The sequence below is a fragment of the Buteo buteo genome, chromosome 10, assembly GCF_964188355.1.
Source record: "Buteo buteo chromosome 10, bButBut1.hap1.1, whole genome shotgun sequence".
In the NCBI taxonomy this organism is placed as follows: Eukaryota; Metazoa; Chordata; class Aves; order Accipitriformes; family Accipitridae; genus Buteo; species Buteo buteo.
In genome coordinates, this window is record NC_134180.1 from 7,071,194 (window position 1) to 7,187,274 (window position 116,081).

Sequence of the window (116,081 nt, forward strand, 5' to 3'; positions counted from 1 at the left end):
AGCCTCCACGTCTTGCTTTCCAGACGCCAAGCTCCTAGGGGGAATAGCTGGATGTCTAAAACCAAGCCTGGCAGTGGGGCTGGTATCTGGCTGGGGACATGGCAGCTCCCAGGGGTTGGGGGTGGCCCATGGCCCCGCACCGCATTCCTGCCCCGCTGCCGCCAGGCTGGGCTTTCCCACCGGCAGCCCGGCTCAGGCGCTGCGCCTGCTCAGCAAGCCCAGGCTGGGGGGGGAACAGTGTCACCTGCTACGTAGCATCCCTCCATTAGTTTTCCACCCTGCAAAGCCAGGGAGGATCGGATCCCATCCCGTCTCATCCCACCCCATCCCATCCCAGCCTCCTACAAGCCTGTCCTGCTCACAGCCCCGGGGAGCAGCCACGGCTTGTGCTGCACCAAAAGCAGCTCTGGCCTGGGCAGCTCAGGCTCGGCTGGGGCTAAAGCTGCTCTGTCTTGCCCCAGGAGCAGCCAGACCGGGCAGGACAAGTAGCGGCAGGGTCGCCACGCTGTCCCAGGACTGGAGGGATGCTGCGTGGCACACACAGCTTCCCCCACCTCCCCCCCCCCCAGAGCTGAGGCGCACAACGCATCTCTCAAAACCTTTATTGTCAGCAAATAACAAAAGTCAGCCCCGCAGCGGCCAAGGGAGCCCGGAGAGAGCGGGGTGCTGGCACCCCAGGGCTCGCTGCCCCGGTGGGTTCCCTGCACCAGCCCCCTCCCCGGCCCCCTGGGCAGCAGCAGGGCTGGGCGTGCACAGGGGGGACGGGTGAGACTGGGGGGCACGTGTCATTCTCCAAAGCGAGGGGCACATTTACAACTGCTTATAAATAAACAACAACAACGAGAAACCTCCGGCTCTGGGAAGCAGGCGGGCATCCCGCCGCCGAGCCGCCAGCCCAATGCGCTCTGCCCTCCGAAGGCAGGGAGCAGCCCACTCCCCCAGGGTTGCAGCCACCGGGTGTCCCCCCCCCGGCCACGGGCTCTGCCACCGGCGGGGGACAAGGCTGCAGGGGTGGCCACCAACCCAAACCAGCCAGCAGAGCAGGTCTGGCACCTGCCTGGGTGCACGTACTGGGATGCCCTGGGGGTGCAAGGATGGGGATGCAGGGAGGTGCCAGACCCTGCAACCCCAACGGCGGCTGGGGTTGGCCGCAGGTCCTGGGGAGAGCGAGAACCAGGGCATGGAGCCCGGGAAGGGCCGGGAGAAGGGCAGCGCTGCCAGGTGGGCCAGAGTCCTCAGAGGACCCGCACGTCCCCAGCGGCCGGCAAGGAACAGGGCTGGGTGCCCTGACCACCAGCCCCCGTTCCTAAGCGCCGCGGGGACGCCTGCCCAGCTCCCTCACCCTCTGTGTGGGTGACAGCAGGGAGCACCCTTCCATGGTGGGACTCCTACCACCACCTTCCCCCCCCGCCCCAAAACCCTGCTCTCAGCCCCTCGGGTGCCACTTGCCGTCCCCTGCACACGGTGACATCCCCACACCGGCCCCACTGCCTCCATCGCTGGGGGGGGGCTGGCGGGAGGGCAGAGCGCATTGGGAACCACCAGAGACACCTTCTACCTTTGCCTTTAAACACTGAAGCTTATATTAGAGACTATGATATATAATCCGAAGGGCAGGGCCGTCCTGCCCGGAGTAGAGACAGCAGAGAGAGCACAGCTCCGTGGCCAGCCTGGTGAGGGTCTGCTCCGGCTGCGAGCAGGAGGTTAGTACGGGGGCACAGAGCGGGCGAGCGGGCAGGGGGACGCCGCCGTCTAGGGCTGGTTCTTCGCCTCGGGGTCTTTGTCGTAGATGTAGCTTCCCACAGCTCCGGTGTTGACTCCTGCATGGCGGGGGGGGGAGATGCAGGAGGGTGAGGACCCGGGCGGGATGGTGGCACGCTCCAGGGAGATGTCCCCTCTGGGCGATGGCATGAGCGCCGAGAGCAGCAGCCCAGGGGGGGGTGCGTCCCCCCACCCCACGCGCCTGCAGGCACTCACCCTTTGGCCCGAAGAGGATCCCGTAGCAGGGCTTGTGGCAGTACGGCTGTCCGTCGTGCTGCGCAGGGCAGAGAGAGAAGCGTGTCACTGGGGGCGAGGCGCCGGGGAAAGGCCAGTCCCCAGGACACGTCCCCCTTACTGGGCACCTCTCCCGCTCTGCTCGTCCCCTGAAGACACCTGCACCCCAACGCGCCCCCAGGGCTGCTCCTGCCAGCCCTGCCCTGTCCTCTTGCAAAAACAGGGGCTGCCCAACCGGCGCGGCACAGCGCAGCTCACCCACGGCACGCTGGCATCCCCCACGCGCGCTGCCTGGGGGGGGTCTCAGGGCCGAGATGCCCTTACCTCAGCGTGGCCCCCCGGGGTCAGCGTCTTGCTGCAGCGCTCGCAGCGTAGGCAGGGACGGTGCCAGTCCTTCCCCAGCGAAGTCACCTTCTCGGCTGGAGCGGGGACAAGGAGGGAGGGTCACGCCAGCCGCCCCCGCACGCATGCCGAGGGGGAGCACACCCCGCGGGGACATCACCTCTGTGTACAAAATCCCAAGACAGCCCTGTGCACCCCAGCCTCCCGCATCTCTCCCATCCCTCTGCTGCCTCACAGGTGACAGAGGTTGGCCGAGGACAGCTATTAAGCCCACGCCACCCACCTGGGAGGTGGCAGCAGCGGACAAGATGCACGTGAAGCCCTGCACCCAGGAGCTCCTCCAAGAGGACCCATCCCTGCAGGCTCCTTGGGCACATCCCTCTGTGCCCCCAACCCCATCTCTGAGCCAAAACCCCCTCCCAGCCCCTCTGCGTGCCCCAGGGGTCCTGCGTGCAGCCCCAGCGCTGCGGTGCCGTGCCACCCCGGGGCGTGCACCCACTGCCCGCTCGCCACCTTACCAAAGTAGACTCTCTTGCCGCAGCGTGGGCACATGTTGGGCTCCCCGGTGAAGGTGGTGACGCTGGAGGCTGGAAAAAGAGATGGCATGAGGGTGGGAAGCGGAGGGACATCTCAGCCAGGACACATGGGTGCGGAGGACCCCCCCCCACGTGCTGCACCCCACAGCATCACCAAACGTGGTGGCTCTGGACCGGCTGAACGCCACAACAGAGGGCCAGGCTGTCCATCCTGCCCTGCCCCTCACCTTTGCTGGGTCCCTTGGGAGGCGCAGCGTTCGCCTTCCTCTCCTCCACCTTCACCGGGTGCTCGATCGGTCCCGGAGCAGTCTGCCCCTCAATCTGCGGCTTGTCATAGATGTAGGACCCGGCGCCGCCAATGTTCACCCCTGCAGTGGGGCAGAGAGAGGCTGTGGTGGCCTGGGAGCACTCGGGGTCTCCATCCTCCCCCCAGCCCCCGTCCCACCTCCCCCAGCCCCGCTGAGCCACAGGGCCACTGCAGAAACTGCTGCACCTTGGCCCCGGCTTGCTTTCTCCCGACCCAGGCTTTCTCCAACCACGTCTGGGATAGGAGAACAACTCCACCTTCTGTTTGAATGGGAATTTGTCTTTTAAATATATTAAAAAAAAAAAAAGGACAGCTGTCAGGACAGATCCCTCCCTCCCTCCAGCAGCTCTCCTTTCCTTCTGCACAAGGGGACGGCAGTGCTGGGACTGCAAAGTGCTGGCTTGAGGCTCAGCCCATGCTAGCCTGGCTCCTGGGGTGCTTTTGGGGCCACGGCTCCCCACCAGCGGGGATGGGGGGCACCTGGCCCCTCCTGCAGCCCTGGGCACAGCCGCACAGGCACGGGAGGAGCACGGACGTACCTTTGGGGCCGAACAGCGTGGCGTAGCAGGGCTTGTGGCAGAAGGGTTTCCCATCATGCTGGGGAGAGAGGGGAATGTTAGGATGCCGAGCGGCAACGTGCTTCCCTTGGGATCACTTCCATCCCCACCGATGTTCAGAGACCACCGCGGCCGTACCTACACCCCAAAAGGCACCCACTGGACACCCTCAGCCTGCGGGTCTGCCAGCGACAGCCTAACCCGACCCAAGCACGCAAGAATTGCGCCTGCATGAAACGCTCCAGCTGCTCCGCACGTGCCCTGTCGCAGGAGCACCGGCACCCTGCGCCAGTTCAGCCGAGAGGCACCTCTGAGCCCCAACCCGGCGGTGTGCCACCGGGACCCGGTAAGGCATCCCTCTGCCCCGTAAGCATCCTGCGTGCCATCAGGCCATTCTTAGGCACACAGACCACTGTGGCTTCCACCGAGCTTTGCCTCCCCCCTCGCCTTGGCCTGAGATCAGAGGCCCCGCGTGGTTGCTGGTCCCGGCCCAGCTGCTATCGGCTGGGGGTGATTATCGCAGGAAGGCACGAAGAAGGCGATAAGCCCCGGAACTCCCCGCAGTCATTTCTCATGGGCCAGCGGAAACCGAGTCCAAAAGAAAAGAAAGAGCGTTTGTGGCTGGGGCAGGGGGCCAGCGGGGCTGCCACGTACGCCACCCCGTGTGGAAAACCCACTGGGACCCCGTCCTCGGGCACGAGCCCACCCCATCGCCTGCTTGGCTCCATTCAGCATCTCAGCCCTGCTTCGTGCCCCGTGCTCCTGCCCTCCATCCCCTCTGCTGCAAGGCAAGGACGCCTTGCCCGAAGCGGGCAGGGCGGTAGCCGAGCAGAAGCGATGTCCCTTCCCTCGCTTCCCCGAGCGGTGCCATGCTGAAGGCGAGGGCTGGGAGCAGCCAGGGGCAAGGCTGGGGGAGCAAGCAGGCAGCTGGCTGGCAGCAAGCAGCTGCAAAATATCGCAAGGCATAAATATCGGCGTGCTCGCGGCGTTACCATGCCGGAGGAGAGGGTAAACATTTAGCTGGTCTCCTCGCGACATCTCTCCAAGCCAGCCGGACACACTGGCTTGAAAGGAGGGAGAAAAAGCAGGGAAGGGCCAAATCCTGCTGTCGGCGCAGTCGGTGGGGGCTTGGCTGCCATCCCCCAGGGGAGCAGAATCTGGCCTTATATGGAGAAGCAGCAAATCCCCCAGACTTAACCCGGCCCGAAGCACAAATCCACCCGCACAGCCCCATCCTCCCCAGCAGGACCGGCCCCACTCCCCTTTGGGCTGGTGGTAACCAGCAAGGCTGTCCCCGCCGCTGCCCGCTCCCCAGCTGTGCCGCGTGCTAAAACCGTGCTAAAGAGCTGGTGACACTCTGGCATGACAGGCACTGTGCAAAACCCAGGGTGTCACGCCAGGGCATTGCACAGTTGCTCCCAGAAAAACACAGTTGCTCCCAGGCCCGAGCATCTGCCACCACCGGTACAGCACCCTCGCGCTCCCAAGCGCTCGGCAGCCGCGGTGGCATCAAGCTCCAGCACAAGCCCCAGGGTACCAAAAGCCCCAGTGCCAAGCTAGCATCGCCATGGCAACCCGTGCATCCCCAATTTTTGGCATTTTTAACCACACTCTGCTGCAGGCTTTAGGCACCCGCACACCTTCAAAGCCACTGCGATGCCCAGACAAGCCTGCCCAGTGCACAGAGCTGCTTCAAGTGCTTGCTGGGGCATGCCGAGCCCTGCCAAGCCTGGGAGCCCACACTGGGGTGGCACAGCTGAGGCACCGCATGTGTACGAGAGCTCTTGAGCACCACAAGTTCCAGCAGCAGCAGCATTTGAAGCCGCAGTGCGTGCTCCTGGGCTTGCGTGCCCACCCGTGTGGCATCAGGTACTTGCCCCAGCCTGATTCCTGGGACTCCCTGTCCCTGGGGTGCTGGAGAGCACTGGAGAGCCCACCAAGCCACCCCTGGAAGGGTGCTCCCCCACCCCCTATGCCCCAGCGGCTCTTACCTCGGCGTGCCCGCCCGGGGTCAGGGTCTTGTTGCAGCGCTCGCACTTCAGGCAGAACTTGTGCCAGTCTTTGCCCAGGGAGGACACCTTCTCGGCTGCAGGGAACACGAGAGAGGGGTGAGCGACTGCCCAGCACCTGCTAAAGCCCCTGGGGAAGCCAGGCTCCGGGCACCGTGGGGGGCTGCACTCAAGGGGGGCTGCTCATTGGCACGTTGTGCAAATCAACCACGCTGCGGGGACTGCTCTGCTGCAGCCCACAGGGTCCTCGAGGCCATTCCGGCCATGGGCACGGGGCCCCCCCCAGCCTCTGACCCCGCCAGCACTGGCTCTGCCATCGCACAGACACCCTTTCCCACGCGCCAGTCCAGCAAGGGTAGTATTTTCCTTTCTACTCCCTGCATCTATTTTTACCCGGCACGTTACCCAGAACGACCCTGCTCCCATTCAAATATTTGGGTGTTACCATGCCCACCCCACCCGTTCAGTCATGCCTCCCCCACGCACACCCAGCTGCTCGGGCTCCCCAGGGAGCCTCGGCCGCAGCTCCGGAGCTGCTCCCAGGACACCCACCCGCCTCCAGCCGGGAGGACGGGACGGCAGACAGCCTCCAGCGTCACCGAGGATGGACGTTTGGCCCTGGAAAACACTGGTTTCTTGGGCGTGCGGGTGTTCCCCCCTCGCCCGCAGCCTGGGAGCGGGCGCGACGTGCAGACAGGTACGCAGGCACCATCCCTGTATTGCCCCGGAGTGCCACGAACCTGCGGAGCAACTCGCTGCCGGCACCAAAAACGGTTTCAAAGCATCAGTGGGCAAATTCAGGGAAGGAAAATGCTTTGAGACCGGTTGCGTGAACGCACCTCCTCCAAGCTGGCCCCGAGCTGTACGTCCCCAGGAGCACCCTGGGCGGTAGCATGGGCTGCCAGTCCTCGTCCCGCATCCCCGGCCTCGCACCGTCCCTCCACCCTCCCAGCTCCTGGGGGGCCAGGCGCTGCCCCGTGCCCCCCGCCGATTCCTGTTCGCCCTCCCTCTCCCCCGCACATGTGCAGAGACAGCTGGAACACAGCATGATCCTGTTAAAGCCACCGTAAAACTAAATCAAAAGAGCCAAATAAAATATTTAACAAGCAAATAAAAGCGCAACCGGAGCCCAGCCCAGCTCTACGAGAAGACCTCCTCCGCAGCGGCGGGTTTCCCAGCCCTTTTTCCACTGAGGACCTCAGCAAATGTCACCTGTCTGCATCAGGTCAAGATGGGGGTCAAGAGCTCCCTGGGGGCAAGTCCTGGCTTCCAGAGCCACCCTCCTCCCAAGGCAAACAGCTGCGTCTGGGGCACACCGCAGGGCCAAGATAAGTCAAAATAACTGCCATCACCCCCCAAAAAATCAGCTCTGGTGCAAAGCAGGGTGGCCAGTGGCAGAGGAGGGCAGCACAAGGGGGCAGAGCCGGATCCATCGCACTGGGGTGCAGGGGAGAGCCCCAAGAGCATCCCCAAGCAAGGACGTAGAGGACAGGCTTGGGGGACCGGCATCAGCTGGAAGCAGCTCCGGACTGACCTCCCGGTGATGCCACGCACGAGTCCAGGCTGTTGGACCAAACCCCAGGTGGGAGCAGATGGCAGGGTGAAGAGATGCCCCGCTGCAGCCGGGGGTCTGTGCCTGCCTGCTCAAAGCTGCCAGGGCAAATCCCTGCTGGTGCCCAAGCCTGGGGGGCTCAGGAGGGCTCGTGCTTCCCCAGCCCCTCGCAGCAGGCAGCACATGGGGAATGGGCCAGGGCCGGATTCTGCCCCCCCCATTCCTCTGCAGACCTCAGCTGCCCCTGGGGGCAGAGGACCAGCCCCAGGGCACACAGCCCCCAGCCCCGCAAGCGCTCCCCAAAAGCGAAGGAGAGGGACACGGAGGTCCCAGCACGCTGCTGCCTCGGGGCTGTTGCAGGAACCCTGCATCCCCCCAGCCCTCCCCAGCAGGAACGGGTGCCTCCCTGGGGCGACGAGAGAGGAAAATGGAGCGCGATGGGCTGAAAGCTGAGCCAGGGGCTCGGGGCCAAAGAACCGCTCGGCTTTGTCACAGCGGATGCACAGCCAGGCCAGGCTGCTCTTCGGCTGCGTCACCCCCAGCTCTTCCCGCCGCCCTGGCCCAGCACTGTCATGGCCCCAGGTACAAAGCAAGGAGGAAAATCCCAGCGGATGTTTTCCGGAGGCCATTGCAATTACAGCTGGCAACGGCCCACACCATCTCCTTCCTGTCCCCGCGAGATGAGATGCCGCCCCAATGTGTCCTCCCCCCATGATATGTCAGACAGCCGTAAATCCCTGCTGCTTCCTGACAAGTGCACTCCCCCCGCCGAGGCATCCCCGAGCCATGCAGAGCAAGAGGGACCTCGCTGGCACCCGCAGCCCCTGGCAGGGGACAGGGCAGGAGGGAGGAGGTGGCCCAGTGCACCGTCCTGCTCCCGGGGCACGGGGACAACCCGGGAACCGCAGGGGCTGCCCCTTGCCCGCGGGTGGAAACGTCACGCAGATGTTGGTCAGACATCCTCTGCCTGCAAACAAGGGCTCCCAGGGGCCAAGGCCGGGGCCGGCACAGCCGGGACGGCTTTCCAGGCAGCATTGTTCGCACCGAGCGGAGGAAGCAGCTTGGAGCCACCCCAGCCCATTTCCAGGGCAGCGGCGTCCCGCCCGTGGCCACGCTGCCCCATAAATCACTGTGGAGGGAAAGCACCAGCGCCCAGATTTCCTGTCCCCCCGCCACACCAGCTCCACGGTTGCATCAGCTCCAGAGGAGAAGCCTCTGGCCACGTCCTCCCGCTGTGGCAGAGATCCCCGGGGAAGCTGCTGGGGGGAGCCCAGCTCCACACCCCCCGACTCCAGGGGGGCACCCCACCATCACCACTGCAAGAGCACCCTGGGGGCAAAGCAGCACCCGGGATCCGTCCCGCTCGGCGCAGGGAGTGCGGGATGGCACAGGGCTCCGTTGCGGGCTTCGCTCGGCCAGATGTCACGCCGCACCCAGCCTCCACCACCGAACGCCATGTCCCGCCACGCTGGGAAGGGACGGGCCGGCGCCCACGTCTCAGCATCGCACCGACCGCACGCAGGTCCTGCCCCGCTTGCCGGATCCCACGCTGACCCACTCAGCCTGTGGCAAGATGCTCCCCTCAAGCCCACCAAATTTAAACCAGCCGTGCAGCACTCCCCGGGAAGGGCGGATTAAGGGCGCTCGCCTGCAGGAATTTGGCCTCTGCCAAATGTGCGTGACTCGGGGTTTGACTGCCCTGGGTTACCCGCCTCGCCATGGGTGGGCACAGGATGCCCACTGACAATAAACCTCTCCCCTAGGGGAAATGCCCCCGCGGAGGAGAGGTGGAGGCACGGCTGGGTACGTGGCCAACTGCGGGGTGGATTTGCACCGTGCAAGGGGTGCAGCCCACGCTGACGAGGAGCACCACCAGAACTAGAACCGGAGCTGGGGGGAAATCGGAGGCCAGGAGTGGGAAAGAGCCCAAGGGGCTGCCAAGGCAGTCTGTTCCTCGCAGCTCTGCCAAGGCAGTCAGCTCCCCACGGCTCTGCGGCAGCCCCACCCCAGAGACGACGCGGCTCATCCCTTAATTATCCGCCATGCCCAGGCAAGGCAGCTGGCGCGGGCCAGATGTGGATGCATCTTTTCAGGGTGGGAAGGGAGCATCCCTCCTCCCAGCCTCACCAAGCCGGCTCCGTGCCCCCGCGCAGGTATTTCCATGGCCTGACGTCAGCGCTGCTTCCAGCCGGAGGCTTATTCAGCAAAACAACCGTAGCTGCAGCCGCGTCTTTGCAAAGGGCTGGGCCGTGCCCCATTCAATCCACCCCAGCCCTGGGAAGACGCGGGGAAGGGCTGACAAAGCCCAGTCTGGCGATAAAGATGCCAAATCTCCACAGTCACCGAGCGACAGGCATCCTTGGAGGAGAGGGATGCTGTCAGATCGACTGCAGATGCGCTTCAAAGCAGTTGCAGGCACAAAGGAATGAATAAGAGAGATCAGCCCAGGGAAAGGAGCCTGGTAAATGGCTGGAAACAAAGCTGAAAGCCCAGGCGGCCGGCTGCCTCATCCTCTCCCCAGCCCCTTGCAGCGTGGCCAGGAGATGGAAAAGGTGGAGGGACGGCTTCAGGATTTCCTGCCATGCCATGCCGTGCCGTGCCGCCAGCCATGGTGCCCCACTGGTCCCTTGGGAAGGGTCTGTGCTGCCTTCCCACATCCCCCACCCCATCCCCTCCTGCCCTCCTCAGCCATGGCCAGGCAGTTCCTCTCCCCCGTCAGACAGCCGGTGCTGACGGTTACACCGCACTGTGATTTTGTGGCCAAGACGTATATATTTAGCTCCCCCGCAGCAAGGCGAGGCAACCCCTCTGGCCCCGAAGCCGCTCGCTGGCTGGGCTCCTTCCAAGTGTGCAACAAAGCCAGCTCAGGATGGGCTCGCCGGGGAGCACAGCCAGGAGAGGGGAACGAGGAATACCCCACGCGGGGGATCCTGCTTGCCAGGGCCTCTCTTCCAGGCGAGCAGAGGCGAGGTTCTCCCCAGGACCCGAGCTCTCACGTAGCCCAGCCGCTTGGGCACGAGCAAGGGTTGTTTGATTTCCATCTGCAGCCCTAATGCACGGCAAGGGTCCCGTCCGCCCCGCCGCTCTCTGCTGACAAAACCTCACCTAGTGCAAGCATTTTCCTGCCCGGGAGCCTTCAACCTCCCGCTCTGGTTCACGGGGCCAGGACAGCCTCCAGCAAGCCCCTCTCTGTTTTCCATGGAGCTGCTGTGCTTCATCAAGCCGTGTCCGCACAGGATGCATCCCTCCGGCTCTGAGGCCGGCCAGCTCGACCGTAGCTATGCTGGGAGAGGATCAGCAGCGTTTCTTGCCAGGCAGTGGCTTCAGCCAGGGCTGACCCCAAGCAACCAGCTGCTTTCTTGCCGCGGCGCAGACCCGCACGCGAGGCATTGCTTAGGCAGGACCCCCGGGCAGCGGCAGGAATCCAGCCAGCCTGCAGCCCCCCTCTCGCCCCACCGCACGGCGAGGGGCAGAGCGGCCAGCGGAGAGCTGGGGCACGGGCGGGCACAGAAGCAAAACCCCTCCCTGGGTAGTTGCTGGTCTGGAGCACTGTGTTCCTCCTGCACACTGAGATACCATCTTTGGCGGGCAGCGCCGGGAGGATGAGACAGTTTCCTGGCCCGTGTTGGTGAGAGCAGGACTCAGAGACACGCTGGAGCAGCCAAGCCTGTCTAAGTGCCCCTCCAGCCCCACGGCTCCTCACCTCCCCACCCTGCTGGCTCCCCGCAGCCACAGGCACAACCAGCTCCAAGCAGGGTTTGGCCCAGGGCTGTGGGCAACGCGGTATGAACAGAGATGGCAATGGGAGAGGATGCTCGGGACCTCCCGGGGGCCGCAGCACCGGCACTCCCCGCCGGCAAGCGCACGGCAGGCTGGCGGGAGAGCTCTCCCCACCCACGTGCCAGGACCCCACCATCACCTCCGTGGTTGCTTCAGGGCCTCGCTGGCAGGAGCGATGGGCACCACCACCCCACCACAGCCAAAAGTGGCACCACGGCACACGCTCCAGGCTCCCTATTTGATTGCAACATTGCAGCAACACATTTTCCACTACTTCTCGCTTGGGCGTTCCTGCTCCACCTTTCCTTGCCTTTCCTTTCCAGTCCCATCACATCAGCTCTCCCCATCCCTGTGTCTCTGCCAGGGACAGGGAAGGAGGACGGGAAAACAAGGAGCTCTGCCCGAGAACGGAGGCACTCGGGACCAGCCAGGCTTGCAGAGAGCTGCCTGCCAGCCCCAGGCCTCCGGTACCCGCGGCCCCCGGAGCAGCACCGCTCCCCGCAGGCTTGGCAGCGCAGGGAGAGCAGGGCACCCGGGCCGGCCAGCACAAAGCCCTGGCACAACCCCTGCGGGCACATCCACGTGGATCCCCGTGTCCCACAGCAGCTGAGCCCCAGCTCCCCGCGAGGCAGGCAGCTGCCCACGAACACGCACACGAGATGCCGGCACCGCACCGTGCGGCAGCCCCAGCAGCTCCAGCAAAGCATGCGCTTCACAGTGAGCGAGAGCAAGGGGGCCGAGACCTCACACCGTCCCGTCCCGCCCTCCCACAGATAATTTTCTATAGCTCGCGCTATTTTCCCGAGGGAAAAGCTAATGCTAATCAGCCCGTCCTTCAGCTTCCCACAGAGGCATCTCCCCCCGGCAGGGCCCTGCTCAGGGAGCAGGGAACTGGTGCATCCTTAGTTACCATTCTGCAAGGTCTCAGCCGCCCTGAGACATCGGAGCAGGCAGTTACCCAAGGAGCCCGGCCAGCCTTCGCGCTGGCAAGGCAGGGGCCATGCTGACGCCGAAGTGCCGACTGCTACGCTTGAAGAGCCGCTTCCTTTGTTAGGGACGGCTGTAACTGAAATAATGCCCTCTTGCCTCTCCTGCCCGGGCGCCGGTGGGCCACCGTCTCCCGACAGCCAGTGCCCGGAGCCAAGGACAGCGGTTATTTATTAATTGCAGAGCGGCTTCTGCAGCTTGAATTTCTGCAGAGCTGACCCACCGGCGTGGTGATCTGCTGGGAGAGCACCCCACACCTCACTGCACCCCTCTTCTCCGGTACGCTTGGGACATCAGCGTGACAGCAGGGTCAGGCATCTACTGCAGGCCCCTCTGAGCACGCCAGGCTTGGACCCTCCTTGCTTCCCAGCTGGATGTGTCCCTGGCCTTAGTCCCCCCCAGCACCCCACCGGCAAACCGTCCCCAGAGAGCAGCTTTGCTGCTCTGGCTGCAGAACAAGCCCTGGGGCTACCGGGTAATTCCCACATGCTTTTAGGATGCCCCTTCCCAAACAAACAGCGCAGCAGCCTCCCGCCAGCCCTCAGACACCCCAGCACAAGCAGAGAGCTCCCCGAAAGCCGCCCGCCGGCGGACCCCGCTGCACGTGTCCTTGCCGCATCCCTGTGGCTTTCGCCCGCCTCGCGCTTGGAATGGGAAAACAGGAAACCCCCCGCCGCCGCGATCCCCCGCAGTTCCCTGGGAAGAGAGGACGGGAGGCAGAAAGGCTTGGCCAGGGCTCCCGGCGACCCTGCAAAACTCATTTAAGGCTAGCCATGCAAAAGGGCGCTGGGGAAATGTGCGGCTGTTTGGCTTCGGGCGATTTCGGGTCCCTCCGGCGCTTCCTGCCAGAAGAGATAACCCAAACCCAACCCCAACCCGACGCCACCTGCCAGCGTGGGATGGGAACCAGCCCGGCAGCGCTGCTCCTCTGGTTAAACATTCACCTCATCCCTCCAACCTCCCCAAAGCAGGAAAGTTAGCCCCAGCTGCTCCTGGAAACAATGTCACAGACCTCAGCCTGCCTTAAAAAAAAAAAAAATAGAAAAAAAAGCCAGAAAACTATTTTTATATTTCCCTGTGCTTTTTAAAGGAAAAAAGCTCATTCTGTAGCTCAGGAAACGCCCACATCCTCCTGACTGCGCAGGGAGGAGCCCACTGGATTTTTCCAGGGAGCGTGAAGCAACAGGCAGGCTGGAAATGAGTTTTCCATCGGTACCCATGATTGTTGGTGTTGGTCAGCCGCTCGGACACTGCGCGGGGCCGGGAACGGGACGCGGTGGCATTTCTCACACATGACCCACGGCTGCAATCCCAGGCATTCGAGAAGTTATAGTTGCCAGCGTTCATTCAGTACATGCAAGGAGCGCTCCCAACAAGCGGGGCTTTATGAATCACCTCCCTGTTAAGCTTCGGGCCAGCCAAGGAATTCACAAGCGTTACCAAACCCCGGGCGCAGCGCTCCCATCGCCTTCCCACCGAACCACGCGGTCCATCGGGAGGAAACCCCAGGAGCCGTGTCCCGGAAAGACGGCTCAGAGGTTGCATCCAGTTTCTATGCATTAAATAAACAGACCCGGGTTTATTCTGCTGGAGCCTGGGTGGCTCCTCAAGGAAAAGCTCAAGGCGTCAGCAAGGACACGCTCCAGCCTATCGCAGCTCCAAGCACAGGGAAGTTTTTGGCTCGCTCCCGTTTTGAATTACCCCCCCGTCTCTCTTAGGGGCAGCGGGGGCCGCGCGGTCCCTGCGGGGAAGTGTGTGATGGGGGCTGCCGGGCACCTGCCTACTCCCTGCCTGCAGGACAAGGCATCCCCCGGGGAGGCAGGAACGGGGAAACCAAGGAGCAGCAGAAACCTGGACATGGACCATTACACCTACAGAAACCCACCCGGGGAGAGAGAGAGACGGCACGCAGCTGGGGGCATGGGGTACAGCACTGTTCCCCCCCCCAGCCCACATCCCCAAGAGACCCACAAGTCCCCCAGCACATGGGGAGAGACAAAGAGCACGGGCGCTGCTGGGGGCTGGTGCTTCACCTCCTGGCACAGCCTGGCCTCCTCCAGCAGCGAGGTGGGGGTCCCTGAGCCCGGCCCCAGCCCCCCCCCCCACGCAGGCCAGGCTCGTCCCCAGAGCGAGAGGAGCGACGCTGACCCCGGGGCCAGTGCCCAGCTGGCTGGACAGATGCACTATTTTCTGCTTAAAAAGGAAAAGATTCACACAAGGAAAGACATCCAAGGGGCCGAGCCCTTCCCACCCCCACACAAATAGGTTTATTTAAGGGAGGAAGACAGCAAATTCCTATTTCTCTGTGTTTACTTGGAGATGGCCGGAAAGGAATGAAAGCACCACTGCCTCAAACGCTCAGGCACCATCATGACCCTTTGGTATTTCTCCACCAAACAAACATGCTGAAGCAGCAGGGGCTGGACCCTGGAGCACCGGAGGGAGACGGGCAGGGAGGGGTGCAGGCGGGCAGCACCGGGCCAGGCCAGCTGGACCCCGTGGGCCAGCAGGTCCCAGGAGGCAGCTCGGGCTGGAGTGCTGGATCCGTCCCCAGAGCCACCCTGAGCCTTCAGTGCAGCCCTGGGGATGCCCACCCCGGGGATGCCCACCCCGGGGATGCCCACCCTGGGGCCAGGGGGGTCAGGTCGCTCCCCAGGAGGGTCCCGGCTGGGCATCGCCGCGGAGGGGGGAAGCGGGCTGGGACAGGCTCCTCGGGGAGCGGCGGCGAGGCACCAAAGCAGGGGATCTGCCCTCGCTCCCACCTCCGCCCTCGGCATTTTCTGCAACCTGGGCGGCGGCGCTCAGCCCGGGATGCCCGACGGGAGACACCCCAGCCCTGGTTCCCAGAGATCCTGACCAGCCACAACCCCAAGCAGGGCCCTCGGAGACCTGCAGGGACTCGCTGCTGCCGAAACCCAGCCCGGGCACGCCGAGATGGACCTTTGAGCCCAGAAGCTGCCTTTGAAAAAGTCCCGTAGAAACCCCAAACCATTCATTAGCTCTCCCACCTAAGTAGAGCCCGCAGAGGGCTGGGTGAGAGGCAAGATGGGGAGGAGGCACACCTGGGGCGAGGTTTGCAGGGAATGGGAACAAATTGGCCGGGAGAAGGTTTTGTTTGCACCTGCCACCGCCTGCTCCTCACCACCAAGAGACCCCCCAGCTCACAGGAGCCCCCTGCCCAGCACCCCATCCATGTCAGACGGCCTGGGTTCCCCTATGACCCAAGCCAGCGGCTACACGGGGACGTGAAACCCCCCCCCCCCCAGCACCAAAACAGGCTGCGGGCACACACCCCAACCGAGGCTCCTCTCCCCCTGCTTCACCTCCTCAGCCCAGGCAGCAGCGGAGGGTGCCCCGACCCCCCCCCACCACCCAGCCAGCAGCATCCCCCAGCACAGCCCGGGGATGGGGGTCCGGGGGGGGGCAGCGGGGGTAGAGCAGAAGGACCGCGGCCGCTGCGAGGGGGGTCCCGGGGGGAGAAGCAGCTGCTGCCGGGCAGGGCGCTGGGTGAGCCCCGCTGGGGAACCGCGGGGGGGGACCCGGGGATGCGCCGGGCTTGGGGACGGCGGAACCGGGGACACACCCCGGCTCCGGGAAGGAGAAAAGGACCCGGAGATGCAGCGGGGTTTGGGGAAGGGGGAAGCAGGGACGAGCGCCGGCTCCGGGACGGAGAACCGGGGACAGAGCGGGGGGGTCCCGGGGATGCTCGCCCGGCTCGGGGAAGGGGGATGCGGGGCCGGACCCCGGGGATGCGCTCACCGAAGTACACGGTCTTGTCGCACTTGGGGCATTTGGATGCCATGGCGGGAGAGCGGAGCCGAGCCGCGCCGTGCCGAGCCGCGCCGTGCCGTGCCTCCCGCTCCGCCCGGCCCCCGCCCCCTGGCCCCGCCGCCGCCGCCGCCGCCCGGGGGGGGGGGAACCGGGGCGGGGCTGCCCGCGGAGCGTCTGCCCGGCTCGGCTTCGGCTCGGTCTTCGGCACGGCAGGTGCATGGGCCCGGCCGGCAGAGCCCCCCCACCCGGGTTAAAGCTCCCCTGCCCTGTTCGCCATCTCCGAAAGCCCAAAGGATGCAAATGGTCACGATTCCCCTTGCCCTGGGGGGGAGGGGGGGGAATTAAATACAAAGGTTGCGATTAAGCAATGTGAGTCCTGCATCCCTGGCGGCTGGCACCGACCCGCGGGACCCGCAGATCCCATTGCCACGACCCCCCAGCCCCAAGGGCCGTGCGAGAAACGGAGCGAGCACAGGAACCGGCTTGCCCTCTCTTTTAGGGACAGCTAAGGGACAGTTAGCCCCCTCTTTTAGGGACAGGGCAGCACCTGGGGGGATGCTCTCAAACTCTGGGTGCGCACAGTTACACTGGTCAAAGACTAGCGTGGACCGTGCGGCTGCAGAGGGGTGTACAGCCGGGTGCTGTGGTCCTTCGGGGTGGCACGCCGGTCTCTGAGGAAGCCCAACACCAACTGCACTGGCCAAGAGACCACCGGCTGCATCCCGACAGCGGCCAGCCCCAGCGCCGGAGCGCTCACAGCCACGGCTGTGCAGGAGCCGGTTTGGTGGGACGGTGCCCGGGTGAGGCGGAGGGCACAGGGGCTGGCAGCACACGTTGGGGGGGGACAGGCAGCAGCCCCCCACCCCGGGAAGCGCTGTGCCTGTGCTGGGTATTCTTAGACACATTTTTTCCGGATGGGGTAACCGAGAAACCCAGATTAAGTAGCCGGGACGACAGGCCTGATACGGGAGACCTTGGCGGGGGGATGAGGGCGAGAGGCCCTGGGGGAGCAGATATAGCGGTGACGGCAGGCGGGCGAGGGGAGGGAGGAAGGCACGTCTCCTGGCAGCCTTGGCACGGCATGGCACGGCATGGCATCATGGGGCAGCGCTGCCCATCACAGACACGCCATGGGCCTGGGGCGTGAGTTGAGGGTGCCGGCTCTGGGGCAGCCCCAGCAGAGGGGCTCGGGCATCTCCCATCCCATCTGTAGGGTGAGCAGACGCGCTCGCTGCCCTGGCACCCTCGGCCCTTCCCCGCCATAACCCTGCTCCGGCAGTGCGGGCTGCCTCGCCACAGCGCCCAAGCAGCTCCCTGGTTCCCGGCGCCATTTTGCTCCGTTGCCATGGAAACGCCCATGTCAAAAATCCCTCCGGCTACCGCCGCTGCAAAGGGATGCTCAGGGAGCCATGAAGCGATGCCGAGGCGGGAGTGCCAGCTTCGGCCACCCTAAAACGTGCCCTGCTGTGGGGTGCGGACCCCCTGCACCAGGGGAAGCTCCTCTGTGCTTGGATGGCCGCATCCTGCACCACGGGGCTGCTGCGGGCAGCGGGTGCACGGAAGGGGGGGCATTCAGGGGACGAGAGTGGGGTGGCAGGGCCCTCGGCTGGGGTCCTCCGGGGGTCTCACCCCTGCCCCGTTGCCCCACAGGCTCGGGCCGGGTGTCGGTAAACAGGAAATCTGCAGCTCCCGCAAGCGAAGCCGTTGCATTATTCATCAGCCGCCAGCCTGCCTCTCCTCCGCCGCCATTGTCATCTAATTCCTCCTTTCTCCGCCGGCAGCTGGTGCGGCTGCCAAGCGCCCGCTCGGCCCCCGGCGCAGAGACAGCCCTGGGAAGGGAACCCCGGGCTCCGGCATGGGACGGGGTGACCCCGGCCCTGTGGGTGCACGGGGGGCGGACGGGACGGGGATGATGACAGTGGGTTTCTCCATCGGCCGCGCACCCCGCCGGGGTCAGAAGGACCCAGGCGTCCCCGTCACTCCGCGCCCAGCTGCTGTCACAACAATGTGGGTCTTTGTGGCCTGCGGTGTCCCCGCACAGGGGCAGGTGGTGGCGGTGGCCGGGATGCCCCGGCCCTGCACGGCCCCAGGGAGGGATGGCTGAGCCCCACGGGCCCCACCACGGAGCCGCCAGCGTAAGGCAGGAGCTGGGGATTTGGGAAGCTGTTGATTTCTGGGAGGCCAGCTGCCTCCGCCAGTACAGCCCCGCGGGCGCTCGTGTGGGTCCCTCCGCAGTACCCGGTGTCTCTGCTGCCCTAAAGCACCCCTCAGCAGTAGGCAGGTGCCGGCACAGCACCAGCAGCATCATCCCTCTCCCACGCTGGCAGGGATATCCCAAAAAGGGTCTGCTGTCTAAATCCTCCGGATCTATAGGAAATCTCAGCTTGCGTCCCAGCCCTGGGAGCTGGGGAGGCAGGAGGAGGAAGAGGAGGAGGAGGAGGAGAAGGAGGAGGAGGAGGAGGAAGGCTGCACCCACCTGACAGCACATGTGGGGCAGCCACAGGTGAAACCCCAGGCTTGGCCTTGGTGCAAAACCAGCTCTCGCCTGCCAAGGGCTTTTCACACATAGAGGCTGGAGGTAATTAAGACAAATCACCTAAAGGTGTGAATCCCTGCCTGCAAATGCGCTAAATCCCAAGCGGATATGTTCGTTCAGGAGCTCAGTGGCTTTAACCAGTCGTGTCTTAATCTGCCCCGGTTTAGGCTTGGCATGCTCCCGCGCCGAGGGCAGGGCTGTCCCAGGACGATGGGGACAGCGGGATGGGTGACTCAGGTGGCACTGGCTGAGTGAGCGGGGATGGCTCAGCTTTTCCAGAGACAGCACGCCTGGCACTGCTTCTCTGGGGGGCACACCCCCGCCAGACAGCCGTATTAATACCCAGGCTGGGGACACATCTGCCACCACACCAAGGCCAGGAGGAGCAGGCTGGGGACCAGCCTAGGGTGCTGTCACTGGTGTCACCTTTGGAAAATGATGCATTTTATGTCAGAAGTTTATGGGGGTTCCATCCCTCCCTGAGGGCTGAACTGGCGTTTTCCTGGCAGCGGGTGCCAAAGCCGCCTTTCAGCAGCCAGGGGAGAGGGCAGCAACGCACCCTGCAGCAATGCCTGGGGACGTCCCCGCCGAGGGGACCGTCCCCCCCAGCCCTCGCCCTCCCCCGATGGTGGGTGACCCATTTTCCTCCAATGGCACCCAGCCCCGCACAGCCTCAGGGTTTCCTGAGCCGCTGCGGCCAGCTGGCTCACCCGACCCAGCACACATCGCATCGCGGGGCACTGATGTTCGATCTTCGCCGATCTGGCCGTGCCCGTAATTACCCACTTAGGGGACGTGCTGGCATGGTGCGGCTTTCCTCCACGGAGCACCTGGCAGCCCAGCATCCCCCTCCCCGATAAAGCGGGGACCACGCAGACAGGGTTTTGTAACCCAGCCCCTTCCCGCAGGGATGCTGCACAGAGCAAAGCAAGAGCCGCGTCCCTGCAGCATCCCCCTTCTCGGGTGGGACTGAGATCCTAAAGCTGGTGCCAGCACACATGGCCATCCATCCCCTGGGCAGCAGCAAGGGGGGCTGCGAGATGTGGTTGGGGGTGTTTTGCTGACCGTGCTGGTCTGGCCCTGGCTGTGGAGCAGGGATCGCCTCCATCAGGAGCCTTCAAAAGGCAGGAGGCTGTTTGGAACCTCTGCCTAGGGCAGGTCAACCAGAGAGCTTTGCAGGGAGATTAAGGGAAAGTAAGGAATAAATAAGGAGTAACTCCCCCCAGGCTGCCTCTCCTTTGGCTCACCTCTCTCCCCCTCCCTGTGCTGACTTCCCTCAGCTCTTTCTTCTTCCTTCTAGATGCAAATACCACAAAAACTCACGCACCCAGACAGGGCTGCTCATACGGGGAGCTGAGGCTGGAAAGCCTTCCTCTGCTCGCCTCTGCTTGTGTGTCTCACGTTTTCTGGCACCTAGGATCAGCTGGATTTGTTACAGGGCAAGAAGAAACTAGGGGCGAAAATATCCAATAAAAAAGGTTAAGGAAAAAACCCCCGCTGCTGGCTGGGCTTGCCCAGACAACAGTCGTCCGTGTGTGGCCCGCAGACCCTCGGCTGGTGCACTGTGTGCACCCACATGCCCAGTCCCCTGTCCCCCGTGTGAGGGTCCCCCCAGGGTGACACGCTGCAGCTTTCTGTCACCCCTAAAGCTCCCGCGCCCCCGGACGCAACCCACGGCCAGGTGCTCGCGGTGACAAATGGCAGAGCAGCCGGCTGCTGCCACAGGCCGTGGCGAGCGATGGCCACTGACCGCCAGCTGTCCCAGCTCTGCCAGCGTTTTGCCTCCGTCCTCGCCATTTGGCAGGAGCTTCATGGCAAAACGGGTCAGGCTCCCATCCATGGCCTGGGAGTGGTTCCCGGTGAGTGCTCAGGGATGCGACAGCGGAGCCTTTCACAAAACCAGGCAAAACCTTTATTTTTTGTTTTATTTTTTCTGCACGGTCCTCGTGGATGTGCAGCACCTGCCGGTTTGGATCTGGCCATCCTGTGTCCTGAGGCTTGGCTGCATGGGAGGGCGAGCAGGGCAGCACCCTGCCTGCAGCGGGGCAAACCTGCTCCCCAACCCAAGGAGCCCAGGGCGAGCTGGGAGGGGGAGGCAGCCACATGCACGGGGGACACATCCCATACATGCTGGGTGCCCAGCCTTACCGCCAAAGGGTGGCTGTGGGGTAAGTACACGGCTCGGAAAGCAGAGCCCAGGGGCTTAGAAAGGATTAGCAAGAGATGGGAAGATGTAGGACGGGAGCAAGAGCATGCCGAGGGGCCGGCAGGAGCTGGGTCTCGTCAGGCAGCACATGCCACTGGCCAGGGCTTGGCACGTCACCGCCTGGCCCCGGCACCCGCTATCTGGAGCTCCAACCATCCACTTGTCGCTTCTCTCCTTTAAAAGGCATCCGAGTCCCTGCCGTTATCAGGCAGGGCAGATAGCATTGTCATGCCTGCAATAAACAGGTTTACAGACATCTCACTTGTCCTTGCAAGCGGGAAAGGATGTCCCCACTGTCCCTGCGACCCCTTCCCAAGGGGCTGTAGCTGCCAGCCCACCCAGGGCCGGCGAGCGTCCCAGCAGGCTGCACGTGGATGCCAAGGATGCAGATACTCGGTGTAGAGCAACACGAACCTCCATCGAGCAGGCGTGACGCCTCCGTGAGGTGGGATGCAAGCACCTGAAGAGCAGTGCTTTAACCAAAAAAAGGCAGCAAACCAGCTGGAGAGACCCGAGCATGGCTCTCAAACCCCCGGCGGAGCCGGATCCAGCCCCAGTTGCAGCGGGGAGGCTGTGCGGAGGGTGGCCAGGCACAGGGGCAGCTGGCACCGGCAGCTCTGTCCCAGCTTTTCCAGGGAAAGGAAAGGGTGGCCCAGGGGACAGGCTGTGCTCAGAGCCAGGCTTTGGTGGCAAAGTTCAGCTCCTGGCTGTGCGAGGCAGCACGGGGTGGTTTGCCATTAAGCTCTCCCCGTCCCGTGGCCCCTCTCCAACACCCTGTGGCCAGAGGTCCGGCCGGCCATGGTGCGACAGTTTCAGGGGCCGGCACGGCGGCAGGACAAGTGTGCACAGCGGCTGCCCAGTTTTCGTTGCCTGTGCCCCACGTGCACACCACCTCCAGGACACAGCTCTCCGTGAGCTCCTGGGGCAGGGACAGGGCTGGACACAGCGCCTCGTGGGTGCTGCGACCTCCCCACGGCACCATCTTCTTCGGCAGCGCAAGGGGGAAGACCCACCCATTAGGATGCATTTGTCCCCGGTCCCCACCAGATATTACAGGCATCTTACCACGATGCAGGGAAATGAGCGTGCAAACATACCCGGCTCGGCTCCACGTCTGCACGCTCCCCTCTCATATGTCCTGCACGGGGGCAGCCAAGACGCAGGCAGCAGGGAAAGAACTCGCTCCCGCTCGGATGGAAAATCTCTGAACGAGCGCGAGTTGGCTGAAACCCTCCGGCGAGGATCTGTAAATCTGCTCGCTGTGATGCTGCCAGCATCCTGTGGAGCACTGGATCCAGGTGGAGAGTCCCCTTGCAGGTGGGAGGGGAGGAAGCTGTCTGACGAAAGATGCTGAATTTATGTTATTCATGCTCGTTCCAGGAATGCGGTGAATGAACTCTCAAAACCCAGGGCAGGAATCAAGTGTGCTTCAACCCTAACCTTGCCTGACTTTCTTCCAGGCTGAAGAGGAGATGGGGACGAGCCCCCAGCCCCACAGTCCGTCTGAATTTACCGTGTGCCTTTTCTTGAAACAGCTTTCCCCCTCCCGAGATCCTGCAAGGATGAAGCGTGATCGTCAGAGGCCGAGGCTTTCACCGGGTTTCAAAGCTGGCTGAGGAGGGCAAAACCCTTCTGTTCAGTCCCCAGGAAGGGAAGGGAGGGCAGCAGGGACACAGGGACATGGAGCACCCCAGCCTCCTCCCTCAGGGAGGGCAGTAAAGACCACAGACACTCAAGACATGTTCGCATCCTGAAGATGGGGATCACGGCAGATCCCATCACTGTTGGCTCGTGCAGGCTCTCCTAGAAAAGTATTGACTAAAAAGCACTTTTACAAGAAAAAAAAACCAGCCAATCAAACGCTTGCCAGCTAGAAAGGACTGTCAGGCCAGGGCTTGCCTTTCTGCAGTGATCTCTCCTTTCTCCCTCTAACACTGCTGCCAATGATTATTTTAAGTTAAAGGTCTTTTTAAGCCTGTGCCCTCTTCACGGATTAAGAAAAACAGAAGAGATGAAGGGTCCAGTTTCTAGAACTGTATCAAAACCCTTCCTCCTCCTCCTCCCAGCCAAAATCTGCTAGAAGATTGTATTCTTGGTCTTCCCAGAAATCCCCCAGGCTTTCACACCTCCCATACCACTACTCTGCCCGCCATCATGTGCCCACGCCATCATTTGAGCAGGTTAACTGCCCCCTCCGCCTCCACAGTCCTACCTCAGCGGTGGAAAGCAGCTGCACCATGACACAAACTGACTATCCGAAAGAGACTCTCAGGCTTCCCAAGGTCTGGCTTGTGTAACACTTGCACCGAGAGCCAGAGCCCGCAGCAGAGCTGGCACAGGCTCCGAATTTCCATTTCAAAGGAAATTTCAGCATGTATTTTGCTTTACAACTCTCCAGTAGTGTCCCGGTTACAGCCCACCTCCCACAGCAGGAATGCCAGGTTCGGAATTGTTAGTTTTGGTCATGCTTTGCTTTTTTTCACACTATTTCAACAGTGCTGTTACAGACAGTGCGCTGCTTTCATGTTACAGCATCAAAAGGAGAGATCACTGGGAGCTGCTACTGACAAGCTGGTAAAATGCAAAATAAAAAAAACCCAAATTCCAAAGTTCACTGAAAGAACCCCAAACCTGTAACAAAAACATTTTGTCATAAAAGTAGTGTAGGAATGTTTGGATTTTTGTTTTGTTTTAAAAAGACTTTTCTGACCAGCTCCCTGCTACTTTTAAGCCTGTAAAATCATAAGGATCGTAGCGAGTCTGGAGGCCAGCGGGCTCCATCCACGTGAGCATGAAGCACAGCCTTCTCCAAGGGATCGGAGCTGAGCCTGTGACATGTCTGCTCCCACATCTGCAACGCAGAGGAATAAGTGAAGGACGGGGATAACAGGGACACACAGCTAAGGCCACGTATCCAAATGTGCGTGGCAAAACTTACTACGGACTGGAGACACGCATGGTAGAAATAACCTGCTCCGGGAGGGGAGCACTTCCAAACGCCAGGCTCTGCACCACAGAACTAACGTGCTCAAATGCTGGCCCAGCGTCTCTCACTGCAACTCCTGTCAGAATTTGTCCCCTACAATCTCAAGGGCTCTTTAGGAGGTGGAAGCAGGGGGTGGAAGGGACACTGCCCCAGCTGTATGAACTTTTTTTTATTTTTACAAGGCTCTAGAGCAGGAGGGTGAATAATCAAAGGCAATTCCTGCAGCAACAGCACATCAGCGTATGAATGTGAATTCAGAAGAGAGGTTGGTACAGGAGAGGCTTAGTGACAGCAGCCGGCTTAAGAGAGTAACAGCTTGGCCTCGGGTAGGTCAGTGGCAGGACCTAGCATTCACTCCACACTTCCCAAGAGCCAGCATTTTTCTTTGGTTGCTAAAGGTATCTTCCAGCCCCTCCTCCCAAGCCGGTACAAACATAAGCCCGTGAAACACAAGGGAGTGACGTCTGCTACCGCATGCCAAAAACCAGCATCCATATTAAAGGACACGCGAGGGATCCTTCAAAGTCAGGGCAGCACAGGATATTCTCTCTACTTGCCTGGACTCATTCCCAGAGTTATCTCTGGAGCTGCTCCAAGAAAGCTTTTAAGTTGCTGGAAACTGCAGAGCTGGCACCCCCAAGTGGTTACTCTGAGCTCTTGGTGCAGCCTCAACAGCTTCTCTCAAGTCTCATCAATAGTTCATCCGCTGATAACCAACGTGCATTGCCCCAGCACGCAGGGATTTATTTCAGAGCTCCCCCAACACCAAGGCAGAGTATGGCCCTCTGCTACGACTGAGGCATCGGCTCTGAATCCCACCGCAGAGGGGCTGCAGACAATTCGGGGACAGATTTTTCAAAGTGATCCCTTCAGATTTCATTTTACAACAGGAAGGAATCCCTACAAGACCTTTCCCTCACACAGAAAAACTGAGTGTTACAAAACCTTCCTGCAGTCGGCAATATTTCTTATGTACACAGGTTAATCCTATAGGTTGATGGAGGCAAAGTGAAACTGCAAATGGTCTTTGGTGCAGCCCTGCACCGTTGCACACAGCCTGGAGGCCGCCTTTCTAGTAAGCTTGGTGCCGTTCTTCTTGTAGCATGTCCTTCAGGAATGGCTGTCCCCTCCCGCTTTTAAGTTATGGATAGGAAAACATGACCAGCAGTATAGGATACACTTACAACATCTGCTAAGTTGCACAGCTACTCACAGCCACAGAGTAAATCCTACCACTCCCAAGCAGCAAATGAGACCAAACATTGAGCCTGCTTTGCTTATCCCAGTAAGGAGCAAATGTAGAAAGGAAGCAGTACTTAAATGTCAGTGGGTTCAGTTGCTAACCCCAGGGATTTCACTCTGCCACATGCCAGAGTCATGCCCCTGATCAGCAAGACGCATGAGCCGCCCCAGACAAAAGGCTCATTCAAAGCTCCAGCGTTGCATCTGCTGCCACGTTTAAAAGGAGGAGGGAGGGAGTCGCAGTCTGAAGTGCTAGAAATGTTTAAACTGCGTACGAGGGGAAATCAAACTATGAATGACACTTGCCCTGCACAACGTACCGGCACTGGCAGCACAAGGGCGCGCCGCAATTATGCAAACACTTGAGAGCAGAACGCAACTCTGGGATGTGAAGGAAGGAGCACAGAGGCGTACGCACCAGCCAGATGGCACCCTGAGCAAGGGTCTTGGCAGCTATTTCAGAAGAGACAAAAAGCAGATGTTTCACAAAAGCTCACTTTCCAGGTTTATTAAGTAAAGTTAACTGAATTGTTTTCATTTTGTGGGGATTCCTTTCCGTCTAACCTGGTGGGTTAGCAGAGTTGCACAGAATCACGGTTGGACTGTGATAACCCAAATACAACTTTGGCTCATCTCACCGCTGACACATATGGAATGACTTGGGGGTTATTACATGCTGTGTCTGCTTGAGGCAGGTACATGTACAGATCAGCACAAGTTGCAAATGATAGTTTACATCCTTTCAAAACAGAGCAGGGCATTCAGCAAATGCACTGCAATGAGAAGACATATGAAAAAGAAATTATACAGACTTGCAAATACATAAGAAGTTCAAGAGATGCAAGAAACCTCAAACACAAGAAATGTCAAGGGGGGAAAAAAACACTTAATTTCAGACACAATGTGTTCAAATGAAAACCCAGCTGTAATTTAAATTCCCTTCAAAATGGGAAACATACAGTAATGCAATTAAAGAGAAACCAGGTCTCATCCTGGGAGAGGTGTGTCCGAAAACACTGATGCACAAACAGGTTCAGAGTTCTAAGCAAAATGTCCCTGGGCATTGGTGTACTTGACTCTTGGAGCCAGAGCAAAGCAATTCATTACACTTGCTGGACTGCTGGGCCTACTGCTGGGTCTTGGTGGTATAACAGCACGTAGGATTCCAGATGTCAGAGAGAAGGCAGCACACAAACTGCTGGTTACTGGGAGAAATGCCACAGGCCACATCTCCCAGGGATTGACTAGAGTAAGGACACCTAATTTTGGTAGCCTGGCCTCCACTGCACACAACGTTAGTGTAATGTTCTGCAAGGTTCTTCAGTTCTTAGCTCACTCCTTTCTCAGCCTGAGTTGTTTCTGTCTTGTGCATGAGCACAACTGGCCGTGCAAAATGATCCAAAAAACATAAGGGACAGGACCAAAGAAAACTGGCTGAACCTGGGGCTGACTTTCAGCTCCTATTTCCAAATATCAGTTAAAGGTTGGAAATTTATCTACAAAAGAAATCATATAAATGAAATAAAAAATGGCACCGTCCACAAAATAAAAAAAAAAAAAAGAAAAATCTTACAACACAGCCTCGTAAAAATGGCTTTGCAACGAGAGCTCAGTCACAAAATGAAGGGTTCTAGCTCTTCGTACATCAGAAGAGGAAACAAAGCTAAAAAGTACTAGTCCACATTCTCTTAATAAGTTAAACTTACTTTCCCTCCCCCTGTCTACAAAAGGGGTAGAAGCAAAGGGGAAAAGAGGCTACCAAAAATTAAAAAAAAAAAAAAGAAAAAAAAGAAAAAAAGAAATAAAGGAGAGAGAAGGAGAGAGCGCGCGCGAGAGAGAGAGCAGTCTGTGGTCAGAGGCTCAGAGCAGAGCTGAGTTCCTTTTAAGGGTTTAAAAGATGCAAAACAGTTCCTCAAAAGTTCCCTCTCTTCAACAGTTAGTTCAATGCTGTAGCCATAGAAACTCAAGTATATATTGGAGGAGAGATTCTTTCAGGCAGATCCACCATCATCTGGAGGGCTGCTCAGCGTGTGTTAATCCTCAATGATTATGGGTTCATCGTTCATGGGCTGGCGTAGCTGCACTGCCTGGATGGGCCGGAGGATAATAGGCTTGTAAGGGCGTCTGGCGGCTCGCTTGGCTTCAGAGGAGGAAAGCAGCTTGCGGATTTTCCTGCAGACAGTAAGGAAGAAAGGAACCAATTACAGAGGCTGGACACTAAGGTAGGTTTCTCTATTTCTCTAAGTGAAACCAGGCCTGCACATGCAGAGGCTGCTAGCTAACGGGATGGGCTGATGCTATTTATTTCAGCAATGTCTTCCCCAGGGAACTTTTGTTTTCTGATTTATAAACCCACCAATGAAGAGGAAATTGCATTCTCTGCTCCAGAATCCTTCCCCTGCAGAGCAGAAGGCATTCTGGTCCAGCCTCATAGAACCAGGGTCTACTGCTGTACATATAACACATTAAATAGTTATGACAGCCAGTTTCCATATCACTAATTTATTTTGATGCACACAGACACATCAGTTGGACATGCTGCAGGCAGCTTTGTGGGAATTTACAAAGCCAAGTTACAACCAAGCCTCTTCTGGCAATGCTGGTCACTTCTTCTGCTAATCCATCTCTCACGGAGCTCGCTGACATTCCCCAGCCACAAGCAGGTGCACACAGCTGCCTCTTCAAAAGAAACCCGTCACAGCACGAGCCAGCAACATTTGGTCTCCCATGGAGCTACACCTAAAGGCTGAGCTGCTGCAGGGGAGCTCCATGACAGCCACCAACCAGTGAACCAATACTGGAGCCTTTTCCCCCCACAGGGAACACTAACAGGGTGTCTCCCCCTCTTATTTCTCCTACACTGTGAGTGCCCAACCCAGAAATGGGTAATATTCACGTCTTATATTTGTTAAGAGTTTCCCTATATGTTACAAGACTAGCAACAAGTCTTTTCAGACACATGAAGCAGTTTTCTATATGAAGAGAAAGTAAAAGAGAGAGAAGAGAGGGGACATACCGATATTTTAAAATTAGCAAAGTAAGGTTGAAAGAGACAATACAGAATGATTACTTTTTTCTTTTTGTCAATACCAGGCTTAGAGCTAAAGGAAGTATCCAAAAAAAAAAAAAAAAAGCCAGAACAAAAAAACCAAACCAAACCAATAACAAAAAACCCCCGCAACACCCCCACCCCCCCTCAAAAACAGCAACAATGAAAAATGTACTACGTAATTCAAGTGAGGCATTCATTTCCAGAGGACGTTGTGGTGGTCAAAGGCATTTAGAGATTAGAAAGGAAAGCGATAAATAGTCACAAGAGTAGTCCCCCAGTACCCACTATACACAGCCTTCAGTTCAGGCTGAACTGGGGCAACAAGGAGGGTCTGATAAGGAAGCACTGCCTAGCCTTATAGGCTCCTACCTTAACAATTTTTTTACTTACTGTGATAGACGTGATACTGCCCTAGAGGAAGGGCAGCCACATAGCTTTATAGTCCACAACTCAACCATCTATAACCCCAAAGGTAACTTTTACATTTCTGGTTAGTCAACATTGCTGGAGTCAAGAAACCCTTTTTTTGGATGTGTTGGGGTTTTACTGTTTTGGTTTGGTTTTTTAAATGGAAGAGATACAGTCTATGTGAGCTGATGTCTATCACTGTGCTATTTCTGTATTTGAGATGTGCTGGTTGCTGAAGAAACTGGTCAAAATACATTTCCCCCAAATATCTACCCTTATCACCACCAGCACTGACAAATCAACAACTTCAGCTGAAGATTTTGAATCAGCTCTGGTCAGATTTGGTCATCTCTTCCTTGCTTTTTCTGCCCACTGAGCAGAACAAGTCTGCTACACAGCACTTACACAGAGACAAGTCTTTTGTTTGCTCAGTGTCCCCATTTCTCCAGTGCCTTCTAAAGTTGAAAGGCCACAGGGTGGGGAGAGGAGAGAACAAGGTGGAAAAGTGGCGGTGGGGAGAAAAAATAAAATCTTGATGTGATGATTTTTTCCAAGACTCATTTAGCTGAAGTTGATCTTTCAGCCAGCACGGCTTCTTACAGTATCCGCATGTGCTCAATTAGACACGCCACCATCAGAAACACGTCTCGTAGCAGTTCTAGATTCTGATCAGGTCACCCACTGCCTCCGCTTGCATAAATTATAAATGCCAAATTCCTTACTGTGAGGCTTGAATTCAAAAACTTATTCCTTTCAATTGACCAACTTTTCAAACTCCTCTCTCAAAGCTATCCAGTTTTCTAGCACCATTCTCAACAGTGCTATACAAAAAGGGGAGGAGGAGGGGTGTAAAACTTTAGGAAAACCTACTTTCTGTGACTGAAAACACAGCCTGACCCTCAGCTGGAGGATGATATGCAGATATGGCTGCTAGATTGATTGCTATGGAGCCAACACAAAGCTCAAATTGTTTCAGAGCTCACAAACAAGTCTTACATTCTTGACACTGGAATGCAGCAGATGGTTCAGGAAAAAGTTAGAGGTGAAATGCCTGACAGAAAACCCGTGCCGCTTACAATGCTACATCGCTCAGGCTTCCCTGCTTTTCAACAGGCTGCCAAACATCTCCTTTCAGCACTCATCAGTCAGCTAAGCAGCAAGGCTGTCAGACAAAGAAGCCCGTTCTTTTTTTTTTTTCTTTTAAATGGAAGAGATAAGGTCTTACTGAGCTGATGTCTATCACTGCGCTACGATTTCTGTGTTAGAGATGTGCTGGTTGCTGTGGGACTGATCTTTCCTGCCTCTGTCAGTGGTTCTGTGTGAGCAGACGATTCTGTGCCTTTACAGTAAATTGTTCTCACGACCAACATCACACTTGATGAATATTCTCACTGTTCTGTACACATCAAAGGGCAGGACCTTGTAGTAGTACTGAGACATTACTACCCCAGACCTGCAGTATTTCTTATGGGTTGGACGGTAAAGATGTCAAGAAGTGTTTTGTAGATGCAGGATTATGAAATAAGCCTTGAGTATATAAGGACTGAATTAGAGACTGTGTACCCTGCATCCACAATGGCGTGTGAATTTGCCAGAGCTGCAGGTCTGTAACGGGATCTTGGAACCTCTTTACCAGAGCAAGATGACAACAGGAATAAGGAAACTGCTTCCCCTGAGAATTAAATACTTCTCTCACTTTAGTTGCAATTATATATGGGATTCCACTGCTCACTTTCACAGCATCTCACAGAAACAGAAAAGAAGGGAAAGACAAGGTAAAGATATGAGCTGGTGTGAAATGCACAGTTGCATTAAAGGTGTCCATAGGAACAAGTCTGACAAGGAAATTAATTTCATGTTTCTTCTGAGTTCCAATGAGGGGGCTTCCTGCACTGAAATCTGATGATCCAATAGATCAGTGGTTAGTAACTTGAACGTTACCAGTCTCAACTTGTCTATGAAGCCAGTCTTTGACACTAGGCCCACAGAATAGTCACTTGAAATGCTTTGCAGGCTAAGGAGGAGGTTGGGGATGTCAGGACTCTATGCACTTCATGCTGAACAAATGAATACTCAGAGTAGCACCAAATTTAGTAGTACCAGAAGAGATGAAGTACTCAAAAATCCTGACCTCCTTGGTCACCTTTGAGGGCTCAGACATCCAGTAATTCCCATGTCTATCTCTGCTAGGTACTGGAGGGAAAGGTAAGTGCTTCTCTGCCTGTTGGGGCACTGATACTGAAAGCGTTGATAACTCCAGGCTTTGGACACAGACAAAAGCCAAAGAGCACCTCTGCTTGCAGAGAGGGCTGAAAGGCAGGGCTGCAGCTTTGCTCTGACCTTCTTCGAGGTCACCCAGGAGAGAGGCATCAAGTTCTTGGGAGGAAAACACACACGCCTACGTCTCCACCTTTCTCACCACACCCAGGAGCAGTCCTCCCTTCCTAGGAATAACACAGTACTGGGAACACACACACAAAAGCTTTGCTTTAGGGATCAGGCCACACAGCTTCCACTGCTCTGTCAGCAGCCTGTAAACAGAGCTTAAAGTGAAAGTCATGCAAGGAAGGTTTCTTCTTCTAATTTTATCCTGTGGGCAGAGTAACAAGAAGGACTAGCAGAAGCAGTACCACCAGAGGAGGAAGATGGACACCGCAGGGCTAAATCTCACCACTACTGGTGGCAAATATCAACCACCAACGAAATGAGGCAACTCAGCCCCCAAAAACCCTGCATCATTTGTAGGTTTCAGTACTCAGACACACGACGAGACCTTCCGAGAGGTAATACGCAAGAGGGCATACAGAGCTCTACATATAGCAGGCTCTGTTCCTCAGCACCTGTGTGCCAGAAGGCCCTAATCCTGTTACTGAGACACTGTGGTAGGACCTCCAAAGGCATTTATAGGTCTGAACCAGGTGAACTTCCCACCTCACTATTCCTCCCCTTATTGCCCATCTCTTACAGGAACTGCTCTGGAAGAAGAAGAATCTACTTTCTCTGGAATGCAAGTGCATGATTAGGCACACCAGACATGATCAGGTATATCACAGCCTTTACCACCTCAACACACACAGGCAGTGGTCTCTGCATTCAGTCTGAGCAACAGATCTGCTGAAGAGACCCCTGTCTAACCACAAAATCAGCTGCAGCACCCACAAGGAACACAAACCAAAAGACCTCCCCTTAAATCCTCTGAAATACCAAGCTTCCTACCTGGTTTCTTCAGTGGCCATGTAAAAAACATCATCTGGTGCATCAATCCAGTTCATCCTCCTCCTTTTCACTGGAGGCATGGATCCACCACGAATTAATCGGACTTTTGTTGGGTATGATTTCCCATTGAGCAGCAAGTTTCGGCTTGGTCCCTAACGTGATACATAAAAGAATACAATTATGGACTGCAACAAACCTGCAGTAGCATGTGATAAGCACTCAAAGGAAAAGCAAATTAAAGTTTTTAGATCCATTGTTGAGAGTTTACGATAAATATTTCCCCTCTTGCCCATGACTGAATACAGAATTCACATAAAAGCAATTGTCCACAAGCAGTAGAAGTTAGGCACCTTCAATACACAATAGGACAGCAATATTCCAGCGACAGGACAAATAATAAATGGAAGGCATTACCAATAATCTGTTGCTTGTGTCTGAAAGATGACATGAAGTTCGAAAGATTGAGAGTAAGACTTAGATTTCAGATACTACCATAAATCTAGAGCAACTCTATTGATTTCAGGGAAGGAAATCTAGCTACGCAGCAAATCAAATATAAAAATCAGAATTTACAGTTATTCTGGTGTACCAAACTTACCCATATCCATTTTGTTCTAGGGAGGTTAATATTTAATGAGGATAGTATATAATTAAATATGTTGCTGAAAACAAATCTACTATTACAAAGCTTAGCAGCTCTCATCATAAAATCCTTTTAGCATTTAACACCACAGATTTCCCATATATAACACATTTGCTTTGCGAATCAACACAGGTATCATTTTCCAGACCCACAGTAGCCCCTTTCCACTCAACTGGAAAAACACGAGCTGTTATTAAAAGAGGTGCAGATGAAAGGGAGCAAAGTATTAAGCTTCTCAAATGCAGCTGTCCTTGATCATTTGAAGTCCAGTTCTGCTGCCCCTCTTCCTGCTGATTAGCACATTGAGAAATCCCACTGAAATCAGTAACACTGGACAGTTGGGAAAGATGCAAAATAAGGCCCCAGAAAATTTGATATGCATAAATAAAAGCTGGTCAGAAAACACCCCAGTAGAAGTTTAATTCTGGTATTTCACAGGTCATCATCCGAGGTCAGACCATCTCCCCAGATGCACCAAGGCTTTCCCTTCTGCCCACAAAATGGGAAACTGAGCATGTACACGAGGGATGTCTGGCCTGGGAGATCCACCTCAAAAGGAAAGGTGGGGACATGAGGTATTCAAGTCCTTCAGTGTCAGGTTATGGCAAAAGCTCAATCAAATTTTAACACTTTGCCTTAGAAAGGGAAGGCTTCAGTCTGTCAACCAAGGAAAAAAACCCAACAAAACCCTATGTCTATCTCATTTTTATCTGGGAAAACAAAAAAATGATAATTTTTTTTTTTTGACCAGCCTTAATCAACTGTGCTAGCAAGATCTACTTCCTGTAGAAAATTAGGGCTTTAGAGCTAAACAAACAAAACCCCACCTTTAAAAATCCTAAGCTCTTTAAAGTTGCAGTAACAGTTTAATTTCTTAGTTGCCCAGCTCCATGTTATACAAGACAACTTCGGCACCACAGCAGACCACTGAAATACTTCAAGAATTGCTTTTATATTAGAGATTTATTAAGGAAAAGGTTTCAAATAAAAAGCTTTCTGTTGTTGGTTTTTTTTCTTTTTACTCCCTCCAGATTTCTCCAAGAAAATCCTTTCATTAGTGTTGCAAATGATATTTCCTCTGCACGTGCTACATATACAGGAGAACAACTCTGGAGAAAGTTCTTGGAAATACCTAGAAGGGGCACCCCTGTGCTTCCAGGTTGCCTTTTCTCTACCTGCACAGAGCAATCTGTTTCAAATGGTGTATCCTCAAATGTGGACCTTTAATGTTCTGTTCAGTAGCACAATTCATCAAGCAACCAGAAATCAAGGCAGTTCAGGGGTTTCACCCTAAAACACCTAAAAAGTGTTAGGTCATCACAGATTTCTCCCACTGCACTGAGTTGGTTTATTCAGCAGACACAAACAAGTAGCCAGTCTCCTCAGTGACAAGAAATGAAGCTGAATTCATGGAAGAATACAATTTACCACTTCAGATCAGATGCTCAAGTAACAAACCAAACAAATGCTTTGTTATTACAAGCAGACTAGCATGCTCAAGTTATAGCCTACCCTCATAATACTGCACACTATCCGAGAACATTATTAGATTTATTAATGCTTGTGATCACTGTTCAGTGACCATCAGTCATACCTGTTGCTGATTGACCCATGTCAGAGCGACTCTACTGACGCTAACACATTGTGGCAGTTCACCTAATGAGGCAAGCTCCACTTTATCAACACCAGAAGATCATTTTTGGGGAAAAAAAAAATTTATGCTTGAAGTTCTCTCCCAGAAGCCATGCGTAAGCTGGGAAAGTGATGCACAGGCTTTGCACTGGTCCCTTCACACTGAGGTGAATTTCACGAGAAAGCATTTTGCCAGAGACGCATCAATCAGACTGGCTATTTGCTTCTGTCTTTTGATAAAACTCAGCATAATGGATGAAAGGCTAGGAATAATTTTTACTCAAAAAAAAAAAAAAAGAACATAAAAGACAAGCATTCTCAGCAGACAACTTGCACACCAACTTCCTTTAAAAAAAAAAAAAAAAAAAAAAAAAAGAAACTGTTTTCCAAACAAACCCTTCCATCATTTAAACCTTCCTCCTTCAGGGAAACACATTCCACCTAGAAACACATCCCAGAGCTTTGCTATAAACAGCCACTCAGTTTCTGTATGAGCAGAAACAAAATGTTCCATTCAAAATAGAATCTCATTTATATATACATAGATAGATAGATTTGAGGTTTAGATTGTATTTAACCACTTGGATGTTTCACATACCCCAAAATATATTTTTTTATATATACTTTTCAATTAATTGGGAAGTATGACCAGCTGCAAACAGCAAAGACGGAAGTGAAACGCTACAGTTTAATGGGGTGTTCTATCTAGCATGGGTTAGTAATTCTTCTTTTCCCTGTTTTGGTTAAATGAACATTCTCTTACCATTTGTCTGGTTTGTCCGTGGTTAGGCAGACCTAACAAACAGGAAAGAGAATAGAGCTGGTAAGACCATTGCTTTTCCAAGACAGAAAAAAGTACAAAATCAAAACACACGCAGCTATGATTGCAACTGTGTTGTTTTGCTAAAGCAAGAGTTGTCTACCAAACTACCTTCTCCCCTCCTACAAAGGTAACTGAGAAAAGAGCTTCCTTCACAACATGGTTTGAAAAGCAGAGGTCCCAAGTTAAAAACACGTTCCATTCGCGCAGTCTTTTCTCCATTTACTCCCACCTTTCTTCAAACTACCACTAAAAGTACACCTCCTCTTTCAGATCTGAGGTTATCCTCAAGTCTTAGGAAAAAAAACGGGTGTTCTGTTTTAGTTTTGGAGGAATTTACTGACATCAAGAAGGAGAAAGTGGAAGGTATTATACACTGTCAAGACAGCAACAAATAAAATCCTTCCTATCATCCTTAGATCCCCAGGGAACTCTTCAGCTCAGATGTTAGCTACAAGCTGTTAGCAAACAGACTGTATCTGCTGAACCTACCACAAGTAAATACTTTCATAGGCTTAGCTCCATCAGTCACAGAGCACAGCGCCTCCAGCTATCACACAAAGCCCTTGCCCAGTAACACCAACAGCACCATAAAGGACCAAGTACAATGGCTTGATTTTACTAGCTTATTTGCTATACTATCAGATACCCTATCTATCATCTTGCCATAGCATATGTACTGAACTGTACTTTACATATAGACCTTGTAGGACACACAAAGGTCTTGGGATGTAAGAGAATGACGTGTTGCTATAAGGCAGCAGGGTATGGCACGGAATGGACTGGGAGACCTAATAAACCTTTTTGTTAGCACTCTTTAGTTTTCTAAGATGCATGCTTGCAGAAAACGCCATTTCATTAACATCAGTGCACCAAACCATCTTTCTCAGCCGCTTCTCACCGAGAACCAAAACGCCAGTACATCAAATCCAACAGGTACTACAGGACAGGCACCAGCAAATGTTGTCGCTGGCTGCAACAGTTATCAGTATGAATTATGCTTTCACATTTGTAGCAAACTTCCCAGCTTGACTTTTGAAACTTCCCATTGCTAGTGAGTTAAGCTGTGATGAAAGAGCAAAGCTTTTTAAAGAATCCAGCAAAAATGAACTTTTACAGTTCATGGTCTGTACTCCAACAGATTCCTTGAGGTTCTACTTGGTAAAAACAAACACCATCTACTCACAGCAAGTATGCTAGGAAACACATGGCACAGCAATGTATCAGGAGGGAGAAAGGCGGAACGGGACATTTTCTGAGCATTGAGTATCACGACATCACATTAAAACCAACAGTTTATATCAAGTGTATTTTCCACTCTGTGTAGATGTATGCTGTTAGCTACTTCAAACATCAAGACACACAGTTTCAATTTTTGCAGCATTTTTGTGCCTAAGTATCCACAGAGATAAAGAAATAGCTGCCAAATAAGACCACCAGTAACAACCTTCAGATGTCGACAAAGGCAATGTAGGCGCCAGATAATCATTCCTTTTTACATGGGAGCAGCGATCGCATCCAAAACACAGCTGTGAGCAGCCGTTTGAGATGGATGGACAAAGAGCTCCACGGATGCTGGGAAACAGCACAGCCAGCAGGATGCAACCTGAATCTGTTGGCTTCAGAGCGAAGCTCTAGCACTTGTTTTTTCTTCCCCCTTCCCTAACAGAAAGATAACATTTTCTCCATTCACAGGAGCTACAAGAGGTGTAAATCAACTAATGCTAGTCCCTGGATTGAAGCCACACATTTCATTTTAACCACACTCCAGATCAGCAACTTTCTTGTACTAAGAACATTCTTGATGCCAGAAAAGACTAGCCTACAGGAGCAGCTGATACACGGCTGCTGTGATGACTATTGCTGGTTGTACAACAGAGAGTGAACAGTGCTATTCCCGAGTAGAAGAATTAACCCAGAATATTCCATGGTGAGAAGAGATGTTGAGACTGATACAAACTGAGCGAACGCTGAGCAGAACTGCTACTTACTCTGAGCCCCAAAGCTTCAGAGCCCTCGAACAGCAAAGAAGAAGTGCGAATAACAGGGACACACCTCACCCCCTAAGCTGTAATTTCCAGGATAAAGCTGCCCATGACAACCTTTTGATCCAGTAAAACAGGACACAAAACAAAGTTACAGTTTCAATACAACTTATACTCTTGTTATCACAGTAATAAGGTATCAATTACCACATTAATCTTAGCTATCTGTGAATTTTCCCTTTAGTCACACTTCGATAACTGGAGTTTGAAAGACTGAAAACAGACACTAAAAAGACTAGCTTCAGTTTCCAATTAAAAAAAAAAAAATCACACTAAAAGCATATGCAGATGAAGCACTGCTATTAAATGAGCAACTTTTACCCACAATGGTCACCAAAGAGATGCAGAGAGACAGCATAACATCTGTAACCCATTGCAGAACAGCTGTCAAGTCAACAGGATGCATCTGTACTGGAAACAATGGATTCTCAGCCAAAATTTCTTGGTGGCTTCTGTGTGAGAGATGAGGTCTGCGAGACAGGCACCTCTAAGAACTAAACCAATCCTCCGTCTCGGGGTTAAGGAGTGGTACAGACAGGTAACTCACCATGTGAAACAGTTCTCCCCAAGGTGATTGCCCCATTTTCACAGATCAAGGTTTGAGAGAGAATTCTCACACACATGCATCCAACAAGCAGGTTAAAAATACAAGACAGCGTATGAATATAAACCAGAAGTAAAATACATCAGGGTTCTGGCAGCTCCTCTCCAGGAAAAAAACCCTGTCTTTAACTATTCTATGGAGGGATGTCTAGAGAAGCCACAGGGTAGAAAACATGAACATTCCTTTCGATGATATATAAGGTCCAACTGCTTGAATTTACATAGCTCCACATCAGAAACAACACTAACAGCCTCCAAATGAGATATATTAAAAAAAACAAAAAACAAAAAACAACAACCATACAAAAAAAGGAGGTTTTTCTTCAGGATTGACCAAACCTTTAAAACCACAAAGTGTAAAGGTCTACAATGATGAATCTAAGCAGGTCTTCCACTCTTTTGCAGCCAAAGAAATTGAAATATACTTTGAAAACTCAAGATAATTTTTTTTTTTCCCATAGCACTGAAAAAACCCCAAAGCCCTAGAAAATCTCCTGCCATTCAATTCCTCCTGCCAGTCTCCTCTATACACTGAAATAAAGAGGAAGTCCCAGAGGATAAAATGAAGGTAAATTAAAGGTATATCTGCAGATAAGCATAAATGTCCTTTGCTACAGATGATTCTACATTGTTACTGAAATGGCAATAAAAACACCTAATCACAGTACAGAGATTAATTGACAACCTCAGAGCATGCCTCTACTCCCCACAGCTTAGTGACAAAGACCTTAGAATGTTCCTCTAGCATAAGCACAATTACAGAGATTTTGGCTCAAAACCAGTCACAGCAGGTTACTATGCCCTAATAATCCTTTCATTCTTGAAGTATCAAAGCTGCAGATGAATATACTTTCACCCAAAGAAACACAGGTGGGGAAGGACTATCACAAACAGCAAAACAAGTCTCTTACTACTGTTGCTTTGCAGCTTTGTTTTATCTTTTGGGGATGGGGGGAACCACCTCTCAGTCAACCAACCTGTTTCTTTTCCTAAATCTCATATCATTTGAATCTAATGCTTTCAGATTTGTTAAAAAAAAAATTAAAATGAGAGAATACCTAAACTTCCAGCAGCAACTAGAGCACCACCCCAAGAGCAGGAGTAGGTAATAGTTGGAACCTGACAACACAGAGTGGACTGGGGGAATGTAATTTCCCTAAGGGAAGCATACCAGTACATCTGGTCCCACTGGACGCCTAAGAGTAGACATGCATGCTCTTTGCTGATCCAGTCCCATCCCCTGCGAGTCCAGCGAGAGGACCTCAGCATCTGAATGGCAGCATTCAAAAATTACCCCCACTGCTCAAATTCAGCTTGCTTTTTTGCCAACTCCACAAAATACACAACTGCCATTTCGAGAAGAAGGAGAGCCTAAACCCTCAGCAGCATGCCCAACGCAGACTGGAGTGCAGGGATATTTCCATGAAGCTACTACAGCAAGCATCAAGAAGCTGCAGAATAAGCACCAACCATGGCCACTTTTCTATGTCGGCAGAAACCTTCCAGTGCTTTTCCATGCCTGAACATACATACTGCTGCCTGTATATTTACCAACCATTTCATAGTTCGGCACAAGAAGTCTGTACAGAGCTGCTAGTACCAAGGAGGAAGAGTAGCCCAGCTTCTAGTCACTGGACATAACTTGGAGTTGTTAAATTTATATTTACTGAAATGTACTAACTCCAATCTTAAGCATATCCACCACACACAAAAATATGGGTCCTTCATCTCATGTTAACAAAATTAAAACCTTTTTTTTTTTTTAACCAATCAGGACATCAAGCAGTCACAGATGGCATTTTGTTTTTAACGTCTGTTTACCGAAGTATCATGCAGAACATGCAATATGCAGTAACATTCATAAGCACATCTTCAGTCACAATGATTGTAGAGAATTTAACACACACTTTCACAACCAACAAGTTTACTATACTAAAATACACTGCTTTCAAAAATCCATACACTCTTCATATGCATTTTCCTTTTCCAAAAGTAATCCTCCTCCTGGGATTCCATCCTTCCCAGCAGTAACAAAAACATCAACAGTACCACATTTGTGAGCAAGCTAGGAAAAAAAAATAAAAATTCATGCATGAATGAGGCTTGATGAACAAGGATTTCACTTCCAAGTTACTGGTTCACTTGAAATAGTCTCTGTGTGTTGACATATACACACATCAGTTCTTGCAAGCTTATAAGAATGCTTTAGTACCCTTCTCTTTCTTAAACTGCCAAGAGTGTGTTACTGCTGTGAGCAGATTGAGTGTCCATGTTCTAACAATCAAAGGCTATAAACTTTCAGGAATTCAAGTGCAACAAGCAGAACAGAGCATAAATTGTAATAAACACCACCTAGACTAATGTTGGTTTTTTTTTAAATTCTGTTGTACATAAAAACAATGTTAAAATTGCAATTTACTTACCTAAGTAAGTTCCTACCAAGATTGGCAAAGGAAAAGGAAAAAAAAAGATTTAAGGTTAAAAAAAGGAAAGATTCACATAGTTCAGAATACAGTAGCCCAGCCCCATGCAACAAATACAGAAATACAGACTGTTTTGGTTGTAAAGAAACATGGAAGTGACTGCAGTTCTCTGTTGGACAGATAAACTCAAGACAACATTAAACAAACAGTAACTCCAAATGAGAGATTCCACAAAGAAGAGCTTTAATTTTGGGTAAGTAGTGGTTCACTAGCCACCTCCTTCCACTAACCCTTGCATGTTAACATTGTTGGATTTTGACAGTACTTCCTAAAATGCTTGGTCTAACAGTTCACATTAATTTGCTTCACAGTACCTCTCAGATGATGTGTTTGTTATGCAAAGCTGTACCTTCTGCTAAGAGCACTTCAGGGACCCTACTAATACTTTCTGGTCAGTGACATCCAACTACAATGAGTCAGTAGCCACCCTTGGACAAGTATGTTGAGAATGGAGAGCTGCTATCTATCTTGGTGTCAAGTCAATCAATACTATCCACCTTCATTCCTAAAAGATCATCACAGTATATTCTGTCTGTCTGTAACACACTAAGTGGTTAAAAAATGAGACAACAAAACCATGCACCTCACTGCTTTAGGATTTGCAGAAACCACTGAATTATTCACTGTTCTTAGAATTGGGAATATTACACATCATATACCTATATCTATGTGTCTGTGCGTGTGTAATATATATATGTGTGATATGTATCACACATGTAGATTCCACTTAATTACAAATTCAGGCTTTTTACTATCCAGGGCATTTGCAATTCTGCCATTGCATTGTTATACATTCATCTCCTCTCATCGTAATTACACCTGCTCCCTACCATTGCCTTGGGATATGCACTCTCCTCTCTCTCAACCAACATTTGCATCTTACTCCATGTCATCCCTCATAAATTAAATGGTTTTCACCAGTTGATCCATAGAGCATGATGCCCATCACCTGATTTCATTTCCATATCTTTCTCCATAAGACCAAAAGAAACTGATCACAGCATCACAGCTAAGCTGAAGGCAAGTCAAAAAAGTTTCACTTAACATCTGAATACAAAATCCTATGTACAATTCTCAAAAATAATCTGTACTTTTGGTATATAATGTAAAGCAGGGAAGTCGCACAGGCACAGTTCTTGGGGTCTCCAAAAAGCATTTCAAGCAACTTGTCATTCTTCCCAGCTGTGCTGCTGCTGGCAAGAAACAGTCATTCTTTTAAGAAGCACTGAACATTTTCTCTCTTGACACTAGTCAGCATTACTCTGGTCCAGATACCAACAGCTAAAGCCAGGACTTTTCTCCAGTACCCCATGTATCACATTACTCATTAAAGGACCAATGCTCCCTGCTGTTTACAGTCATTCCTGCATGGGCTGATTTCCTTTGTCTGGGCCAAAGGAAGGGCAGCCAGGACCACTGCTGATAAAGGCAGAATTTTAATGCAATTTATGCATACAGGTAAGTCCATGCTTTCTGCAAGGTCTAAGTCAGCCACAAAAAAACTCTGAGATAAGCCTGGTCACCTACAGAGCTAATGCTAGAAAATTTCCTTATATTCCCACCTCGATAGCTGTTTTTGATCAAGAACAGTATTTCCACTTCCATGCTTATCTCTTGATAATTAAACTAATGCCATGCTAGGCTGATGAATGCTTCCAGTTCTAGGAGTTCATTCATATTTCCCCAAAAGGAGGTGAGAAACAATGAACCAGAACGTTAAATGAGACTGACATTCCATTTTGGTTTAGAAATCCTCAGTAGCAGAAGCAAGGTATTCCAACAGTTAATTAACCTCACTCAAAAATTTGCAGCTTGTTTCTAGCCAAAGTTTTTCTACTGTACCTTCTGGCTACTGCAGCTCATTATTCCATTCCCAGCTAGACTAAAAAGCCCTCTATTATTACACTTCTGCTGCTCCTGTCAGCAGAGACAAACATCTACAACTTCCACTTTGATAAAAGCATTTTCCATTATACAGTGTGTTTTCCAGTCCCTTCACCGTTTTCACGACTCTTCTATAAACCCTCTCCAATTTTCAGCATTCGATCCGCTACCATTTTATCAATGCAAGTTTGTTGCTGGGAAAAGCCTTCCCTTTATTTCAGCTACTCATTCATGTTCTCTCTCTTTCTGCCAATTTTAGAGTGCATGTGATGACCCTGAAAAACAGATTTGATTAGATGAAAGCTAACGTGGTGTAAAAGAGAGGGGAAAAAAATAAAAATCTAACAATGCTCCCTCCCTTCCCCCAGTAGAAATTTGCATAAACAAGTATCACGCAGACCCCATAACTGGATAGCTGTAAGGAAAAGTAAACAGGGTCCAGAACATAAGACATCCTCTCTATCTCTCTAGAGGAAGTTTCATGGCAAATATTGTCAGTCAAGCTCCAGAACACTAATGAAAAAGCAATGAACTATAATTTTTTAACACCTCACTGTATTTGACAGCTTATGAGACTCCATGTACTTTTCATGCTCCAAAAATAGGATTCTGCAGCAATTTGTCCATGCTAATCTAATGTTGAAGGAGAGCTGGGAAGGGCATTGTACACCTGATGATGCCAATGTGATTTAAAGAGGGAAACAAAATAGATGAAAGGACTACACCCTTCTTATAAAATAGAGTGGAGGTAGTAAGGCAAGACGAGATTAAGAACATTTTCCCATTCTTGGAATTCAAGCACCAGTCGAAATGCTAGATGCCTGGCCAGACAAATAATATTCAAAGCTTGAAAAAGTTCAACTCTCTTAAGGATTAAGCAGGGATGAGTGAGAAAAAGGAAAGTTAAAGACACTTAGCTGAAGTTACATAGTAAGAGAAAAAACATACAAACAAACAACAATATTCCAAAGGAAAAAATCTGAAGTACTCTCTTAAGTTCAGCAATTTCCAATTTTTCCATAATTAGTTTTAACTAGTTCTGGCTGCAGCCCGCTAACAAGTTTCCTTTTGTTTTCCGCCTTGATCTCTCACCGCCAAGGTTCCCCTTTTCCCAGCCTTTCCTTACTTCCCATTACTACCGCTCTTCACACAGAGTTCAGTCTGACCAACCTGCATCTGCCCGTAGACTAGGTGGTCTTCCATTGCCAACCCCTCCACCCTCACTCATTGTTTGGGCATATTTAGGAACAGTGTTTCCATTTATGCAGGAACATTCATCTAGGCACTTCACTGATTAACTTTTCTGAGAGCTGAATTCTAACTACCAGCCACCCATCGTCCTAAATACCAAGGGGTGGTAGAGACTCAGATGAATATCTTCCAGCAGCATTGCCTAAAGGAACACCCAAAATCCTACATGAACAGTTCAATTTTCAGCAATGTTAAACAGCTGAATTCTAAATGAAGGCAGCAAGTGCCATGGGAATTTAAATGCCTCACAAACCTGACCACACCACTATATACATATAAACATGGATGTTAATGCTTTACATTAAGCAAAAATACAAGCTGCTACTTGGCTCATTCCCTGCAAAGCAATCTCTTGATTTTATATTGCTTTATGATCTGGCCATGAGGAAAGCCTTACAAACTCATCACATGCAATCAGTTCAGCAACCAGCCATAATTTACAGTATACATACTTCTCCCATGAGTTTGAAAGTAATAGCCCAGCACCAAAAGGCTTTTATCACCAGCAAAGAGACTTCAGCTAAAGCCCACCATAATAGCTGTCCACTGTCATATGTCAGAGACTTTGACATGGTGACTTTTCCAAACCGTAAGGTATCTTCCAGGTGCCACCAACACAGCACATCAGCAGGAAGCAGAAAAACCCCTGGCTAATTAATACAACTTTGCAGTAGGTTAACATCTCCTTCAAAACTATTTCAAGGAGACATTAGGTGGACAAAGTGTCTTCCTGCACCTAAATTTGTGCAGAAAGAATATTTTCAGCAGTCGTCTTAACACCAGCTTTTCTTTGCAGTACACTCCTACTATGACCTAAAGCAGCCAGTATGCCACCATGTATCACTAAGGGTAGAAGAAAAACATAAAACCAACAAAGAACCCCCACAATTTCCCATAGTATCTATAGGAGCTATGTAAATGAAGAATCTGACTGATTATAACAATTCAGTTTTACTCTCATTAATTTTTCTTCTATTTTAGGCCAGCTATAATCAAAAAATCAGTCATTCTGGATAGATGGGTTTATTTCAGTCCTTTTATACTAAATCATTGGCTCCTGAATTCTGGTCACAAGGCTTCATCACTCTTGCTGCCATTCACCTCTTCTTCACAACAGTTCCAACTTGTGCTCTTCCTCTCCGCTGACGACCTCCTCTCCCTTCCCACCAGCAGCCCCCCCAAACCAGTAAGCCTGTATGACTCCATCCAAACCCAAGGAGTAGTCTCAGCACCACATTCCCAGTTCTGGCACGGCACAGGAAACCGGCATTAGCCATGCCCAGAGCCAGCAAAGCTTACCAGCTCACATGCAAGGCAACTGGGAACCAATGCTAATTGGCACTGGCACACAAACTGTCTCCAGACCAGAAATAGATCCACCAAACTTCCACCATCTGTTTCCCTGTGCCCAGCAGATCTTGATCCAAGTTCTTTAAACCTTGTTTCCTTGCAGGTGGTTCCCTTCCCTCTCTGTCTCGGCAAAGCTTCCAGCAACCCAGGGTCAGAAAATATTCCAGATGTCAAAATTGCAGTGTGGCAAATGTTTTCCATTCAGAAATAAATCTCAACCAACAATTTTAAGCTGAACAGCTCACAAAAATATCCAGTTAACACTCACTACCCCAGTAGGTTAACAGATTCTGGGACTGAATTGTACTCTGTTACCTAGCAGTTACAGGAACAAATACTACTCCAAGTATTTCAGTGGCTGGCTGAGAACAGACTGAGCAGATAAAGCAGCAGGCACTCAGTGAGAGCCAGCCCCTGCACAACTACGCACATATGCATCAGAGAAACACGTGTTCTGAGGAGCCTGAACAGGTACTTCACCCAAATCTTCTTTTTGCCAACTGCTCCAGCAACAGTTATGACTGAAATGTATCAAACCAAATATGTGTACCAGCAGACAGACATTTTAAAACACTAAAACAAGAATCCTCCATTTCCAGTAAGTAAATGGTTTCAGGTTATCAAATCCAGTGCTCTACACAGAGAGTGCCTTCCTGAGGGAAAGATCAGTTGTTCTACTTCCCTCCTTTGGGCCACAACATCTCAAAGCTTCAGAAGTGTGTCATCTGCTGAGTGACTCAGCAGTCCCCTTGCTGATGAGGACATTTAGCAGGGAGCAGCAGGCATGCCCATAAACAGGTAGTCACTAGGAGCGGTGAGCTACTCTGCATCTACATCCCTCATTACTGGACAAAGCTTCCAAGGAAGCCAAACTGACCAAGGCAGCAGGGTTTTGTTATTCTTCCCAAAACACAAAAGTTAAAAAGCACATTAAAAACTCAGCAACACAATATCAAGGTATAAATTCCCAAAGACAGCAAGACAGTAGAATGATCATTGTCCTCATTCTTACTGTATTCTCCACATGCACTTATATATGCATGCATGTAAATATTGATAACAGTCATCCACTGTCTCAGCCATTAAACACAAAGCTTAACATCAGGGCATGCAGTGGCGGCCATTTCATGGTAACACGTAAGCTGAAGTTTTTGTGTTTGCCTGTCTCATGATGACATTTAGATAACTTAACTATTCAAAATTGGTCTGTTCTATTGAATTTGGTTAAGTGACATCATATGTACGTTTCTTGCATTATCACAAACTAAAGCTTCTGAGGTCTATTCAGTAGTCAGAACAGATTAATTTTTAACCTGTGGAAATTTTGAAAACCATTTCTACTGCAAGTAGAGAACGCACAGACAGTCTCTCACCAGTGGGACTGTCCACTCACAATGGAAAATATAGAGACTTGAACTTGGGACTCGATGTGAATAGTCTTGTATTTCTTTTGGTCAAAGTGAATTTAAAGTAGTTCTGGACGCATGAAACTGATTTCTTAAAAGTCGAACAGTGAAACAACACCTAGTTTCAAACCAACCATCACAGCTTTCAGCAGTTTCACAAAACTGCTAGAAAACTGTTCTGTCAACTCGAGGAATTAGTAATGAATTCTGAACATAGCACTTCATGTCTTCAGCACGGTCGTACGACTTGTCACCTGCATGTGAAAAGCCTGGAAGGTGAGCAGCATAACCATGGGTGGAAATGGTTACCCAAGGAACACTTAGACATCAACACAAAAGGTGCACACAGACTCATTAGCCACAAAGCACAGACAAGCCAGCAGATGAAACTAAAAATCACTCTCCTAGCATAAGCTGAGCGCAGCTTCAAGGTCTTACCCCTGCTAGGCATCAACAGGCGCTTCTTCATGTTGCCTGATAGAGCACAAGTGAACAGAAAAGAGAAAAACATCACATCAGCAACCTGAACAGCAGCAGTTTAAAATGTTCTTAATGTTAAAACACAAACAATAAGGTATCAAATTTTTGTAATTATATTTCAGATAAGCCACATAGAAAGTTGAAATCAAAGGTAAAAAATGAGAAAGATTCTCCATATCTCCCTCCCTGCTCAGAGTCACCATTAAACCAACTGTTCCTTTCCCCTGTTAAGGAGAGCTACCCTCCATGTTCTCACTCCCGATAAGACCATTTGAACAGACCCTTTTATCCTCATCTGAAAAAAAGACTGCACTTTCTCTTCCCTGACACTCTCAGGCAAGAGCAACTCTTCAGAACAGAGCCCTGGAGTCTATGCCAGGAACATCCTGCATCTAACTCCCACTTCAAACACCTTCCCCATGCCTTTTATTCTTGAGGAGATGAAGTCCAAACTCCATTGCACAGAGGTGCTCAGTGACAGAGCCAGCAAAAGCAAATGCTCTGGTTCTGTACAAGGCAGGAGGAGGTTTATGTCACACCAGATCTGGCATGTCTGCTTCCCTCAGCTAAGCAGCAGCCTGCCTTTCTTGATGGCATGCAGCCTCTGGCAGCTTTACTGAAAGCCAGGTGATCCACACGTTACAAAGCCACCTGGGAACTGCACTGCTACTACTTACAGGTTAAAAAGCTGTAAACCTCAAAAGAAAAAGGCAACATCACTGAAAAAAGCTATTAAGGTTTTCTTCATACTACTCATTTAAAAATTGAAGGGAAGTTTCTCCTTCATTATCCCATTTGCAAGGTTGGACAAGCTAGGCAGAGCTCCACTAGCACAGTAGGTTTACATGCGTGCACCACCCAGGCTGTACACATCACGTGTCTCACCCAGAAGGAGAAATGGGACGAGTGACTTTTAAAAAAGGAAAAAAATAACCTGCCTCAAGAATAAGAAACTTGGAATTTATATGAAGGACTACAGTTTTAAATAATCTCCTTGTATACCAAAAGGACAGAAGAAAAAGCATATATAGACAATATACATTCTGCAGAAAAATATTTACCATCCATTCCATTGTGTTGTTCATAACTTCTTTTTCCCAGGATAGTTGGGGACCCATTATTAATGACAGGCGTAAACTTAGCAGGAGTCAGATTGTTAAGAGAACTGGACAAGCTCTTTGCAGGATCTGGTTTCGGAGGACACGGATGAGACTCTGTTGTAAAACAGAAAGGTGGGGTGGTTTTAATTAGTGAAGATACTGGAATTATAAATCTGAAAACAACCTGCAAACTTCCAAGGTGACCAAGTATATACCCCTTATATACAAACTATCTCACTCAGACTGGAGATTGCTATTGATATAAAGCATTTTAAGTATATTTAGGAATTCACCTCTACTGAAGATGTTAACACCAATGTCATAATATTATCCTAAAATAAGAGCTGATAAAGAAAAGCATTTTGAATCTATTTCCAAAACACTGTTCTCCAACAATTTGGGATCATTTTGGGGGTGGTCTATATTAAAAGCCATCTTTGGGCAGTCAGGCAACACCCCTAAACTCTGGGGAAATTACAACCTTGCAAGTTTTGCAAGGTTTGTAAAAAAATACAATTTCTAAACTGACCAAACAAATTGAGGATTCAAACCACCACCATAAAGAACACACAGTCTGAATTCAAAGTTGTGGCCAAGGCAGAGATCAAGCACATGCTGTTCGACGGAAAAGATTTTGAGAAAGTTACAAGCAACAGCAAACGGGAGCTTCAACCGAGTTCGTCTCTCGCAGCCCCAACAGCTGAATAACATATAACTTAAAGCACACTGAGCACAACACCTCCAAGAATATGTTCTCGCCAGTCCTTCAGCCTCCCTCTATTTCTTTCACTCCCTTCTCCCAGCTCAACAGTCAAATGGAGACCCTGACACAGCACTAATGAAGTCTTAAAATCTATTGCTACATTCTGTACAACTATTTTAAGCAAGATTTTATCCAACAGCAAAACTTCTCCCTTTATTGGCTTTCTTTCATTGCACTATAGGTATCCAAAGGTTTCTCAGTTTGTGTAGCTCATCAGTATACAGCAGAAATATAACACTCAACAGAGAAGCAGCAAATATTTAATAAGCCTTGAGCCTTACAATATTTCACCAACAAAAATGTTCAAAGAGACATAAAATCAACTCCAGTGGTTCTTATCAGAGTAAAAAGGTAATCAATTTCCTTGTTAATCTGGAAGCCTTCAAAGTACCACTGTCCAAGCGACCTTTCTGTGGTTAGACTCACGTTAGACTGCTGTAACAACCTGAGACATGTCTTCAGGGTATCTCCAGCAACAATAGGGAAAATTATTTTGCATCCATTTGTAGTCAGAGCTGGCATGTCACGTACCATCACTTTAGATGCTTCCAGCACCTAAAACTTACACCAAGGTCCCAGACGGAGCTACCCAGCATGCCCCCACAGATCAGCTGATGAGGCAGAAAACAAAACAAAACAAACCCCACAACAAACAAACAAACTAACAAAAACCACCCCCCACCCCCCCCAAACCAAGAAGAAAGTAAAGAATGGAAGTATTGTCCCCTTGTCTAGCTCCAGCACAGAACAGCCAGCAGCTGATTCACAAGCTGTGGGACACAGTGCTATCCTAAACCCAAGAGGATTCTTGGAGGACCCGACTGCAGGAACTGTCTCCAGACAGCCCAAAAATTGGAACAGTAGACTGACCAGTTATGTTTATGCCTCCATTAGCAGATGGTAACTTATCCCCACATACATCAGAAGCCACAGCAAACACATTCTGCCCTTCACTTGAAATTTCTGATACAGCTCCATGAGCCCAGAGTGGACTGCTGAGCCACTAGGTCTGTCAAATTAAGTAGTAAAAAGGACAAGTTCATGGGGAGGTTTTCACGGCTTTTTTTAATCCAGAAACAGCATCTAAATCCAGTACCAAATGGGAAAAGAAATGGTTAGCAGAATTAGCTAGTAGGGTTTTTTGTTTGGTTGGGGTTTTTTGTGTTTGGTGTTGTTTGGTTTTAATACCTAAATACCGGAGTACTGCTTCTAAAGGCTTTCGAACCACTTGCTTTAATAGCAATGGGTTTTCTGATGCCTCAGGTAAACGTGCTGTGCCTGTAAAAGAAAGAAAAATAATTAGAGGGTAAAGACATTTAGATATAGCAAAACTAAGTGAATAACTGAAGTGTCCTGAAAGAGCTTTCCAATTAAAAGAAATTTTACAGGTTGCAAGCATGTCTTGGCAACAGGACACAAATGCAGGAGAATGCTAAATGTAATAGCAAACATGAATATTTTAGAACAAACAACTCATGAATTTTCAAAGTTATTTGTCTAGCCTACAATCAGTTAGAATGCTCTGCAAGTATAGCTAGATTTGGGAAACCAGTAGCTACATGCAAAAGACCATCTCAAGAAGTTGCAACTCAAACTTTATAGGAAAGGAATCTCAAAGGGTTCCTTTGCAAGTAGGTCCCAGAGCAGGTCCCATCTGCATCACCACTCACATTCTGCTTTGATTGCTGCGCTGTTAATAGGCAGATAGGGATGTCTTGCAGCATGCCAAGGGCGCAAGATATCTCGACATAAACGTCTGGCAATTCTTGTCAGTTTTGTTGTATGGAGATAGAAAGCTTGTCGTGTCTTCATAGCAAACTTGGGACTCCCGCTGTTTCGTACTGGCACACCATGAGGACTCTAAAAAGAAAGAAAAATAAATATGGTTTCTAAAAAATTATTATTAGAAAGTATGGTTTTAAAGAAGAAAAATAATACCATATAAAAATCACTTTCAACTACTGATTCACAGGCCTAAGAACAGAAACAGTATTACAGATGAAAATATTTTCAGCCCAGCTATTCCCCATTTCCCAAATCTTACCCATCAATATTTGGAATTTTAATCCAAAATGTCAAAGGATAAAACAAAGGTAAACATTTTGTTTTCACAGAGAAGTATTTATTTCTGTGCTGTTCCAAGTTTTAAAGGAGGCATCCAAAAGGCAGACCTGAAGAAGTTACCTGATGCTATCACATGATTTAGTGCTTATAGAGTCAATAAAGACTCCCCACCTTTGGGTGCTTATAGTTCCTCCAGATATACAATGCAAACTCCTCATAACAAATCATTTGTAAGAGGGAGAGGAAAATCAGAAAGCAGCTGTATGGCTAAAATATACATTACAAACTCATTTCCCAAAGTAAACTTACAGTATGCAAAAGAATGTTTTTGTCTCAAAGTTGCAAGAATTTGTTTTAATTCTTACTCGGAACTCAATGAATGCATTTACAGAGTTGTCAAATATTCACTGCATGTAATAAAGAATACTACTGAAAGACATTTATTGACTATAGAGCCAAAGCAGTATCTTCTTCATTAAAAGCAACTAAGTCAACCAATAAAATAATGCAAGTTTGGGGAGAACAAGGCTTTCCCCTCTCTAACTATTTACATACTTTTTAATTAGCAAAAAAGAGGTATAAGGCTGATAAAACCTGGCAGTTATCTCAGCAATTAGGTAGCTTCAGAGGGCAAACAGACACCTGGAAAGGACAGAGGTTAAATGAAAGAAACAGAATAGAAAGGGTATGATAGCAAGGACTAGGAGAGAGGAAAGAAATAGTAATCTAAGACCAAAGTTTAACGTGCACTATCCTTCTGTCCATGTGATGCAGCTACTTTTTCCAATCAGCTCAATGTATGATGCTTCCAGATCAAACTTCCGCAAAATTCAGAAAAATTCTGAGAATTTTGGGTTTTAAATAAAAGGGGAAAAATTAAACAGAAGAAGCTTATACAATGCTTACTCAAACCTATCCAAAAGGAAGAAGGATTAATTAAAAAAAAAAAAAGATAACATAGAAAAACACGATAAGGGATCTCTAAAAAGCCACTAGCTATTTGGGGTATCTAATTCTGAATGTGCCTTGGGAAAGGGAACAGGTTTCAGGAAATAATGAATTCCTTTATGGAATAAAAAGTCCTCTTCCCCCTACAGCAAAAATCATGGAAACTGAATACCAGAAACACTGGCTAGCATTTCAGTTTTTTCCACCTTAAGTTAACCTATGCATTTGATGGCTAGGTTGCTAAACAAATGATGTTTTTTTCTCTCAGGGCAGTACTTGACAACATATTACTTATAGCCAAAGTTAACGTGCCAACTTTTTCAAGACATGAAATACCAAACCCAAGGACAACAATGGAGACTGAAGGCATTCTTTTTGTTGTTAAATATTTAAGAACAGTGAAGAACTAGTGAGATATCATGGCACCTAGCTTTCCAGACAAGAGCACTGAGCAGTCTGCTTTGCAGATACCTACCAAATTATTGCGGTTTGGTCCTGGTCTCTCCCCATCTAACCGTGTTGGCATTTTCAAGCCACCGTATTTCTTCCAGTACGTCCAACAGGATGCACAGAGGCGACACTGCATGTTAGGGGGACCCCAAGAATACCACTGGTAAGACTGTGTGGCTAGAGATAACAAAGGTGGAAATTATATATATCCTTTAACAGGATCACTTTTCAGAGCTTATTCGCTTTAAAACCATCACAAAACAAAACCCACAAAGACAGTGCAAAGCTCAAACAGACCTTAAAAAACTGATGATGCTTCACTGTCATCACCACTGTTAACCATACTTGTGATTTCAGCAGAATTAATTACACATATAAACCCCTTTTAAAACATGAACAGAAAAAAACAACTAGTAGGATGGGAAAATTTCCTGCCAATGAAACTGAAAGCTCTCATTTTGCAAGAGTGGTAGACAACAATTTCTGCAGAGCATGGGAGAGAGGGAAGATTGTCTTCAAGAACTCCCCATACATTAATTTTATGACTAAAGAATGTACGAAATCTGTGACTTGACTTCTTGTACAGTCCTACATTCCAGTATCTCTAAAGGCTCCCCATAAAGAAGCATAATCATTAGAACTCAGTATATTAATATCAGGCAGCAAGCCAATACAATGATATCACATATTTTGAAATCTACTAAAAAATTATGAAAAAATTGTCAAATTCACACCTTAGTGATTTAAGTCTTTACTCAATAGCTACCTCCAATTATGTAAGACATTTACTAACTCCCCCTTTAATACTTCATAATTCTATTTACAAATGTTAACACCAATAACTAAAAAAAAAAGAAAAAAAAAAGAAAAAAAAAAAAAGCTTTGCTTAAATGCTGCTATGTCAAATTCTGTCCCCCCACCCTTCCAAAGCCTTGTCTCACACCCCCCACCACAACACAGCTTTGACTCTCCTGTTTGCAACACAGCACTCACACTCTCTATGCACAACTGCCATATTGGCATGTCACTTACTATAACAGCTTTCACAGGCCCGTCCTGCTCCCGTGTTCTGTGCCTGCACTCCAGTACCATTTACCACTCCTGGTTTGACATTATTTACATTGATCTGGTTGGGGTTTGGCTTGTTACTTAAAACACAAAGCAAAGAGGAGGACAAACATTAATTGAGGCATGCAATTTCCTACTTGACTTTCAAAAGTATGGCCCAAAACATTTGAAGATTTAAATTTCATTTATCGTGTGGCTTCCAGAACAAGCTGTACTTACCAGCAATCTGACTTCCATGAACACCCTCTCTCCAGTAATATTTAAGTAACACCAATAATAAAAATAACTATAATAATAGTTAGATGTCATTTTCAAGAGTCCAAAACCATTTAAGAACAATAAACCAGTGAGGCCAGGTAGGTATCTTACTATCCCAGACATTCTAATCTAGGTGACAAAAAGATCTTACCTACAGATCTCTCTCAGTCCTCAACATGAGGGATATTTTACTTAAATCTCCAAAAAGAAGGCTGGGGGACAGCGCAGGAGAGGTAGGTAGAGAAAGGGCAAACCCTGCCTTATTCAGGGAAATATAACCCTAGACTGCAGTCACAAATATTTCCATGTTGTCTTACTGCAAAGGTTTGCATCATGTAGCCACAATTTGAACAAGCATACCCAACACACACATTGAACAAAATCTTCGGACATAGCATATACACAGAGATTTTCATGAATATGAGCCTTCTGGCGAGTCTTAAACTATGGTCTGTGCTTCTAACAGAAAGCATTTAGGTTTCTACTAAATGGAAGAAGTCTGAAAGCCTAATATCCATACAGCAAGAAATGCATTGATGGCTGTCACTAATACATTCTAATATAACAACATTTGAATCACCTCAGCTCATCCCTATACTCTCTTTAAAATGTTGACTCAGGGGGGAAAAAAAAAAAGTTACTGGCAGGAGCTGAGAACGGAAGGGCAAACAAAACCTTGGCATAGAGAGCAGTATGGAATAGTACAAAATCTCCGCAGAGGAAGAGGTGTCTGAGGGGGAAAATGAGGCATTCAAAAAATTCTTGGCATGGGAGGGAACACGAAGGACAGGGAATCAATATTGCAGGGACAGGACTTCTGGGGAATGGAGGAAGATGGTAGAAGTCACACAAGAAGTTTCAGACAAGAATACACAAGGAGCTTATAAAACACACAAGGACTCCCAGGTGCTGTTAGAAGCTCAGCTTATAGGAGCAACAAAAAGCAGGCAGCCTTCGGTGCCAACTTTGGAACATAAGCCCAAATTGTAGTGCTGATTACATTTCCCTCATATTCTCTTACCTGAAGATCAAAGGGAGTGGGCACATTGCTTTTACTTCCAACTAATAAACCCATGATTTGGAATCCACTCATTCAAGAAGAAGTATCTTTAAATGGCTTTCTGAAAACACATTTTCTTACACATCAGTTGCACACTGACACAGGAATCACAGTGTTTTCAGTGACCCAGAATACTTAGTACTTTTCACCCTGGCTAGTGCTGCAAAAACAGCACTGTGGGAATATGGCCAAATTAATTTCTTTCTAATGGGACATCAATATTAAGTTTCATGTTCTCAGCAATGACCCCTGAAAGCAAAGGAGTTCCAAGTGACTGGATTCTGAAGACAACTGTCCCTCCCAGCTCCAGAACAAACCCAAACGCCACTGGAAAGCTTACACTGCCCTAGAAGCCAGAAGGTCATCCTTCTCCTCATCTGAAAATGTCCGATCAGGCACTGAGATAGAGAGCTCAGTGCAGCTCCATTTCTATACAAGTAAAATAAATTCTGCTGTGAATGACCCGCAAGAACCACATACATGTTGCATAAGGAGGTAAGAGAGTATTTGCCCAGTCCAGGAAAAACTTCTGACAGCATTCTGATGGTGCTCCTTGCTGTAAAGTTTAGGGCCTTTCTGCAGAAGAGAAAGCTTAGGAGGCTAACTGGCACAGAAACACTGCAAATAGTTTGTTCCTTCAGTACACTGAGCAGCCCATACAAAGCCCGAAAGAAGCAGAGAAGAGAAAAAAAACCATAAAGGCATTTAGATTAACAAGCTTGATTAGGTTTTCATCTCCTTTTGCTTATTAATTTGCCCAGCTCTTACAAAGATTAAAGTGTTTCGGGGTGCTTATTAGAGTGGCACAAAGTTCTGACACCACAGATGGCAGGAGATCTGCAGACACATTTAACAAAGGGAAAGTTGAAAGAGGGTACATTCACACTACCCAGCATTTTGCTCTGGGATGTCACTATAGTAACCTGCTGCAAAAGAACTTTTGCCAGTGAGTCACTAGCAAACTCCAAGTGCAAACATTACCAAGATGCTGCAAAACAAACAGTTGTCACAGATGCACACTGTTACAAGCAGCGTTGCTCAACAGACAGAGCAAAAAGACTGAAGTAAAGAAAACTAAGGTCTTACGGTTCAACATCAGGCACATCGGTTCCCTTCTATACATTGATTTATCCTCTGAAAAAGGTGGTAGTCTAAAATCCATCAGTAAAGCACACAAAAAGGTTTTGGGTTTTTTTGAGCAGCATACCAGGAAAACCTGATGTGTCTGGTTGTAAACAGTAAGTTGAGAACAAGACTGCATGCATTGGCATGCACATCCAAAGCACTAAGATCCTGTGCAGAAAAGAGGGTGATGGCCTGACTCCGGTTGTCCTCTCTACAACCTTTATCAAACTTGTATTTCAAACACAAGTGAAAGGGATGCATGGGTGAAAGCTGATCACCAAATCACACTGATCACCAGGAGTAACATGCTGTAGCGGGGGCAATAACTTCACTTCAGGATTTTGGAACACTGCAATTAATGTAGCTGCAACAAGCACCAGAAAGCGTCCTACTCCAAAGGTAAGGTCAAGTTTCACAGTGGCAGTAACAATAAGATTTAGGCAGCTAATGTTTTCATCATATGAGAAGCAAAAAGCTCTTAATTGTTGATATGTTAATTAAACTTGTTTGATATTACCAAAGCCTGCTACAGCTATTAACAAGAGAATTAGATGAATAACTGGATGAATCATTAAGCAATTAATGAAGCTGAAGTGAAAGATGCAAATAAGGTAGCGAGAATATTGATGGTGCAGTAAACTATCATTTCCAGTTCTTACATCAAGAATGGAAATCTTTTAAATGGGTTTCAACTGCAGTGGAGCAGTCAGTTATGCTAGAACAGGGATCACGAAGTGCAGATTTCTGGGCTGTATTCTGCAGGAGATCAGTCTCAGCTGAAGAGATTAAGGTGATAAAGCACATGCAGAAAGGACGTACTGGAAGCCAGCCATCATGGACCAAGGCCCCTGCCCAAAAAAACCCCAACCTGAATATAATCCTGAGCCAAGCAGAACACTGAAATCCATTGACTATATGACAGGCTAGCACTTGACCCATAGCACAGTGATAAAATTTTAGTTGTTAAAAATAACTATAAACTTAAAACCATCAGTGAATGTTTCCTGTTATTGAAAAAAACATGATTGTGCCAGATGCAACAGAACAATTAAGAAATAAAGCCTCAGAAATAAAAACAATTTTAAACCCTTTGTAAGGAACATTTGTGCCATCTACCTCTAGGAATCTAATTCAAGTGTCTGGATTCCTTATCCAGACAACAGAGAAGTGAGCTCTCATCACAACTCTCCAGGCTACTGTAAATACCCACTTCTAAGAACAGGTCTAATGACTGCTAAACAATGCTTTTTGAAAATGAGAAGCTTTCTCCAACAAAATGTTGAAGATTGCCATTTTAACTAGCACAGCTACAAAAGAAGGAACAGTGTTACACCTTTAAGTTTTCCATGCTGCAATGTACCTCTGCACAATTGATCAGGGAAGGAAAAAAAGTCTTGTTCCTCAGGCAGAGGACAACCAAGAAACAGACAAAGGAATTATCTTCAGCTTGTTAAGCAGTCGCCCCTTGTAGTCATTCAAAGCTTTGACCTATTCCTCCAGTTTCCCTATTCACTTAAAAAAAGAGGCAGGGTAGGGAGAATATTATTGCCCTACTTTACAAATGTTTGCGAGGCAGCATTTGCAGCTTGTAAAAGCACTTTGAAATTCTCAGATAAAATACTGTAAGTAGAATGTATTAATTTACATTTACAGATGTACATTTAAAATTTACATTTTACATCAATACATTTTGGAGACTGGGGATTGTATAGAGCACTTCATTCTTCCCTTTCTGTTCTTAGCCCTTCTGGTATCACTTAGATCAAAGCAAAAGAGAGAAAAGCCACACAAAATTGTATGTCCCAGCCTTCATGATTTGCAGATGTCCTAATCCCAAAAAGCACCAGCTACACAACCAGATCGTCATCACAAAGAAGCAAGTAACTAGCACATATGATGCCCATAAGATCAGTAAAACCAGAATATGACTTCCACAACAGCTTGAAGAATATGTTTGGGTACACACCAGAAGAAGAAAGAGACTGTGAGACTACATCTGCAACAAGAAAGGTCTCCGAGCCCTGCATTCAGGCTGGCGGATGACAGGATGAAGTGTGTGCGAACATGGAATCTGTGTGCACTCAGGCTTCTGCTGCTGCTTTATTTAACACTACTCCCACTGACGGAGAAATTGCTACAGAAAACAACGAAAACTGAACGCAGAACTCAACTGATTTTGTACTTTTTCCTTTCACCAGGAAAGCATATTAGTGCTTTTCACCTTAAGGGATGCATAACAAAGCCATACATACAAACATTGGGTTCAGTCACATCACCTACAGAGGTCTGTCCCAAAACCAGGGTTGTTCTTGAAAGGAGCACAGAAATGTTTGTCCAATATCTAGAACAGAAATGTTTTTCCAGTATCTAGGACATTGGTTTAGGACTTGATAACCACAAATCAATCACCTGTATGACTCTCCATGCTTCAGTTACCAACATTATAAATTTGGGGCACAGTCTCAAGTTAAAAAATACCAACTCTAAAGCTTGACGTAGAGCTGTTAATTTTCACTGTGTAGTATGTATGTGACATGAGAAATAACCTTTGAAGACAGCTTCTGTTGTTTTTCTTAATATTTTCCTCCCCGCTCCCTAGATTTTCCTATTAACATCACAGGAACAAACAAGAGTCCTATCAGTGGAAGACAGCCAGAGGAAAAAAAAAAAAAGAAAAAAAAAGATAAAATTGTTTGAGTCTGATATCCTCCAGGGTCTCTCTTTGCAAACAATTTTACACCAGTTATTGTTAGAATAGGTTTCACTCAATCAGCTGATACACTTCTGCGTAGGTCTTGTGACAGCCTACATCAAGTAATTTATCTTCGAGGTGACAAGTGGATCATTATGGTTCAAGCCTCGAAACAGGAATGGGCTCAGTAACATGATAAGGACAAATCAATAACATTGATATTTAGATCCCTACACCATGTATTGCTATTACAAGCCAAGAATATAATCTTCTTCTGGGTTAAAAGATAATGTAGATGCAATACATTCCCTATGTGCCAGACCTTGTGCTGAAACTTGAGTAGAAATAATCCAAAAATCTTAGAAATACTTAATTGTTGCCACATTTGGAGGTATTAATAGCAAAAAAGCAGCAGAAGCATTCATGTGGGATTAAATAAGTCATGGATGCAATTGCTACTTTTCCTGACATGGATATTTAAGGAGGAGAAAAATTTGACACCCATTTTATCAATTAAACAATATGTAAGTTAAGGTATAACACTCACAAAAATCAACCGTGACTGGAAATCAAAGCCAGAGACAAGAATAGCAATAACATGGGCAGAGAGACAGAAGTCTTTTCCTAAAGTAGAGAGGTAAGTTGCTGATTTGATTATATTCTCTAGATAGCAACAAGTATTATCTTGCCGAGATACAGTGTTGAGGGATAAGATACCACTCCAGACAGCCACCATCATCAAATGAGCACCACAGCCTTTCAAATACAAAGCCCTACCTACATACATTATAATTCAAGAGCAACAGCAAGACTACCAGGCTCTCTTGTCTGCAATATTCTTTTGCATCTGCAGTCTAAATTACATTGGCTATTGCTTTACAAGCTTATCACATTGTGGATTCATGCTTAATTTGATGTCCAGTGTCCCCCTGCAGAGTAACACCATCCACGAAAAGCAATATTGTTGAGAAATTGCATGACAAGAAATATATTTGCCTTCACTCTGAATATTACACCTAATTTTTAGTAAATTCACCTGAGAGGTATCAACATATTTCAAAGAAAAAAACAAATCAAGGATCCTCTATTTTCACAAGAAGTAAGGGACTGTCTTGCAAGCTAAATACATAAAACTTAGTCTTACCTTAAGTAACAGAACACATGGTAGAAATTCATAAATATGTGAAAGGAGATAGCATAAAAGAGTAAAGGAGTTATTGGGGATAATACACATGGGAATTCATCTGGGAGCAAAAGTTGAAAGGAGGAAGGACAAGGGTGATTCAAGTTCTGCATTATAACGACTGTTGCTTGGGTTATGCAGAGGAAATGCAATAGAAGAAACATGTTTTACTAAGAATTTTTATATATTTATCTCTACATTATTTTTATATACCATATATACGTTCATTTTAATATATTTTTATATGTATATAAATATTTTTTATATAAATGACATTAGGAAACAACCATTCATTGGTGATCTACTGATAACAAAAATTAAGAGAAACAGATATATTATTGAGCAGTTAAATAGCCACCCTTTTGTTCACAACCATGCTGACCTGCTATCAAGTCCCCAACTCCCAGTCCATATAAAAATAAAAATTAGAAGATAAGTAACGGTTGCTTCAGGATGAGAACATTATACAGGAGTAAAGAAATGAGCAACATGACAGCACAGCATCCTAACCAGGAAAGGCCCAAAGGGAAAGCCCTCGGCTGCCCATGGAGGAAACACCCTGTGTTCAAGAAGTAGAAGGTCAGTGTGTGGGAACAGCTTTGTCTTTTACACACTCATAAGCAGCAGCCTAAGCATACTGGGAGGACTGCTGCTTTGTTCTAGCCAGCTTTGAACTACTAAAGCTTTCGTGTGTTTTCTTCCACAGGGCTCCTAGTTGTTTTTGTTAGCATCAGGGTGGTTAGCATTAACTCAGCTAAAATGCAAAGGAATTCAAGCCTATTCAAGCATCAGCAGAAGGTTCGTTATATTGGTAACCTAATTTAATAGTTCTCTGATGTGTTTGTTCAACTATGTCTCTCATTACGTAATTAAAGCAAATACATAATACTGGCAGGCCATGGGAACTGCTACACCAGACGCCCTACAACAAAATAGAAAACAAAACAATACCAGAAGATACTTACTAGTTGGGTATATACACTTGTTTTAGCTTGCTTTCCGCTTCTGCTGCTTTCAATCGTTTCTTTAAAAAGAAAAAAAAAAGTTAGAATAAGAAGAAAATAAGGACTATTTTACTTATGAGTCAAGTATAGCTGTAAAAACTTTAGCACTTAGTAAAAAAGAAGGAAGTTTTCCTTTCACTGAGCAGCTACCACAAAATCCTTTTCCAACAGGAAAATATCCCCTGAAAACAATTGCAGGCATCAAATGACTATGTACACAGCTTTTCAAAAAAGTCAAAGAGAAGACAATCTACTATTTATAAGGACAAATTTTTCATTCCCATTCACTTCAATGCACATTCATGCATTGTTCCTTCCACAACTCTTCTTTCCTCCACCCTGCCGGCCCTGCAGAGGAAGATCTGACATACCAGCTTGTGTTTCTTCTCCATGATAATATTCACCAACTGGACAATAACAGATACGGCAATGCACCTTCTCTATCATACTTCCTCAACAGCTGAACCAATTCAAAGAGTTTGAAGGAAGATTTTTTTTTTTGTTGACAGTCCTCACTTTTGAAGACTGAGTGACACAGGAGATTTTCTTTAAAAGTTAAAAAGGCCAAGAGCTCAACTCAAAACTGATGCAGAAGTAAAAGAAACATTCTGAGGTTCAAGTTTCCTCTTTATTGCATAAGCTGAATTAATTTAGTGTGAACTTCTGGAGCCTCTAGTCCAACCTCCTGCTCAAAGCTGGGCCCATACTCTTCAACATCCATGCTGGTAACTGTGCTCTGCATAAAGCCACGACAATGTTTTCCAGACAAACCAACAGCACGGTGACATTCTAGACAAACAGATTAGCTTAACATTTACTATGCAGCAGCCTCAAGGCACAGTCTAGGAAAATAATTGTAAAGCTAAAGTCAGTATCTTCATAGAAACAGGAAGCACCAAAAATGGAATAAAATTGAAGAGTGTGTCACTAAGGAACGGACAAACATAAAAATCCTTTTTACGGGGACACGACGGACACACACAGAAACAACAAAGTAAAAGTTTCCTGTAAGTGTAAAGCTTGCTTTGATCAGAGGGACAGTCTTAAGCAACAGTTTTCCATTTGACAGTTCCTCGCCAAAGCTCTCTAGACTCCTAAAGAATTCCTCTCTTCCCTTTTCCTGCAAATAGAAGTCAAGCTATCTTAGGAACAAAGAATGGAGTTGTGAGGCAAAGGAACAAGGACTGAGAAAACAGAACTTTTGAAAGTTATCCCGAGACTATGGTTACACCTTCAGAGAGCTGCATCCAAAAGCTGACTTCTTTCTGCTGGTGTAGGCAAGTTTCCCAGACTGCTTCTGTTAAATCTCATCTAGGATAAGAACAGCTACCTGAAAACCATCCTCAAGAAAACCCAAATGAAGCCTTCGTGGAGACAATCCTTATCAATCCTACCGACTTGGAGGAATCAATAACACACATTTTGCTGGCAACTGGTGATGGAACTAAAGAGGCTCTCCCTCTGAATACAAACTACAAATTCAAAGTTGAACATTTTTCAAACCACCCTACCCAAGTCTTTTTATATAAGAAACCGAAGCATCCAATGATGGGCCTCAAGAAGTGCTGTGACAATGGTTCTCCAAACAGCATCAGAAATCCTCCTCTACCTTCCAGCGAGGCACTACCCCAAAAAATCATCCTTCCACAAAATGCAGGCTCATGTGCCTTTCTGCTCATGAACTGGAGGCTGTTCCACCCACAGCCTGGACTGAAAACCAGGTCTTCCCTCCCCAGGCAGACTACCATGGGCAGTTAAATCAGCAGATCAACAGCCATGGAGCTCATACTCTCCCCAGGAATTACAAGAAAGTCCTGTTTATCAGGTACTGATAAACAGCTTAAAATACTGCTTGATGAACTTTGTACCAGAATTGTATTTCCTTGAGACCTAAGCAGGAAATTCAGGGAACTTCCAGTGGTAGAGAACTGTTTAGTTTTTTGGTTTTTTGTGGGGTTTTTTTTTTTATTTCCACTAGATTTCTAGATTGTGGGGGAAAAAAGCTGCCGTTTTCTTGACAAAAGCTCCCAAGGGGACTATCTAGAGTCATTATGTTATGACAGTTTTGGAAATCTATGAATGCAAAAGCTTCATGCAAGTACAAAGCATTACCAGCAGCTGAAATATTCTACTATCCACAATATAAAGTCATTTGCCTTGGAGACATGGTTAATTTAGGGTATTAAGCAACATTTTAGTAAACTGGTGATGAATGTTAACCTCACACCACAGATTTCCTGTGTGATTGATGACCATGGCGCAAGCTCTGAGCTAACAACTGCCATAAGTCACCTGGACCTAGCGATACCCTCCTCTCCTACAGCTGCCTGGGGATCAGCGCAGAGCATGACATACAGCATACGCCTTTATTACAAACTAGTATACCAGGAAAATTGAAGGTTTTCAGAAGGTACCACAATGTACCGGGTAAGAAGAGGTCTGCACTAAGTACCTGCGGCTGTGGGCAATCAATAGACCAGATATGATGAGTTTCCTATTTTCCAACAGTGACTGACTGATACCAGAAGGTACAAAAGAAAGGTGCCCGAAATGTAGTCATGCACAATTTCAGAATAATCCCTTCACAGAGAAAGTGCTTTGCTAGGTCCTTTGCCAGTTATTGATTTGTGCCTGAAGCATATTTACACTATAAATTTTTAATGTTGTCTGATGTAGTTATGAATGTCCTCATCCACAAAAAAAAAAACCTTGAACATTTCTAACTTTTTCTAGTAGTTTGGCCTAGATGAATTCTTTTGTCTTTGAGTTATTTATATATGCACAACTTAAGATGATATACTTATTTACCTAATCATATTTTCCCCATCTCTGAAAGGGAGATATTACCAACTTGTCTATCCAACAAGGACCAAGGGATGAAAATACTAAGCACTGTACATTTGAGTAGGTAAAACATCTGTCCTTTAGATATCTTCTCCCTAGATTTGATATCTTTCATTCTACCCACTGAGCCTGAAAGAGTTTTACAATACGTGATGTATCAGAGCAAATGTTTATTGTCATTTTCTAAAGAGTGAGCATTTATAAAAAGGAATTAACAGAAGAAATCCAGGAACACAGGGGATATTTCAAGGTCTACAACGCAAGAATTGGGTTAGTAGACAGCATGGGGACGCCTCAAACATCCTCAAATATTAAGCTTTTATTAGTTGATGATAGGGAAGATAAATTGCATTTTCTGGATTTAGAGAACTTTCATACTGTTTATTCTTTTTCGGAACTCTGAACATACAAGTGCTGCTGGGAAGCAGGGGAGATGGGACAGAAAAAGTAATTAGTCCATGATGCATTTGGGAGAAGTGTTTCCAGCTGCTTGTGCTCCAGCAACACATCTCAGCACTGATGTGTGGTACCTACAGTCTCTGTCACTTGCTTGCCAAAACTGCTGTATTTCCATGTTGCTGTAGGCTTAACAGGAGGTGTTTGGGGATAAAACGTCCTACGTATGTGGAAAAACATTTCTGTGATGTTATTTCTACTTTGCTAGCAACACAATACTTTATGAAGGCTAGTACATTAAGATGTCACTCACAGCTCTTGGCTAGGTACAAAGAAGGCTTAATAAAGATGTTTTCTATCCACATCACGATTTACCCAGAGCTCCCTCCTTTAAGCTCCCTACCTCATGTAGTCAACTATAAGGGCACTTCCACTTTCTCCAGTATCTTCAGCACTATGCGTACATAAAAACTGATTTTCTCTGTCTATTCCTCCTACACTTTTCTAATGGCACTTCCACAAAAGAAACAGAACAGTAAAAATTGATAATATTTGATCTTTTTCTTGGAGTTACATGCTCCTCAAGCACAAATAAAAATGCAAAAAGTAAATTAAAGCCTTCAACTCTCAGAAAGCATATGACTAACTCAAACAGTCATCTGCCAGTGCCATGTCCTGAGTTCTTCTCAACTGCATCTCAACAGTTGGAAAGTGTTGTATTTTAAAGTTTTCAGGACTTCCCCTCATGATATGCAAACCAGTAGAAGCATTCAAAGATCTTAAAAAAAAAAAATCACCCTGGAATTCACAACTACATAAGAACACCACCTTTACTTTGAATGAAAACGTAGGCATACCCAAACATCACATCACCCAAACATCACTCTTGAAGAGTTTTCAAATCACTGGGGGAAGCCACCAAACAGCAGTTACTCAGTGGATGCCATTTCAAACCTTTCTGAATCAGAAATATATGCTCTTGTGAATCGACACAGGAAATCTGTCTCAAGAAAAGGATGCCTTCAAAGAAGACACAGGATACTGAATTTGGAATGCATCTCCCTCCTTTTCTTCAGGACAGCTCTGAAAGGATGTCTTTGCCAGGACAACTCTTGGGATCACTTTGGACAAATGTTCAGGAGCCTACATCAGACCACAAATTCTGCATTGACATTGCAGTAGAATTACTCCTTCTAGCAGTTCTGTTCTTGGAGGGTCAGTCCTCCTCTTGAGATGATTGAACTCCTAATGAAGCTGGTAACCTTCAAAAGCACGGTATAGCTGAAGCCAAACAAAAATTACTGGATAAGAGATCCAAGTGCATACTCCAAAGAAAGTCAATTTGCATGTATCTCAATCACAGTGTCCTACTCACAAGGCAAGGAAGTGCTGTATTAAGCCTTTCGATCCTCGGTATACCAAGCATACGTATACCTTATTGTTCAGTTCTGAGAAAGGGACTTCTGTTGAAGCCGACTCACAATTTCGCTTCCTCATTGGCAAGAAACAGATGGATTTCTGCTTCAGGATTATGACAGTGCTTTCTTGCTCCAAGAAAGTCTCAAAGGAAACACAGAAGGATGTAAACAGTTCCCAACTAACTGTTTTTCATCAAAGCAGGCAATTGGCTGATGACAAAAAACTTCATTACTATGTTTTGTAACTCACAGAAATAGACAGTTTAAATGGATGTTTTTATGTTCAGCCAAAGATTCTACAAGAATGAGCAAGTTATCAGTATTTTTTTTTAAAGTCAATAACATTCAGCCTTGTAATATAATTTAATCATCCTCTTAGAAGGAGGGCAAGTGAAAGTTAAATAACTCAGGATGCACACTTTTCGTATCCTTACTTAACACATTTTCAGTATCTTATGTACAAAAATACTGTTAGACCCAGAACCATTATGCAGTATTAGACTAAGGAAAGAATCTACACAGACAAAACACTATGAAGAAACAGATGGAAAAAGTGGTGAGGGATGTACTTTGCCAAAGACTTTGCACACATCAAGTAAAACATAAATTTAATACACCATTATTTCAACTACAACTTCCTATGCTTTCTTTGTGGTGATATACAGATAGCTCTCCCAGGTTTTTTATAAATGTTTAGTAGTATTATTTCCTTGTACAAGCTGGGAACTTGAGATGAGGTCTTCAGCTCAGTTCAGACTTAACTGATGCAATATCTCTGTACTGCAATTTCTACCTGTCCGGCTTATACTATCTCCTAAGTGCAGAGCCTCTAATTGGAAGTTTTCCCCAAATCCCACTCCCTGGTACACTGCTGGGCAGCACATATAAGGTACAGTATAACCATGATAGAAAACCCACTGCATAGGAATATAGCAAAACAGTATGAGAAACTGTAGGTTTGCTGGGTTTTTTAATTGCTGTAAGAACAAATAATCAAAATCTTCATGCAACTATCCCCTCCGCAATTTTGTCTATGTAATAAGAAAGTTCAAGACAGTGGAAAAAGCAAAAGAATTTAACCATTTCCTAATCAAGGTACAGTTTCTCCAGATGTTTTGCCTTCCCAGCACATAGGCCTGGAAGCAAACACCTGGGACACTATTCCAATCTGCCTCCTACAGTATCCAAGAGTGAACACCAAAGATCCTGCTCCCTACCTCTTATTCCCACCACCACCATTGTTACATACCTCAAGATGAGCAGAAATAGAACTTCATCACTGCAAATGTATTGTGGACTTTCTGAGCAGTATGGAGATGCATTTTCGTTTAATCTTTCCCAAGAATTCCTACTATTGTTTGCTGGTCTGACTGCACAGGGGTGACATTTTCATGCAACAGCCTAAGATTCTAGTTTTCACTGACTGATAAAAGAAGTTTCCTCACTTTTTCTGATACCTACCATATTGCTAGATGGATTTTTATCACTAAAAGAAGTGAGGTGAGATAGAAGATGCAGGGAAGAAGATAAATGGATTCCTCTCAGTGCAAATATTGAGTGTAGTACAGGCTGAGTACACTCAGCTATCACCTCCTGAACAGCTGTAGTCAGACAGTATAGCAGCACTCACTGTATCAATGATACGCACAGTTCACAATGGGGAAGGAAATACCATGACCTCATTTCTCCAGCACCCTTTCCTGCCCCCCCCCTTCATGCCGGCTTCCACCACCATCCCACCTTCCTACCACCCATTTCCTTACCAGAAGGAACAGTTTCAACCAAAGAATGAACTTGGGGAAATATTGCAATGAGGATGCAGTTAATATTTTTTTAAAAAAGTAATACGGAACAGATGCAAAAAAGTTCTCATTTGTCCTGAGGATCCCTCTGTAATCTAAACAGCGTTCTGATCAGAAAGAATATGGTAAAAATCACATTACAGACCAAGGTGCCCAAATATAGCACAAGCCAAGTATTGGTCAATGCCTCAGGCATCTAGTCTTTACCCCAGGCTGAATTTCCAATGAAGCAAGTTAAGGCAGGACATTTTCACAACTCCACTTTTTCTAATACTTCAAATAGGTGCCTAAACATAATGCTGATAATTATAATGAAAAATCCATTACATATTTCTCCCTTCTTTAATTAATTTTCCCATTAAATATTATAAGTAGTTTTCAGCAACTGATACTCTGCAACATTTTGTATGCTGCTTGCATTGTGCTTTCTTTATTTAAGGGACCAAGCATCCTTAGTATTTAAACAAGTAGAGATAAAAATGATTGTAAACACTAGTCAAAGTTGATTCTCAAGTATACCAAGTCTGGGAATTTGAGCCATCAACGCTTCCCAGACAAACATTTTACTTGCATGGGGAGGATGGGGGATCCTTTGTGCACCTGCAATCAAAGTCATGGGCAGGCATAGGTGGAGAATTAACATGGGTGCCTGTTGTACAGCAACTGCCCACCCCCTCCAATAAAAAGTCAACACTGAAGTTAATGCTGACCTTGAACTCTACAGGCAGAAATTAACCATATTCCCTTCCTCAAACTGCTAAATTCCAAAACAGACATTTGAAAGCTCCAGACAAATAAAGTAGCAGCAAACATAGAAGAAAGCAAAATGCCAATGCTACATGTTTGTATCTACGGAACGGCTGATGAGTTTAGTGACAAGAGATTGTTCAGTGCTTCAGATCATAACAGAACCCACCTATTGGAAAGGCTCAACCCCAAGAGGTAGAGTAAAGCAACAATGCTTGGTTTCAAAGGCAAGAAAAACATCTTCTGTTAAAAGGAAAGAGGTGATTCTGACTCTCTTACCTGCTGAACGTATCTGTCTGTAGTTTTCCACATATAGTAATATTCTATTATGCTTGTTAAGGACTTCCATGGGAGCTAAGGACATAAAGGAAAAGCAGCAGTCATTGCAGGGAGCTGGCACACAGCCTCTATGAAATTCACAGGATTCCTCTGACAGACAGTTTATAGCAGAGTCTTGCAACTACTAACCCTCCTAACAAAAAAAGGCAATCAGTGTCTAAATCTCCTAAGGGCACTAGGTGCACATGGGACCCATGTTAAATTAAATGCCCTTTCAAAAAATGGTGCTTTCAGTGTAGAAGTAGAGCAGGTTACAGGTAAATCTTCATGCTGCATTGGCTCCACAGTAAACCATTCAAGGGAGGCACAATGCAGAAGGGAGCCCATTGGCTCAGACTCTCTGCTTGAGCAGCAAAGACTCGAGCAAGAGCCACAACTACAGTAGCACAGTTCTGATTTGCTCAGCTTCTATGGAGCTGGCCCATTAAAACAAAACAAAACAAAACAAAAAACTAATAACTACTAACAGAATTGTGCCCTGCCAGCTCTTTTCTCTGCATGAGAAGCATGAGGATTTCTACAGGACCACAGAGAGCGTTGTGCTGTTTCCAAGACCCTCTGTCTAAAAGATTAGAGCATGGGACAAGCAACACAAACCACTTGTTTTGTTCCCGAGGACTCGAACAGCGATACAGTGAAACTTGGCTCTCTTTACAGTGCTCCATTCAATCTGCAGGCTGAGCACCTAGGGTGGAGCTCTGGCCAAACTACAGGACACTTCCCTTGGATGCCCAAGATTCCTCTTTCAAACTTTCAAAAGGCCCTTTCTGAAATCACATTGTAAAAGTGACTAAATTTTCATGTTTCAGAAGGCCCAGTACTTATTCTCCTTCAAACACAAATTAATCTACAGCAGCTAGGCTGTCACAACACTCTCCTAAATACTCCCTCAGCTGTAGTGGAGCAGATGATTTTAAATTAATGTCTCTAAAGGAAAAGCTATCATCTGTGATTTGAAATTCTGACTGTACAACAGGCTGTCATCAGTATGAGGTCTGCCTTTCCCCAATTTACAGCAAGACACATGCTCCAGTTCAAAGCCCTCCTCTTCAACACGAAGAAAAACACCACGGTTTAGACAAGCTGTAAACCAGCTCTGTCACTGATCAGAACTGGTCACCATGTGGGCCCTCATTTTATATACTTACAAAATCTTGCTGAATGTCAGTGAAATCTTTTCCATATTTTTCTAGTGCTTCCTCAAAGAGGTTTGCCTCTGAAGCTGACCACTCCTCCATCTCATCTCTGCACAGGACTGGCCCACCTTGTGGCACAAGTGCAGAGATTGCCTTGGAAATGTCATAGACATTTTTGTGCAAAGTGTCCATAGCATGGAACTACATGGTTGTAAAAGAGAAAGATAAATGTAAGGACAAGCATCTAGGGGGAAAAAATGCTTAACAGTGAAACACCAATAACAAAAATTCTGCACCTAGATTTGTGGCTACAGTATTCTATACCTAACACAAAGTCAGTAAAAACTTGTTCCAACCTCAGACTCACTGTAATTGTCAGCGTACAAGTGTAACATTCACTAACATTAGTGGGGTTTGTGGAATGTGAGCTCTTCCGTATGAATAATTCCTACTTAGCTACTCACCAGCACTATGACTGTATTACTACTGTTAAGAAAATGCACAGGATAGAGACCCACTCACCCCACAACTGAGCAGCCCTGTTAGGTACCCTCCACAGATGGGGCACGAAGACAGAGGTCCAAGGGTATATTTTCTAATAAGCTTAGCCAGGCACTTTCTTTGTCAAATAATCCACAAAAATTGCATATAAGAAAAATATTTAAGAGCAGCAACACACGCATGCTGTCCCCTCAAAGGCGAGAAATCCCCAAAACAATTCAAGTCAAGCCACACATCATAGCCGAGTAGGAAAAAAGAATTACTCCCAGCAGCAATTACTCCTCAGAAAGCTGAGTTGTGACTGTCTGCAACTTGTGATTTACAAGGGCTGAGAACACGTTGCAAGGGAGGAAGTGGTATTAGTAAATGAAAGCTTGGCTTTGTTTCCTGATTTCTGTAGTTTTAATCAGGACGTTATTTGCCTTTCATCATACGTTTTGTGCACGTGCATAATTAATCTGCAGTGTTCTATCCCAGAATTTGTTCTACATATGATTTCACATTATTCCAGTTATGAGGTGAGGCTTTGATAACAGTTCTCTGGAGACTTCATAAGTTTTATTCAAATATTCATTAAACTTTCTCTAGCAAAGAAGTTCAAGTTTTCCCTTTCCTCTATCTACTCAGAATCATTTATGATTATAAAATATTAACAATGTCACCACTCCTCAGGTACTCTAAAATGGAGCTCATCAAAGAGAAGAACTGAATTGACTGAAATTTCTTATCTGACCACAAACTTTTGCCCCAGACGATATTGCCCAAGGATGCCAGTGACAGTCTGGTGTTGCGGAAGTGATGAGGAGTGGCATTCTGGCATTATAACATTGCAGACAGGCAGATAATCATTTGCATTCTTCTCAAGACAGCTACTAAGCCCATGCAAGAGATGGGCTGTGAAGCATGTCATCAAAACATTTTAATAAAACAAAAAACATTATCTCATAGAATTATCCGTGATGGATCATAGGAGGCACAAGGCCAGAAAAAGTTACTTCATATGTAAATAAAGGGTTCCTTTACAAAGGCAGGATCTGCTTCACAGCAGGCCACAATTACAACCCATCTGCCCCTCTCTCTTTGCCAACTGTTATTGCTGAGGTGAATATTTTGCATCTCTCAAAAACTTAAGGTCCTCTTAAAAATCTTACCAGCGTGATGTCCCTAGAGGCTGCTGCAGCACTCATGTGCAAACTTGGCTGTCTGACAGAACTACTGCAATCTAGTGCTCGGGCAAACGTACCAACAGACCTGAAATAAATTAAACAGAGCATTAACTTTGCATGCAAAACAAGCATAAACATAAACACCCAACCAACACTTTTTGAGATCAGCAGACTCCATTTCTTGGTAACAAGATTACATGGTTTGGCACTAGTTCCGAGCCAGAGACCATTCTCTTCAGATGTGGTTTGTTATTATGAACGCTTTACTCTGCTTAGTTCATATGACCAAAGAGGCTTAGGCATAGGAGGGGAAACAGTGAAAGACTCAAGGATCACAAATGGGGAGTTTTGAACTACTCTCTTATCCCTTATCTCTCAACAGACTTAAACAGAAACTGAGCACAAGCAAGCTTTATGAATGGCAAAAGTCTCTTCCACAATGGCAAAAGTAGTGCTGCATTGTCCAAAGTACAGAGACAGATGCCAAGACTGGACAGAAGAAAATGCAGTAACACAAGCATTTTTCTAAAAGTTTCGGTAAAATTAAAACCAATTTATTTTACAACTTAATATTGTATAATATTATATAGCCTGCATAAAAATACAGCAATTCTCAAATACTTCCCAATGCCAGCCATTCTTGCATCTGAGGCCACAAACCCCATGTTCCTCGTTCTATTCCGAAAGAAATCAGTTGGAGAAAACTTTAACAGGAACGTTGGTTCCAGCAATTCCTACTCCCCTCACTGCTTGCTACACCATATGGGTGAAACGCTTGTGCTCCTGCACAGTGAACTGGAGCTGAACTTCTCTGAGCAACTACAACAACAAAAAAAGGTGGTGGTTTTATTTTTTGTTCTCCACTCAGATCACTTCCCCAGACTAGTTGAGAGCACAGAGGAACAAACTAGTGCCAAGCAGTGCAGTAGGACAAAAGGTAAATGCTTAAGCAGTAGTTGTCATCAAATACCTAATTTTGGCCCAAATCCAAAACAGACTCACCCACCCCCAAGTTTCTGCAGCAATTCATGCTTCATCCTCTCCCCAGCCTCCCAGTCACTACCCCTGTCCCTGCTTCACAACTCCCCTGTCCCCAGCTTTAGCTGAACTGATACTTTTTGTGTGTGTGTGTGTGGCATCTAACGATAAACTGGATCACTTTGCTGATTCAGGATAGAAGCAATTTTTATACTGCTCTTTTCAGTGATTCCCATTACAGCATGCACCTTCAAGTGGCTGTATCAGCAAACCCAGTGGGCAGTAGCAAACAGCCAGAAAGAGCTACTAAAACCAGCTTCGCCACCAAAAGCCTACACAAGGTGGAAACCCCCGTCTCAAAGCAGCTCTACGGTCACTCTAATCTAACCCACATGAACCCCCCTGTCTGCCAGGGCACTTCTACCCTCTTGCTTCCTGCTGGGTCTTCCTGACACAAACACCAGAGCACTGTGTGGCTGAGTGGCAATTTGAATCAATCCTGCTGAAAATTAACCCAGAAAACAAAGTTCTTAGCTTTTCAATGGTGTCCTGTACTTCACTTGATTAGAAGCAACTGTGAAGCTGCAACCTTGTCAAGAAGTGTCCCTTAAGAAGCAGGAATACCCTTTGCTGGAGATATCCCAGCTCTTGCCATCACTCCTTCCTCTGTTTGTTCCGCATCGCTGGTGGAGATTATCCTCTCCCCACTTTCATCCATTTCCCTATGTCCATCTGCTCAAGTAGAATTAATCTGTTGCACATAAATCACTTAGTTCAGCTAGTTTGACTTTACTGTTGGCACAGGTCAAGGGAAACGGCAATATATCATATAAGCAGCACAGTGAAACTTCCAAAAGCCTAAATTTTATGGTGATTCTTCAGTGTAGCCAGAACACTATGAACTTTATGAACCTTAAAAAAGTCTATACAACAAAAAGCACATGTTTAACCAAAGGCAAAAAATGTATTAATGGATTCTGAACTATGAGATTTTCTTCAATCTGGACTGCAGTTAACTTTTTTTTTTTCATTTTAACCAACCTAGTTTTACTCTTGGCTCCCTGTTACTGGACTTGCACACAAGGTCTAAGCAGCCATGCAAAGGTTTTTAAGTGCTGCAATTCAGATTAGCCATTTAAAAATTTTGCCAAAAGTTCGCAATAATGGCAAGTTTTATCTTCAAAGCACATAGAAAAATTGATTTGGGAGCATACACACTTCTCATCTTGAGTACTTAAAACATTGCATTTCACCATCTCCTTCACTTACCTCAATTCTCCCTGCCCCTGCCCCGCCCCCCCCAGTATTTTCCTGAGCTTGTATCATTCAGCATGTTGAACACATTTACTGCTGTTTGATAAAAATGCACCCTTCCTTGCATCACCCAGCAGCTTCAATCAGAACTGGAGGGCCCTATCCAGGCAGATTCTTTCACACAAACTCTAGCATTGTCTCTCTGGCGAGCATCCCATGAACTTACTCCACAATGGGCACAGCAATGCCACGCTCAGGAAGTTCAGGAGGAAATTCAAAGCATGATAACTCAAGAGAGGGAAAAACAAGAACCAGAAGGCTGACAGAACAAGGGCCCAATTTAACAGAATATCTGAAATATGGGCTTAATTAATTCTGCTTTCCAGGGCTAAAGCCCTTGGCTGAAGCAGGCAGCTCTGTGAGTCAGGGTCCATGTCTATCAGATACCATGGTCAAGGAGCAGAACTCTTAAGATTAGCAAACCAGATACTACCAGCAGCTTGTAACTTTACACACCCCTTTCCTAACCATATCCAATGATAACTTGCTCCACTGACTAAAACCATCAAAAGGTCCAACCATCCATCTACTTACACCACTTTGCTCCCACACAGTCCTACAAACTTACCTAAAAGACACAGAATTTGGAGAGCATTACCTCTCTTCTTTTTTCTTTTTTTTTTTTCCCCAAATTATTCAGCCACCAGTTCCTATGAGAGCCTAAAATTTAGTATAGGCTTCTGTTCATACAAATGTATACCAATGAAAAAGTTCAAGAACATTTTAAAAAGGAAAAGTTGATCAACAAAGATTGCTTTGGGCTTAAATAAAAGCACACATTTCACCATCTGTACAGATTTGCAGGATTTTATGTTATTGTGCCTACCTATTGGAATCTAGGCATTAGAAAGCATCCACGCTCCATCAAAAACATTTTACCAGACTTCTTAGCAAACTATTAATGGATGTTAAAATGTCACTGGATTTGAAAAAGGGAGAAAATGGACAGAGTAATGAACTGTCAAGAATTTAGTTCACTAAGCCTTCTGCATGCTGGCCAACAGATTTGAAAAACCTCACCAATTACAGGGTAGTTTTTACATGCCATTTGTTTTTCTTTTATGAAGGTGATTAACTAAGTTGTAAATCCGTGTAGCTGTTTCTAAAGTCATGCAATTCCCAGGAAGGCATGCAAAAATGTCCATCATTTCAAAATGAAGCAAGAGAATCAAGCAACCAAAACCATCATTCATACTAGTATAGCAAAAAGAACATTAAAAGTGCTTGGAAAAGTTAGTAACATTCACTTATTCAAAGGAGAGGTAAAATGCTCTTACCGTGCTACCACCAGGAACTGGTCTATCTGCTTGTCTACTAGCGGGTTAAAGGCTTCCCAAACTTTTGTTTCAAGTTTTGACTGATCTCTTCCATCATCCTCACCTGGTTGAAAAACAAATTAAAAATGCTTGGTATGGCTATTTTAGAATAGAAGTATTTTCTAGATTTTTTTTTATCTCACAATAATTTAACTGCTAACCCATCTCAGTTACACTGCTTAACAGGCCACTGTGAAAGTTTCATTCACCTATTTGTCTGTGACAATTTCAGCTTGACAGACACAGCAACACAGCTCATCCGAATCAGGCAATCAGATGTTCAAGAACTGGTTTCAAAGGACACATGTAATGGGAAACAGCATACATCCTTCTCCCAACTAGACAGTCTTGCTTCCGCCCCTCTCTCTGTCTCCTTTACCTTGCAGCAGTTCCAGGGAAAACAGACACACTGCCAGCTGCCCTGAGCAGGCAAAGAGTAGCTGGTTCAACTTGAGTCAGCTGCTTTCTAAAGGAGTAAATCATGGCATCAGACCCTCTTGCTTTTATTTTCCTGACTCTACACAAACCAAAATACCCTGGAAAAATACAGGAGCTACTGAGACTTTTTTCCTTTTTTTGGTCCCTTTAAAACATCTGGAGATTATTCTTCTCTGAAGCCCCATGTTGGCCTGCTGAGGGAAGAGAATGCCTTTCAAATTAGTTCACCCTCTCTTAGGAGGCTTGCCCAGCTGCTGAATAAATACCAGTTTCATAGACAAATTAAACAAGAGTCTTGACCAATTTGTTTGCCTGTTCTAACATGAGGCTAACGGTATCAGCAAAGCTCTTAAGCAAAGATAGAAGTGTCTCATTGCTTTCACATCTCTGCCCTTACAGTCTGGAGAAGGTCCTTCCAATATGGGTCACAAACCCTGCTCTCTTTAAGAGAAGCATATGGACAGACCTTTCCCCATGCTTTACATGGGTCTCAGAAAGGAGCAATTAGATGCCAATATTGCCCATCCCTCTCAGTTTTTCCACCCACTTTTGGATCTGTAGGGTACTGCAAAGACAAATCTAAAGTTAGTTACTATTTGGTAACTAGTATTGGTTACTGCTACTAGTCCCTTTTCCTTGGGCCAGAGTCCTCGTGGTCCTACTGCTCCATGACACAGTGGAGGCAGGCTGAGGTCTCACAACATGTTCAGGCCAGCAAATTCTTCCTCCTGCCTGTTCAGCAGGTGAGAAGTCTAAGCTGGCAGCCAACACTTGGGATGGGGAGAGGGCTCTGAGGAAAAGGCACCCGGCAATAATGGGCAAATTGATGAGGGGAGACAGCATTTAATTGGCAGTAATTTGGGAGGGGTTCTTATAGGGAAGAAAGGCTTGATTAAAAACACAAAAGGCTTTACAGACGTGATGGAAATTTGTGTTTCCCATGGAAATTCTGAAATCTCTCAAGAAAAAGAGTGCAAGTTCTGAGAGAGCCAATTAATTCAATTTGTTTCAACAACCTTTATGATTTGGACAAATGCCCACTTAGAGACTGGTTTGAGACATAACTAATTGCATTCAGTGGGCAACAGCTTCAGTCACCAACAAACCAGGCCATCATTGTACGCATGACCTGGCAGTGGAAACCTCCACCTCCCACACCTATGCAGACCGTGTGCATAAAAGTGGCCACATTCTACATGGTCTCTTGACAATTTAAATAAATTATGGAAATTACCCTCTTTTAGCAAGTCTGTTATATCTGCCTGGTATCTGTTTCCGACTCGAATCTCTCCTTTATCAGCGAGTAGGGTCTTTTGTTGAGGATCATATACTAGTGAATAAAAGAAGAAATCCTAAAAATAAAATGAGCAAAAAAGTAAACAGTATTATTAGCTTTTACTTTCAGCTTTCCATACATACTAGCTAGCTTTTACATTTTAAGTTTGGTTTTATTACCTAAATAGAGATCTTAAAGTGGTGAACAAACAATAAATGAACCACCAGTTTTAAAACCCCACATTAAATGCTGCCACTTTCATCCATATTGTAAGCGTAACAACTCTCCTCAAAAGCAGCCGTTCCCTTAATACACAGTCTTTGAAGCTGAAGTGAACAAAGCTCCTCTTGCACAAACGAGGCTCAGAAGGGCCAGGAGATAACTTTTAGTAATGCCCACTGTTTCAGAACACAAAAGTGCATTTTCCCATACACCAAAATAGCAGTGCTAGATGCTAGTGACTTATCTGCACAGAAATATTGGTACAAACTAAAGCATAACTTCAGAGTGTTACAACCATACCAATGAAACCCCCTATAGAGACATGAAGCCCCAGACAACAACCTCTATGGCCTCTGCTGGACTTGCTCCAGTATGTCAATGTCTCCCTCGTGCTGGGAGGCCCAAAGCTGGACACAGCACTCCAGAAGTGATCTCAGAAGTGATGAACTGAAGGAATTAAACCCTTCCCTCTATCTACTCACTACATTCCTGCTAATATAGACCAGGATGTGCTTGGCTTTCCTTGTCACAGGGATGCACTGCTGACCAACTTCTTGTCCACCACTATCTAAGCTTAAATCACCATGTTTCCTTCTGCTCTTTATTGGGAGAAGTAGCAGATTTGGCAGCAGCAGTAATTAGCTGCAGGTGGCAATACATTAATTTGTTGCTTTTGTTCAAGTAGATGAGAAAAAGGCTAAAAAAGCTACTTGGCTTCTGTTACCTGGGTGTGTAAAATTAAAGCAAGAAGTCATACCAGAATGAGAATGTCCTGCCAGGGTAGAGAAAGAAAACAGCCAAAATTTTAACTACTTAAAACTGCACAGTATAAGTAATTAAACTTTTCTGCACGGATAAGTACTTAGCAGTAGGTGGTACTGGAATTTATAGTACTGGAGACCAGGTATGCTCCATCAAAGTATACTGTGGGATATGGGGCAGGAAGAGAGCTCTAGGGCACGAAATAACAGACCTTTCGTAACTTCCATCCACAGCAACACCATCACCAGAAAAGAGAAGTGTTTCCGAACAGAAACACAGGATGTGCGATGTCCCATTTTTCACATCTCTGGTTTCTGGCTCATCTTCCCTTTCCCCATATTTCTGTGTCAATAGCAGGCACCCTGTTTAAATACATCTCATTTCATGCTCACCTCATTTTCCCTTTCCCTATATTTGTATGTGTCAACAGCATGCAACAAAAATTAGGACAAAACCAGCATCAGTTTCAAGACCTGTTCATCTTCATGAAGAGGTGGCAAGGTAAAAGAGTCTCCCAATCTGTCGTACAAAGCCCAAAAAAGGAAGAATCACTGTGAGTTTCCCCAGTAACATGACAAAAATTCTGTGGGCTAGGGCTTCAAAGATACATACTAGTTCTGTTTCCCAGCCCTACACATTACACGTATTAATCTAAGCCTGATGCCACAGAGGTAAGGTCTCCCGTGCTTTCTTTACATGTATAGTGCATCCAGCATCCAATTACAGAATTTAGGAGTGTTAAACATGGTAACTCTATATTTTCTGCTCCAATTTTAATAAAAATCAGCAATTTTCTGGGAAGAGATCAACATCTATGGAAGGGAGGAAAAAAGCCAGAAAAGACCCAAGCAAGCCAGCCAGACCTGCTTTGCTACCTAAGAAAGCTACTGCACAAGAAGGTATCACCTATGCAGCAGAGCACAAAGGCCAAGACAGGAACTGACACCAATCTCCTCCAGCAGAAAACATGCCATTTCCCCAGCATGAAAGCATGAACGCCAAGGGAAGAACAATCTCATGTTGTGTCGCGATAACAGCATAAAAGTCATAGCTAACAGTTGGCAAAATGCTGTTCCAACACCCAGCTGAGTCAACTGAAGGGCTGTCTGTGATTGGGTTTGGGGTGGAGGGATTCAGTTGCATCCTAAATGAATGACATTTTTGACAGAATTGAATCTTATTCCCACATGCACCAGAGTCAAATTACATCAACCTACTGACAGAAGGGAGCTTCAGAGTATAGGAAAACTCATTTATATTATAGCTGTGTAAAAAAAATCTGGGTCTCTTGCTCCATGACATACACAAAGATCAAGATACTGTAATATTTTGAGAATGTATTGTTGCATAAATAAAACATAGGGAAAGCTTTTGTCTCCAAGCTTCCATGTTATAAATACAGTGTTTACTTGTTCCAGCTCCAAAATACCTAACTATAGGACAAAGTATATGCAGTGCAACTTTAATGCTTTTCAGGCTCGCTGCCCAGCAAATACACAAACCAAACACTGTAGTATAATAACACAGTGGGCCTCAAGGAAGGCCAATTCTATAGGCAATTTCTTAACACAGTCTTTCTGGGCCAGGGAAAGTCATTCATTGTGGAGGGGTTTCCACCCATGGTATTTGACTGTTAGATGCCCTATTGCTTCTCTTTTATTGATTACCACTATGAATTTTCTCCACAAAATAAACCCCATCTTTTCTACCAGTCTCAGGTCATCTTTTTATATCTTGTCCAGTTTTGTCTCAAATCAAGCAGGTTCAATGAAAGAATTAAAAGCCTCTGGGCTCTTCTCCCCAGTTAGAGCCTCGTCAACAGAGAAAACACAGAATTTTAGAGGCTCAAGTGTGAATACAAGACAGACTAATCCTCAAAGGTAATGCAATACCAGTACGCTCTTCCCTCATAGAAGCGTGAAATTCAGCTCATGCAAACTGAGTGGGATTTCTGAAAACATTAATAAATGTCAGCTTAGTGCCAATGCAAACTATAGTCTAAGGAACAAAGCAGATCCTTGTATACTCTAAAGTGCGTGTGAACTCTTGATCACCGCTACATGATAAAGACAATTTTTCAGAAGGGTTTCACAAGAAGAGCGATGTTCACAACAAAATAACATGGCTCTTCAAAATCCTCCATGCTCATTTTAGCTGTCAAAACTGTGTACGTTGAGTTTGCAGCAGTGAAGAAAAAGAAGGCTTTTCTCTTTTAATTTCAGATCCCAGAGAACACCCAACATGTTTGGAAAAATTAAAATGACCTGCCAAGAGTTAAAATTAAACTATGACTTTCTACGTCTCCAAAGTGTTAGACAGACACATATGCTCAGAGCTTCCCTGCCCAAACCCCCTAAGCTACCTGCAGCTATAGCCAAGAACCAAAGCCTCTGAGAAACTGCAGAAGAACTGGAAAAAGAAAACAGGCTCAAAGTGAAAGTACAGTATAGAAATAGTGGTTAGTTCATTACAGCTTGCAAACTTACTTTCAAGAAGTTAGTCTGGATGAGGGGGGGAAATTTATTTTAAGTAGAGAGCATTTTATTTTTAGGAGGGGTACCAAAAGGAACAGAAATGCCAGACATCTGCCCAACAGGCAAAATTCACACAAGCCTCTGGATATATCCTAGCAGAGCAGTAAAATGGATGGTATATATAAAATAGTTTCCTGCAGAACAGGGAAATCTAATGCTTTTGCCATAACTGGCTATGCCCTTCTCTTGATCTCCATAGGAATTCAGTACCTACAGGAAATTCAGGTTTTCCAGTTGCTTTTTTTCTTTTTCTTCCTATTCCTCACTCCTGCTACAAACCGAATTTTGCCAGGCACAGTAAAAAAAGTCAGTGCTGGTCCCCCTTCAGCTTGCTCTCTGAATGTAACAGAGTAATCTTCCTGAGGAAGATGACAGAGAAAGGGTGGAAGGAGGAAAACAGAGATAACACAAATGTAATTCTGCTATGCTCACTATCTCCCTAAAATTTTCTGTCTGCATGTTTAACTTCCTTTGAGGCAGACAGCCTCGGGCTGAAAAACTACTTTTAGTGGTCATAACATATAAGAAATCAAATGACAGATTCCCTAGAACTGCTTAGGCTTTATTGACAGAAGCCATATTAAGAAAACCCCCGAAACATTTTGAAAGCAAAGAACAGATTAAGACTGGGGTGGAGGGAAGAAGAAACAGTTCAAAACAATACCAACCAGTGCTAGGAATTCACAAGGCAACAACTATCTCCTTTTCTTAATCTCTTTACCCTCCACCCAAGCACATTTGTGTTCCTGAGCTTAATTTCTTTACCATCTGTCCAAGTTATTTTGCACCACAGCAAAATACCATGCTAAGTGACAGGACACATTCAGGGAACTCTCTCATTCTGTGAAATCTCTAAGTGCCTGCTCAGTTTTAAAAATAACCTGCATCACTCATCTTGCATTTTGAGAGTTCAAAAGGATGAAAGAAAGAAATCTCTCTCTATTCCTACATCTGCAACTAAGCAGTTGCATGATTAAAGGAACCTAGCTCTCTTCTCTGTCTCAACATACCTACCTGTAACATTAGTGATAATAAAAATGTGTTGGGAGCAATTGAGAATAAACACTACTTGGAAGTTGGGTACTAGTAAATCTAAAATAACCTCAGTTTGATTAACTTTTGCTTTCAAATTGGCATATCCTAGGTTGCTAGCTGGTTACAAGCATTTCTGAATACAAGGGCCATTGTTTGATGCACTGCCATTTGGCACTCCTGAGCAGACTCGACATGTTTTGGGTTTCACATTCCAAAGAGAAACCTAACTATTTAATTCCCGTACTTCACTTAAATTTCTCTTAAACTAGAGTATCAAATAAAAATTAATCTTATGCTTAAATAAATAAAAAAAGCTAAAAAAGCATTTAAAAAGAAAGTCCAACTATGAGACAGACTACAGTATGCTCCTTGCAAAAAATGACCTGTTTTCTTCTTGTTTCTTAAAGGCTGGTAATGACCATTAGCCTACTGTTTTTAATTACAAGATTTCCTCTCTTGTATAACATTTTAATGTTTTCAAATGCAAATGTAACGCTTGCAGATGTATTCAAATAATAATATACTGAAATTCTTTGCTAATCTCCCAAAGTAAAGCTCCCAGATTGTCAAATTCCAAGACTGTCTAACACAGCTGGCAGCCAGAGCTCTAGCCACAATTAAAGGTATATAAATATATTTGAAAGAATTACAATAGTAATTTTTAAAATCCCAAAATACCTGAAAAAGTAAAACCCAAGACTTATATTCTGAACATTGATTAACAGTGCAAGACAATTCAGTTTCAATTGTTTGGTTTGAGGTACCTTTAAAGAGCCATATTGGGTAAATTTCTGCAGGACTTAGAACTTAACTGACAAGCAGTTTTTCAAGAATCTAAGTGTCTGTCGTGGCATATGAAGGACTACAGGTAAATATTTTGAACAGTGAACTCAAAAAATAGGGCACTAAGCTCCTCAGAAATCTGAGGCAAGATCAAGCTTAAACCATATTAACATAAATCTGCAAGATTTCAGGATAAAGCAAATATACAGAAATACATCTTGCTCCCTCTTCTGCAGCTACTGCATCTCCCAGCCTGTCTTGTTTGGGGCATGAGCCTCCAGGTTTGAACTTTCGGACTGATGAGCAAGTAGGGCTCTTGTTACCTAAGGAGAGGCAGCTTACTGTCACAAGGATGTAAACAACAGGTCTGGCATCTAGATCCACAAAGTTTTATATCAGAATGAAAATTGTACAGAGCCTAAAGCTTGCCAGTGTCAATGCCCAGTATGTGTAGAAATGAAAGAACCACCTTCTTTTTAGAAAACTTGCAAAAAGCCACCAATCCTAAATCGTGCCAGAATAAACTGTTCAAGCTTGACAATTCACAAAATGGTTCATACCTCCCGTTCCAGATATGATTTAAGGGATTCTGTCTCATTTAACAGAGTAACGCTGCATTTGCCTCTAAAAAAAGAGAAACACATTTTATGAAAAAACACTTAAATGCTCATGTGATTCACAAGTTGGTATTACTGAAGTTGTACACAGAATGTAATCTCACATTGAAGAATACTAGAATAATAATAATGCCATTTGGTTTTTGAATAAAAAGCACTGGAAGAAAATAGTCATTACCTAATGTGTGTGGCTGGCAGAGATTCCAGCTGTCGTGAGAGAAACAACTCACGATGTCGTAGCTGATGCTTCTGTTTCTCTGGTAAATCAACCATTTCTGGATTTTCCATCTCTTCTTCCATTTCTCCTAGTTATAAAGAGACAAAATTGATCATCAAGAACAGCGCAACTATTGATTCTGAGCTAATCAGGATGAGCTACTCCAAAACCTTTGCTAAATAATACACATTATTTAGATTAAATCTAACTTCATCTGAATCCTCACATTTCAGCCAACTGAACAATTAGATAATTAGTAGATGCTTGAAATGATGCCTGTGAAGAATTGTATTTATTCATCACTGGGATCAAAGCATTCCAGGTACACACAGGTCACACTGGCTCACCAAGCTGACAGTCACACAAATCTGCTACCAACAGACAAGTTCTGAAGAGAGCTGCTCTTGGAGACCATTACTGCACCGTTAGATTCATCAGGAAGAAGCTGATACATGATGTGAAAGGCAGTAAAAGTGAAGTCTTTCCTCTTTGCCAGGCATCAGCTATCTCAGACCCTACTCCTCTTTCAGGATATCACAGACTGTCCCATCCCGACTTCAACAGCTTTTGCAGGAAATGCCCGCTGAAAAGGTTAGTTTATTTATTTCGTGTATTTTATTCTCTTCATTCCAACCACAGCCAATAGATCACAGTCACAAGATTAACTGGAATGTAACCAAATGCCTAAGGCCAGTCTTGCAACCTGCCCTGCCCTACCCCTACCCACACCACACACATTCAACTGCAATACTCCTGCATTTCAAAAGCTTGCTTTTTTCTGCAATCAGGATCCACCATCTCTGGCTTTGAGCTACCCAATCTCCATCCAACCAGTTTTTTAAATGAATGCCAAAGTAAATATACAAAATCACATCCACACTGATACACAACTGATCCAAAACATCTCTAGGCAGCTTTCTTGTAAAAAAAAAAAATTATTAGTATGTTTTGTGTTCATTAGCAAGTATCCTGTCAATTATGCAAGATAAAGCTGTAAAAGGCAAAAGACTCCAAAAAAAGCTGCAAAGTGTCTCCACGATGAAGGACTGCTAAAGAAAACATCAGACTTCTTCCTTCCCTAAGAAATCAAGGCAGTTACTGAGTTTTCCAAAACCATGGGAAAAGTTTCCCAGACTGTAGTAGAATGAGCTGTAAAGTCTCATACATGAATCGTAAAACTCTAATTTTACAACAACAGTACCCTCAAGGAACAGACTTATGCCTGCAGCTTAATTTGACGGTTGTTGCCAAGAAACATTTCTAGTCAGAAACACATACAGGCACAGTTACGATTTATATACCCTTAAGATTAGTTAACTATAATCCTCACAGTTATCCCAAAATAAAGCAAACAGAAAGGAGATATCTCCATTTTATAAAACGCTAAAATTGCATTTAGTTTTAAAAAGGCCACCATTATGCCAAGGGGGGTGACAAAAAATTATGTACCCTTCAGGTTCCCCTCAATTTATCACTGTTTTACCATCCTGGAAAAAGACCTGTGGTTTATATGCCCCTCAGGTAAGCTGCTCCAGCAAGGAAGGAAAAAAATAGTAGCATAATTAAACCCGACTGCAACATACAATAGCTCTTATACCGCACGAGCTGTTAAGCATACAGCAGCATGCACTTACATTTTAGTATTTTCCTAGGAACTAGAACACCAAATTTACATTTGTGCCACAGTTTCATGGTTCTGCAATTTATTTACCGAAGTGGATTCTGTTTTAGTTGAAAATTAATATTGTGGCTGCTGACCTACACTATAAATATGCCAGCAGCAATACACAAACAAGTCAGCAGGTTCCAAGCTAGCTTGCCTAAAAACCAAAGGATGCACAAATGAAAAGGCATTCATGCCTGCACTTACAACAGTTTTTGGAGAATGAGAGTAGTGCACTGTGTAATGCCGGAAAAATTACTATAAAGAGCAACCTAAAATACTTAATATCTTCAGTATATTTTTTTTTTTAAATATGTATCAACCACTACGTGCCAATCAAATCTACAAACAAAATGAAACCACCCAGCACAACCAAGCTAATATTGGGAACTGCATCCCTTCAGGTAGGCTCATCTTCCAACTGGTGTTTTATTTATGTGTCTAGCTTTTGTAATAAAATAAGGAAGGTGGGAAGCACACATTTTCTGCTTATGCCAGCTCTGCTATGCACAGCCTTTGAAAATAAAAAAGCACAATACTTTTTTTTTCTTAAAAAAAGACATTTCCACAGGTAACAAACAACTCCCCACACACAGACATAAAATTGCATAGTTCCCAAAGACAGAGGTAGGAATATTCCAAGAAATAACAAACAAATCTACACAAGCATCTTCCCTCCTTTTTCACAGCCATGATTTAGTACTGAAGAGGATGAACCTGGCAAAAACATTGGGAACCAAGGGAAGAAGGAAAGACTACAGGGCTAGATCCAGCACAGGAACCTCTCTGGCTCACTGAAGTCATGCAGAAGTGGCTTTGACAAAAACTGTAACTAATCCCACCTCACTGCCTCTGCACAGACAGCAAAGGCTTAAATCAGACTATAAACCACAAAACGGGCTGGCCCAGCCCCAGGTTCCAGGACAGGCCTGTCTGACACATTTCACCCTCCCATAGCTCAAGCACTCAAGCTCTAAGTGAAGCAAACTTCATCCTTGAGAATGGTGGCCCCTGAGAAATAAGGACCATAGTCTTAAAAATATATAAATATCTATATAAAATATATAAGAAATCTTTTCAGAAAGACTTGTCTGCATTTTTAACAGGACTGCAGAATAAGTGGTATGGGAATACAGTAGGTGCAGTATATTGGGACTTCAATGCTCTCATAAAGCCTTACTTAAAAATTAATCTCTGCTTGATAGATGTGCTCGTGCAGATTTAAAACTAAACATTTAGTCTTAATACAAACAGTAATATATCAGCTATGCAGAAGCAGCCAGTGGAATGCTGCAAGGAGTGTATTAGATTAAGTATTATTTGATATTTGATGACAGTATCATTAATAGCACATTAACAAAGCTTGAAGACAACTTACATTGGGAACAAGCAAGAGGCAGATTGGACACCAACAGCAAGACTCATGTGAAAGCTAACATATACAGGGGAAAATAATTAGAAAGAGTAAACTTTGCGTTGGCAGGAGAAACCCAAGAGGCAGTAATTGTAATTTAAAATGACTGGGTGTGTGAGATGCGAAATTAAACATCAATATTTGCTAGACACTAGAAAGAATAGCAATTTGCTATAGATCAGATTAGGCTCTCTACAACATCAGAGGTAGAAAGCACCAGCCCTTTCTCTGCATTCTGGGTGTTGTACAAGTAGCTACATGGCAGAATTCAGAAACGCACAAAGGCAAACAAGGTACAGAAATTAGGTTTAGAAAGCACACTAGGTTGTCCAGCTTGGGAGACGGTCTGTAGTACCAGAAGAATTAATTAGCATGGTTATCACCAACAAGAAAATGTAAAGAAAAAGGAAAAAAAAAATGGGGTCAAAACACTGGGAAACATGGTTAAGCCAGTGATAGTGACCTGCACAACAGTTCCTTTGGTAGCAAAGGAAGCTTAAACTCTTGGTGCTTTAACAGCTCAACTAAGCAGCTTGGAAGGACATCACAGAAATGTTGCATTTGAAGAAACGAACAATACAACACCACATTCCTTCTCCCAGGTCCAGTTTCAAATGGTCTATATTAAGCCTCAGCCTTATTAATTTTCTACCAAAAACCAGATACTGATTCATAGCTACAGAAAATGCAGTGAAAGTTTTAACAAATAGAAATCCTTATGCCTTGACACTTCAGAAGGCGTTTGCTACATTATCATGACATCCCAATACGATCCCTTCCAAAAACTTCTTGTGATCATCTTTTGCAGCCATGGCCACTATTACAGTTAGCATACAGAGCAAACAGACGCTATTTTGGACACTTAGCATATCTTTCCTCACTGCACCACCCCCAGAAGAGAAAAACCACAGCTTCCTCCTCTCAGTAAAAACAGAGCCAAAGTGTCATTAGCGGATTAATGAATTTGACTCCTCTGAAACCTGCATGTGTGGTGTTGGGAGAAAATGGAGAAGAAGGGGAATAAAATGGAAGAAATAAAATAAAAAAAACAAACAAACAACAAAACCCCAAACTAATTTGTGAAGCTATTGTCACACTGCGCTTAAGACTGGTATTATCTAAATTTTTTTTAAAAAAAACCACAACTTAGCACACCCCCTACCTGTTTAGGCACACAGGTCTCACGCAACTCGTAGACTGATTGAGTAACAACACCTCATCGCTGCAAGACATTTATTTTTAGAAGCTTTGACACTTACAAAACCATGCTGCCATGTGTGCCTGGCACCCAAACATTAGCTGCTGAAAACTAACCATAAACCTGCCAAACCAGCCAGTGCTAACTATTCAGTTCTCCAACCACTACCAGCTAGTCACTCATTGTTTTACAAATCAGGATAAACATTTTTAATGAAACGAAAACTGTGGTCCTAAGAAAGATCACAAGTATCTGGAGGTGGTTGGGGTGGATCTTTAGAAGGGAGGACAGGAGGTTGTGTTCCTGCTGTTGGAAATATTTACTTAATTATGTAAGAAACGAGATAAGACATTATATAGAAACTATATAGAGAGAAAATATATAGTCACAGCATCCAACAGTAGCTTGAGGAGTAAGCTATCTTTCTCACTTCTTTTCCATCAAGTTCTGCCTGCAATCTTGTTTGAATACAATACCTATCTTAAACCACTACAAAGTCTCTGGGCAAGAACATTAAATAAGTCTCCTACTGGCAAAGCAGGTTCATTCAGAAACAGGTGGAGAAATTCCCTGGAATAATTTGTGAGGAGATTAAAGAGGCTTATGAATAAAAAGTGCTAACAATGTATGGAAGCCATTATAAGGCTGAAAGATTTATAGGACAGCCCAGACAAGCTTTATATCATATGATAAAAATAGTAAGATCACAGATCAAATCCAAGAATCAGGTTGCACACATCAGGTACTAATTAAAGTTACCAACCACAGAATAAGGTGTTTCCAACTCATTTCTCTTTATAAAGAGTTATGAGAAAAGACAACATATCTCAGACTTGTCTATTTCAGATATTTGATGGATTATACGAGCTAAAGCTTAAGCATTTTTTAAATTTTTTTTTAAACTTTGCAACATTAATTTCACAATCACATCTTTTTCCTTCCTTTATTGGAAGGGAAAAAAATACTACAAAATACACATATACTTTTTCCATTCATGTTCTGGCCATATCTTCCCATTGCTTGACTCTCTCACTGCACTGATCTCAACAGTAGGTCTAAAATAAAGGCATCTTAAACAGAAGACTGTGAATCCAGAAATGTCTGCAGTCAGAAAGCTCCATTAATCAGCTGAACAAAGGCAGTTAAAAGATCAGCGATGCAGATACGTACATCTACTGCAAATGCATCAAAATGAGGCAACAGGAGACTTTATGGAAATGAACTCAAAGTCAGTGACAGTGTTGAGTATCTGTACTAGAATCTTAACATCCACAAAATTTAATTTCATTATATCATGCAGGATGTAGATATTATTTTTTTTCAGAGTAAAGAACTAACGGCTGTCCAAAACCTTAATTTTACTCTTCTCCCTCCTTAAGAAGAACGGAAGCCACACAACAGCACGTCTATCTAAATAAATGAAAGTCATTTAGTAGCAATTTTATTCTGCACCAGAAAGAAACATACTGGAAAAAATGTTAGTTACTAATGAAATTTAAACTAAGAGACAGCCTCAGTTGTCTCCAGTGGCTCTATTAATAGGATTGTGCTATAGAAGAATTTTCCTGTCTTTCAAACACATATGAATATGAACAATGAATTATTTGTTTGCATTTTAAAAAATCATCTTAAATTTATCATAAAAAGAAATCAGCCTTTGCAGGTTCAAAGAGCATTTATATGGGTTCAAATATTTTTCATTTTCAGCCTCAGACATGCATTTCTTTGAATCATTCCTACCTGCTTCCTCTACTAAATCTAGTGAAGAGAGACACACATGAAGGAATCAATAGTCATGTTGTTTATGGTAAAGCTCCTATTAAGCTTCAGTATTCTCAGCTAAAATAAGTAGTGCTGCACTGAAGAGATAGCAAAAAAAGCTTTGCCTGCTACTACAATTCTGCAACACAGGCAAATCTCATCTCAATGCCACATGACATTTTTTCCAAAGTATGGTTGCAATAGAGGGACTTATTTGGACTTGAATCTACAACAGAAAATATTCAAATTTATCAGTAAGGAGCTAGTTCTGCTGCATGTTTTCCCCAATGACACTACAGCACCGAGAACACAGCAAGACATTATATTCATTGTTAAAACTGAGTATCTCGATTGAATCAATCCCCATGCAGTACAACTATGTAGATATTTATTACATATACATCACAGTCTATTCATATATACACCAAGAAGCACATTAAAAGACAATGATCCTTGGCAGCTAAATCATAATTCTGACATGCCCAGATCTGATTGCTTCTTTTTCATTTATGTATGTGCCTTGAATTACAAGGACTGATATGGCTGTCCATGCTTTTTGCTAAATTTTAAGCAATCTGAACGGCTACATCTCACATACTCTATTATTTACAAGTAAAAACAATTCAGTAACTCCACCTGCTTAGTCTTTTTCTCCCTTTCAACCTGTCTGTTTTGGCAACAGTCTGTTTTGTTAGTACTGTGTCCATCACCTTGCAACGATGGGACAAGAGGGATGCTGAACCGGCAGAGGAAGGTGTAATGAATCTAATCCTCCCTGGCAACTAGAATGGAGTCAAACAGGCTGGAAGCACCCCAGACAAAGTGCCCAAAGTCATCCAATATGTTGCACTATTTCTCCCCCAGAGATGGATACTCCCCTTGAGAGCCAGCTAGTGCACCATGGTCACCCTCCATTTGAGTTTAGAATGCACAGATCTACAGCAGCTTCTCATCTATTTTGGGTGGGGTTTTGTTGTGGTTTTTTTTAAACCATCTGAATTTTTTTTTGCGGTATCTTGCCTTACAGATTTATACAGGCAAACACCTAATCTATACTGACACATAACTATTTTTGTATGCACTTTTTAGCATTTTAAAACTGCTTCTATAATTGAAAGATAATTGAAATGCTAAATTTTTGTTTAGAAATAAGCTTCCATCTCTACTCAGCTAGGTATCTCACATGTCTCTGATCTCATTGGGAGAGGAGTAAATGCCAACATAAGTTAACACAACATTCTGTAAAATAATAAAAATCAAGAAATTAGTCAAGTAATGCATACATGCAAGGGAGGCCGATGTAATGTAGCATGGACAACCCCATGAATTTTATGATAGTTTAGTTTCATGCTTTTTTTAAATCAGAAAGTAACTACAGTGCTCAAAAAAAGTTATATTTTCAAGTCTCCTCTCAGCATAAACATTGTTTTTTTCCCTAACAAAAGGATTCAAAATATTCAAAATAGTGATAGGATGTCCTAGAATTCAGTGCTTTTAAAGTGTATTTACTGAGCATGTTCAGATGAAAGCTATGTCACTACAAAAAATATTATTAATATTGAAACTTAAAGAGAATTCCTGTTCGTCAAGTTTCAAGCTGACCACATTTCAAGTCAGTTTCCTATGATCAGGCTATTTGATTTACTTATAAAGAAAGTTTGAAGGTGTTTTTTTTTTTAAGTCCACTAACCAAACCAAATAATTGATGAGAAGTAATGTAAGAGACAGGGAGAATACTTCCTCTCATCCCCAAAATTAAGAAATTCACTTCTGTGGAACAAATAAGATGTCTTTATTCAGCCCTAACTGAAAACTTCCGTCCTGTCTCCACCACAATCAAACCATACACCAAATGAGGTTTTAAAAGGATTAAGGAAATGGGGGAGTGGAAAAGGGGGCCTGGAGGGGAGAAAGAGAGAGAAAAGTCAGCCAAACAAGTAATGCAAATTGCTGAAGATGAGTACAGAAAAAGGACATTTAAGAATAATAATACTGATACTCATAATTCTAATATCAAAGTTCTATCCAAGTTTGGCAATTTTGTGTAGAAGCAATCTGAACATAAACAAGCTTACTTGCATGTTTGTCTGCCAATACAATAAGTGTACTTGATATGTCTCTTCTTCTGTAGAAACATACCACCTTTGCTTCCACATTTCCATTGGCAGTCTGAAACAGGAAAAAAGAAAAAAAAATGAGCACAAATGAAGAACTGAACTGTAGGCACCAAACTAGAAACTTGATAAATAATTTGGAATTTTGCACAAGAATTACACAGCATCACCTTTTAGAACCCTCCAGCTGCACACACTCATCTAACACACAAATTCCAGGGTGATTCCATTCCAGGGTGTTCCACTCTGGGAACAGAGTTTGGCCCTTCCTTCTTAGTTATTTCTACAGGATCACCATTTTTAGCAGTTACAGATGTTTCAAGGAGTGAGAAAGAACACTTACCTGCAGTTACAACATATTAGCAAGCCACTCTGCTACTTTTCAGGTGATGCCTACATTAGGTAGAATTCAAAGACATCTTTAAAATCCTAATAAAAATAACCGTGAAATATAACAACAGAATTCGGGTTTAGGCTGTTCTCCAAACTCTGTAGCACAGTAGGAAAGCAAGAAAGAACCCAGCCATTATTACTTTCCTGTAATGTTTTCTTTCTCTGACAGCACTGTTGAGCTAAACAATGACCAATGCAAAAAAAAAAAAAAGAAAAAAAAAAAAGAAAAAAAGAAAAAATCATTCCAAAAGGAGAACCAAGGAAGCTGCATCAGGCAATAAACTCTACACCAGTGACAACATACAAAAAAGTCTGAATTTTTGAAAACTTTGGGATTTTTTTCTTAAAATTCCTAAACTGAGACAGGCAATCAATCACTTGTAAGATGGCACCTGCCAAATTGTGAAACTCGCTTTATACAAACTCTAGGGGAAATATACCTACTGGTTTGTAACAACCCCCGCCAATCCACTTTCTCTAAAATAAATCAACAAATAATGAAAATATAACATAAAAGAGTTGTATCCTACTACTGAAGAGTCCTTGAAAACCATAATGATGGCACACAGTTTAAGAAACTAGAAGACTAAGATATAAATTCCCTTCTGGGAAGTCTTCAAAAAAAGGTAGTGGACCAGCAATCTGTCCACAAGGAAACAAAATAAAAACTGATATACCTGCTTGTTGCTAAGATGTGAATGGAGGAAAAGTTTCATCTTTTATAATACCAGTTTTCCTAACACAAAGAAAAAAAAAAATCAGACAATACGTACATGCACAAATAATTCCCCTTGCGGCCTACCAGTTTTTGGTACAGAGCCTGCAGAATTTCTATCCTCTTCTCTTAAATAATTCAGAACTTTTAAATTTTGAGGAACTAAAATACAAAGGCAGGAGCCATCTTGTTAAAACACAGACAACCACAATGCAGAATTATCTATTTCATTTAGTTGCCCAGGCTTCATTTACACTCAGTGAAAAAAGGCAACATGATACATGATTCATTTCAACCTGAAAGACCCATTTCAAAGAGCAGGTCAGAGAAATTACAGCTCAATCAAAAGTTGCACCAAGATGAGAGATCCAGGTTGAAAGTTTTTTTTTCAAAGAGGGGGAAGAATGAAGAGGGAAGGAAGAGGGGAAAACAACACTTTCCTAGAAAGTGATCAACAAATCTGCACCCTGTAACTCATGGAATAAAGCTATTGATACCTCATGGCTATGGATCCACTGTGAACATTTAAAAAACTCACTCTTGCTTCATTAATGGAAGAGAGACAAAGTATTTCTGCAAAAGACCTCCACTAAAAAGAAGGGGGTTACAAGGATGTCCTAGCCTTCAGATTCTTTATTTGTCATTATATTGATAAATTTTCTTTTCCAAGTAATTGTCTTAGAAAGATATGTTTTCCCATCACTGGTGGCTGAAGAAGAAGACCTAATTTTAGTCAGTCAATTTAAATTCAAAACCAAACCAGCAATGTTACATTCCTTCTGTATGGGGTGCAATGGACACACTGGTATTAAACCTGAGAAAGTGACATGTTTAGGACACAGCTAATGGCTTCAGAACAGTCTTCCCTCCTCAACTAGGCAAAATTTCAGCATTGAGGACATCAGCTGGCTTCCCACATACAAGCTATCATGCTTCCCTTTTAGATCCAATGAAAGGGAAATTTGGCAGATGAAGTAATACACTGGCCAAAAGGACAACGGGCAAAGACAGAGTCTGAGGAAGCAGATAACAGCTCCAAACCTTCCTGTTGAGCAAGAGTCTCCCCCAGAAAGATCAAATTACAAAGCTCTCCATCCTCTAGGGGAACTGTTATATTGTCTTCATATCGCATGATCCTGGCACGGAATTGAAGAACTGCAGAAATCTCCTGCCCTACAGGTGGGCATAATCACCTTGAGAATGACCTACCTTGACACTCAGTCCTTTCATACCAAAGGAGAACAATCTAGCAGGTCTCAAAGCATTCCAGAAAATCATCTGAACAAAAGTATTTTTAAGCTTCTAATTACCAGAGAACTGCTAAAGAATTGTTTTGATTTTAATCAAATCAAACAGATCATAAATTCAATTAACTTCAAAGACTTGATGGAAAAAATTGTTTACCTTATTGAGCTCTTCTATTCTTCGTATCAAATATGGGTTACTTGAAGAATTTTCGAAGTAGACATAATCTGACAAAAAGAAAAAAGACTCCTTAAAATATGAACTGCTAAAAATCGAATCAAAACCTCACATGTATACCTGTCAGAGACACCATACCAAATTCATTTCTTGGCACAAGCAGTATTTCAAATGTTCCTACTAAATCCAGGATTTTAAGCAAGGAAATACAAAATCCATGCCAGTATAACGAACATATATTAGTGCAATCTGAAGGCAATCAACTCACTTTCAGAAAAAAAAAAAAAAAAGAAAAAAAAGAAAAAAAAAAAGGAGCCCTACTGTCAGCCTGGAAAGCAAAGCATATGAGCTTCCTTCTCTCTCTGATCAGGTTATTTCCACTTTGATCACACTGTTGCCTTTAGTTGCTTCCTCTTATCAAAATCCAGCCACTTCTCACCAGCAATATGCAATCTTTCCTCTTCCCATCCAGCTCAGCTTACGCGTACTACCCATTTACTTAAAATACAAATAGTTTCATTCTTTCTCTCTTATCTTTTTCTCTACTTCCTGGTCTTTTATGCCTATATTATCCTAGAATACCCTCAACAAAACTCCATATAGTAAGCCAAACAGGTCAGTAATACTCATATTTTCAAACACGACAAACATCTTAAGTTACAGGCAGAAAATTAGTTCTTTACCCAAGGTAGTGCCTTCAAAAAAACTCAAGAGAGGCATCAAGGAGTGCCATATAAATTATTTGGTATTACTGAGCTCCAAGCTTAAACACTCCCTTTTACAGGTAAGGAAACAGAAGCTCAAGAGTCCTGAATGGACTTGACCTTCATCTCCCAACAGCCCAGAAGCCAAACTCCAAGCCTTAAGTGAGGCAAAAAGAGGGCTAAATTCACCTCCCCGCCCCAGCCACCCACCCTCGGGTGCTGACCTTGCATGAAGATCTAACAACGATTCCCTCCAAGACTATCCACTAAATTTAAGACGATTTCCCTCCAGATTTCCCAGCTTATTTGTGTTTGGAGCAAAACACCCATCGCCCCTGGGCACGACTCAGGTAATCGTCTGCCATGAACACATCAGCATGATGCTCCAAGGCTGAATAGGTGTTTAGTGGTGCTAGCTTTTTGTAAATAGAGACAAGGACTGAAGCTGTTAGCCTCAATCTCCCAGAGAAGCTTGCTTAAAGGGCGGTCGGTATCGGAGGTGCTGTCACCTCCTCCCCAGCCCAGAGGAAAGACAGACAGACACCCCCCAGGGCCTCTGCTCCTGAAAAGCTGCACCTTAAGTTAACGATTCCCCTCTTCTCTCCAGGGTGGCCAGGGAGACACCAGAGCTTTTACCCACCACGTCCTACAGCAGCCCTTCCAAATTTCCCTTGTAACACTCTACTCAAGCTCCAGACACCGATTATTTTCCCACTACTGCTTACAGCTCACGGTATCCGCAGGTCTCCCGGCCGTTAACAGGCCAAGCCACTCAGGTGCCCTCATGTCCCTTCAACAGGGCTGGGCCGTCTCAGGAGAGCAGTCACAAGTCAGGAATCTCAGGGGTTACAATCCCAAGAGTGACAATTTTTAAAAAAAATGGTTTCCAGGCTCTTGTCTTTCCAAAAAATGTGTCATATGCCGCGAGTTGCATAGACACCTTGACAATGATGTCCCAACACGGTCCTGAAGTGATGAGCGACGAGGCTGCACCGCCAATACTCAGACAGTGCGCATCCTGGGTCACCTAATCAGACATAGTGAAACCAGGGCTAACAAAGCATAGAAATACTACACTCAGTTTTTCATATTTTTGTGCATTCTGTGCTCCAGACCTCTCAGACTGATCGTCAGCTATCTTCACACACACTAAACATGCATCTGAGCGACTCCAAAACTTTCTTCCCAACTGCAAGAGTCAGTTCCTCTTAAATGTCACTTCCCTGCAGGCTTTAGACTGGAGAATGATCTCATCTAAGGAATTCGGATTGGACATCTCGTTTGTAGAAGAACAAAGTTCCCAGAAATGGTTAAAACACCCAAGTAACCAGATCCTAAATTTCCACTCCCAAGCACCTGCTCTGTGCAGCACACCAAACTGAAAACAACAGGCTCAACATTACTATGACCAACTCTACCAGAAGTCACAAAACCAAACAGATATTTGGCAGCTTCAGCAATAACAACTGCTGACTGAAATAACAATGACAGGCATTAAGCAATTTACAGATCAGCAGAATAAAGAGAAATCTTTTCTCCCTCAGTAGAACCACCCGTGCTCTACAAGGCTGATGTAGTGGAGGACATGGAAGCTTCCAGGTGGCTCCAAGCTCACCAGCCACCTCTCACATCAAGGCTCCACCACCCGAAGAAAGGACGAGTTCTTTCCCTCCACCCCTCTCATTACTCCCAAGACAACCAGCTACCCCTCACTCCAGGTACTCTGGCTGAGGCTGATGCAAAAAATCTACATTTATGAATACTGTGACTGAAGATTAAAAATGAAAACTAAAGGAAATGTCAATCTCTGTCTTGAAAATATAACCTTGTCTTTAATTCCATGGGTTTCAGGTGACCGTTACAAATGTTCATAGTTCACATCTTTGTTCTAACAGCTTTTTTGTGTGCACATATGGGCAAATATTCTCACAGACACATTTTCTACCTCAAGTGAACATTAACTCAATTTTTCATTTAACTACAGTTTATCGACTGTAAAATCTGGCATGGATTTAAAGAAAGTATATCACAGATGAATGGTTTACCAAAGAACAGCTCACAATGGTAACCAACAGTCTTGAATAATAAAACCCCCAAAACGTTGTTTTATTAAGCAGCAGAAACATCCCCAAACCCACACTCTGCAAATGAACCTCACACAAAACAGCCAACTGCACACAGCTGGCAGAATGGCAGAACCGAAGCTGTCCGATGGGATGCTTCAAGAGCTGACACATGACACGGCGTAGAGATGCATACTTAGACCAGAGGCTTGATGACTTCATCACATCACAAATGCACAGCCCAGTACATCTCATCCATGTTTTAGACTAATCCCACAACTATGTTAAGCATTTCACCAGTAGCTATGCAACTAATGGAGACCTATTTCCCATTACTCAAATTACCTGGAAAAGGGTTTCTTCCTCTCTGCAAGCAATGCAGAGCACACTGCAAATCACATAAAACAGAATGTGAGCAGATCTGAAGGGAGTAATTTGCATTTTTCATAGAGATTTTAAATACTTTAACTAAAATTAAAATGCTATCCTGCACAGAAAAATGCTCGAGTTACTGTTGCACATGTACAATAAGGAAATCTTAAGTTCAACAAACCACTCTCCAAACTGATGCTTTAGCACGTGAGACCGCTCTAAAATTGTTCCACGAGCAACAAAACCCATGAAGGCTGGTTTCCTGCACACCAGGTTTAAAGGAGGTAAAGCACCACGTTCCATTGACCCCTACACTCCAAAACACCTCCCTTCCCCTTGAGGAGCAATTCCCCTTCATCTCCAGCTTCCTCCCACGCTGTGGAAGTGCATCCTTCTCATACTGCCTACCCAACTAATACTGTTCCCAGTTTGCTTTCAGGAGAGTAGCTACAACTGCACACATACACACACATCTGATAACAGAAACCCTCTATAGGCTCCCAACAATCCAGTTGTTGATGGGAGACATCCTGGATGTGCACAACTAGCAGAGTCTCTGTGCCCTGGGCTGAAAGAGAAGATGGGGAAAGAGACAAAATTAACAAACCTCTAAACGACAGGAAGATATGCATCTCAGCTCCTACCGCAGAACAGGAAGGAAAGAGTCCACTAAAACAAAAAACAAGGTCTAGGGACAGAAAAGTAGAGCCTGACAGCAAGCAAAACAACAAGTCAGACCCTTCAAACACAACTGTCTATCCTTGCTCATTTATTGGTTTTTCTGCTTACACGACTGAAGAGGACTGGCCTATCCGCTCTGCATCCCACAAGCACAGCATGTCTCCTTACAAACAGCAACCACCATAAAACACACGAAGCTCACCCCTTACCACCCAACCGCCTGAACAAAGGCTGGAGACTCGATCCCATACCTTCACAACAGCTTGCAGCTTAAACTCACAATCCCTGAATTAATCAGCCATGCAGCCACATCACGATCGTAATTAACAGCATCACTCATGCACATTACGGAATTATCCGTGATCAGGCTAAAACAATGAATGACTAGGGAGTGTGGCAATACCACAAGACAGTAAGGACCATCACACATCTAACCACCTTCTGACTCAAACTCAAGATGTATTTCTTCCTCTTGCCCATACTGTTATAGAAGTACCTGCATACTTCTACCCAAAAAGCTTTTATATCCCATAACATTTTTTTCTGAAGTTGAGAATACGCACAACTTACTAGAAAGCAATGCTGTATTACACAGGTACTGAACTGCTAGAACACACAGACACAAGCATACTTGCAACAGCACAGCAGCTAAAACTAGAATGACAGCCTACAGACCACAGAAGATGGAAGTTTTCCACAAAGACCATAAAATAATTGTTCTCAATTAGCAATAAACGTAACAGACTTTCTTTTTGCTCTCACATGCTTTAAAGACATTATTGCAAAAATAGCTTCCCCCTTTGCCCTCTTCATGTCAGCTGTTGATTAAGTCCACACTGGTCCATGGAAAAGAAAATCAGGAGGGGGTACCACAAAAGAAAGAACACACACTGTCTAGAGGTCATATATTTATAAGATTAGACATGTCTGAGCTACCTAATAACCTTATGGGCTTTTAGGTGATCAAGTTGCAAAAATGCCCCAAAGTATTTTTATCCTTCCCAACTTACATTTGCTTTCAAGCTACAAGTGCTTTCTGAGGACTGACCTCGCTGAATACTACTCCCTACCACACCTCCAGAAAGTCTTAACACACTGCATACTGCATTAGCCTACAGATGTACCCAGGACACGAGGGAGGCTGAAGCCTTCCTCTTCCCACACTCGCTACCGCTGTTTGGTACAATATGCATTTCCAGACATGTGATAAAGAAGTAACTTCACAGTTGCAAATATCTCCCCTGCCCAATCCACAAAGCTGCTGCCCTGAATTAAAGATGAGCATCAAGAGAGTGCATAAACTTATGATGACCTGCTTACTTTATGACTTCTTTTATGGGAAATATATGCCTTCTCATATTCTGGGTTTCAAATTCAACTTTGGGCCAGTGTCTTTCAGTAGGCTTTAGTTTTCAAATTATTCAGCAGCTTGGTCCTGAAACTGTCAATCACTTTACATTTTGGATAACACAATCCCTCCTGGTCTACATTCTCACGAAAGAGAGGCTGGAGAGGCTAGAGGTCAGCCTACATACAAGTCAAGCAATCTCACCTGGCAGAGCCCCAGTCCCATTGCCTTCTGGCTGCTCAAAAAACAGCAACACTCACAGCAGCTGTTACCTGATGAAATGTTTAGTTACAGAACAGGTAAGAGTTTCAACAGAGAAAGCCTTACCAGCACAATATTTTCATTACCAGAAATGCAAAACTGAAACAGTTGTTTCTGTTGCTAAAAGAATTATGAGGTCCAATTACCTAGCAGTATACATGAACTAGGTCTTTATAATTAATCTCTTTCATGGATCAATTAAGGTATTAAAGATATACTGTCAGCACAAGTTCAATTCACATTTACTGGACAGCAGTATTTGTGGCTACTGCATGCACAGGATACGTGCTGCCTCATTCTCAGCTTGATGTACTATGAGCAACACCACTACTGCCACTCAACTTAAAAAAAGGAGTGGAAATGGAACAACAATCCAAGCACAAAAGCATCTGAAATACCTGTAGTCATTTAGTGAGGGACATGACAAAAGCAAGCACCATCTCCTGCAGAAATCTCCACTCTCATACAGCTAACAGCAAATCATCACTAAATTTAGTACGGATAGGTTGAGGTACCCCAGTTACCAAGCTAACTTTGCTCTTCTGAGCAAAGTGACCAAGTCAAAAGGCTCATGAGGATAGAGATCAAAACAAATAACCCTTGACTGAAATCTTTAACCAAGACACACATCTCAAAAGGGACCATGCTCATGAGAAGAATCCACTGCTCACACACCATGTCCCTGAGATTAGCCGCCCAGTCTCAATAAAAAGACTCAGCCACAACAAAACAGGGAAAAATTACCTAAGCAACAAGTTCTCACTGCTAAAGCAGAAAGCTTGGTTTTCACCAACGGATCAAGATTAACACACCACTGCACCACTTCCTTAAGCCCAAAGCCTGCAGTAAACTTCCTAGATATAAATTTGCAACGACAGCCCAACTCGGTGCGTGCACGTCCATCCAGAACAGTGACTACCCTGTCTCTAACCGCACAGTGAAAACAGTCCCAAGTCAGGTAAAAACAGACAAGGCTTCCTTCAGCAAGGAAGGCTGCCATCCTAAAGAGCTACCAGTCACAAGACCCAGCAGGCTCTGGCAGTGGGTCAAATGTTTTAGGTCACCATCAGGTCTACAGACGTCGCAAACTCCATTCAGCGAGGGTGGGATGGCTCTATACACAAGCAAAGTGATCCACAGCCAAATTCTCCTGAGGTACTTGCAGCTTCTCAGACTGGAGCCAGAAAACACTCCTAAAGGAACTATTGCAGCCCTACCCTTCCCTTTACGATTTCCTACTTCAGCCTGGCAGTTAATAGTCTTCACTTCGGAGTTTCTACAGCATGACTCCTCTGCTAACTCCCATAGTTTTTCACGTTGAGTAGATGTTGAGAGTTGGCCTACGCAGGGAGTTATATGAGCACACTCCCTCCAAAATAGCAGTTATGTCTAGTTAATTACACACTGAAATTATATGTATAGAAAATCTTAATTTACAATGCTGTTTTGTAATTATGTAAAATGTTTGTTTCTCTTGTGAGACCAGCCCTTACAATGGAAAGCTGCTTCTACCCTCCTGCAGGGCGTGCAGACAGTGTAACAGAGGTTCCTGTACAATTCTGAGCCTACAGGGTTGCATTGGGAAGACAACATCGTATATATTAGAAACCAAATACATCATCATAACACCCATGTGCCAAGCACTTTAGTGGTGAGCAAGCATACAGCCTCTCCAGATTCTATCAGCTCATATAATATACTGTAAAACCTCTAAAAAAAAAAAAAAAAAAAAAAAGCATTTATAGATGTATGTATACAAGGATATGCAGTATGTTCAGTTCCCCTTTCCACCCCTTCTCCAAGAAAAACAACATGACTTGAAAAAACCCTGGAGCTGTGAAGTGAAGAGTCCAGATACATGCAAGGAAAGGAGAACTCAGTTTCATTTAATAAACTAAAGCCTCTGTAACCACAATCAAATTCCAAGCATGCATCTACACACATACACATGCAGAAGCACCACTCAAGATTGCTTTGTACTAAAGGAAGTTCAGCCTCACGTATTCAAAAAGCATGGCAGAAGTCCATGTTCTCAGTTTCATACCAGCTTCTACTCTTATTTTCAATAATAAAACACAGAACAAGATGCCACTCCAGCCCCCAGCAGTGAGAAGGAAAAAAACATGGAAAATTCACAAATACACAAGTGAGAAACCCATGTACTTTTTGCCAAGTCCCCATAAAACACACGTCTGTACAAAAATTGGTAGAAACTGATAATCAGTGCAAATATCAATACCTTGTTTTATCATACTTTAATATTATACTTTAACTAAGAGTCAGCATGCTTGTAAGAAACAGGTAGTTGATTTTCTTGAGTTTGTTAATTGATCTCTTTTTCTAATGGCTAAACTGTTATTTCTAAAGGTGGGCTGCCCTGGAGAATGTGATCAAAGTCATGAACATGAAGAAGCAGGAATAGGCTTTTATCTCCTCCCCTTAAAAATTCCCAAACTGTAAAACTCTCAAGAAACAAGGATTATCTATATATTCATATGGTAAACAAAATGTTCATGTTACATTTTCTTCCAAATGCACAGAACTTGTATCTAGAAAGGGACAGCCAAAATAACTTGGCTGTTTTGAGATGAAACCTACATATTAGTTTTTCTGACTTGCCTCCAAAAATCCAGGTTCAATATTCTCCAAACTGTAACCCTGAAGTAGAAGCAATTCATAGCAAGGTTCATATAACAGGACTATGGATTACGCACAGACCTATAAAAAAGCTGATTCAAACTTTTATCAATACAAGCTATTCTCATGTAGTAAGATATAGGAGAAAAAAAACCCAAACAAATAAACCCCAAACCAAACCTTTGAAGGACCTGTAAGGATTACTAACAAAACCTCAAATATCTGCCACAGAACTCTATTCAAGCTAAGAAATATTTTCTACCTTTTTGCAGCAAAAGACCCATCTAAGTTAATGACATGCAACTTGCTTGGACAAACTGACGGTTGCTTGATCCAGTTTAAACTCTGAAACATTAAGGGATTTGGAACTTCCCAAAGGTCTTCTGTTCTTTGTTTTCTGCCATGTCAAAGGGGGGGGAAGAAAAATTCCTGTCCAGCTACCTCGTATAATTTTTTTGCCTCATTCGTAGTGAAACAAGGTTTATGCAACTCCATTATCCATGCATTAGTTCTTCCCTGCTAACTCCTGAACCCTTTGTTTGATTTAAAACATTTCACAGAGGGACAGAAGTCTCAAAGATAATTAAGTTCTGATCACTGTTCCCTTTCTTAAAAACATAGATACTAAAGCTACAAGAGAAAGTGAGAAAGGTAAGAGAGACAATTAGAGATATGAAACAGTTCCCATTTCAGAAACAATTAACAGACTAGGTTTTAAAGCAAGTCACTGGAGATTCTGCAGTGTTTGGGGGAATTATCAAAAGTGCTTGCACACTTTCTTACACACCTTCCAACACCTCTATTGTCAGTGCTGTTCAAGGCAGGTCCTGGGCTCAATTAACTTTTGATCTGATTCACTATGACCAAGTGTGTTGCCAAACGTTTATCCTCTCTGCCAGTGAAGAAGGCAGGTATTCTGCCTAGCAGCAACAATCCGGAGACTCAAGATCTCAGCTCTGGACAAGGCACAAGAGTTCATACGTATGGTACCTTTCCCAGTAAAAGCACAAAATTACAAAGGTGTGGGAGCAGAAGAAGGGGAAGAACCACCTCATGGCAGAAAGCACACGAATTTTAGATAAAGTCAACATCCTTATTTCTGTTCCTCACAGCACTCTTGGCTGTTTTCAACTGCAGAAGATCTGTGGAAAAAAACGAAGGACAGCATTCTGTGGGTACTTGTGAAAAAGAGGTTATGGGTATCAGCTGTACTTCATAGGACACTCTTCTGATAACAACTATGCCACACTGAAGTAACTGCTAATAGGGATGCCGGCTTAAAGGTAAGGTAGGGAGACGGTGTACAAACAAGACTTGAAAAGAGAATTTGTGAGAATCCTGGAAATAAAATTAAGCTTCCAAAGAACTACCCTGAGGATAAAGAAGCAATTCTGCTGCTAGAAATCAATTATATGGCAGTAGAAGGAAACCCATTTCAATTTATCCACTCCCAATATCCCAGCTACAATGGAGACACCTTTGCATGCGACACTGACCCTTTAGGTTCACTAAGTCAACTCCCTCCAGCTTCCTGCAGGACAAGCATACACTAAATATTCCTGGAGAACCACTTTTTTATTCTCTGCTTTATATGAGATATCTAAGCATGATTCGAAGTCCTCTGGACACAAAGCCTGTTCTGTATCACCTCTTCTGCCACTTCAGTTCCCAAGGATGTAGCTATACAAACATCTTCTGCAGTAGCAAAGTGGTGAGCCTACGTAATTTCAGCCGCACCAGTACAACTCTTTGTGGGGCAATACCATGAACCAGCTCATGGAAATAGTCCAGGCTTAAAAAAAGAAAAAACATTCCCCAAAGGTGGGTTTGCAAGGGAAGACCAGGATGATCTAATTTACAGAAAAGCCAGAGAAACACTTGAGCAGATGGAGAAACTAGTAAGAAGAGAACTCCTTAAATCATGGGGGAGTATTTTGGAGAGGGGGGGAGCATGGGAGAAGAGTATCCTCAAACTGCACCCTAACAATTTTCTTCTCTAGCAGCCAAGAGAACAGCCTGTTCCATTGCAATTCTCATTGCTAAGGACAGATAAGAAAAACATTATTTTCCAAAAGATATTTAGGCAGCATAGAAGCTGACAAGAAATCAGCTTCACGTTCCCTGGAAGTATCTCAAGAGTTGCAAAAACGAGAACCTCTGAAGTACTCAGACAACAAGTTTGGTATCACCCTCAAGAAACAAACAAAACAACAACAACAAAAGTTGTGGGTTTTTTGTTTGGGTTTGTTCGTCTGTTCGTTTAAGACCAATGTTCAACTTCAGTTAGTCAACGTGAATTAACTACTTAGGCCACAGTATGACAGTGTATTAACTCCAGGAGTAGAGATTTCAGTGCCAGAACAAAAAGATCATGGCTTCACAACGTAAAGCAAGGATGAAACATAAACTCCTGCCATAGTTTTGCAGATGTTTCTTCAAACAAGATTGCCAGTGAAGCTGATTCATCCCCTGCCCTCTCATACCACCCCCTCAAGTTGTGACAACTTCTCCTTGGATGGCAGGAGGCAAGCACGCACATGGTAAACCTGATTAGGAACTCACCCGGGTCAAAAAACTGTCTTCCAACCAAACCAATTCCCTGATCTGCTTCGTTGCACAGGAGCTGTGTAAGCCCAGCTAAGGAAGCAAAGTGAGGACAGTAACAAGTGTCTGAGAGCAGGCATTGCTTAAATTGACACGGCTACCAAAAGAAACATCCACTGAAACTGTCTCACATGGCTGGTTCAAATTTGCTCAGATGTTGACAACTTAACTCTGTAAGGACAAGCTCTGTGCTAAATCAGGAATCATCTGCTCACACCGCACTAACTTTATGCTTGATCAAGTATCGTCTGTCCTCCTACATCTTGCATAAAAGCATAAAGTCCCCAAATTAACCAGAGCACATCATGTGCAATTTAACAGAAACATTACCGTGGGCCACATCTGACACAGTTCACGATTGGTGATCTGGCAATGCACAGAACCAGAGCTGTGAAATCCCAGGCGGCACAAAGACTAAACAGCTTGCGAGTAACACACGTGTAAAAGACTGAAGAAGCCTAAATTTTTTCTTTCGCTTGCAAACTCACTTCAAAGCTGCCAACTAACTTCTTCACTTTACTTCATTGATCCATGTCAAGTAAAAATTATCTCAGCAACACTCTTCCTTCCTAAAGATGATCCAGCCAAAGAGCTGGAATAAGAGATGGCTGTGCATGGTTCCTTCTGGGCTGGGCTACACAGCCTGAAAGCTTCACCAGTACTTCACAGGTCCCTCTCCTGAAGGTGATTCATCTGTCTCCTCACTTACTTCAGCAAGCAGAAACTGAGGTTTAGTTAGGAGTGACATACCAAATACAAACGGATGTTTAATTCTGCACAAGACCATGAAGAAAACCTCATTCTTCAAGACTTAAGCCTTCCCTTACAGCTTAAGGGGATAAAAAAAAAAAAAAAAAAGAGGAAGTCTTCATGTTTCTCACAAGATGCACTACTCATGCTCACATCCCACGGGCAACGGAGATGTACATAGAGGACAAGTCCCCACACTGCCAGTAAATTGATCACCCAAGATACAGATCAGGAGGTTTGCTTGAGGGGACTCCTCTGTTCAGTCAGGCCGAGGTCTCATCCAACCGTCAGAGCCTGTAAGTAAACACAAACGTTTTTCACCAAGGTCAGGCCGAAATTTCAAGCTTTTTTTGTGAAGCAAACAAGTAAATCCGAAGTACGCAGGCTATTGTCTTTACAGGCTAAGATAATAATTGTTTCCCTGCCTTTTGAGGCGTCAAATAGTGTTTAGTCCACTAAGAATCTTCAAAAAAAGACTGGTGTGCAAGAAGTGCAGGAGCAGCATGGGGGAGAAGACAAGGCATTTCCTGAAGCTTCCAAAAAGAACACCTTCTTCCTTAAATTGATCTTAGGCTTTACTGTATATTTAAAGGAAATTTGTGAAGTACATGAACATAAAAAGGTTGCCAATATACTTAAAGCTTAAATTTTGTTATGCTTTAATATCCAGCACCAACTCTGAGGACCTCACAATGTATTAACCTCCAGCTGTATCCCATGTCAAGGGATAAGAAACTTGCCATCTACAATGGAGAATAAATTAAATTATTCATCTAAGCACCAGGGTTCAACCCTCTTTGAATTGGCCCTTGGGGCATCACAAAGTTCCTTTTAAAAGAAGGTTGTGTCTTTTTTAACATGAAAAAATCCTCAATGTCTTTCCCTACTGAAATGCTTTCTTACGCATTAAATAATTACAGGAGAAACTCATTAGTTCTTGTTAACAACAGACAGTCCAACAGACCAAATTTGGTTTTACAAGTAAAAAGGAGAGGAGGAATCATAACAGACTTTAAACAACACTTTGAAGCAGGGTCTCTTTGTATATTACATCTATGGCAGTGAGATCCGAGACACTGAAGACCTAGAACCGTAATATCTTACAAGAGCATCTTTCCCGACAGTTCCAGTTATCTAAACCTCATGGGAAAGTCAGGCAAAGCAGCTGAAGGGCTTGGTCAGTTACCTATTTGGGGATTTTAAAAATTATGATCTTACAAAACAGTGAGATACAGTGTAAAAGCTTGTTACTTGGTGCAGAAGCAACACTGCCTTAACAGTTCACTTGTTGCCAGAAGATGTGCAGAACTAGGAGGAGGTGACCTCCAACAGCTCATACCCATGCTTTCAAGTGACCCCAAACTGCTCAGGAGTAGTCTATAAATCAAAGTTAAAACAATAGGAGCAACCATCTTACTCTCTTCTCATCCTACTGGGGACAGATCAAGTACTCTTTATTTATTTAAGGTTAAGATGTTGAAACATCAAAAGTCACTTGAAAAACAACAACTAGACGCAAGCGAAAGGAAAATCTCTTACATTCACCCAAAATCCAACTAGTTAAACAAAAGGAGATGCTTAAAGAGTTTAAAAGTCCCTTTTCCACAATTTCTTATCGAGTGTCTTTTATTCACCACCACAGAAAGGCAAAACACACCAACAAGACCGACGGGCTCCGAGGGTCGCCAAGGAGTAAAAGAGCACGCAGGCACTGCCGAGGTGCGTGTGGCTCGGCTGCCCACCAAACCACCGCCAGCCCCCGCTGCAGGCAGGCGGTGTCCCCCCACCCCAGCCCACCCAGCTGCCCTGGCACAGCCTCCCACGCACCAGCCCAGGAACTCCTTTAAGTCACTAACCCAGCAGAAAACCGTTTCTGTCGCTGTGCTGACTTTCTAAAGGGCCGGCGACACCAGTCTGGCCAAAGAGGTGGCCAAGAAAAATGAGAAGAGGCAGTAGGTGTGCACCAGCCTGCTGGGGACAAGGTGGGGGGGGAAGCCAGATTTCCCCCTCTTTGGCAAGAAGCGAGCTTAGTGCTTTCGCTCCGTTTTGCCAGCTGCAAACAGCTTTACAGCTATCACAAATCCACGGAGCGTGTACTGACACCATCGTTACAGGTCTAGCCCCCAAACACACCTAAGCTGGCTGACAACATGCTCCCCACCATGCAACGTTTCCCAATTAAAGGCTAATGAATGCTGAAGCAGTCCGATATGGGGGAGATGGAGAAGGGAAGGAAAGGAAGACTGTAAAACACAAGAAGATAAACTGTAAGTAGAAACAATGAAAGGATGAAGAAACCCACTGCCTGGCTGTTGCTGAAAGGTGATAAGCTAGAAGCCGTCCTATATTTATTAGGGCCAATGACCGCAGAAACCTATTAGTAAGTTGCAAGAATACACTCTCATTTTTATTATCTTTACTGGTTATTTAATGCCTCTCTCCACTAAACCCACTCTCGGCTCAGGTTACCTTCAAATACTCCACTTCAGCTGAAAGTTAATAAAGAAAAAAACCAAAACCCAAACCAAAAAGCCAACAAACACAACCAAACCAAAAATAACCCACAGTAAACCCTCCTGCAATCCAAAATACGTACACACTGATAACAAAGCAAGGGGGACAGGAGAGAGTTTACACATGCCCCTGTACTTAAATTATCTGAATTACCTGCTCCAGATCTGGACTCAACAACATACTCCTATGCAAGCTTTCTCAATAACTCTGTACCTCAGTTCTTTACCAGGAGAAGCACAGAAAATTATTATTGACATCATTGCGATGTCAAGAGGACCAAGGCACCCATCTGCTCACAGGTCTCTGGCAGCAGTATGGATGTCAAGAGTCATATGCTGCCAGGAGAGTCTGGATGCCAAACCAGGGTATGTAACGGGATGGGGGGCAGGTCAAACCATGGTCCCCAGCCACACATTAATAACACCCTGTAATAACAGAGAGATGATGTCATACTGCCATTCTTAAAAACTTTGGGGATGGCTACACTGAAATGAGAAGTATGACTGCAGCACAGACAGGCACACCAATACCAAGTCTAATCTAGTGAGCGAGAATAACACCGCCAAGTAAGTTGTGGAGCTTCAGTCTCCAGCACTCTGGTATAAAGCTGCTGGAAATCTTAGGCACCCATGCCAGGTGCTGCAGGGTCATAACTACACTTACTTTAATCGTGCCAGATATGGCTAGCACGTATGTGCTTCACTGACCTGGGATCATACCTTCCAATGCCATTTAAACACACCTTAAACGTACCACAGACTCAAAAGCAGTAATAATTTTGTAGCATAGTACTCTCCAAACAAGAGGGTAACTCTTAAAAGTCAAGAACATATAAAAAAGCTTTTCACCTAAAAGCATAAACTGACATTTGTCTCAGCAAAAGTGTTGGCTTCAGTAGTTCTTCCTCCATCCTTCCTCTCCTTTCTTTCCTCATCCCCTTGTTCCCAGCCCTCCCACTGAGCCCATTCAGCTGTTCACACAGTCCCACAGAACCAGATCGGGTAGCTGATGCAGATTAAAAATAATCCAGGAAAAAACAAAGGGTGAGGGGGAGGGAAGGTGGAAAAATTTAAGTTCCTCAAATCGGTGCAAGATGGAAATGCAAAAATCATTGTTTCACTGCATCAAGGGAATGCCTTAGGGGCATAAACCTGCAGTGGGGCTCAAGTCAATTCCCACCATTGAAGAAATACTTGCCATACTACAGTTAAACTCTCCCAGAGAAGGTGGAGACAGAATAGCTTTTGGAAAGTCTCTTGATACCGAGATGACCTGTTCTCTTCCAGGCAGCTGACACAGCACTCTCCTGAAAGCGGAGCCTGGCACTAGCTAGAACAATGAACATCTCTCTCCCACATGCATTTTTTCATCAGAGGCCCCAAATTCCAGCTCAGAGATCCCAAGCTTCTCAGATCTGGTGTTTATCCAACATTCCCATACGGTCTGTGATCGTGCAGACTGCCAGTCCGCTCCATGAAGCGGCAGGCCAGCCCACCATGACTCCTTCCAAGCAAAAACAGCCCACTCTCATCATGCTGCCATTTATTTCATGGCTGTACGGCAGCTGTTAAGAAAATCTTCACTTCTGCTACACTGGAGACAGGCGATTCCAGAATTTCCTTCTGGACAATAAGTAAGATCCTATATTTCATTTTGGAATTTGATACCCTGGCATCTTCTCTACACTTTTAAAAAGTTTCATGTTCCCTGTGAACCGTGCTAGCTTATGGGAGTCCCATTTGTATTGGAAACCAACCCCATCCCCATCAGAAATGCACCAGTAGAAACTTGGCAGGAACCAAGAGAAGCAGTTACTTTCTCTAAACAACTCAATGCCACCAGTCAACTTACACACAGTGTCTTACAACCATTCAAGTGGCAGATCCTAACCCCCCCCAGCATGCTCACTCTGTTACAAAACACTGAGAAGATGACTTGCATGCCACCTTTGGCCGCCACAGTGCAGGCTCCTCAGCTTCTCTCTCCAGGAACTACTGCACATCAACATTAGAAGAGAGCAAGACACCTCATGTCCTCTGGAACAGCTCTCAACTACACATTTAAAAACAGCCTTTATCAGAGAAGTGCAATCCACTTACTGGTTTCTGAAAACAAAATTTCACAGTGTTTCATGATTAGGCCAAACGCGACGACCATCCTTTCTGAGTCAACGTATGCTTCTAGGAGCATTATTGATCTATAACAAGCAAGCTGCTTTTGGCAGCTGTTAGATCTGGAGTTCATACGACACATTTCAGTAGCCACAAGAATAATAACAGATTATCTGCTGAATGTTTGTCTTCTAGTGGGAAGTGTATGAAATGACTATGCACAAATCCCATTCAGGATTTAATCCTGCCCTGGAGTTCACACACAACTTCAGTGCACAAAACCATTAGTGGAAGATACCAGCACCAGAGGTCAGAAACAATTCAATAACACAAACTCCTCCAGCTCAGGCTGAACAGAGCGCTCATACAGAAACAGCTGCATCCATCCATATGTTGATCTTGGTAATATGTCAAATCAAGACCTCATCCATATGTACAATAATGGAGCACTGTAACCCTGGCTATCAGCCAGCTGCCTTGCCCTCTGCCCAGAAAGGTTAAGAAGCAAACGCTAGACACCGTTTCCAAGTACAGGAAAGACAAGAAGGTGACAAGAGACCAGCCAAAATGGATATACCAAAGGCAAATCATGTCTGACTAACCTGACTCCCCTTCTGGACGAAAAGACTGGCTCCATAGCTGAGGGGAGAGCAGAGGATGTTGGACACCTTGACTTCGTGTCAAAGGCCATGCATGCTAAGTCTCCCACGGCATCCTACAAACCAAAGTGCTGAGGTGTGGTCTGGATAACTGGACAGTGAAAGTGGGAGGAAAACCGTCTGGCACGCCAGGCTCAAAGGATTGTGACCAGCAGTTACAACCTTCACCTGGCTGCTGGCTACTAATGGCGTCCCTTCAGGATCAACACTGGGGACAGCCCTACTTCTAAGTCTTTTAATGACCTGGACAGAAACTAGTGAACACTCTCTAAAAGTTTGGGGACTTGGGAAAAGCATACCACATGCTGGAACGCAGGCCTGCTCTTCAGAGAGACTTCAACAAGCTGGAAAATGGGTTGACAAAAACCTCTGGAAGTTCAACTACGGCTAGAGCAAAGCCCCCCATCCGGGGTGGGATAACTCCCTGCAGTAGTGCAGCCTGTCAGCAAAGCATCTCTGTAGGAAGGCACCTGGTAAAATAAGAAATTGCCCAGGAGCCAGCAGCGTACCCTTGCAGCAAGGGTGGCCAGCATTGCCATGTTATTAGGAGTGCAGCCAACAAGGCAAGGGGATGGATCCTGCATTCGTAAGACCATTTGGAGAGCTGGGTCCAATTTAGGCTCCCCAGCACAAGGGTGGTGACATACAGGAAGAAGTCCACCAGAGACCACCGAAGCAGTCAGTGTTGGAGATGGGATGTACAAAAAAAGGCAGAGAGAGAGGAGTTAGGTCAGCCCAGGAAGGAGAAGGCTCAGGGGAAACCTTACTGCTGCCTACAAGTACTGAGTAGGAGGTGTAGAGCAGACGGGGCCAGGCTCTTCTCAGAGATGCACAGGGATAGGATGAGGGACAAGGGACACCAGCTGGAACATGAGAAAATCCAACCAGGCACACAGAAACAAATACTTGCCATGAGTATGGTCAAACACTGGACAGGGCCCAAAGTAAGGGTGGCATAGCCATCCTCAGAGATACTCACAACCAGGCTGGACACAGCCCGGAGCACCCTGCTCTACCAGGACAGCTTCTAGCAGGAGATCAGCCTAGAGATCTTCAGAGGTCCCTTCCCACCACCCATAGGGTACACAGTACAGATTTTGCCATACAAAACACTAGAGACGACATTCCACACAAGACTGGTGTCTGTGACACTAAATGCCAAACAATAATTTCCAGGAAACAATTCCCTTTACAAGACACACCAGGAACCGAGCTGTAAATTTCCACAACTCATCTTGCCCTTCATCTTTCTACTTTCAACATCTCCAAGCCAACATAACTACACGCTCACCATCAGCTCGTAGCAACGCAAGAAACAAAGCTGGGGCAGCCAAGAGGCACACCTTATCCCTCCATGAAACCAAGTGCAACCAGAATTTTAAAAAAGTACGAACGTGACAAAAGAAGTGACATTTTTCAGCGCACAAAGTAAGGGTAGGCCAGAAAAGCGGAAAGAACAGAAAGTAGTTGTTGATGGAGAGCAGCCAAACAGGATGGCTTGGCCACCTTTGCTATATTTTTTCCCTTGTTTACTTTACTCCGGTTTTACAGAACTCTGCAAGAAAAGGGGCATTGAGAAAAGGAGGGAACCCCCCAAAAACATCTTCCCGCACATCCTATAGTCCTGGGGAGAAGGAAGCTCCACAGAACAGCTTTTATGAAGGAAAATGGCCGAGCACAAATTCATGCCAGACCACCCTCAGTTTATATTCCATAAAATGCAGTCCCAAACCCTGTTGCCTCTCCTTTCTCTTCATGCGAGTCAAAACAAAGGACAATCAGACAGGAGCGCAACCCTGAATAGAAGACTAATGGCAAAGCATACAAGGAAACAGCAAGAGTGGAAGGGGAGGCCAAGATCTGCAGGACGTGCCTCGCGCCAGTCCCCCGCTCCGCCAGCAGCCTCTGCCCATCTTTGTGCTCCTTATCTCAGCGACTCCTTCTCGGTCCCCACCCCTACAACCTCGCATGACCCCCACCTAGGCAGCCACTCCACCCCAGGCCCCATCCCGGGGCCCGTCCCGACGCTGCCTCGTCCCCACGGCCTCTCCGTTCTCGCCTTCCTGGCGCTGCCCCAGCCCCGCTAACCCACCTCACCCTACCCCTGCCCCCTGCTCCCCAAGCCCCCCCCCCCCGAGCACCCCCAGCCCCATCTCCCTGCACCCTCGACCCCCACACGGCCCCGTAAGGCTGTTCTCCGCCCCCCTTACCCCCCACATCCCCGGCTCAGGTAACCCCCAAGCGGACCACCCCCGTCTCGCCCCACAGCCCGCAGAAGGGCTCCCCCGCGGCAGCCCTTCACCCCGTTTAACCCGACACCAGGCCTCCCCTCACCCCCCCCCGGCTCACCGGGCCCCTGCCCCGCTCCCTCCCCACACGCCTCACCCGCCCCCCCCCCCCGGCCCCGCCAGCCTCCCTTCCCGGGCTGCCCCCCCCCCGGCCCCGCCAGCCTCCCTTCCCGGGCTGCCCCCCCGCCGCCCCGGCCCCCATCCCGCCCCCGGCGCTGTCCGAACCCCGGCCCCCCGCCCCGCCGGGCCGCCGCCCCGCCCCGGGCCTGCCCCGCCGCCGCGGCCCGCCGGGCCCCCGAGGCGCCGCTCGCACGCGGGAGGGAGCGAGGGGAGGGAGGCGCGGCGGAGCCGGGCCGGGCCAGGGCCGCGGCGGGGCCGGGCCCCCCCCCCCGGGGGGGGGGGGGGGGGGGGCGCTTACCTCCGACCCGGTACATGTTGGCGGCCATGCCCGGGACGGGGCCGGGTGCGGGGCGCGGGCCGCTCCCGCCGCCGCCTCCAGGTGCCGGATCCGCTGGAAAATGGAGGCTGGAGCGGCCGGGCGGGGGAGGGGAGCGGGGGGAATTAAAGGGGCCGCGCCGGCTGCCGCCCGGCCGACAGGGAGGGAGGGAGAAAGGCAGGCGGAGGGCGGGGCGGCGGCGGGCCGGGGGCGGCGGGCCCGGGCGGAGAGGGGCCCGGCGGCGGCGGCGGCAGCGGGAGGGAGGGGGAAGGAGCCGGCCCCGCCGCCCAGCCCGCAGCGTGTGAGGGCGGCGCTCCGCGGCCTGCGCCCGGCGGGAGGGGAGGGAGGGAAGGAGGGGAGCGGGCCTGCCGGCGGGCAGCGCCTCTCCTCTCACACACACACACAGACAGGCACACGCACACACCGCCCCGCCTGTCCTCACACAGCCTTCCCTCGCACAGCTCGCCCGTCGCCACGCAGGCTCAGCCCTCCACACACACGCACACAGACACACAGGGCCTGTGCTCACGTACAGCCCGACGCACGCACACACACGCTCAGCCACCACCTGCGCTCAGGCACATCTGCCTGTACGCGCAGCTCTCCTCGCACGTCCATCTGCCTGCCCTCGCACGCAGCCTTCCTCCTCGCACCCCACCTGTACGCGCGCGCCCCGCCTGTACTCGCATCTGCCTGTACTCACAGCCCTCCTCGCACATACACACCCTGGGTGTACCCTCAGCGCTCCGCGCGCACCCCGGTACTCGCACAGAGCCCTCCTCGCGCCCATCTCCCTGTTCTCACGGCCCTTCGCACGCACACGCCGCCTGCATCCGCACACAGATGCCGCCTGTACTGGCGGACAGCCCTCCCGCTGCCTGCCCTCGCACACCCCGTCTTCCTCACGCACGCCCGACTGCCACGGGCCGTCGCCACCCTGGGCAGGAACAACAGGCCGCTGCACGGACACAGCCCTCCTCGCACACACCCGCGGCCAGCTCACGCCGTGCGAGACACCCCCTCACGCCTGTACCTACACCTGTATGCTGCCTGCTCCCCGCGTACACCCCTCCAGCCCTACACACGCACACCAGAATCCTGTGCCCTACACCCACCTCCTGCTCACACCCTCCCACCCCTCGTACACAGTCTCCCTCGGATCCCCATGGTGGCGAGGGGCTGCCTGGCCTGTCCCCTCCGCGCTTGTGTCACCCGCTGCCACGCTGGGGCTTTCTCGCCCCTCCGCTGGTGTCAGCCTGAGAGATGAAACATAGATGACAGCTTTAGTTTTCCCTTGCCAGCTGACCTGGGGGCATCACCGGTCCTGAGCATACCAGGGGCTGCACCGAGCAGGTACATCCCTTCTTCACCCACGCGCGGCCCCTCTCCAGGCATCTCCTGAGCAGCCCTGCAGTGGTTACACGGTTGTTGAACAGTTGCTGGCTCCAGATCGCGCTGCAAAACTTGCACATCGCCACTGCCATTTCCTCTCCTACAGGAACTGGCAGGCTGACACCAAAAAAACACCCCAAGAAATCATCATTCTTTGGTACATAACACTTTCACAGCAGGGCCCCAGCAAGCGCTGACAAAGTAGAGCAGATCGGGTGACGGGCCATCCCCCCGAGGACTTCTCCATGCGTGTGGCCGAGGCCGGATGGTGAACCCCAACAAAGACCTGCATCTCCGAGGGTCAGCACAGGGGGACCCAGGGCACTGCTGGCCCCTTCGGCACAGCAGGACGACTACGCTCACTCCTCAGCTCCACCACAGAGCTGGAGAATCACCCGGTGTAGCCTGAGCCAGGTGTCAGCCCAGGGCTCCTCCTCACATTCAGACAGGTCATGACGGCCAAAATATATCTGTCATGAAACTCTTTGCTGGAGCAAGGGGTTAACAGCGCAAAACCCCTTTAACCAGGGCTGGGCACGGCCCCTGCCTGCGCTCTCAACCCTGATTCTCATAAAGACCTGAAACAACTACACAAGACCGCCCAAAACCTTGACATCTGCCAAAATACATCTATTTGAAAAAGAACAGGGCTTTTGTTAAAATTCACTTTGCATGTCAGAAGAAAAAAACAAAACCCCAAATCTCTGACAGTCCTCCAATCCCAGTAGGACACAGGGCTCCACTTTCATGTTTCCAACGTGTGCAAGGACCACAGCTGAGCGAGGAAGGCACTTCTGGGGGTAAAAATCAGTCAGCCAAAAATGTTCAGTGCGCCGGGGAGCACGACTGCGGTATTTCCTCCTTTCCGAGCTGGCCGGGGGAAGCACGTGCCGGCACAGCCATCGGGGACACTGCAGGACACGAGGGCTGGCTCTCCCCAGGCTGCTCCTGCAACCGATCTGCAGAACGGAAAATGATTCAGTAGGACACAGAAAAATTATCCAGAATAAATATTTACAAATCACATCATGGGGCACTCGGTAGTTGCACATGAAGCAGCAGACGGTCACGTGGCATGGACTGCTCTTTCCAGATGCTAAATTGTGTTTTAAATGAAAGCAACAAAAACATGTCGGAACTTCCCTGCTGTTCCTTTTCCAGGTTAAGCAATAGCTGTGGTCACCACTGGGGTGTTGTGCAATGGGAGGGAGGGGAGCTGGCGCCGGTGGCCACAGCCTGGGAAGGAGCGGGCTCTTGCAGCGCCCCATCTCCCACCACCAAACCTCACTCCCACAGATGCCACTGACTCCCACCGTGGCAAACCCAGTCCTTCCAGAAAGCTTCTGGTGCATCCTGACAGGGCATCGCTTGCATTTGACACCTCTCACATGGCAGTGAGGGTGCACCTCTGCTGAGGAAGGCCAAGACCTGCAAAAGGAAAATGCCAACGCTTTGAGAGCCCAGTCTGAGGTTGCCTGGCAGAAATCGGTTTGTCCCAGCACGCATGGGTGAGGGAGGCTCTTTAGGCCATTGCATGTGACCTGGCACACCCCAGCCCTGAACCATCATTGCTCCACCCAGCTCTAATTTCTTCTCCTCCCTTCCAAAAGACAGGGAAGCGTGTCCATGGCCCCACCAGGGCTTTTGACATGGAGAACACACGCATGCTCCCCAACTGATGTGGGGCTGGTCCTCTGCTCCCCCTGCCAGTACCGGAGCCTTCCCACCACCCTGGTTCCCTCCGCTTGCACCATCCTTCCCATGCTGAGACGAGCTCCTCCATGGGCTCCAGAAGGCAAAGCTCAGGCTGAGCCTTTTCCATGCAGCTGGGCCATCTGGGCAGGTTTACAGCTGAACCTGTGCAAAAAATACATAGCCAAAACACAGCCTTCACCCAGTCGTCTCCCCTAGCAGCCCCACGGTGCTCTCCCCATCTCGTCAGCAGCCAGGACCTCTCCATGGCTTTTGGTGCTGTCTCTGCACTCAGGAGTCCCAAATTTGCCCCCTCCTGATCTACATACTTTCCACCTGCCCAGAGTGATCCAAGGCCCACTCAGTGCTACCTGGGTGGGACTTGCATTCCCTCCTCCAGCAAACAGCTGAGGCCATAAATGCACCTGCAAGCCTGGCCAGGCCATGAAGAAGAGCCGGGACATCCATCAAGACCTGTGTGCTTTGAGAGCAGCCTGGCCTGCTGCAGGGAGCTCCCTTCACCCCAGCTCCTTGCTCCATCAGCAGCCACCCCTCCAGCCCCCACCCTCGGCCAGAGGGAGCACAGGGATGCAGGCTGCTCTGGCTCAGCATTCCCACTGCTGCCTCCAATGTGCTGTATCCTGGGGACCAGGGCCATGGGCCCATTTCCCAAAACTTCTTCACCTTTCTGCCTCAAAACAGCTGCTTAGCTCTTCTCCTTCCTTCTCTCCACCTTCCCACTCCCCAGCACCAAGCCCACGTGCTTGCCACCCCACACATCCCAGTCGCTCTCCCACCACTCTCCCAGGAGCACACACAGCTTCAGGCTACCACAGCCTCAGTCTTCCCCCACTGAGACCCCCCACCTTGGTACCCTAACATCACTGTGTCCATCCAGCGCAGCCCCCAGACCAGAAATGGGCACCAGCCTGGTCCCTTCTTGCTGCGAGGGGATGAGGACCATGTGCTAGAGAGGGGACTGTCAGATCCAGGAGAGCTGCAGGAGGCAAGCGGGTCCCTCTGGGAGAGAAGCCATCAGGGGCAGGGCAGAGGGCAGTAGGGCTGCAAAAACTGTAGGAGGGCTTGGTGCCGGAGAGGACGTGCCGATCCACCAGCTCTTCCCTGGAACTGCTGCCGGGCAGCTGGATAAATAACAGAAGAGATCCCCCCGCGCCAGAAAGCCATGCTGCTGTCTCTTACTGGAGACAACTGCCCCAGTCATGCCAGAGCAGCCCCTGCTGAGAGACGACTCAA

The 116,081-nt window shown here is 46.3% G+C and overlaps 2 protein-coding genes across 9 annotated transcripts; both read right to left on the minus strand.

The window, feature by feature from the left end:
* Nucleotides 1-588: 588 nt before the first annotated feature.
* Nucleotides 589-15,983, minus strand: CRIP2 (cysteine rich protein 2). Its single transcript, XM_075038380.1, has 8 exons — nucleotides 15,825-15,983; nucleotides 5,729-5,823; nucleotides 3,720-3,777; nucleotides 3,101-3,241; nucleotides 2,856-2,924; nucleotides 2,320-2,414; nucleotides 1,978-2,035; nucleotides 589-1,820 (listed from the first exon to the last, which is right to left on the minus strand). The coding sequence occupies exons 1-8, from the start codon at nucleotides 15,865-15,867 to the stop codon at nucleotides 1,753-1,755; spliced, it is 627 nt and encodes a 208-aa protein (XP_074894481.1). The 5' UTR covers nucleotides 15,868-15,983; the 3' UTR covers nucleotides 589-1,752.
* A 9,313-nt stretch (nucleotides 15,984-25,296) lies between these two features.
* Nucleotides 25,297-111,931, minus strand: MTA1 (metastasis associated 1). Of its 8 annotated transcripts, XM_075038388.1 has the most exons (22): nucleotides 96,062-97,627; nucleotides 95,428-95,470; nucleotides 92,298-92,365; nucleotides 89,747-89,840; nucleotides 81,597-81,723; nucleotides 81,362-81,425; nucleotides 75,424-75,541; nucleotides 73,713-73,815; nucleotides 70,129-70,228; nucleotides 68,489-68,677; nucleotides 67,281-67,355; nucleotides 59,756-59,814; nucleotides 52,437-52,552; nucleotides 51,430-51,581; nucleotides 49,613-49,802; nucleotides 49,131-49,220; nucleotides 47,141-47,293; nucleotides 46,038-46,073; nucleotides 39,649-39,660; nucleotides 34,521-34,552; nucleotides 31,483-31,634; nucleotides 25,297-26,978 (listed from the first exon to the last, which is right to left on the minus strand). In XM_075038388.1, the coding sequence occupies exons 5-22, from the start codon at nucleotides 81,716-81,718 to the stop codon at nucleotides 26,840-26,842; spliced, it is 1,902 nt and encodes a 633-aa protein (XP_074894489.1). In that variant the 5' UTR covers nucleotides 81,719-81,723; nucleotides 89,747-89,840; nucleotides 92,298-92,365; nucleotides 95,428-95,470; nucleotides 96,062-97,627; the 3' UTR covers nucleotides 25,297-26,839. The 8 variants fall into 8 exon arrangements, 7 of the variants coding, with proteins under 7 accessions (XP_074894489.1, XP_074894487.1, XP_074894483.1 ...); XM_075038386.1 differs by lacking the exons at nucleotides 95,428-95,470; nucleotides 96,062-97,627 and adding an exon at nucleotides 111,726-111,931; XM_075038382.1 differs by having other exon boundaries at nucleotides 95,428-97,633.
* Between the last annotated feature and the right edge of the window lie 4,150 nt (nucleotides 111,932-116,081).

Coding starts and splice junctions, on each gene's coding strand:
- CRIP2 (XM_075038380.1), bottom strand. CDS start 15,867: ATGGCATCCAAATGCCCCAAGTGCGACAAGACCGTGTACTTCG. Junction 2,415..2,855: donor CGGCAAGAGAGTCTACTTTG/GTAAGGTGGCGA, acceptor TCCCCGCTCCAG/CCGAGAAGGTGACTTCGCTG. Junction 2,036..2,319: donor CCCCGGGGGGCCACGCTGAG/GTAAGGGCATCT, acceptor TGCCCTGCGCAG/CACGACGGACAGCCGTACTG.
- MTA1 (XM_075038382.1), bottom strand. CDS start 95,530: ATGAAAAATGCAAATTACTCCCTTCAGATCTGCTCACATTCTGTTTTA. Junction 51,582..52,436: donor GGCCTGTGAAAGCTGTTATA/GTAAGTGACATG, acceptor TGTTATCTCTAG/CCACACAGTCTTACCAGTGG. Junction 46,074..47,140: donor ACAACACAATGGAATGGATG/GTAAATATTTTT, acceptor GTGCTCTATCAG/GCAACATGAAGAAGCGCCTG.